Source organism: Molossus molossus, unplaced genomic scaffold (genome assembly GCF_014108415.1).
Source record: "Molossus molossus isolate mMolMol1 unplaced genomic scaffold, mMolMol1.p scaffold_m16_p_19, whole genome shotgun sequence".
NCBI lineage: Eukaryota > Metazoa > Chordata > Mammalia > Chiroptera > Molossidae > Molossus > Molossus molossus.
The window spans coordinates 29,713,472-29,855,204 of NW_023425354.1; the positions used below are offsets into that span (position 1 = coordinate 29,713,472).

The 141,733-nt window shown below is 49.0% G+C and overlaps 4 protein-coding genes and 1 pseudogene across 4 annotated transcripts; 2 read left to right on the plus strand and 3 right to left on the minus strand.

Annotated features, from left to right (window-relative positions):
• Positions 1-1,841: 1,841 nt before the first annotated feature.
• Positions 1,842-2,830, minus strand: GJD3 (gap junction protein delta 3). The gene has a single exon (XM_036270013.1). It carries the CDS (start codon positions 2,712-2,714, stop codon positions 1,842-1,844), a length of 873 nt encoding a protein of 290 aa, XP_036125906.1. The 5' UTR covers positions 2,715-2,830.
• A 12,939-nt stretch (positions 2,831-15,769) lies between these two features.
• TOP2A (DNA topoisomerase II alpha) lies at positions 15,770-48,590 on the minus strand. Its single transcript, XM_036268364.1, has 35 exons — positions 48,461-48,590; positions 47,573-47,728; positions 47,256-47,346; positions 46,912-46,975; positions 44,826-44,971; positions 44,561-44,658; positions 44,136-44,348; positions 43,638-43,811; positions 43,347-43,448; positions 42,660-42,797; positions 40,291-40,429; positions 39,140-39,297; positions 38,074-38,199; positions 37,640-37,750; positions 37,390-37,495; positions 37,193-37,302; positions 36,826-36,918; positions 36,159-36,273; positions 35,934-36,055; positions 33,909-34,057; positions 31,865-32,096; positions 31,541-31,675; positions 31,200-31,400; positions 30,588-30,783; positions 26,864-26,955; positions 26,603-26,761; positions 26,391-26,474; positions 25,378-25,560; positions 24,553-24,643; positions 20,616-20,768; positions 18,816-18,921; positions 18,656-18,699; positions 18,089-18,241; positions 17,452-17,651; positions 15,770-16,717 (listed from the first exon to the last, which is right to left on the minus strand). Exons 1-35 carry the CDS (start codon positions 48,479-48,481, stop codon positions 16,589-16,591), a joined length of 4,590 nt encoding a protein of 1,529 aa, XP_036124257.1. The 5' UTR covers positions 48,482-48,590; the 3' UTR covers positions 15,770-16,588.
• On the plus strand, positions 41,462-41,787 carry LOC118634052 (annotated as a pseudogene).
• A 16,971-nt stretch (positions 48,591-65,561) lies between the features above and the next one.
• IGFBP4 (insulin like growth factor binding protein 4) lies at positions 65,562-77,778 on the plus strand. The gene is made up of 4 exons (XM_036268657.1): positions 65,562-66,197; positions 72,908-73,065; positions 74,372-74,506; positions 76,505-77,778. The coding sequence occupies exons 1-4, from the start codon at positions 65,849-65,851 to the stop codon at positions 76,637-76,639; spliced, it is 777 nt and encodes a 258-aa protein (XP_036124550.1). The 5' UTR covers positions 65,562-65,848; the 3' UTR covers positions 76,640-77,778.
• A 12,408-nt stretch (positions 77,779-90,186) lies between these two features.
• TNS4 (tensin 4) lies at positions 90,187-111,036 on the minus strand. The gene is made up of 13 exons (XM_036268758.1): positions 110,975-111,036; positions 106,944-107,476; positions 100,468-100,891; positions 98,973-99,397; positions 96,375-96,461; positions 95,954-96,079; positions 94,579-94,671; positions 94,419-94,496; positions 93,319-93,390; positions 92,276-92,444; positions 91,779-91,847; positions 91,530-91,556; positions 90,187-91,038 (listed from the first exon to the last, which is right to left on the minus strand). Exons 2-13 carry the CDS (start codon positions 107,380-107,382, stop codon positions 90,897-90,899), a joined length of 2,151 nt encoding a protein of 716 aa, XP_036124651.1. The 5' UTR covers positions 107,383-107,476; positions 110,975-111,036; the 3' UTR covers positions 90,187-90,896.
• Between the last annotated feature and the right edge of the window lie 30,697 nt (positions 111,037-141,733).

Sequence of the window (141,733 nt, forward strand, 5' to 3'; positions counted from 1 at the left end):
TGCAGACACAGAACTGTTATCAGAGAGATGGTGACACATGCCATGACTGTGGATAAGCGCTCGGGACTCGAGGACCCCTTCAGTTCCTCATCCAACACGCATTTACTAAGCACCTGCTCTGTGTCACCGAGGAGAGCACTGTGCCATCCAGTAGACGTGCTCTGCTGGGGACGCACAGGTGCCACGGAGCATCTAGCTCTGACTGGGTGCGGGGTGGGCGGTGGGGGGCGTCAGGGAAGGCATCTATTTTCTTCCCAAGTGAGACCAAAAGTCTGGTGGGCATTAACTAGGGTCGAGGAAAGGTGGCTGCAGAAAGGGAGGCTGCTTCCGGCAGAGATACAGCATGTTCTAGCGCCTGGAAGCAAAACTGGTCACTGTGCTTGGTAGGAAGAAACTTCGGTATGGACTGGGGCGCAGAAACCACGGAAGCCAGAGCGATGGGGCTGGAAGCCTGAGCAGCAGGGCGTGCGTGCGCGTGCGCGTGTGTGCGCGCGTGGGCGTGAGCATGTGAGCAGGGCGGGGCTTCAGAAGCTTTCAGGTGCTGGACTTACTCTGAGAACAGGGGAGCCCGCAGGGCAGGAATAGGGGGCGCTTCAGAAAGCCCCTTCTGGCTGCTGTGTGAGTCCAGGCAGGAGAGCCGAGGAAGAGGAGGTGTGGAGGAGACCAGGGGCCGGGGCCAGGGATGTAGGAGAAAACCGGGCACAGTGGGCCATGGTGGCCTGCTCAGCAGGGTCTGACAGCCCAGGGTGCAGTCAGATGGCAGCCCCTGGATGTCACGTAGGTCCTGAGTGACCCTATGAAAAGAGGCCCCCCTGGAGCGGTAAAGAAGAATGACAGATGGGGGCAGAGGCGAGACCAGAGGAGGCCAGGAGGCAGCCTGCGCTCACCTCGTTGCATTCCTCCAGGAGGAGGGTGGCTGTAAGCAAATGCAGGGCCAGGGGTGTGTTTGGGGGAGATTTCTTCTGAGTATGGAGGGGACTTAACCATGTTTGTGAACTGGGGGAAACAGCAGCAGGGTGAGGAGGATGAAACTAGAACGAAGAGTCTGGCCCTCGGACTCACTGCCCAGCCCCATTCTACCTCCAGAGGAGGGCCCTGCCATGGGCCCAGGTGTGGGTGCTGCCCACCAGCCCTAGCAGACAGAGGCCTGCCCAGGGTGCAGGGCGCCTCTTCCCCTCCCTTCCTGTGTGGGCTCCACCACAGGAGCAGGTAGGAAGGAAGCCACTGTGGCTGCTGCTGGTACTGATCCTGGCCACCCACACACAGTGCTCCTCGGAGAGCCCCCACCAGAGCTCACACGTGCCCACAGGATGTTCATGTGCACACACATGTGCACACACAGCGCTCCCACAGGATATACACATACATGCACACACAAAAGGGCTCGCAGAGGTTTTACATGTGCACAGCACACACCTCCACTGTATACATGTGTACATGTGTGCACATAGGCAGAGAGCCCACCCAGAGGCCACGCCTCAGTCTGAACGAGGATCTCGGGATGCGGGAGTCACAGTTGTTTTTGTCCCCAGTAAAACAAGCAGGTCACCACCTGCACCTCCACTTTCCACTCTGCTCTGCTCTCACTTACACCTGTTCTCTGAGCCGCCTCCTCTCCCCCTGGCTCATGGCATCGGACCGGCCTCCGTTCTTTCTGGGCCCCCTCGGCTGGGAGCACGAGGGAAGTGCGAACGAAGGCTGCCCCATGGGCCACCCCCTGCGTGTCTCCTGCTCGGGCAGCATCCTGGGAACAGGTCTGGTAGAAGCCACTTCTTGCTTCTGCGACGAGGGCTGCAGTGGCAGGGTTCGGCCTCTGACCTCACCCTCCGCCCGAGGCAGTGCTAGATGGCCAGGTCTTGGCGGACCGTGGCCAGTGACACCTTGCTGCGGCCGCTGCCGCCCTCGCTGTCGCCGGCCGGCGCCCGGTGCGCATAGGCGGGCGGGGCGTAGGGGTCGGGTCCGGCCCGGCGGGGGGCCAGGGCAGGCGGCGGGAGCAGCTTCTGCGCCTCCTCGTGCGCCCTGTTGCAGCGGTTGTCGCGCTCGGCACCTTGGCGCGGGCGGCCCTTCCAGAGCAGGTGGCCCAGCTCGGCCACGCTGAGCAGCGCCGAGAGCAGCCCCACGGCGAAGTAGAAGACCACGAAGACGGTCTTCTCGGTGGGCCGGCTCACGAAGCAGTCCACGGTGTGCGGGCAGGGCGGGCCGGCGCACGCGAAGTGCGGGGCCACGCGGAAGCCGTAGAGCAGCGCCTGGCCCGCCAGGAAGGCCAGCTCGGCCAGCAGGCGCAGCGCCACGCTCAGCAGGTAGCAGCGGCGCGCGCGGCGGGCGCGCAGGGCGCAGGGCGGGCTCGGGCCCTCGGGGAGGCCGCGGGCACACGGCTTCCCCTCCTCGGCGGCCGCGCCGCCCGGCTCCTTGCTGGCCTGGTGCATGGAGTAGATGACGAAGAGCACCGGCGGCGCCGAGAGGAGCAGGATGTGGAAGAGCCAGAAGCGGTAGTGGGAGACCGGGAAGGCGCGGTCGTAGCAGGTCTGGCGACAGCCCGGCTGCAGCGTGTTGCACACGAACTCCTCCTGCTCGTCCTCGAACACCGCGCCGCCCACGGTGGCCAGCACCAGGATGCGGAAGATCAGCATGACCACCAGCCACAGGCGGCCCACCAGCGGCGACTGGAGCTGCACGGCGTCCAGCAGCGAGCTGAGGAACGCCCACTCCCCCATGGCGCTGGGGACGAAGCGGGGGTCAGAGGCCGGCAGTGAGGGCGCCCACCCACCCACGCCCGGCGAGGTCAGTTAGACCTCCTCTAACTGCAGGGTGAGTCGGGGGTCAGCTAGGTCTGGGTGTCCTAGGAATTTTGTGGGAACAAAGGAGTTAGCAATGGGGGCAGGGGCAGGAGGGGTTTCCGGTGATTCTCAACTATGGGTGTCTATTTCCCTGGGCCGATGGGTGCTGGGGAGGAGCCGCACCCTGGTGCTTTAGCCTGAAACCCACGGGCCTGCTTGGTTGGACCATATGCTCCTCCAGAGCCTAGATTCATAGGAAGGAAACTTGGAGATCATCCGGGGCACCCCTGACTGCGTTTGCAGAAGCGAAACCCAGCTGTGCCCTGTGTGCTCAAGGCTGCTTTCCATGGGCAGGAGAGGTGCCTCCAATCCAGGACTCCAGACCCAACTCCGTATCCTGGGAGCCACAGCCCCGCAGGGACCCCACGTCTTTCTTTCTCTTCCCTTTCTACTGCAGTGAATTTCTCTCTGACTTGTGGGGTGACAAAAGTTTCCCCACTTCCATAATTCTGTCAGGGTCCTTTGTCCTGGCCGTCCCCTGCCATCTGACCCCAATGGGGCAGGGATGTGGCCCAGGCCTCTCCCGCCGTCTTCCTGGTGCCCCTCGGCTTCCAGTCTTCCACATCTCCCAGAGCCTCCCCAACACACGCACACAGGCCCCACAGGCTCCTGAGCCCCCAGCCCCTCAGTTGACCCCACTCACCCTGTGGCTGGAGCTGAGGTGTTAGAGCTAAGCGAAGGATCTTGGGAGATGGCTGGGACCTGTTCCTCCTGGTCTCTCTTTCATTTTCCCTTTCAGGTTTGGCCGGGATGGATGACAGGACAGGATGGCCGAGAGGGGCTAGCTCTCCCCCCCGCTCTTAAAGGGACAGGGTGACCCTGTTGGCTGGGTCCACCCTTGGGAACAGACATAGGGCCACACCCCTTACTGAACTCTGCCAGCCTTTCCTTTCCCTGCCTCACCCACCCTCACCCCCTCCCCATCCCACAGCTGTGTCTCCATCTGGAAATGGGGGAGGAGGTTAACCAGAGCTGCACCCCTTATTGAGAGAACCTCATGAAAGCCGATCCCCAGCAGACTCCCCCAGACTGGAAGGCCTATAGATCTGATATCAACTGACTGACTGTTTGAAGGCGGTCTTCAGGGCTGGAGGGAGGTTTGGTGCTGGTGTTGGGGTCACTGGTATTTTAAGAGGCAGCAAACACCTGGGAGCTCTGGTTCCAGCCATGCTGTGACCTTGGACAAGTCCCTGAGCTCTTCTGGGCCAGGCTCCTGGCTTGTCGGCTGAGCCGGCGGGCCAGCCGACACCCCAGCTTCCTTCCAGCTCTGCATCTTAATGCTAAGGTCCTAACTATGTTACAGAGAATAAAAAACACATTCCCAGAAAACTCCCACATGGAAAAACATTTAGGAATCAAGAGTGGCTGGCTTTGGTAGTTAAATAAAAGCTTCTACTTCCTGCTTTCTGTAATTTCTAGACTTACTATAACGAGCATGTTTTTTATAATGTGGAAAATAGAGAGAAAGCCACCCCCACACACAAGGCTCTGAATTGAATCACCTCCTATGGCTGTAGGTGGCAAGAGAAGCTGTGGTGACCTTAGCAGCCAGGAAAAGACATGGCCTTTCTAGGAGTTTGCCCAACCTGTACACCATTCCCCTCCCTCACGGATGCACCTGCTCTGGCCAGGCCCTGTGCAGAGCTCATCACTCGAATGAGAGGACTTCATGACTTTGGTAGGAGGGACGCTGAGACTCAGAGGGTTTAAGCCATTGCCCACAGTCACACAGCAGGTGAACAGCAGGTCCTAGCCTCATGCCTGACCCTACTGGTTCTGAGTTCATACTCTTGAGCCCATCATGGAACTCCGTCCGGCCTGGCTGGCCTTCCCAGATGATGTCCCAGGGCCAGACAGTCCCCAGAGCTGGTAGGCACAGACATTGGAGGTGGGCTACGCCTACCCCCCGGAGAGGGAAGTGCCGGGACTCACCTGCTCAGTGATGGTTCCTCTCCCCTTCAGCCACGGGGCCTGTAGAATTTTCCATGTTGACAGGGACCCCCTAGCCTGATTCCAGGAAGGGGTGGGAAATGTGCCCGTCATCCACTCTGGCTCAGGGGCCCAGCCCAGCCTGGAAAAACCCCAGGTCAACTCTTTCCACCCTTGTGCAGGGTTCCCTTGGGAGTGAGCCTGGGTGGGGAGACACTGCCCTGGATGAAGTCCAAAGGAAAGCACATGCTGGGGCCCTGCATCCCCCAAACAGGAAGTGGGGTGGGGGCACTGCAGACCTCCCAGCCCTGACCGCCTCCTGCTTCTGACAGAGCTGCTCTCCAACCCCCGACCTCCATCCACAGGGGGGCACTGGGACTCCCTTCTTCTCCCCTGACTGTCCAGGAATGGCACCTGCCCTGTTCCCCTGGTGCCTGCTGGGCTGGCTCCCTGGCTCAGCCTGGAAAAACCCCATCAGACCTGTCTGCCTGTGGGGAGTGGAAAGTGGCAGAGGTAGTGAGCCAGGGTGGGGTGCGAGGTGGAGAGCCCATGGTCACCCCTCGATGTCCCCAGCCCCTGATGCCACAGGGCCAGACACAGGAGACTCTGCAATCTCAGGGGCCCATCCTCCTCCCCAGATAGTGCTGTCCAGCCAGGGAGGAGGTGTCGCTGATGCTAACCAGGGCTGGCGGCACGTGGCTCCATTCTTGGCCGTACTTGAGGTCCGGGGCTGGGCCGAGAGGCCGTCCTGCCTGGTGCACATTGTCGCTGTCCCAGGCACTCGCCTGCCCTGCCGGGCTGTGGAGCCACTTCCCCTGTCTGTCACACCAGGACACACATATGTAGGCACACAATTGTTTGTACCTGGTGACAGCATTAGGAAACGATTGTATTTTCTCTTCCCTGTGCCCTTCTTACATTTGTTTAAGTCTTTATAGAAATATTGTCTTTCAGTGAGGCCTTCCCTGGCCGCCCTAACTGGGCTGGACCCCCCACCTCCTATCCCTTTCCTCAGCTCTGTTTTCTTTGCACCAGTCGCTATATAACATACTTTTTTTTGTAATCCTCGCCTGAGGACATTTTTTGCATTTATCTTCAGAGTGGGAGGGAGAGAGGGAAGAAGAGAGAGAAACATCGAGTGGTTGCCACCCACACGACCCCACTGGGGCTGGGGACAAACTGCAACCGAGGTACGTGCCCTTAGCGGGAACTGAACCCAGGACTCTCTGGTCCGCAGGCCGATGCTCTGACTGCTGAGCCAAACCAGCCAGCGCTACACAACGTATTTTTATTTGTCCTGCGTAGCATCCATCGCTTCCATGATCACATAAGCTTGTGAGGGCAGGGTTTTGGGGTGTTTCCTGTCCTGTCCTGTCCCCAGCACCTAGAATACTTTCTGGCATATAGTAGATGCTCAGGAAATGTCTGTCAGGTGGATGAAGGAATGGAGCGGGGTGGGAGTTACAGAGGGCGCAGGTCTTCTTCGCCTCAAGACGGTAAGAACTCTGGTGGGTCCTGTGCCTCCGGTGCTCATCAGGTGTCCTCTAGACACCTGTTTGTGATCACCGACGTGCAATTTGGTCTGAGATCAGTAATCAGAATGTCCAGTCCTGGGTAGAAACAAAAACTCCGAAATGGTTTAAGGGTAAAACCCTCCTGCCCCAAGCTCAGCCTGAGTGAAAGGGGAGGGGGTGAAAGTCTGTGGGCACGGCTGGATCTTAGTCACTTCGCCTGTCCCTCTGCGGGCCTTCCCCCACCTGGCTGCACGGTGTCTGTCCCTCACACGCTCCCCTAGGCCTGCTCCTCACCTCTCTGGCCCTCAGCCTCAACTGGGACCGGCTTGGCAGTCGGGCCTTACCTCCCCCCTTGCTCTATCAACGATTAGGTGCAGCTGTGACAGCAAAAATACTAAACAAAAGATGCAAAAACCTCTCTCACTCGTAAACGTCCTAGGAAGCTACCACGTGACCTACTTGCATACCATTGGCCAGGGTGGTCTGCCACAAGGAAGGCTGGGAAATGTAGTCTTTATTCTCCGGGGGGGGGCGGGGGGCTGTACCCAAGGGAGAATTTGGCCACAAATCTGTTTCTGGTGTTGGCCCTCCACACTGACTTGGGGAGTCAGAGAAACTCAGTTCCCTTCCAAGTCTGCCCCCCACCAAGCTGCTCCTGTGCGGTTTCTCTCAAGGAAGACGGAAGCCTTGCTACTCTGGCTTGTCATCTTGTCCTGGGGTCCTTCCAAGCACTGCCCCTCTGGGCCTTCCTTTATGTGTCTCTGCCAAGTCCTATCCTCTCTTGTTCTTGAGCAGAGAAGTCATTATTGCCAACTGGAGGCCCCCACCTGGTCTCTTTTCCCGTTTCTCCCATTTCTGGGTTGTACATGTAGTAACTTTGCTCAGAAAGGACAGTGACTGGGCCTGACGGTGGCTGGGACCTGCAGGTGGCCTCATCTGAGTGAACAAGGGACTTGGGGATCCCTCGCTTCCTTTCTTTGAAAGCCCAGAGGGAACAGACAGGTGAGAGAAACTGCTTTGGGATTGGGCTGGGGAAAGGGTAAGGATCTAAGTCATCAAGAGCCATGTTTCCAAGTTCCCTTCCCCGCTAGGCAGCTGTGAATGGCCCCTGCTTGTAAGTGCCAGGTTGTGTGAGTGCCACAATCACTTCCTGTAGCCTCGGGTCCTCAGCCTTCTCCCCCTCGCCCAGAGGGCAGAAGTGGGATCAGATGAACTCACTTTGGTGGGCACACCAAAGTGACTTCCTCCCTAAACACAATACTCCTGGGTCCTAAGGGCTGCCCTTGGCCGGGATCTGGAAAGTCACGGAAATTTACTAGAGGCAGCAGACAGAGTCACCTATGGATTGGGATTCCTTTCCTCCCGCTAAGAGAACATTTACTGGTGCATCATTTTGCACTCATCAGGATGTACTGGGCCACTTTGAGGCCAATGAAGATACTGTCTTACTGAAAAGAAACAAATCTGACTCCAGAAGTACTGAGGATAAATGTAAGGGGGAAAGTAAAATGATACAAATGCTTTGAAAAGGCAGTTTCTTATAAAGATAAACATATATGTAATACATAACCCAACAAATCTACGTTGAGGTATTTACCTAAGAGATGAGAAAATACGCCTATTAAAAAACACGCCAATGTTCCTAACAGCTTTGTTTATAATAGGCCCAAACTGGAAACAACCCAGTGTCCATCAACAGGTGAAAAGATAAACAATCCATGCAATGGAATAACATCCAGCAATTAAAAAAAGAGGAAACTAGCCCCAGCTGGTGTCGCTTGGTTGGGTGGGTTGGAGCATTGTCCTACACACCTTAAGGTCACCAGCATGTGTCTAGGTTGCAGGTTTGAAACCTGGTTGGGGCACATTCAGAAGGCAACCGATCCAGGTGTCTCTCACATGGATGTCTCTCTCTCTCACCCCATCCCTTTCCCTCCTTTCCATTCTATCTAAAAATCAATGGAAAACATTCTTGGGTGAGGATTAACAAAACAATAATTTAAAAAATAAAAAAGAGGGAACTATTGATACGTGCAACATGAATTTCAAAAATACAACGCCAAATGGAAGAAGCCAGACACATAAAAGCATGCATACTGTGTGATTCCATGTATAAGAAGTTCTCGAATAAGTAAAACTAACCTTTAATAGTAGGAATCAGATCAATGTCTGTCTGGGGTCGGGGTTAGAGACACATAAGAACTTTGTGAGGTGATGGAAATATTTTGTCTTGATTGTGATGGTGGTTATGCAGGAATATGCATTTGTTAAAAGACCTCAATCTGTACACTCACAATGGGTACATTTTATGTATATAAATTATACCTCAGTAAATTTGTTTTAAAAAGAAAAGGTTAATGCTGGTCTGTACTGCAATTCTTCTGAGGAGGTAAAAGACAGAGTTATCATCACACATTTCTCTCTTTCCTCTTCTTCCTTCTCTGTCTTTTGTTGTTTTTTTTTTATCCTCACCCGAGGATTTTTTCCATTTTTTGTACAGATAGAGTGGGAGGGAGAGAGAGAGAGAAACATCGACATGAAGGGACACATCGAGTGGCTGCCACCCGCACGACCAACCAGGGCCGGGGACAAACTGCAACCGAAGTACGTGCCCTTAGCGGGAACCGAACCCGGGTCTGGGCCATTCTTATTAAATGCTATTCTTGCTAAATGTTAAAATGTAGCACAGTATTTTGCAGACCAGCTGTAAACAGGATGAGCTTGACAAGAACTCAACCAATAAGTGTAGCCAACTGCAAAGAAATCAACATGTAATTGACTCAATAAATAGTGTAGTTTTCAAGAGCAACTTGACCGCTTGCTCTAGAGATGTCATTATCAGGAGTTACAACTGTCCAACCTTATGCAAATCAGCTGGTGGGCTGCACCTTAAATCAGCTGTGAAAGGTTCTAGTGTCTGGGGGTTGTAGAAACGGAAAAGTTAAGACTACAAGGCTCTTCAGAAGGTGCTTTAATGGAAATGATTGTCTCTTTAGTCATCTCAACAGCACCCGCTTTAATGTGGTTGACAAATATTGTGAAGGTGATTCTGGATTGAACACTAGCCACAGCCCAGCAGCTTTGCAAACTGTCTCCACAGGTAAATTGTCACTGCAGAGAACACTTAACAGTGGGGCAGGTGGCGGCCGCAGGAAAGCTTTCCGGTGGTGCCCAGAAGTGACATCGCGCCCACCAATCTTGTAGCATTTTATTTTATTTCACTTATTTTTTTTATCCTCATTCAAGGACATTTTTCCATTTTTTGTACAGACAGAGTGGGAGGGAGAGAGGAAGAGAGAGAGAGGGAAACATCGATGTGAAAGGGACACATTGAGTGGCTGCCACCCGCATGACCAACCAGGGCCGGGGACAAACTGTAACCGAGGTACATGCCCTTAGCGGGAACTGAACCCGGGTCTCTCCGGACCGCAGGCGGACGCTCTAACCGCTTAGCCACACCGGCCAGGGCTATTTCACTTATTTTTTTAAATCCTCACCTGAGGATATTTTTCCAGTTATCTCAGATAGCGTTGCGGGGGAGGGAGGGAGAGAAACATCGACGTGAGAGGGACACATTGACTGGTTGCCTCCTGCACGACCCTGATCCGGACCGGGGATGAACCACAACTGAGGACTGGAATCGAACTCGCGACTCTTTGATCCATGGGCCGGTGCTGTAACCGCTGAGCCAAACCAGCCAGGGCTCTTTTAGCATTTTAAATCCTCACAACTGAATAGGCAAAATTCAACAATTCTTTACACTAATTTTTTTGACATTGTTGCAACACATCTACTTGTAGGACACATGTTTCATATGACTGTTCTGCAGAGCTGCCCTTTATTGCCAAGTTACTGTGTGTGCATGTCTCTCCCTCTCTCTCTTTGATATTTTTCATTGATTTTCTTAGAGAGTGGAAAGGAGAAAGAGAGAAACATTGATGTGAGAGAGACACGTCAATTGGTTGCCTCCTGCAAGACCCCGACCAGGGCCAGGGACCGAACCTGCAGCCCAGGTACATGACCTCGACCGGGAATCGAACTTTCGACCCTTCGGGCTGAGATCGATGCTCTAACCGCTGAACCAAACCGGCCAAGGCTGTTACTCTTATCTAGAAGGCAGTGTAGTGACACCGACGTTCCCTGGATGTGAAGGTGTCTACTGTCATTGGTTCACACACGAACATGGCCTGAAATGACTACACAGACAAGAACCACCTTACGACAAGGGCGTTCGATGCCGTCAACAGCAAACACTATGCCAGTGAGGAACTGCTCTTTGTTAAAGTTTTAAAACTGGTTCAGCAAAGACATGGCATGTTATATGACTGTATCCTATTACTATCTTTAGGATCAGGTGGGAAAGGTCAGTCTTTCTAATAAAAAAGGATCAAGTAAATGATTCTTAAGACAAGAGAAACTCCAGGTGAACTTACTTGCAGCATTCAGAACTGAGGCTGGCCCAGGTGGTCCTGGGTTCCTTAGGTACTAAAATGGACTTTGCAGTTTCTATTAGTCAGGGTTCTCCAGAAAAACAGAGCCAGTAGGATATACAGTAAGTCCTCACTTAACATTGATGATAGGTGGAGTAACTCGGTCTGAGCCTGAAGGGCTGAAAACCAGGCCAGTGATGTAAATCTGAGTCCTAAGGTCTGAGAATCAGGAGCACCAGTGTCCAAAGGCAGAAGATTAGATGTCTCAGCTTAGAGATACCAAATTCGCTCTTCCTCCACCTTTTTGTCTTTTTTTCCTTTATTGATTTTAGAGAGAGAGGAAGTGAGAAGGAGAGAGAGAGACAGAAACATCAATGAGCGAGAACATTGATTGGCTGCCTCCTGCATGCCCCCACTGGGGATCGGGCCCACAACCTGGGCATGAGTCCTGACCGGGAATCGAACAGGCGCCCTCTTGATGCACAGGGTTGACGTTCAACCACTGAGCCACACTGGCCGGACCCTCCACCTGTTTCTATTCAGGGCCTCAACAGAATGGATGATGCCCACCTGCATCAGCGAGGGTAATCTTCTTTGCTCAGTTTATTGATTCAAATGCTAATTTCTTCCGGAGACATTGTCACAGACATATTCAGAAATATTTTACGAGTTATCTGGGCATCCCTTAGCACACTCAGGTTGACACATACAATTAACCAGCACAGTTTTCCGGCAACCTGCAGACACCCTGCTCAGAGGCGCAGTGGTGCAGCACACGAGGGAGTGAGGAAAGCACCTGAGATCGATTCCTGGGGCGGTACCAGCTCCACCTCACGTTAGGACTAGAGCCAATCTGTTACCTTTATAACCAGAAAAACATTATTAAGTTATTTTCATTTTGAAGGAGAACACATAACATTATTTTTTATCCTCACGGAGGACGTTTTTGCATTTATCTTCAGATAGAGCAGGAGGGAGAGAGGGAGGAAGAGAGAGAAAGAGAAATATCGATGTGAGGGAGACACGTTGAGTGGCTGCCACCCACACGACCCCAACCGGGGCCGGGGACAAACTGCGGGAACTGAACCCGGGTCTCTCTGGACCGTGGGCCAACGCTCTAACCACTGAGCAAAACTGGCCAGGGCCATAACATTATTTTTATAAACTATAGGAAGATACAAAGAAAACAAAAATCACTCCAATCTCATTATGTGGACAAAAGCAGCCGACATTTTGCTGCAGTAGGCCTTTCAGTGCATATAGCACTGCTTCTCATATTTTAGCTGCATCAGAATGAACTACAGTGCTTTTAAAAATAAGTGCTTTTGCCTGGCTGGTGTGGCTCAGTGGCTGAGCATTGACCCATGCATCAAGAGGTCACTGGTTCGATTCCCAGTCAGGGCACATGCCCAGGTTGTGGGCCCGATCCCCAGTGTAAGGCATGTAGGAGTTGGCCAATCGATGTTCTCTCTCATTGATGTTTTTTTCTCTCTCTTTCTCTGTAATATCAATAAAGAAAAAAAAAGTGCCTTTAAGAAAGTTCTGAGGTGGGCCCAATGACTTTAATTTCTAACAAGCTGTCAGGTCACGCTGATACTGCTGGTCCAGGGGCCACAGAGAGAGGCACTGGTAGGTAGTTGACTCCTTTGCTATTCCGAGTAAGGTCTCCAACCAACAGCACTGACATCAACAGGAACTTGTTAGTAATAGACTTACTGAATCATAACCTGCAATTTTTATCAAGATTTCTAAGGGATTTGTAAACACAAGTTTGAGAAGCACTGATTTTTGAGCCCCATACTGTCTAAAAGATAGCTTTTCCTCCCTACTTTATTGCAGTATAACTTACAATGAAATGCACCATTTTATAATACAATTCGATGAGTTTTGACAAATTATACAGTTTTGTCTCCCCTCACCCCCGCTACCCAACGTAACATTCCTGTGCTAGTAAATGTTCTGTGAAAACATGACTTTTAATGGCTGTGTTACATGGTAGGTAAGGATGTACTACTAGCTTAACCAGTTCTTCCAATGTGGGACACCTATGCTGTTCCATTTTTCACCAGTGTAAGTAATGCTTCAGTGACTGCTTTTGGACCTAAACATTTTGCTTTTCAATTTCCAAGAAGTGGAATTGCTGCCCTGGCCGATTTGGCTCAGTGGTTAGGGTGTTGGCCTGCAGTCCAGAGAGCCCTGGGTTCGGTTCCCGCTAAGGGCACATACCTCGGTTGCAGTTTGTCCCCGGCCCTGGTTGGGTTGTGCGGGTGGCAACCACTCGATGTGTCCCTTTCATGTCGATGTCTCTCTCTCTCTCCCTCCCACTCTATATGAATAAAAAATGAAAAAATGTCCTCGGGTGAGGATAAAAAAAAGAAAGAAATGGAATTGCTGAGGAAAGGGGGTATTGGGTGGCAAGAACAGATATCCATTACCCTTGAAGAAACAGTTAATGCGTTAAAACAGTTTGTTTGGGTTTCAGGAAAAGCGGCCAGAAATCACTTAAGAAGTCCCATTGCAGCAGAACACATTTATCAACTAATACAAGTTTTGAACCCCTCATTTTCTCAAGAAATGTTTTGTTTTGGTAACTTATAATTGATAGTATCTATTTATCTAAGCAGTGTTTCATATGTGTAGGAAATCAATACATTCTGTAAAGGGTCTACATGAATATAATCACTAAGTTGACTGGCACTAGAATTTTTATCTCCTGGAATGCCAGTGGCGTCAGGTATGAAGAGGCAAGGAGTGCTCCTTGCAGCCTTCTTAGTTAGCAAGTCCTTTACTGAGCAGGAGTCAACTTCTACTTTCCACAGGGAAATGTTTCTGATTATTTTTCTTTCTAAAGAGGGTGCATATGCTTTTCTCCCACTATTTTGTTAGCAAATGTGTCCTTACCACACAGGGATTTCACCTTTGATTTGCAACCTGCTTTCTTCACTGCAGTGTCCTGAGTATCCTTTCAAGTCAATCGATCAATAATATACATGATCACTCTGGTAGTTCTCATTGTGCAATAATTTAAACTAATTTTTTTTTTTTTTTTAATCCTCACCGGAGGACATTTTTCCATTTTTTGTACAGACAGAGTGGGAGGGAGAGAGAGGAAGAGAGAGAGGGAAACATCGATGTGAAAGGGACACATCGAGTGGCTGCCACCCGCACGACCAACCAGGGCCGGGGACAAACTGCAACCGAGGTACATGCCCTTAGCGGGAACTGAACCTGGGTCTCTCCGGACCACAGGTGGATGCTCTAACCACTGAGCCAAACTGGCCAGGGCTAAACTAATTGTTTTACTAAATTTCCCGGTTTGAACATTTAGGTTACTTTCACTTTATTATTACAGGTATGCAATATCTTTGTATATGGATTTTGGGAAGATAATTGTAGATTTACATGTAGTTGTGAGAAATAATACAGATCCTTTATGCACTTTGCCCACTAGTAGCATTTTGCAAAATTGTAACTACAATATTGGTATTTCCTGTGTTACCAGAACTTGTGTCTTTACTTAGCTTTTTGCACATGTTCAATTCTTTTCTTGAACTAAATTTTTTTTTATATATATATTTTTTCTTTATTGATTTTAGAGGGAGAGGGAGATAGAAACATCAATGAGAACATTGACTGGCCGCCTCCAGCATGCCCCCCACTGGGGATCAGGCCCACAACCTGGGCATGTGCCCTGACCGGGAATCTAACCGGCAACCTCTTGGCACATGGGTCCACACTCAACCACTGAGCCACACCAGCCGGGCTTGAACTACATTTCTTAAATTGAGAATTGTTGGGAGAAAGAGCCTGACCTTTTGTCCAGATTCTGATGAAAGAGATCATTTTTCCATATTTTTGTCAACAGTACCCTTGGGGATATGTTTAGGTTTTCTCTCTGTAACTCAAGATTACTTCTAGTACCTTTTAAAAAGTTTTATTTTTGACATTTAAATATTTAGTCTATTTGAACTTAACTTTGGTGAAGGTGTGAGGAGGGGTTGGATTTATCTAACTTATCTTTGTTTTTCTTTTGGTACGTGACCCTAGCGGGAACCGAACCAGGGCGCATATCTTTTTTTTTTCAATTAGCCAGTTCCCGCAATATAATTGACTGATATCAAGTAGTTGACCAGGTTTATCAAAATAGTTGTTGAGCGTGGCTCAGTGGATTGAGCATCGTCGTGTGGACTGAGAGGCCCCAGTTTGATTCCCGGTCAGGGCACGTGCCTGGGTTGTATATGCTTGATCCCCACTGCAAGCAGGAGGCAGCCGATCGAGGTTTCTCTCTCCATCAATGTTTCTCTCTCTCTCTCCCTAAAAAAATAAATAAAAATATATTTTTAAAAAAGTTGGTCTGGCTGGTGTTGCTTAGTGGTTGAGCATGGACCCAGGCACCAAGAGGTCACCAGTTCAATCACCAGTAAGTGCACATGCCCAGGTTGTGGGCCTGATCCCCAGCGGGGGGCATGCAGGAGCAGCCAGTTGATGTTCTCTTTCATTGATGTTTCCATCTCTCTCTCTCCCTTCCTTTCTCCCTAAAATCAATAAAGGAAAAAAAATTTTAAGTTGTTAAAACAGATAATCATTTAAAAAAAGATATACATATTTAAAACTATTTACTGACTTAGGGCCAAGGCCTTTAGAGTGTGGAGGAGAAAATCTTTGGACTCATGTATAAAATCCCTGGAATAAAACCTGTTGGCCCCGATTAAGTCATGGTGCCTTCTTAGACCAGTCACTACGGCCAGGGGCAGCCAGAAACATCAGAATGTGATCAGAATAGTTCTCAAAAGGAAGTAGGGGGAAAAAAAGGTGTCTAAACGCTTAAAAAAAAAAAAAGGAAGTGAAGAGGGTACGTAAGTAAGAGGTGTAATGCAGAGGAACAAAGGCAATCAACGGGCTGCAATGTTTAGAATGTTTATTGAAGTACAAAATTGTTGGAATTCAGCTACATAGAAAAACATAGTAAATATTTACAAAAACATTGATAACACCACTGAAGTCACACACATGTAAAATGCAGAAAGGTCTTAAAAAGTTTACAAGTTGAAAATGATGGAGATTTCCAAAATGGATATAACGGCTCAGTGCTGAGTATGGCGTCAAGAAAATACGTAAGCTCTTTGAGTGAACACTGACCCCCTTTTCTGCAATCCAGACCTCCCTAGAAATCTGGTCTTTGGGAAATTCATACAGAGACAGCAAGAGGAGAAAAGTCAAAAGTGAGATAGTCACATAACCTAGGGTATAATTTCATTCATCCTGTTGACTGTGTTGAGGTTAACAGCCAGGTGTTTTTCTTTAGCCTCTGCTGATATTCTAAAGAATACGCAGAGTATGAGCAAGTTCTCATTGCTTGAACATAAATTCAAAAAAGACTGAGTGGAGAGTATATTTGTACTAGAACTATAAAATCTATCTGATGGAAAATTACCTGCACAACTAAGAGAAAACAGAATGAGCCAAGCTCTACTTCCTGTTTATGGAAGCTCCAGGGAAGGAGGCACAGCTGACAGACACTTTTATATCAAAGTGCTCCAAGTTGAGCTTAATGTATGGTCAGTAAATGACATTATGCTGAAGTGACCGCATAACCATCTCTAGAATCCAGAAGTAAAATCAGATTTTAAAGACAAAAGAAAACAGACTGAAAACAGAGACAGCAGAGAAGAAAACAATGCCCACGGGATGGATCACCGTTTAGGCAGTGTTACAAAAGGATAAGGGACACTGTGGTCTACACACTTCACTTTGATGGTTTCAGATTAAAACTGTCTTCCTCAAACTAAATTCAAGGGGAGGAAATGGAGAGATTGAGGTCAACTAAAACCAGTCTTGGACTCAATAAGATCATTACTTAAAATAGTCATCTCACATTTTAAAACAGGTCATCTTCATCTGATTCTTCAAGGTACTTGATCGGCTTCTTTGCCCGGCCAGACTTTACCCGAGGAGCCACAGCTGAGTCTAAGTCCACGTGGAAGTCGTCACCCTCTCCCTTGGATTTCTAAGAGAAAAGCCCAAGTAATTTGCACATGTCAACTTGACAACAGAATTTCAATGTAAAAAATATATCAATAGGCTACAATTCAAGTTTTCCACCTTACAATATGTAATAAGAAATAGATCTGCCAGGCCACTGTGGCTCAGTGGACTGAGCATCGTCCCATGGACTGAGGTCCCGGTTAGATAACTGGTCAGGGAATATGCCTGGGTTGTGGGTTGGATCCCCAGTGGGGGTCCTGCAGGAGGCAGCCGACCAATGTTTCTCTCTCACACCGATGTTTCTATCTCTCTCTCTCTAAAATAGATCTAAGGCAACTCTCTCATGGAGTAAGTGGTAACTTTGTTACTAAACTAAATACAGCAAAAGGTAACGAATTATGAGGATTTTAATCTATTTTCTTAAAAATGTGCCAATTACTAAGAGCAAGTTTAGCTATGTTTATTTATTTTTTTGGTTAATCCTCACCTGAGGACATTTTCTCCATTGATTTTCTGAGAGTGGAACGGAGGGAGAGGTAAAGAAAAAAGAGAGAGAAACATCGATTGGTTGCCTCTCGTACGTGCCCTGACCGGGGCCAGGATACAACCTGCAATCCAGGTACGTGTCCTTGACTGGGAATTGAACCCATGACCCTTTGGTGTGCAGGCCAACACTCTAACCACTGAACCACACCAGCCAGGGTATTATGTTTTAAAACACCTACAGCAAAAGGACTGGTTAGGATACACACTCACCTTGCTTGTGACTGCTTTAGAAATCATTTTCTCAAAATTAGAGTCGGAATCATCAGAAGTGGATGGCTTCCTTTTGCGGCGAATCTTGGTTTTGGGGGGATCAGGCTTTTGAGGGGCATCAGAAGTCAAGTCTGGATCCTTTTTGGTTCCTTTTGGTGCAGCCCTTTTTTTGGCACCTGCAGCAGAGGTGGAAGTCTGACCTGCAAGTCAACACAGCCATTCTCAGGGCCACTCTCAGATGAACTGTTTTCATTGGGAACTTTCTTTAGCAACCTGTTGACTGCTTATACTTAACATAGGAAAAGACAATCTACTAGAACTGAAAGTACATCAGAGAATCAGTGTTCTTAGGCATCCATTTAAAAAATAAGTGTGTTTTATCTTAAACATTTACAACTGTGTATAAATCCTGCCCCAGTCATAGAAATGAGCTGGATAATGCCTGGCACTTCGAGAAACATGCTAATTTTAAACCTTTTGACCACCAGTTTTGATTATAAAGATTTAAGAGATTGGATTTACTTTCATTTGGAAAATATTTAATTTCAATACTAATAGTAAAATTTGGGAATAACAAATTAAAATGGACTTGGAGCAACCCCCACGTTACTGACCCATCCCCAAGACTCAGGCTTACTTTTTGCCGCTGTCTTCTTCACTGTCACTTTCTTTTTAGGAGCAGGGTTCACGATTTCTATTTCAACTGGGAAGTCAGCAGCAGGTGAGCTCAGGGAAAGCGGTACATTGTCCTTGGCTTCATCCTTGGCATCATCGACATCAACATCTATGACTACAAAGGAAAAGGGAAACAGTACATAAAAGCAACATAGGAAAAGCCACTTACTGCATTGTCCCTCCTATGAATTCCTATTTAAACACCAAGTCTGTGACTTTCTGGGAACATTTCCAACACACTCTTATAATTTTGTGCTAATTTTTGGCCTCTTCATTAGCAAAAACAGTTATTTTTTTGTATCTCTAGCACCTAGTATAGTACCTGGCAAACACATGATACTTTTAGTACATTAAGTGTAGAACCTATTTATTTGCAAAACTAAAACAAGAGAACAACATCAATGTAATGGTAACTAGAACCCACATTTAATTTCAAAGGCAGGCTTGGCTAATGTAGTCGGGATTAGGACCCAGGTGGGTCTAGGCCCCAGTAGGGCAGACAGCTCACTATTTTTACTTTAATACATACCTGACGTGGTGCTCTTCTGTGGCTTCGGGTCCTTGTTTGTACGTCTAGAATAAAAAACATTACATCCTGACAACCAACTCTAAATGTGTCAAACAACAAAGAATATATCATTAGCTAGTAAAATAATCATGTTAAAATCCTTATTCGAGAAGATACATACTTTGGGGGAATTTTGGTCTTCACTGGACTGGCATCTTCATCTTCACTGTTATCAACATCTGAGAAATCCTCATCTGAATCCAAATCTATTGTGAATTTGGTTTTTGCTATTAAGAACATACGAAGAGGATAATATTTAATCCACAAATTGATTTAATATTTCATGAAGATTTAAGCTTCAGTTTAATGTCCTAAAAGATGCTTTACTTTTTTGAGTACATAATTTTTATTATGAACCAGGTCACGCACGTCGTCTTTTCTGGCAGAATCTTGAGCCACAGAAGCAAACAGGAGAAACATAAATCAAGGAATATATTGTCCTTGTTTCAACCTTTAATATGACTTCTTTCCCCCATTTCTTCCAGTCTGTTGTTACCTTATATTACCTCGTTCTATAGAACCCTTCTCCCCCTTTAGGTTAAGGTCTTGCCTCACACTATACTACCATTTAAATGGATAAGTAGCACCTGGCAGGTGTAGCTCAGTGGACTGAGCATCATCCCATGGACTGCAAAGGTCCTGGTTCAGTTCCCAGTCAGGGCACATGCCCAGGTCCCGGGCTCGATCCCAAGTGAGGGGTATGCAGGAGGCAGTCGATTGATGTTTCTCTCTCTCTCTCCCCCCCTTCCTTTCTCTCTAAAAAATCAATAAAAACATATTTTAAAAAATGGACAAGTAGCTTCCTTTTAAAAGCTACATTACTTAAAACCTGCATTAAAAAAAAAGAAAAAAGCCCTGGCCAGTTTGGCTCAGCGGTTAGAGCGTCGGCCTGTGGTCCGGAGAGACCCGGGTTCGGTTCCCGCTGAGGGCATGTACCTCGGTTGCAGTTTGTCCCCGGCCCTGGTTGGTCGTGCGGGTGGCAGCCACTCGATGTGTCCCTTCACGTCGATGTTTCTCTCTCTCTCTCTCCCTCCCACTCTATCTGTACAAAAAATGGAAAAAATATCCTCAGGTGAGGATTAAAAAAAAAAAAAAGAAAAAAGAAAACCTGCATTTAATCAAGTTTTAGAAAACAGTATCATAAGTTTTCTACTTTATTGAATAGAGGTACCACAATGAAACAGGTATGACTTTTTTCTTAAGTCTGTCCTAGCCCTGGCCGGTTTTGCTCAGTGGTTAGAGCGTCGGCCTGCGGTCCAGAGAGACCCGGGTTAGGTTCCCGCTAAGGGTATGTACCGTGGTTGCAGTTTGTCCCTGGCCCTGGTTGGGCCATGTGGGAGGCAGCCACTCGATGTGTCCCTTTCACATCGGTTTCTCTCTCTCTCTTCCTCTCTTTCCCTCCCACTCTATCTGAACAAAAAATGAAAAAATGTCCTCGGGTGAGGATTTAAAAAACAAAGTCTGTCCTGCCCTCACTTGAGGGCCACAAGATAAATATAATCAAATGCAATTTCATATCAGGCAAGGAAACAGATCAGGAGTTATAATGCCCACGTTTACCTTTACGCGAAGTATTTATTTATTTATTTTTAAAACTTATCTTTATTGTTTTTTGTTTTTTTTTTTGTTATTTTTTTGGTACATGCCCCCAGCAGGAACCGAACCCTGTACTCTCTGGTCCGCAGGCCAATGCTCCAACCACTGAGCAAAACAAGTCAGGGCTGAAGTATTTATTCTTATAAATAATTGATGTTTACCTCATCAACTCCAATAAAATCTAAAATCATTGTGATGCTTTAGTTTTTAAGAAAATTAATATAATTACTGCTCTAAGATATAACAACTTCTGGAATTAAGTGCCCTAAATATATTCGCCATTCAAATCTCTTAATATATCTACATGCTCGTTAGGTTTTCTTACTTGCTGCTCTTCGTGGTTCTACTTCCCGTGGAGGGACATCAAAATCACTTTCATTACCGCTCATATCTGATTCCGAATCAGACCAAGGGCTTCTCTTCTTTCCTTTTTTGATTGGTTTAAATGGCAATGTACTTTGTTTCTTTGCCTTGGTACCTGGAAGGGAGATAGAGGATGGTCTTGTTAAAAATTTTGTTTTAAACAGGGAACCAATATGACCAGATTTGCCTTTGAAAAAGGTTCTCTCAGATTGAAGAGTGGAGATCAGAAAGGAGCAAGAATAGCTGCAAGATCAACAGATTACTGCTTAAGTCAAGAAAAAGGAGATAATTCAAAAAGAAAAGAATGGCTAGGACTGATCTGGCCAGTGTGGCTTAGCAGTTAGAACACTGGCTCTCAGACCAAAGGGTCGCAAGTTCAATTCCCAGTCAAGGTCACGTACCTGGGTTGCAGGCTCAATCCCTGGTCCTGGTCAGGGTTGTACAGGAGGCAACCAACCTCAATGTGTAGAGACATACTGATGTTTCTCTCTCTCTCTCTTCCTCCCCTTCCCTCCCACTCTCTCTAAAAAACAATAGAAAAATATTCTCAGATGAGGATTAACAAAACAAAAGAAATGACTGGGACATTTAATGTCTGAGTTAGGTGGTTTAATGTTGCTAAGTCTTGTTAATTCTTTCCCCCAAATGTCTCACCCATTCTTTGCTCTTTATTTTCATTATCTTGGCCAACAAAGGTTATTGTTTTGATACAGTCCTTTCTTCATATATATATATATATATATATATATATTTTTTAATATGTTTTTATGGACTTTAGAGAGAGAGGGAGAGAGAGATAGAAACATTGATGAGAGGGACACATCGATTGGCTGCACACTATCAAGAAAATGAAAAGCCAATCCACAGAATGGCAGAAAATATTTGAGAATCATATATTTGAGAATGGACAGGCATCTAGAATATATAAAGAACACTTATAACTAACTCAACAATAAAAAGACAACTCAAGCCCTGGCCGGTTTGGCTCAGCGGTTAGAGCATCGGCCTGGGGACCAGAGAGTCCCGGGTTCAGTTCCTGCTAAGGGTACGTACCTCAGTTGCAGTTTGTCCTCGGCCCTGGTTGGGGTCGTGTGGGTGGCAACTACTCAATGCATCTGTCTCACATCGATGTTTCTCTCTCTCCCTCCCTCTCTCCCTCACGCTCTATCTGAAGATAAACGCAAAAATGTTCTCGGGTGAGGATAAAAAAACAAAAGACAAACAAAAAAAACACAACTCAATTAAAAAATGGGCAAAGGATATGAATAGACATTTCTCCAAAGAAATATAAATGGCCAATAAGCACATGCAAAGATGCTCAACATCATTAGCCAATAGGAAAATGTAAACCCTAAGCACAATGAGATACCACTTTATATCTACTAGGATGGCTAGAATGAAAAAGAAAGACAATTAACAAGTGTTGGTGAGGATGCAGGAAAAATGCTGGTGGGAATGTAAAATTCCAGCTGCTTTGGAAACAGTGTAGCAGATCCTCAGGAGGATGTCACAGAAAAATCATATGACCCAGCAATTCTACTCCTGGGTATCTATCTACCCAAGAGAAATGAAAACATACATTTACACAAAAACTTAAACATGAAAATTCCTAAATAGCATTATTCACAATAGTCAACAAACTGAAACAACCCAAATACCTATCAACTGATGAACAAATAAAAAAATATGTGTATCCCTATAATGAAATATTATTTGGCAATAAAAAAGAATGAAGCGCCCTGGCCGGTTTGGCTCAGCCGTTACAGCGTTGGCCTGCGGTCTAGAGAGATCTGGGTTCGGTTCCCACTAAGGGCACGTACCTCTGTTGCAGTTTGTCCCCGGCCCTGGTTGAGTTGTGCGGGTGGCAACCACTTAATGTGTCCCTTTCCTGTCGATGTTTCTCTCTCTCTCTCTCCCTCCCACTCTATCTGAACAAAATATCGAAAAATGTCCTCAGGTGAGGATAAAAAAAAAAAAATGAAGCACTGATATGTTACTACGTGGATGACCCTGGAAAACATTATGCTAAGTGAAAGAAACCAGACACAGAAGACCACATATATGATTTCTATTTATATGAAACATCTAGAACAGGCAAATCCAGATAAAGAAATAGATTAACGGTTACCTAGGGTAAGAGGAACTGGGAGGAAATGAAGAGTGACCATTAAATGGGCACAGTGTTTTTTTTGGGGGGCAAGATACTGTTCTAAAACTGTGGAGAATATGAAAATCATTAATTGGTCCTTTCTTTTATTTCTTTTTAAATCCTCACCTGAGGATATTTTTCCATTTATCTTCAGATAGAGTGGGAAGTGGGGGGAGAGAGAGAGAGAGAGAGAGAGAGAGAGAGAGAGAGAGAGAGAGAGACATCAATTGGTTGCCTCCCGCACAACCCTAAGCCAGGCTGAGGACTGAACTGCAACCCAGGCCCTTGACTGGAATTGAACCCGTGACTCTTTGGTCTGCAGGTCAAAGCTCTAACCGCTGAGCCATACCAGAATGGGCTCTTTTTTATCTTTTTTTTTTTTTAAGATTTTTCTTTATTGATTTTAGAGAGGAAGAGAGAGAGAGATAGAAACATCAGTGAGAGAGAACATCAACTGGCCACCTCTTACATGCCTCCCAATGGGGATTTGGCCTACAACCTGGGCATGTGCCCTGACCGGGAATCGAAATGGCGACCTCTTGGTCCATGGGTCGACATTCAACCACTAAGCTACACCGGCTGGGCTCTTTTTTATCTTTAAAAAATATAGTTTACTGATTTTTAGAGAGAGGACGGGAGAAGAAACATTGATCACTAACTCCTGCCTGCCCCCTAATGGGGATTGAGCCTCCAACTCAGGCACGTGCCCTTACTAGGAAATGAACCAGCAAGCTCTTGGTGCACAGGACAGTGCCCAACCAATTAAGCCACATCGGCCAGGGCTAATCAGCCCACTTTAAATGGGTGAATTTGGTATGTGACTATCCTAATGAGGAAGTTAAAAAAAGTAGATACTCACCCTGGCCGGTTTGGCTCAGTGGTTAAAAGTGTTAGCCTGGGTCCTGGCCGGTTTGGCTCAGCGGTTAGAGCGTCGGCCTGTGGTCCAGAGAGACCCGGGTTCGGTTTCCGCTAAGGGCACATACCTCGGTTGCCGTTTGTCCCCGGCCCTGGTCGGTCATGTGGGTGGCAGCCACTCGATGTGTTCCTTTCACATCGATGTTTCTCTCTCTCTCTCTGTTCCTCTCTCCCTCCCATTCTACCTGAACAAAAGATGGAAAAATGTTCTCGGATGAGGATAAAATAAAAAAGAGTGTTAGCCCGAGGACCAAAGAGTTTGATTCCAGTCAAGGGTATGTAGCTTGGTTGTAGTTCAATCCCCAGCCCTGGTCAGGGTCATGTGGGAGGCAACCAATTGATGTGTCTCTCTCACATCAATGTTTCTCTTTCTCTCTTTCTCTCCCCACCTGCTCCATCTGAAAATCAATGGAAAAATACCCTTGGGTGAAGATTAAAAAAAAAAGTAGATACCCAGTAAAGGCATAATAAAATGGTTAATAAAATTGTTAATCCTATTTAATCTCCTGAGTATTAACTATATCCAAGGCATGGTGTTAAATTCTAGAGATAATACAAACACAACTAAGATGTGGTCATTGTCCTCAGCTTTTAACTGGCTAAAAAAAGAAATCTAATAAGTTGAGTTTGTTTTCTTTGGATCCCAACTGAGGAATTCAAGTTGCCACATTAATAAAATATTTCATTACAAAATGATCTCTACTCAAACCAAACCCCAAGGACAGTATTAGGGAGGTTATAGTTCTCCTTCATGTTACTCAACAGAAATTTATTGAGTATCTATGTGGAAACTTTATCTCAACTCTACAACATTTTCCTTAAAATGTTTTAATACCTGCTTCTCTTTTCTGTTTCTTCTCTAATCTTTGTTTTAGGCCATCTGGTTCCACACTGTCCTCTTGAGGGCTTCCTTCAATATTTTCATTCTAAAAGATAGCAAGATAAAAATGGTCAAGTTCTGCCAACTTTTATTATGTACTTGGAATAATATATGGTCAAATATACAAATATATATCTGGTCAAAGAGTGATTTTTTTCCCCTTTGGGTTCTGGTTAAGAGCTCTGAATAAAGGTACAGGTATGACTTCTTCAAGGCATTTAAACATTAAAAAAAAAAAATCAGGCTCACAAGAAAGGAATGTTATGCCCTGCCTGGGTAACTCAGTTGGTTAGAGTGTTGTCCCAATATGCCAAGGTTGTGGGTTCAATCCCTGGCCAGGGCACTTACAAAAAATCAACCAATGAATGCATAAATAATTGGCACCAAAAAAAAAAAAATATCGATGTTTCTCTCATGCTCCTTTCCTCTTTCTCAAATCAATAAATTTTTTTAAAAAGGAAAGAAAAGAGCCTGGGCAGTGTTGCTCAGTGGTTGAGTGGCGACCTATGCATCAAGAGGTTGCTGGTTCAATTCCCAGTCAGGGCACATGCCCTCGTTTCAGGCTTGATCCCCAGTAGGGGGGCGTGCAGAAGGCAGCCAAAAGATGTTGATGCTTCTCTCTCATGGATGTTTCTATCTCTCTCTCTCTAAAAAAAAGGAATGTTATGATTAGATATAGGATAAATTCCAAACTATAGGAGTAGAAAATTTATAATTTGTTCAATTTTATGTGGAAATAAGCTTAAGTATGTTATGTATAATGTTTTCAAGAGTTATTACCTTAATTTTCCTTTTAATTTTCTTTTCTGCCTCTGCTTTCATCTCTATGGTCACTCGGGGAATGACTCTTTTTCCACTTGGAGAAGGCAAAACTTCAGCCAATTGTGTTTTTTTCCCCTTTGCTCTCCCCCCTTTCCCAGGAAGTCCTACTTGTTCATCTTGCTTTTCCTTGGCTTCAACAGCCTAAAAAAGGGATAGAAGAAAGCAAGTTCATAACTTAACAAAGACATTACATCTTTATAGAGACAGCATAAAAGGCAACAGTTAAATCGATTTCAATTTGTAATATCTTTAAGATAAATTTGTGATAACTTATTCCATAACAAAGCATACCACCATTATAGTGATGATATAAATAAGATACACTTTGAACAGTGTGGAGACAGAGGATTGAGTTCTACTTTTGATTTTACCACTAAATCTTTCTGAGGTTAAAAAGGGAAACTAAGTTAGGGATAAAATATATATACGTACATACATACATATTTGTAAATTCAAATAAAAAATAGGTAATGTACACTTATCCAATACACTGATTATAAGTTGGACATCATACTGAAGTGCAATAATATAAATCTGCACGTTAATCCTTTTAGCTTAATTTATGAAATGCTTTTTCTTATGTTAAAATAATGTTGCAAAACCAAATTAGTGAAATCAATAGGATCTTCTGAAACTACTGATTAGCTAGCCCTGAAGATAAACTGGGTTGAGTTGATCTTCTTTCACATTTAAATTCTCTTATCTTCTTAGTCCCAACAGGTCAAAAATATACTCCCCTCCTTTCTTCTTTTTGTCCAAAAACGTCCAGGTTAGTATGTTTCCTGGCATCATTCACTTTATTCTAACTAGTTTTAAATAATTTGTTCTTTTATGTGTTATTTTGGAATATTTCCTTATGCCTCCATATTCTTTCTATTGCCAATTATGAAATTTCTTGATAAAGAGGTATATTGCTAAAATCTATTATTTCATTAATAAAAATTCTAACATGGGCATTATAAACTACACACCTCCAGCTCTTCAATAAAAGCGGCCAAGTCTTCTTTCCACAAATCTGATGGACTTTTTCTCTTTAATGTTTCCAATTCTTGCTCCTTCATAAGATAGTTAGAAAATTAAGAGTTAATTTATGTGCATAAATAGCATTTTCATGAAGCACACAATTAAGTTTTTACCTTCACAGTTAAAACAAAGCAACATGCACCATCCATCAACCACTCACTTTTTCATTTCTTAGTCTGCACAGTTCATCCTTCTTTTCTTTGGTTAGATACCAAAGAGGCATATCAAGAAGGTAGTTGAAAGTTGGTCCAGTTACAGCATCACTCTTTTCAGTTTCCTTTTCATTGTCACTCTCTTCATTTTCTTCTTCCTCTGGAACCTATGGCAGGAGTGAAAATGTAGTTTTAATAGGAAACGTGAAACACAGACATTAGATCATACAGTCTTTAAGGATATAAAAAAATGCTAACTGAGAAATTACCTTTTGCTGGGCTTCTTTCCAAGCCTTCACAGGATCAGAATCATATCCCCTCTGAATCAAAACTTTAATTAATTCTTTCTTAGGCTTATTTTCTATTGAAAAAAAACAAACAGAAGTAATGGTTGGTTTTGAGTAATATTTTAGGAAGCAATAAGGTTTTACCATATTAATTCAAAAGATTAAAACTGGAAATTAGTAAACTGGTTTTGTCTTGCATAAACTTGTACATCCTGGTATATACAGTTGACCCCTGAACAGTGTGAGGGGTTAAAAACACCGACCTCCTGAATAGTTGATAATTTCCATATAAACTGATTCCCCCAAAACTTAATTATTAATAGCCTACTGTTGACTTGGAAGCCTTACCAAGAATATAAAGTCAATTAACACACACACACATATATATATATATATATATATATATATATATATATATATATATATATTTTTTTATCCTCACCCGAGGACATTTTTCCATATTTTGTTCAGATAGAGTGGGAGGGAGGGAGAGAGAGATAGAGAGAAGCATTGACGTGAAAGGGACACATCAAGTGGTTGCCACCCGCAGGGCCGGGGACAAACTGCAACCAAGGTACGTGCCCTTAGCGGAAACCGAACCCTGGTCTCTCTGGACCGCAGGCCTACGCTCTACCGCTGAGCCAAACCGGCCAGGGCAATTAACACATATTTTATATGTATTATATAATACATTCTTATAAGTAAATCACAAGGTTCATCTACAAGTGTTTTCAAATTGTCACAAATCTCCAAAAAAGTTTAATATAATTTATTGCAAAAAGTCCGCGTATGCCCTGGTCGGTTTGGCTCAGCGGTTAGAGTCAGCTCATGGACAAGAGTCCTGGGTTCGGTTCCCACTAAGGGCATGTACCTCGGTTGGGTTGCAGTTTGTCCCCAGCCCTGGTTGGGGTCGTGTGGGTGGCAACCACTCCATATGTCTCTCTCACGTGGATGTTTCTCTCTCTCTCCCTCCCTCCCTCCTGCTCTATCTGAAGATAAATGCAAAAAAGTCCTCAGGTGAGGATTAAAAAAAAGAAAAAGAAAAAAGTCCGTGTATAAGTGGACTGGCACAGTTCAAATCTGTATGGCTCAGTTGGTTGGGTCATCATCCTGTACACCAAAAATGTTGCAAGTTCAATCCCCAGTTGGTGTGTGTATGGGAGGCAACCAATCAATGCTGTTTCTCTCTCTAAAAATCAATAAAAAAGCTCTAGCTGGCTCAGCGGTTAGAGCGTCGGCCCATGGACCAATGAGTCACAGGTTTAATTCCAGTCGAGGGCACATAATGGTTGCGGTTTGTCCTGGGTTGTGTGGAAGGCAACCGCTTGATGTGTTTCTCTCACATCAACGTTTCTCTCTCCCACTCTATCTGAAGATAAAATAGAAAAAAAATATCCTCGGGTGGAGGATAAAAAAACAAACAAACAAAAAAAAAAAACAATAAAAACATGTCCTCAAGTGAGGATGAAAAAAACAAACCCTCCTCCACCCTGTGCTGTTGTTTAGGGGTCAGCTGTAGTTAAATATTCTCCCTAAACCAGAGATTTTCAACCTTTCCCATCTCACAGCACAGATAAACTAATTATTAAAATTCTGCAGCACATCAAAAAACATATTTTATGCTGATCTGACAAAAAATAGGTATTATTTTGATTCATTCACACTGGACAGCTATTGTGTTGGCTGTTGTCATTTTTTAATTTGACAATCTAAGGGAAAAGAGGTCAGTGCTCCTGACTACATAGTCAGGTATTGCATGTTTTAAAAATTCTTGCAGCACACACTGGTTGAAAATCGCTGTCCTAAAACCATTGACAAATGTAAATTACCACAAGAGGGCAGTCAAATCATATGAAGTTAGCATCTAATCATAAATTAACAAAAGATAATCCAAACCTTTATTTCTGGTCTCTACCTCAATTATACGCCCTGATTTTTTTTTTTTAAATCCTCACCCAAGGACATTTTTCCATTTTTTGTTCAGATAGAGTGAGAGGGAGAGAGAGGAAGAGAGAGAGAAACATCAACGTGAAAGGGACACATCGAGTGGCTGCCACCCGCACGACCCAACCAGGGCCGGGGACAAACTGCAACAAAGGTACATGCCCTTAGCGGAAAACTGAACCCAGGTCTCTCTGGACCGCAGGTCAACGCTCTGCTGAGCCAAACCGGCCAGGGCTACACCCCGATTTTTAAAAATTTCACTATTTAATTGGGCAAATTTTTAGTGTGACCACCCAAACATTGATTTTTCCCCCCATGTTGCATTTGTTCCCATTTTCTTAAAAAAACATATTTTTGAATTTACTGATTTTAGAGGGAGAGAGAAAAACATCATTTTGTTGTTCCACCTATCCATGCATTCATTGGTTAATTCTTGTGTGTGCCCTGACTGGAGATCGAACCTGCAACCTTGGCGTATTGGTAAGATGCTCTAACCAACAAAGTTACCCTGCCAGGGCTCCTTCCCTTTTTCTACAGAACTTCTCTTCTATATTTACAGTAGTTAAAACAACCATTACTTTTTGTTTTTCTTTGAGTCATGTCCAATATTACTCATTTAAACCTTGCCTTTAGCAATAATAGCTGTGAAATTAAGGGGTTGATATGCTAGTGTTATTTTTTAAAATATGCATGAAATTGAACAGGTAACAATTTAAACATTTTTGTGTGCCACCAGGAAATTTTCCTGTTATCATGAGTGGAACTTGTGTTGTCACGTTTTTGGGACTTGCTACTATAACCCTAGTAGCATGAGTTAGTTGCCCAGCTTTTCTAGTTAGCCCTGGCCAGAACTGAGCTGTCTTTCTTTTTTTTGTTTAGTTAATCCTCACTCGAGGATATTTTTTCATTGATTTTTTTTAGATAGAGTGGAATGGAGGGAGGGAAAGGGAGAAAGAAACATTGATGTGAAAGAGACACATTGATTGGTTGCCTCCCACACGACCTTGACTGAGGCTGGGATTGAAACTGCAACCCAGGTATGTGCCCTCGACCAGGAATCAAACCCACGACCCTTCGGTTCATGGGCTAATGCTCTAACCACTGAGTAAAACTGGCCAGGGCTGAGCTGTCTTGGTCACTTAAAACCCTGACTTGGTTGCTTCTACAATGTCTTTTTTTTAATTGAGAGAGGAATGGGGAAAGAGAGAGAAACATCAATTAGTTGCCTCCCACATGTACGTTGACCAGGATCGACCCTGCAGCCTGGGCAAGTTTCTGATTGGGAATCGAATTCGCCACCTTTTGGTGTGTGGGGGACAATGCTCCAAACAACTTAGCCACGCTGGCCAGGGCTAGAACATCTTTTAAAAAGAACCCACAGTCCCTAAAACATGACTCTTTCAGGCTTGAATACACAATTTACTTAAAATAGGAGTCATTTATAATCTTACTCCCAGCCCTTTATTTTCTATTAGACTTTTCTTTTGATCAATCAGTTTACATAGGAACCTCTTCTAGCTCTCCGTTTTTTAAAAATGTCAACTAAATCCTGTCTTCTCAAGATGCTCAATCTAGGAAAACCATGTCTTTCAAACTTTTTATAAAACACCAAATGAAGTATTTCAAAGAAACACCCATTTAGGTAGTAGCTGAACTAAATGGATTTTGCCTCCCTCCCAACCATTACTCTCACCAAAACTGTTTAAAGGAAGTATGGCACAACTGTAACTTAGTACAGGCAGTTATTATTTCAAAGACATACCAATGATTATTTTGCCATCTATTTTCTCTAAGATAAAGCGTGCCTGATTGTTCAGTTTAGCAGATTCAGCACCAAGCATTCCTAGAAGCCATTCTTTTCTTAATCCATAATATTTAAGCCTGAGTTCAAAGAAGTCTCTTAGAACATCAAGCACTGTGTCATATTTCTTTAAACAGCCTACATGGTCAAAAAGCACCTGGAAAAGAAAAACAAGAAGAGATAAATTGGCTAAACTTTAATAGTTTTAGAGAAATGACTTTATTCTTTCAAAATATAAAAGTAGCCTATAATTTCCTTTTTTTTAAATCCTCACCTGAGGACATTTTTCCATTTTTTGTTCAGATAGAGCGGGAGGGAGAGAGATGAAGAGAGAGAAACATCGACGTGAAGGGACACATCGAGTGGCTGCCACCCATACGACCAACCAGGGCCGGGACAAACTGCAACCGAGTTACGTACCCTTAGCGGGAACCGAACCCGGGTCTCTCTGTACCATAGGCCAAAGCTCCAACCGCTGAGCCAAACCGGCCAGGGCTATAATTTCCTTTTAAAATTAATATTAATCCTATCAGTATAAATGGAAACATATGTATCTCATAAGATAAGACATACCATAGAGTTACATGTGAGACTAGTTTGGAGTTTGAAGACTTTGTGTAGTCCAGCTCTCTCAGCCTCTGCCAGTTTTTCTTCAGTCATCTTCACAACGAACTTCACAGTGGTGTCTGTATGGTATTCCCTATAATCTGTTATGAGAGGAGGCGTCTTCTCAGTGCCATTCAACATGGGTTCTAGAACCTGTTCTTTGTATGTCTAGAGAAATAAAGAATCCTTTTGTAAGTATCTAAAACATCGGCTCCTGAACATTCAACAAGCATTATTACAAAAAGTGTTTCTGCTGATTACAAAGTAAATTAAAATAAAAAATTTAAAAAAAATCCACAATTACTTACCTGGGTCCATGTTCTGATGGGAAGTTCTGAGATTTCAATGGTTGTGGAATTCAGAATAGCCACTTCACCACTAATCACATACTGATTTGGAGCCAGCTCTTCAATAGTACCCTTGAAGTTCTTATAACTTGGGAGCTAAATTGGCATTTTAAAAAAGAATGTTTTTTAAATGTGACATGAAAAACAGAAGTCACAATACCATTAAACAATAAACCTAAATTTAAATGTGAAGTAAATTGTATATTTATATCCTCTTTAACCATATAGTTTACCAAATTAAATCCAGAGGAAAATTAATGTTCCTAATACACACAAAATAGTTACCATTGGCAAAGGTTCTTCTCCATCCATCAAACGCCTGATGTTATTCACAACTTCACGAATATCAAAGTTGGGGATTTTGCAGGACCACCCAGTACCAATTCCTTCAGCACCGTTTATCAGCACCATGGGTATAATAGGAATGTACCATTCAGGCTCCACACGTTGATTGTCATCATATAAGAACTTTAATGTGTGATCATCTTTTGGTGGAAATAACAATCGAGCCAAAGGACTGAAGAAAATAATCAAAGAATGTTATTTTACCAAGATACTGGCTTTGATATTTAACATTCATGAAAAAGACATGTATTATCTCCTATCTATACATGTTACCTTGGCTTTATTTGCTGACTAATATTCACTTAACAATATTTATTGAGCATTTTCTATGTGCCAGGCACTGCAGACATAGTCTCAGCTTCCAAGGAGCTCACATTCTATCATAGAAAGCTAGACAACAAACTTACATTTTGTCAGGTGGTACAATAAATGCTAAGAAGAAAAATAAAGTAGATAAGAGTGATTGAAGGGGTGCTAAGAAATGGCAGGTGCTTTCTGATAGATTACATTTGAGCAGAAAATAAATTGAGAGAATGAGCCCTGAGGTTATCTGCAGAAAGAGTATTGCAAGCAAGAGGGACCAGTAAGTAAAAGGCCCTGAAGAGGGAGTGTGCTTGGCATGTATAAAGAAGCCAGGTGTGTTTTGAGCAGAGAAAATATGAGATGGAATAAAAATATATGGGAAGTGGGTACATAGACCATGTAAGGTCTGGTTGGCTAAACTAGGGCTTTAGATTTTATTCTAAATGAGGCCTCTAAATGAACCACTGACCTATTTTTTTTTTTTAAACTAGCTCTCCTAAGAAAAAGGATGGTAGGCTAAATAATAATTGTTTAGATGAATGGTGTGGCTTAGTATTTTTCAATGCAGAGCCCATAGGATTTGAAGATGGATTGAACACAAGAGTGGAGAAAGGAAGTCAAAGGTGACTGACTTCAAGGTGTTTAGCCTGAGAATTAGAAGGATGACATTCCATTTACTGAAACAGGATTTTGTTTTAGACTTATGTTTGAGATACTTACTAAATCTAAGTGGTAAATGTTAAGAGGATAGTCAGACATAAAAGTTTAGAGTCAGGGCTGGAGTTATGAGACTGAATGGATGAGGTATCACCCATAAATGGGAACTGAGAGGAGGTAGTGGGAAAAGATCCAATGAAGGAGGTATGAGGCAGGTCAGTATTTAGAGGTTAGGAAGATGAGAAAAACCCAGTGAAAAGACTAATAAGGTGGTGAACCAACAGTCTTGTGTTTTAGAGGCCAAATAAAGTTTCATGGAGGATAGAATGATTAACTGGAAGGCAGCTATGCTCACCACTATACCACCGACGCTGGAATGATTAACTGTATCCAGTGCTGCTGGAAGGCTGAATAAGATGACAGCTGAAAATTGACCATTCATAATGTACTTTACATAGACTCATAAAGGAAGTATGATTTCAAGTTGGTATTTAGGAAGAATCAAGGTCTTTATTCTGACCCAAATTCTGCAGCAGGGTTTCTCAAACTCGGCACTACTGACATCTTGGGTCACATTATTCTCTGTTGTGGGGGGCTGTCCTATGCATTGCGAGGTGTTTAGTGGTATCCCTGGCTGGTGCCTATTAGATGCCAGTAGCATGGCTCCCCTAGTTATGACAATCAAAAATGTTGCCAGGCATTGCTACATGTCACCTGGGAGGCAAAATCAAAACCACTCTCTATATAAAGAAAAGAAAATATAACAAACGGAAGTGAAAACATTTATAGTTTGGCAAGGAAACAATACTTCTAAGGGATAAAAGGCTATGACTATCAAAGTGAAATAGAATTTTGTCTTTCTGCTCATTGCAAAGAATAGCATAATTAAGTTTTCATGAATTAGTTTAAAAAAATTAATATTCTAACTATCCGCATCAAAAGCACATTTCCTGATTAGGTGAATTTATGTTTTTTGGTCAAAATTGGAAATGGCAGTCTACTAGAAATTGAAAGCATTACTCACCTGAGCATTGTGAAGATGTATCGAGGACTAGCAGAATCCTTGCCACCATGCAACCTGGTACCAAACTGACCAATGGGCTGCAAGAGGTTCAGATTATTGCTACCCACAAAATTCTGAGCCAAATTGATAATGGTCATCATTAGTGACATCTGGGGAAGGAAAAGATTTGTAAATTTGGCTTTTAATAATATATACCCATTATTATGACTAAACCTTACTATTACTGAGTTTTCCCAGATATATACATGGAAAATGTAGTGCTTTAACCCAAGACTTAGAGCTTCAAGTTCAGAGCTCTTGCCTTTCAATAATCTAAATCAAGTCCTTGAAGGCATAGCTCCTTTCTTCACCCAAAGCAGAATAAACAATTTTCTACTTTAAGTTACAACACTTTGCTCATTTCTACTCTAGCATGTATAACTTTATCCTATAGTTTTGTGTGTGTGTGTGTGTGTGTGTGTGTGTATGGTGTCCCTCTTGGTTAAACTGTGATTATACCTTGAAGATAAAAAATATAGTTGACTTATCTTTGTGTACCTGGTACATGGTAAGCATTCAACAAATCATGAACATTTACTGGGTACCCACTATATTTTAATGGACAGCAACAAGCAAGACAATCATTACATTTATTGAAATTTTTTTCATTATTGATTTTAGAGAGAGAGGAAGGGAGAGGGAACATCGATGAGAGAACATCGATTAGCCGCCTCCTGCATGCCCCCCACTGGGGATTTGGCCCACAACCTGGGCATGTGCCCTGACCGGGAATCGAACTGGTGATCTCTTGGTGAATGGGTCAATGCTCAATCACTGAGCCATACCAGCCGGGCGACAATCACTACATTTAAAGTTTTAGAAACTTATAGGTAACCTAGTTCTTTAAAACATAATGAATGTTGCCCTGGCCAATTTGGCTCAGTGGTTGGAGTGACAGCCTGCGGACTAGAGAGTCCCGGGTTTGGTTCCCGGTTGGGGCACGTACCAAAAAACAAAAACATAATGAATGCAAAAAAGCAGTTTAATTGCAAAATAAAAAAGGACTATGTTTGTGTAAAGTCAAACAATTAAGACATATATAAATTAGAAAGTTGCCCTTTCCAATTCCCAGAGATAACAAAAGTCAGTAATTTGGAACACAAATGTTCTAGACGTTTCGCTTTAAGTACTGTTCTGACTCCATTTTCTCCACCTGACAATAGAACATGGATATTTCTTCAATGTTAGTACACAAAGATTTACTTCAGTTATATCACTGATTCCATGCATAGATGTGTCACAATTTAACATCAAAGTTATAATAAACATCTTTGAACATGGATCCTTGCAGACTTATGAGTATTCTTTTTTTTTTTTAATCCTCACCTGAGGAAATTTTTCCATTTTTTGTACAGATAGAGTGGGAGGGAGAGAGAGGAAGAGATATAGAGAGAGAAACATCGATGTGAAAGGGACACATCGAGTGGCTGCCACCGCATGACCAACCAGGGTCGGGGACAAACTGCAACCAAGGTACGTACCCTTAGCGGGAACCAAACCAGGGTCTTTCATCGATGCTCTAACCGCTGAGCCAAACCGGCCAGGGCTTTTTTTTTTTAATCCTCACCCGAGGACATTTTTTCCATTTTTTGTACAGAGTGGGAGGGAGAGAGAGGAAGAGAGAGAGAGGGAAATAACGGTGTGAAAGGGACACATCGAGTGGCTGCCACCCGCACGACCAACCAGGGCCGGGGACAAACTGCAACCGAGGTACATGCCCTTAGCGGGAACCGAACCCGGTTCTCTCCGGACTGCAGGCGGACGCTCTAACCGCTGACCCAAACTGGCCAGGGCGACTTATGAGTATTCTTATAGAAATAGATGTGTTAGGTCAAAGTGTAAACACATATCTAGTCTGATTTCACCAAACTGTTCTCTACTATGACTGACTGTACAAGCTTATATTCTCACTAAGTGTTTGGAGAATGATTTTGCAGGTATTTCTGCTATAATGCTTTCTGGAAACATTATAGATTGTGTGTTTACCTCACCATGATGATAAGAGGACATCTCAGCCACTGACCCAGCTAACTGGGCAACCTTCACCTCTCGCTTGTCATTTCGTTTGAAACACGTAAATAAAACCTTTCTCTGACCTGGTTTCAAACCTTCAAAAGGAAAGAAGCACACATATTAGCATCCTCAATTTAACCATTTCTGGGCATTGATTTCTATATTATGATAAAAACAGACTAAAAAACTGGAACTCACCATCCACCATAGATGGGATAGATCTCTCATTATCAGAATTTGAGAACAGGATAAGCTCCTTGTTTATGAAGTCATTGTATGTCAGATATGTGGTAGTTTGCCCATACAAGTAATCCTGAGGGACCAAAGAGAGCATTACATGATCTGGTTTAAAATAACAAAACAAAGAAACCTTTCAGTAAATTTAGGGTGGTAATTAAGTCCCTCAAAAATTTAGAAGTATTTTTAAAAATATATATATTTATTGATTTTGGAAAGAGAGGACGGGAGAAGGGAGAGAGGAGGGAGAGTGAAGGGAGGGGGAGAGAGACGGAGAGAGAGAGCTTGGTTGCCTCCCACATGCAACCTGACCAGGGATCGAACCGGTGACCTTTTGGTGCAAAGGAAGACACTAGACCAACTGAGCCATACTAGCCAGAGCAGAAGTATTTTCTTTTAAAGATAAAGCAAATTTAATTGCTGCACAATTAGGCAAAAAGTGCACTGTCTTTGTAATTTCCTTTATGCCCAATATATTTATGCAGCAGTCTAAATAAAAATAAGAATATTTATATAGCTATCGATTATTACACTTTTTACTGAAATAACTCAGTAACTTAAATTTGTTATATCAATCCTAAAAGGCCAGTACATAGTACATTTTGTGGGATATACTTAAAAGTTTTACCTCAGGAAGACCAAGTAACTTCCGTTGTCTTCTATCCTCCATGAAATGAGTTAACCATTCCTTTCGATCATCTATCTGTTTTTTGCTAAAGGCCTACAAATTAGCAGATGAAAAAGATGTCACTGTTACTAATAGGATTCAAAATAACTCTTGTTAAAGAGTTAAAACAACAAAATAAAAACTAAAACAACAAAAACTCAGTTTTCTAAAATATCTGGTCCCTTTCTCTGGGATATGCTTACTAAAAACAAAAACGTTCTAGTCTATAAAACATTCTATTATATAAAAACTTAAATGTTTCAAATGTCTAGCCAAGAAACAGATTTATAAAACTAGAATGTAGGTATGAAATACAATTTAAACTTACCAGACTGATTGCGGCATCATCTTCGGGACCAGAATATTTGAATTGGATACGATGTCTTTTCATATCTGCAAAGTATTCTTTAGCTTCTTTTGATGTGCTGGTGCCCAAACCTACACAACCAATAATACCAAGTCACTCCATATAATCTTTTATAGTGGTATATTATAAAATGAGATGGTCTGAGTTTCATTACAAACCTTTGTAATACTTGACTTTCCATTTTTTATGATTTGGGGTAGAATTCTTCCATTCATCAAATTCAGGAAGACTATAGAAAGCCATTTCTTGCTTGTTTTTAGACACCTGTGGTAAAGAACACACAGCTGTGGCTTTGCACAGTGCTGGTTCTCCTATGTACCATCCTACTTCACTAGGGTTATGTGTGTATCAAGGTTTGTAAAGTAGGGCCTTAAAATATCCATTATAGTATCTTAGAAGTTAATATACCTTTACAATGGGAGTGATAAATTCCTCCAGAAAACGATGTCGCAGAAGAGAGGGCCAGTTGTGATGGATAAAATTAATCAGCAAGCCTTTGATATGGGAACCATCTTGGTCCTAGAAATATTTGGAAGGCCAGACACAGAATTGTTTAGAAACTAAAAAATTATGATTGAAATACTGGTAATTTCTCAATTTTTTCCCCCATGGGGATTAATAAAAAGAGGCTATTCAAATATTTAAAGAATATTCAAATCCAGACTCTTGTATATGTAATGGACATGTGATATAAACATAATACTGTATCTGCTTAGATATTGATTAGAGATAATGACTAAAGCTCTAAGTTAAGTCATTTCCTTTCATGGCAGAAAAGCAATGCAACAATAAGACAGGTTTAATTTATTGTAAGTCTAAAGTCTCTGAAAAGCAAATCTGACCTGATCTGTCATAATCATTATCTTCCCATAACGAAGAGTCTTCAGTGAGTCTTCATCTTCATAGTTTTTCTTGTACTGAAGACCCACAATCTTTATGATATTGTTAATTTCGGCATTTTCCATTATCTAAAATGTACACATATTGTTTATAAATTTAAAAAGAACAAAAAAAATACAATGGTATAATGTTGCTTGATTTTCTTGAGCTCTAGTATTTTGAGTAATTATTAGCCTATACTTTAGTAAGTCAGAAAGATCTATTAAGACATGCTAAAGATCTAGCTGAGTGGTTCAGTGGTTGGAGCGTCGTCCCATACACCAAAAGGTTGCAGGTTCGATTCCCAGTTAGGGCACATACATAGGTTATGAGTTCTATGTATCCAAATTTATTAAAATAACAACAAACTATCTAAAATATATATATATATAGCCCTGGCCGGTTTGGCTCAGCGGTTAGAGTGTCAGCCTGGGATCCAGAGAGACCCGGGTTCGGTTCCTGCTAAGGGGGCGTACCTCGGTTGCAGTTTGTCTCCAGGCCCTGGTTGGCTGTGTGGGTGGCAGCCACTCAGTGTGTCCCTTTCATGTTGATGTTTCTCTCTCTCTCTCTCTCTCCTCTCTCTTCCTCCCACTCTATCTGAACAAAAAATGAAAGAAAAAAAAAAGTCCTCAGGTGAGGATAAAAACATAATAAATAAATAATATATATATGTATATATATATTTTTAATCCTCACCCGAGGACATTTTTGCATTTATCTTCCGATAGAGCGGGAGGGAGAGAGGGAGGGAGAGAGAGGGAGAGAAACATCGATGTGAGAGAGACACATCAGTTGGCTACCACCCACACGACCCCAACCGGGGCTGGGGACAAACTGCAACTGAGGGACATGCCCTTAGCGAAAAACCGAACCTGGGACTCTGATCCATGGGCCGATGCTCTAAGCGCTGAGCCAAACCAATCAGGGCTAAAATATATTTTTAAATGCTCAAGAAGGGAATGAAACACAAGCAAGAAGTCCTGCATTATAAAACTAGATAGAGATTTTAAAGACAGTTTTATATTCTACCTGTTTATGAGAAGCTTCTCGAACATTGAGCATTTTTCCTCTAAGAGGGAAAACCCCATATTTGTCTCTCCCAACCACACCAAGGCCTGAAACAGCTAAGGTTTTAGCTGAGTCTCCTTCAGTTAGAATAAGTGTACAGTCAGTAGAGTTTCGGCCCCCTAAAATAGAAATACACAAATTATTGGCACATTTAGTTCAACCTCAAATACTAACTCAGACATGCCATTAATAGCTTTGTGATAAAACCCAAGAAGTTTATAATTTATAACAAGCTGGCTTAAGAGTAAAATGGAACTAAGATATATATTTTAGCTAAAGTTCATAGTAAATAAAAGCCTTAGTTTCTTAGGCTAAGTTCTCATTTTATACTATTGCTGAACATTCATTTGATCATATTATATAAAAAAATATTTATTAATGATGGGGTTCATTACATATTACTCCAAAATATAGCACCTTGGCATACTGAACATTTTAAGCTAAAGGAGTTTTAGAAAATGGTAGAAGTAGGATGGTCTCTCTGACCTCACCCCTCAGCCTTCTTCCCTGAAGCAGGTCATTAAGACTCACTGTGAGAGATGCCTTCCATACAGCAGAGGAAAAGAACAGTCTTAGATTCAAGATGGAGAGACACTGAGAAGAATATGAGTGACCAGGCCATTGACCTTCCCAGGTATATTACACTTGGCTCATACTCTTTGCTTATATCTTTCTATGGCTTTCCACTCTTCATCAAACCTAGCATAACCCAGGTTTAACTATTTCACTGGGACTTCATTTCTTCCTGTGTCATGTAAAATTTACATTAAATTAATCTGTATGATTCTCTCCTGTTAACCTGTCTTCATTAGTTTAATCTTCAGACCCAGCCAGGAACCTAAGAGGGTCCAGGAAAACTTTTTTCTCTCCAATAGATCAATATGTAAACATTCTTGTTCTGCACCCCCAAACAACCATCTCAACATTATTGATAACAACCCAAAACTGGAAATTACCTAAATATTTAATAAGAAGGAATCCACTGATTTTTAACAGAGTAAAAATTTTCCTTTGATATTAACTGTCAAAGAAAAAATGCTTACGATATGCTGTTACTGAATAAAACAAATAACAACTATAAGATTTAAAGTTTGGAAACATTAGATGTATACCTGCATCATTGGCATCATCAAGTTTGGGAATTCCCTTGATTCTGTTATGTTTTACAGATGAACACTTCTTGTTTAACTGGATCTGAGCCTTAAACTTCACCCAGTTTAGTATGCTTTCTACAATACCACAGCCAATTGCCTGAAAATGAGAAGATTCATGTTAGGGAAGAAGACTTCTGTCATAAATGTAGAATATAAATGATTTTCCGTCAAAATAATTCAAAGATTGAAAAGAAATAGAAATATGATTTCTGGATAGAGGGTGGCACATCTTCCCGTCTCAGGTTATCACTGAGGAAGCTGGTTCCTTTGGTTCATTCATTCAATAAATATTTACTGACTACACATTTATATTATGCCAGACACTGAGCTACATGTTAAAAATCTAGTAGTTAAAACAAATTAGACATGGTTCTTGTCCTATTGGAGTTTAATATACAACAAAGATGAGACAGAAATAAAGTGAGAAATCATAAGTGTAACAAGTGTTATGGATAAGTGATAAATGTGCTACATATACTAGTGTATGTTCAGTGTTATACTGGAACAAACTTAGTGGGGGAGAAGGGTTTTCCCGAGGAAACGAAACTGAAGACCTAAAGCAGTTAACCAGATTTAAGGCATTCCAAGGTAAGAGATAAGCATCTGAAAAGTTATGAGAAGAGTATTGGGTTTTTCAATAATTTAAAGCCAGTAGGACTGAAGATTAGGTAGGAAAAAGTGGCCCCGAGATAAGGAAGGAGATGGTAGGGTCTCGTAGACCAAATAAGGGAATTTGGACTTTTTCTAAGAGTGTAAATCACTGAAAGACTTCCAAAAGAGAGTGAAGACAAATGTGTGCTTTATTTATTTATTTTTTAAGTAAGTCTTTATTGATTTTTTTAGAGATGAAGAGAGAGATAGAAACATCAATGTGAGAGAGAAACATGGATCGGCTGCCTCCTGCACACCCACTAGTGGGGACTGAGCCTGCAACCTGGGCATGTGCCCTCACATGGAATCTAACCAGGACCTCTCAGTCCATGGGACAATGCTCAATCCAGAGCCACACTGGCCAGGCAAAAAATGTGTGCTCTAACACAAAGATTACTCAAGAGCATTACAAAGAAAGGATTGAAATTATGTTAAGAACCTATTAAGGGTTGGGGCACAGAGTGTCCATCCCGGAGCCATGGCCCACTTCATGCGGAACTTCACGGAGAAGGCCCCCTGTGCTGGTCAACGCTGCTGTGACTTACTTGAACCCTCGACTGGCCACATTTTGGCACTATGCCAAGGTGGAGCTGATTCCACCCACCCCAGCTGAGATCCCTGCAGCTATTCAGAGCTTGAAAAAGATAGTCAGTAGTGCTCAGACTGGCAGCTTCAAACAGCTCACAGTGAAGCAAGCTCTGCTGAATGGTCTGGTGGCCACTGAGGTGTAGATGTGGTTTTATATCGGTGAGATCATAGGCAAGCGTGGCATCATTGGCTATAACGTCTAAAGACCAGTCTTTAACATCTGTTCCTTTTTGGTTTATAATTTGAATGTTCTTGGACCATGAAAGATTACAGGGTATTTGAATAAAAAAAGATATGTCCAAAAAAAAAGAACCTATTAAGAAAAAGGATAATGGAAGGCTACTGAGATATCCAAGAGATGATTCTTTTTTTTTTAAATCCTCACCCGAGGGCATTCTTTCATTTTTTGTTCAGGTAGAGTGGGAGGGAGAGAGAGGAAGAGAGAGAGAGAAACATCGATGTGAAAGGGACATATCGAGTGGCTGCCACCCCGCACAACCAACCAGGGCCAGAGACAAACTGCAACCGAGGCATGCGCCCTTAGCGGGAACCAAACTGGGTCTCTCTAGACCGCAGGCCGACGCTCTCACTGCCAAACCAAACCGGCCAGGGCCAAGAGATGATTCTTATTGAATTAGAGAGGAGTGGAGATAAAGAGAAGACTCCCAGCTTTCTTGTTTAAGCAACCTAGTGGTTGGTTGGGGCCTTTTTACTAAGCTAGTAAATAGTTTTGTTTTTGGAGTATGGGGGACTTCCTTGTATGAAGATCAGTAAGTATGGAGAGAACAATCCAAAACAATTGAGTTTTGGATGTGTGACTAAGAGCAACTTTAGGCATTCAATATTTGGTAAGTAGTTAGATGGGCCACATTCAGAAGTGAATCTAAACTGAATGGTGATATGAAATGGGGGAATATAGACATATAGGTAGTAAGTAAGGCTCCAGAAAGTAAGGCAAAAACTGTTTTTTTTTAATCTCCTTTTTAGAGTGAAAAAACATATAGGAGGAATCTTTGTTCTGCAGAGCTGAGAAGGGCAATGGAAAATAAAGCAAGGTGCTTCTATTTTTTTTATTTCTAAGTACTCACAGCTTTGATGAATTTTTCACTTAATTGACATGTTGATCCAAAACTCTTGACTTGTAAAGTCATGTTTTCTTTTGTCTGAGAGTCAAAGGTTGGGTTTTCAATTAAGGCATTCACAAAAATCCACATGTGATTTTTCACCTGCAGTAAAAATTGGTATTAAATCACTAAAAACTTATTCATGCTTTATTTTTATTTACTTATATATTTTTTTATCCTCACCCGAGGATATTTTTCTACTTATCTTCAGATAGAGTGGGGGGGGGGACGGACGGACAGACGGACATTGAGGTCAGAGAGATACATTGACTAGTTGCCCTGCCCTTGACCAGAATTGAACCTGCAACTCTTTGGTCCACGGATCAATGCTCTAACCACGTAGCAAACCGGCCAAGGCTTATTTACTTTTTAAATATGTTTTTATTGACTTCAAAGAAAGAGAAAGGGAGAGGGAGGGAGGGAGAAAGATGGATGAAAGAAAAACACTGATTAGCCGCTTCCCACACGCCCCCTACTGGGGACCAATCCAAATTCCAGGCATGTGCCCTGATGGGGAATCAAACCAGGACCTTCCCAGTCCATGGGATGATGCTCAATCCACCAAGTCACACCAGCCAGGTAACTCATGCTTTTTAATAGCCTTTCTCTTCCTTGACTTTGGAAAAAGAAAACTATGCCAAAATACAATACCTGATGTGCTTTTACTGCAACACCACCCTTGTTCTTCTTCTTTACAACATCAACAAGTTTAGCCACAATCTGATCAGCTACATAATCAACATGTCTGCCACCCTAATGAGGAAAAATACCTGATTGTAAAGCTCATTAACTTCAAAATTACAATAATCAAACGTAAAAAAGTCTAATTTAGCTTATTTTATTCCAAGGTAGCCAAATAGCCAAGTTTATTTTATATATTAAAAACATTGAGAACACATGTGAAAATATAAATCATGATTAATAATTCAAGAATAAAATTACCTTGGAAGTAGCAATGCTGTTGACAAAGCTAATTTGTTGAAAGCCTTTTTCACTCATTGTTAAACATACTTCCCACCTGTGGTTTACTTGTTCATGGATAATTTTCAATGGATTGCCAGTTTCATCCACTTTATCCTTCAAATACATATCCACATAGCTACGGAATCCTTTCACCTGTACAGGAATTAAAATGGTACAAAAAATATATACAGAGTAGATTGAATAATAGACTAAAAAGATTTTTCAGAACTAATGAAATGGTTGTTCAGTGATGGGTATAAAACGATCATTAAAGAACACAAAAGGATTTATTTAGGTGTTTCTTTGAGAAAGAAATATTCTTTTGTAAGCTTAAAATGAGCTGATTAAAAAGTGTGGTATAGAGTTTTCTTTTCAGGATCATATCTGAAAAGTGTTAAGAAAAACATATGAGAGGAAAGAAAATCAATTTGCCTTTGACAGTGACCACAAATTCCCTCATTACCAGGAAATACTTACTGGCAGCTTATTTCCATTGAGAAAGACTTTGACATCTTTAGTGGATCCAGCAATATCATATGCTCTTCTAACCATTAGTGCAACAATATCTTTGTCTAGGCTTTGCATTTTAAACTTAGACAAATCAGGCTTGAAGGTAATACATGTATAATCTTCTCCATTAAAGGGCTTGAGTTCCATCTCACCAGCTCTCCCCATGTTATCCATCCATGTCTATGGAAGTAAAGAATAGGAAAGATGGAAAGTTCGGAGTCATTTTACAAACAAGCTAAAGCTAAATAAAATAAATTTATAAGTCCTTAAAAAATAACCAAATATATGTTCTTAAATAATTTTCCATGTTTTAATAGATTATAAATCAAGTCAGACATGAATGCCATTATAAATTGCTATAGTCAAGGCACAAGATAAAACTATTTACTTGCCTGTTTGAACATTTTCTTGTATTCTCTACTGGCTGTTTCCACAGTAAATTTGGTACTGAATATGTTACACAATTTGGCTCCGTAGCCATTTCGACCACCTGGGCAAATAAATATAAAATACTATTTGTTATCTCATGAACAGCTTTTATTTCTTAATCACTGGCAAAGTGCTATAATTATAAAGATTTTAAAACTTTATGCCATAGTCATTTAAAGTTGTACTTTTTAAGCAACAATATGTTCTTTATTTTCTTTAGTACCCTACCTGTTACTTTCTTTTCATCATCATCATAGTTACTAGAAGTTAAGAGCTGTCCAAAGATTAGAGCTGGGACATACATCTTCTCAACTTTGTGTTCAACAACAGGAATACCTTTTCCATTATTCCATATACTAATTAAATTGTTTTCCCTACAAAAAAAAAGATTGGAATTTGGTTGTTAAACTAGTGCTTAAATATGTTTTATATTTAAATACCATTACTTTTAAAATATACAAATTCATAGTCTTAATTTTTTTTATGGTTCTTATACATATATTTCTTCTCAAATTCAGCACGAACTATCTTTTCCACCATGCTGAGTTCCTGATACTCCTGAAATAGGAGCCAAGAGGAAAAAAAAATTAAACCTGTTCCAACACCTGGGCAGATACTGATAATGTTGAAAAAAAATAAAATTTTTAAATGTTAGGCTAAACAAAGGGAAAGGATTTATGCTCAATGGAAAGATAAGAACAAAATTTGGAAATAGTATTATTATACTGCTTTTAAGAGGATCATCTGTACCGTCCTAGCTCTTAGCTTTCCCATCCAATAAAACTCATTGCAAAACAAATATGAAGGGGAAAAACATTATCAATTATAAACTTCCCTGCTTGCCTATAAAATGCTAAGAATTTGAAGAACAAAAAAAATAAAAATAAATAAAATGCTAAGAATTTATTTAGACTTTGATTAGGCTGATAAAAAGGTGAAACAAGCCCTGGCCGGTTTGTCTCAGTGGTTAGAGCGTCAGCCTGCAGTCTGGTGAGACCCAGGTTCGGATCCCGCTAAGGGCATGTACCTCGGTTGCAGTTTGTCCCTGGCCCTGGTTGGGTTGTTTGGGTGGCATCCACTCAATGTGTCCCTTTCACGTCGATATCTCTCTCTCTCTCTCCCTCCCTCCCTCTTACTCTTTCTGAACAAAATATCGAAAAATGTCCGCGGGTGAGAATAAAAAAAGAAAAAAGGTGAAACAAGCCCAACCGGTGTGGCTCAGTGGTTGAGCGTTGGCCCATGCACGGAGAGGTCACCAGTTCAATTCCCAGTCAGGGCACATGCCCAGGCTGTGAGCCTGATCCCCAGTGGGGGGCATGCAGGAGGTGGCCAATGTTCTTTCTCATTTTTCTCTCTCTCTCTCCCTCTAAAAAAAATAAGTTTTTTTTAAAAAGGTGAAACAAGCATCCTGACCACCCATAAAGGGACACCCAGCATTTATAATCAGAAATGTTAAGTCTCTATCACCACCTGCTGGTTTACTATTTGAATAGCATTATGTGGAAAAAACAAAAACAAAACAACTCAAAAGCTCTAGACCCCAGAATACTAAGAATACTTCCAGTAATTATTGGAGATACTTACTGAAATATTTTGGGATGAAGTGTCACAATGTCTGTAATTTATTTTAAAAATGCTTCACAAAAAATATAGGTGAAGCAAATATATCAAAATGTTGATGGATCTAGATAGTAGGTATCATAGATTGTTCACATTTTAGCATTCCACCTTTCTGTGATTTTGCAAACTTTCATTTAAAAGTCAACGTTAGCCTGGCCAGTGTGGCTCACTGAATGAGCATCAACCTGTGCACCAAGAGGCTGCCAGTTCGATTCCTGGTGAGGGCACATGCCCAGGTTGTGGGCCCGATCCTCAGTGGTGGGCATGCAGGAGGCAGCCAATCGATGTTCTCTCTCATCGATGTTTCTATCTCTCCCTCTCCCTTCCTCTTTCTAAAACCAATAAAGAAAAAATATTTAAAAATAAATAAATAAATGTCAACTTTACACCCCAGTCAGGTGGCTCAGTTGGTTGAGCATTGTCCTTTACACCAAAAGGTTTTGGGTTCGATTCCTGGTCAGGGCATATACCCATATTGCAGGTTCGATCCTGGTAGGGGTGTGTGTGGGAGGCAGCCAATACAAGTTTCTCTCTCTCTCTCTCCCTCCCTCCTCCTCTCTCTCTAAGATCAATAAAAATGTATCCTCAGGTAAGGTTAGATAAATAAATAAGTCAAGTTTACTGTAAATCCAAGAAAATGCAACTAACAGTAACAATGAACTATAACAGACAAAAGACTAAGCGAGAGACTTACGGGTCAATTGTGACTCTAATACAAGACATTTTAGGGTCCCTTTGTTTGTTGTCTGCAGCATTGACTGAAAGAAAATACACATTTGTAAAAAAAATAAAATAGCTTTAAAAATTCCTTAACGATAAGATACAGAAAGGAAAGTCTCAAGCACAGGAATAGCATCAACAAGGTGTTAATTCAGCCATTTTTACTCATAGTCCTGTTTCTAGGAAAGAATTCGACCTCGCTGCCTCACCCCTGCCAACAAGTGTTTGAAATGACAGTTCTGGCTGCGGAGGGTGCGCTAGGAATGATGCTTCGCGGGGAGGACTTGGCCAGATCTTTACACGGAAGAATTTACTCACCTAGAATCTCATCGAAGATTTTGTACAAGCCAGGAACAAAAGTGATTTCCCTATAGTTCATGCCAGCATCTTCATCGTAAACCCACATTTGCTAGAAATAAGGCAAAGAGATACAGTTACGTTTACCCTGTCGTTGTTCTGATTTGTCATCATGACTTCGATAAGTCTTCTGAATTCTACACACACACACACACACACACACACACACACACACACACACACACGACAGCTTAGGCTCGGTCCAGCGACACTCCAAATACACGGAGTACAGAGAATTCGGCGGAAAGGCTCCCGCGTCCTGCAGCGCTTCCTTTTACCTGGGTCACTAGTTCCACGGAGCCGATGTAGGTGTCCGGGCGGAGCAAGATATGTTCCAGCTGCGTTTTCTTCTGATAGATCCTTTCAATGGACAGCCTTTTCTTCGCATCCTCGTTTTTCTTCGCTTTGCTGATTTGCATGTTTTCGTTCACGGGCTAGCAACGTAAACGTTTGGAGAGAAGGGACGTTCAACCACAGGCCTATCAGCGCGATCGGGGCCTCAAGCGCCCTGAGACGCCCCGGCCCTCCCGCAGGTCCCGGGGGCCGACCCGCCGAGCCGGGGGAGCCGGGGGAGCCGGGGCGCTCGGGGTCGGCGCTGTTGGCCGTGCTGCCCCGCTAAGTGTGCCGGCCAGGGACGTGCTTCCCCCGTCGGCCGCGAAGCACCCCGCTCTCACGCCCCCCGCCCCCCGACACGCGGCCCCGTCTGGGAGGCTACGGAGGCCACGTTAAGGTGGTTGCACAGGCAGGACGTCCTCGGAGCCCCTCGGGCCTGCACGTTCCCCAGGGGGAGCCCGGGGCCCTGCTCGGCACTTCCGAGGCCAGGGGCACGCGATCTTATTTGCAGCCGAGGTGAGGGGGCGTCAGGAGAGCCGCTTCCAGTCGCAAGGGGCCATCGCAATTCAGACTACTACCACGGAACCCACTGCGTCCGGTCCCGAAAACACCATCCACACCCCAGAAGCCCGCGTAGCTGGTGGCACTTCGGTGTCGGCACCGGGAAGGGTTTCGCGATCTCGCGGAGCCCAGGAGACCGGGGTTCCCGCGGGATACAGGCCCCCGGCCCGCCGCGGCGGGAGCCCAGCCCAGGAGCCTCAGCCCTCACCGGCAGCCGGGGAGACACCGGGCCGCGCTCAGGCTCCACAACCCGCCTCTTCCGCGAGCTGTACCTGCAGCGGTGACACCTCCATGGCGACGGTCGTGAAAGGGCTCGAGAACCCTGCAAGCAACTAAACCGGCAGGACCCACGAGACGACCTTGGAGCAAGCGGCTTCTCCACAGACGCTCGTCGGTTAGGAGCGCAACCCCAGATCGAGTTGCCCGCCCAAATCAGATAAGCCAGTCCCTGGCTCGCTCTCACCGGTTCCGTCCCGAACAGCCAATCGTAGCTTGTCTTTTATATCCACCAACGAGGGGCCGAATTGGCCGGGACCTCTTTGAATGAACCAATTAGATAAGAGAAGTGGGACGCAGAGCCTTTTCCGAGGGCACCACTTGGAGCGTAGCGGAGAGACGGACGCGGAGTCTGGCCAGTGAGGAGGGCTCCTGTGTTCTCTTTGTGCAGAAACGGAGCAGTCGCGCGGTGGACGCGTGGAGGGGCTCTCTGAGGCGCAGAGCGGCGTGAAAAGAGAAAGGAGTATATGCATTCCCTAGGAGAGGCTCACTTATCTCAGGTCCCTAAATATAGAAAACGGCCTCTGGCCCTGGCCGGTTTGGCTCAGCGGTCAGAGCGTCCGCCCGGGGACCAAAGGGTCGCGGGTTCGATATCCGGTCAAGGGTTAAGGGTCAAGGGCACAGCACCTGGGTTGCAGGTTGGATCCAAGCCCTGGGAAGGCTCGTGCTGGAGGCAACCAATTGATGTGTCTCTCCCGCCCCCCCCCTTCCGCCCTCCCCCCCTTCCACTCTATCTAAAAATCAGTGGAAAAAAATAAAAACCGCCCTCCGTCCTGAGGTTTTCTAGCTCCGTTTTCCGAGGGGACAGTGCCGGCTCTCTGGACAGGCGCAGGGCGGCTTGATTAAGCAGCACAGCTTCTGGCTTCTGCCGCAACCTCCCCTCCAGTAATTTATTTTCAAAGAAACAAAAGTGCCGCCGTTGTGATTGTTGGTTTTTCATATGCTGGAAGGATGTAGCGAGGCCACGCGAAATGGAGAGCAGCATCGGGCTGCAACTGGTCCATCCAAAGGAATAATTGACGGTTCCTGCCCCAGGAGCTTTGGCACTGCTCTGGTCCCTGCCCTCCCGTGTCCTGGCCTCCGGTCGTGTTCAGTGTTTTGGGCTTCACTCTGCTCACCACGTGTGTTAATCAGAAAGGCAACCTCAGTGCATAGGACCACCAGTCGTAGGGAGGCCCATGCAGAAGCTTCTGCCCATCCAGACGGCTGAGTAGGCCCTGGGCTCCAGGGCCGTTGTGTCACTCTCTCTGCAGCGTCCTCGGGACAGAGATGACCCTGAGAGTCAGAGACCAGGCATGTTGCCTTCTGCTTCTTGGAACAGAGCCCCAAGGTGGTAGGGGTGGGTAGGCATGCTTCCCCAAGGATAGCAGTCCAGCCTTTGCCTCTTTTGCCTCCACCCTGTAGCTCATCCCACCCTGCAGAATCCTGTAAGACCCATCTGGGCATGAGGCCACAAGAATTTAATGGAATGGAATGAAGTTGCTCTAGGTATAGTGATATGGAAATATCACTGAGATATATTAAGTTTAAAAACAGCGAGGGGAACAGTAGTATGTCGAGCACAATCGCATCTGGGTAAATGTTTATGTATGCATTAAGAAACCACTGGAAGGGGGAGGAAAACTTTCCTATTTTCCTTTCTTATTTACAAAATAAAATATTGTAGATGTATTATTTTTATAATGTAAAATGTTAGTTTAAAATAAACAAAACTTAAGAGTTCCCGCAGTAACTGTGGGTATCGATAATTCTCTGTGTTCATTACCGTTTGCCAACATGATCTTCTAAGTGTTTATCATCATCAGTGCCCTATACCGTTTCACCCCTGTCTCCTTTCCCCACCTCACTGAAGGCATACCTGTCTATAAATTTTTGTGAGCATGTAAGTTTTGTAGAGATAGATTCTCAATATACTGGAGGACCCTACAGTTTAAATGAATCCAGTGGTGAGAACTCTCTGTAGAAAAACTCAATCTTTGGACAAAACTGAGGGACAGTGTGTTGTGGTGGGAAGTCAACTTCCAGCTCTGCTGCTACTAGTTGCATGTGTGATCATGGGTATACATCCCCTCCTCTCTCGAGGTCTCAGTTTCCCCACCTGTACACTGAAGTCTAGGTAGCCCACTAGAGGAGTGGGTTGCATAATGCCTTCCATGGCGTCTTAGAGAGAGGGCGTGGAGCAGGCAGTCAGAGGGGATGAAGCCTAGGTTCTCCAACCCAGAGCAGCTCTATTTCATCTTTTTTGGTCCTGTGTAAGAATTCTGTTTTGTGTAAGATTTCCTTTGAAAACTGGAATCTCCTACTTACATATTTTTAAAAACAAAAACAAAACCCTGTGCATTGAGTAGGTTTAAATCAGTGTATGTCTGAATTTTTGTCTTTCCCTTCCCCTTTCCCAGCCCAGAGCTGCTAGGTGTGAGCTCCCCCACTGGGGTTGGGCTATGGTGTCTAGGGAGGCAGAGCATAGTCTCCAATTCTTTCTATTCCTTATGTGACACCTCTCCCTCTTGCCCCCTGGCATTGTGGCATGGCTGATGTGACCTTATATCTCTGCCAGGGCCTCAAGACTCCCTGGCTGCCTATCTCTAGCATCAGTGGCTGCTGATAGCAGCTGCTGAAACTGGAGCTTGGGTTTGGCATCTGTGCCTATTGGAGGCTTGATCAGCAAAACCAGAGAAACAACCATGAACCCCTCCCTGCTCCCTCACCCCCAGACTCTCTAGCACCCCATATCCTTCCTCTATACCTCACAGAGTGGAAATGGCAAAGGGAGTGAGACAAAGAGGCCTTCCCATCTGACCACAGAAGCCAGGGCTGGGCCTCTCTGTTCTCTCAGCTTCTCACAGTAAGAAGGGAATTGAATATCTTTTTTTTTTTTTTTTTAATTTATTTTTTCTTTATTGATTTTAGAGAGAGAGGAAGGGAGAGGGAGAGACAGAAACATCAATTGGCTGGCTCCTGCATGCCCCCCACCGGGGATCAGGCCCACAACTTGGGCATGTGCCCTGACCAGAACCGAACAGACTACCTCTTGGTGCATGGGTCAACGCTCAACCACAGGGCCCCTTCCACAGACGATCTGAGAGACCAGGAAGATTGGAAAGGGGTGGAGTGGAGCTAAGAGCAAGTTATTCACCTAAAGAGAACAGAAGACTATACCCTTCTGTTTGGGATTGAAGAAAATCATGGTGTTTCCCAACACCCTGCTGCTAAATGCTATTTACATATTTATCTTTCCTTCCTCTGGATCCTGAAAGGAAAGAAGCTATCCAAGCAGAAAGGTGGAAATTTACAGAGTACAAAGAAAACTGTCAGTTGGAGGAGGCAGTGAGTCCTTTTCTCACTATAGCAGGAAGAACCTGCAATAAAAGAAAGCCTGCCTGGACTTTCGAAATCAAGCTGTCCTGAAGCCCTCTGAAGCCCAAGTCAGAGAAAGAAGTCTGACTTGGTAAACATTTCAAGCAAGTACAAGGAAGTATTCTATTTGAGGTTGGGAAAAAACCAGAATAAGATTAGTTTTGGATCACTAGGAAGGAACAATTAATAAGAGAGGTGCTGATGTAAGAAAGTACCATGCAAACAATACGTTTCCAATTAGAGCTGTCTAAAAATGGACATTTGTAGGAGACAGGGACTTCTCCCACCACTGGAATGTTCAAGAAGAGTCTAGATGAACACTTTGCAGGTATATTGCAAGAGGGATCTCTCCAGAGTGTTGGTTGGACTCAAAGAGCTACGAGATCCCGTCTAACTAAGATGTTATAGTAATTCTACCTAGAAGTTTACATTTCTATAAATCATGTTATAAATTGTTTAGCATATTCAGATATAGTCCTGTTTAACGCTTATGTGTTATTAGTTTAACAAAGAGATTTTTCAAAAAGCATAATCAAGAGGGAAAATGTAATATAGTCCCTGTCTGGAGTAGCCTCTGTTTGGAATGAACTTTACAATGCTTTATTTTCTGTGTCAACTTGGCTGGGCTATGGTGCCCAGTTCTTTGGTCAAATACTTGCCTAGATGTTGCTGTGAAGGTATTTTGTAGATATAATTAGCATCAGCAATCAGTTGACTTTAAGTAAAAGAATTACTCTTTGTTGCCCTGGCCAGTTTGGCTCAGCGGTTAGAGCGTCGGCCTGCGGTCCAGAGAGACCCGGGTTCGGTTCCCGCTAAGGGCACGTACTTCGGTTGCAGTTTGTCCCCGGCCCTGGTTGGTCGTGCGGGTGGCAGCCACTCGATGTGTCCCTTCACGTCGATGTTTCTCTCTCTCTCTCTCCCTTCCCCTCTCTCCCTCCCACTCTATCTGTACAAAAAATGGAAAAATATCCTCGGGTGAGGATTAAAAACAAAAAAAAAAAAAAAAAAAAAAAAAGAATTACTCTTTGTTGATGGGCCTCATCTAAATAGTTGAAAGCCTTAAGAGCAAAACAACAACAACAACAACAACAAAACCCTGAGGTTTCTCAAAAAAGAAAGAATTCTGCTTCAGCACTATGATATAGAAAGAGCCTACTGGTGTGCCCTGCAGATTGCAGACTTGCCAGGCCCACCACAGGAGCCACTTCCTTTAGTATATATACACACACACGTATATATATACACACACACACATATATATGTATATGTATATATATACACACACATATATGTACATACATATATATGTATATGTGTATATATATAATTTTGAATGCCAATTCTGTACTAGACACTATAACAAGCACTTTATGTAATCTTCCCCCTAATCTTCTTTTCTTTCTTTTTTCTTCCCCCTAGTCTTTTTTTTAAATTAATTAATTAATTAATTTTTAAAGATTTTTTATTGATTTCTAGAGAGGAAGGGGGAGAGAGAGAAAAAGAAACATCCATGTGAGAGAGCAACATCAATTGGCCTCCTCTTGTACACCCCCCACTGGGAATGAAGCCTGCAACCTGGGCATGTGCCCTGACCGGGAATCCAACCAGCAACTTTTCAGTGCAGGGGACAGTGCTCAACCAACTGAGCCACACCAGCCAGGGCTAAATTTGTTTTTATTGATTGATTGATTGATTGATTTTAGAGAGAGAGGAAGGGAGAGGGAGAGAGAGATAGAAACATCAATTGGTCGCCTCCTACATGCCCCCCACTGGGGATTTGGCCCACAACCTGGGCATGTGCCCTGACTGGAAATCAAACTGGCGACCTCTTGGTGCATGGGTCAATGCTCAACCACTGAGCAACACTGGCCAGGCCCCCCTAGTCTTTATAACAACTCTAAGCTGAGAAAACTGAGACTTGGAGGTGTTAGGTAATTTCCTCAAGATTGCAAATTTCTACTTTTTTTTTTTGGTATGTGCCTCTAGCGGGAACCGAATCTGGGACTCTCTAGTCTGCAGCCACCCCCCCCCCCCCCAACTGCTGAGCCAAACCGGCCAGGGCTCAAATTTCTACTTTTAAGACTCAGATCCAATGTCACCTCCCTTTGAAGTTCTCCTTAACCACTCAGGACTCCTCTGTTTTCTTGACATTCAGAGCATTTTCCTCTATTATGTAGCACTGATCATGTGTTTATCTGCAAGTCTCCCTCTTCAGACCACGAGCTCTTCTGAAGGCATGGATTTGCCTCCTCCTTCAGCACCTAGTACAATTCCCACTCCCCACGAGGCCCTCAGTGAATGGTACGCTCAATGCTATCATTGTCCACCTGGGGGCAGCATACCCAGCGGCAGACCCCATTGTGCAGGAGTGCATGGACTCTGGAGGAATAGCCTGGACAAGGTCAAACTCAAAGCGAAGGAAAGGTACGCCCGTGCCTCTGCTTGTACCTTCCTGGAAGCTGGGGCCTACTTACCAGCAGTTTGCTCCATCTTCTGGTGATTCAGTAGAAGGCTCAGTACCCATTGCTGACATTGGCAGGGCTGCCCTTGGGGCACCGGGGTTATCCCTGAGTACCTGCACCTTGAACTCAAAGACCCAGTGGGAGCTGCAGGAATGAAAACCAAAAAGGGCAGAAGGGATCAGCTGCAAGAGTCCCAGGAAACTTTTCCTGAGCATGGCTGAGTCCCCATGAGGTGAAAGGGGGAGGAGACTTCTCCACTAGGGTGAATGAACCCTGCTCCTAACTGGAAGTGGAAGTGGATGAAGACTCAGCAGCCCAAGCAATCTCATTCACAAGCCCCTTTTCTCCCACCCTTCTCTCAAATGTTCTTCTTTTCTCAGGTCACTTCTAAGGATGGGGTGAGGTGAGGGTGCAGAGGGATGAGGTGCCCCTACATCCACCTGAGCTTAGCAGAAAAGTGGGAACCAGGTAAGTCTGTTTCCTGGAAGCAGAAACAGGGCAGTCACAGAGTGCCTCTATAGACACCCTCCTACTTCTCTTACCTGGGGCCACTGGAGACAGAAGGTATGCGTTGGGGATGGTGAGGTTGGACCTCCAGGAGGTCCATTTCTATCCTGCACCTGGAGGAGAAGTAGGAGAAATGGAGGTGAACAACAGAAGTTGGGGGGTTTATTTATTTCTCTTGTAGGGAAAGGCAATGGGGCCAAGTCACAAGCCCTGATGGTAGTAGAATGTGTGGGAAAGTGCCCATGGCCCTCAGATCACTTAGGGAAATCTAAGATGGTCCTGGGTGTGGGGCGTTAACTTAGTCACTCACAGAATCATTCATTGGCTGTTGGGTTCCAGGCCTTATACTTGAGTATAAATATAGAAATTGCCTCAGGAGGAATCTGGGTTCTTAGTTAGAGACTCCTGTGACCACCTTTAGCCCAGACTCCTGGGTCAGAGGACCCTCACCCACCTTTCTACTCAGAGAATGCTATCACGATGACATCCGCCCACCATTCACCCATTCATCCACCCAACATTTACTTACCACCCACCTCCCACCATCCACTCCCCACCTCTCGTCTGACTGCTCCTTCCAAAGGTGAGGTTGGTGAGCTGAGAGGATCCCTGGGGCTCCTGGATTCCCCACAAACCCCTTCTCACCAGGAAAGCCAGGGCTCAGTCCTGGGGTAATCCTCTTCCCTCGTTCTCTCTGTTGAAGCAGACAAGGTACGCAATAGAGGAATAAGCAGGGACAGGAGGACTTTCTGTCTCGCTTCAATTCCTCAATCTTCCTTCTGTCCCCCCACCCCAGTTCCATCCCAGAGGGTCCCAAAGTCCCTGAAATACCTCACCCAGAATGCATGTACCTGACATTCAGTGGGCCCAGCAGGGCAGGCAGACCCAGAAGGTGGGTCAAAAGCAGGCTTGGATGGCCATGGAAGAGAGGAGATTAGAACTCGGCCCAGAGACAGAGGTGTAACTGCAGGTGACTGCAGTGGGCATGGAGCTGGCCTGGGAGATGGAGTGAGAAAGCCAGTAATGCCTCCTAAGGTGGTGTGAGGAGTGGGGTTACCTGGACCTGTCACTTTCTCTCCAGCTCTGAAATGGGAAGAAATCCCAGATAAGGCCCTTGGGAGTTGTGATACTGTGATTTATAATAAGAAACATATTTGGTATTCTTCCACATTCCTGGCACAGTGCTCCTAAAACCCTTGGAATTTCCGAAGTGGTGAAAGCAATGAAGGTGTCTTTTGTTATGTTAATGAGGTGAGTTTTGGAAAGCCCCTAGGTAATTAAGGATTGGGGCTGGTTGCCAGGGGAACCAATCAAGAGATTAGAGGGTTGGAATTTTGGCTTTACCCACCCGGAAGGGAGAGGCCCTGCACATTGAGTTCAGTCACCAGTGGCCAATGATTTAATCAATTATGTCCCATAAAACTGCAAAAGGACAGGTTTGGAAAGCTCTGGGTTGGTGAACACGTGGAGGTGCAGGAAGAGTGGGAGAGGGCAGGGCAACTCCGCCCCCTTTCCCCATAACTTGTCCAATGGTCCTCTTCCATCTAGCTGTTCCTGAGTTGTATTCTTTTATAATAAACCAGTGATCTAGTAAATAAAATGTTTCTCTGAGTTCTGTGAGCCACTCTAGCAAATTAATGGGACCCAAGGAGGGGGTCGTTGGGACCCCCCCCCCCCCCATCTTTAGCAGTTCAGTCAGAAGCCCAGGTAACAACCCAGGCATCTGAAGCGGGAGGGTGGTGGGCAGTCTTGTAGGACTGAGCCCTTAACCTGTGGGATCTGATGGTGACTCCAGGTAGATAGTGTCAGAATAGAGTTAAATTGCAGGACGCCTAGCTGCTGTTGGAGAATTACCTGATAGTGGTGGGAAACCCACACATCCAAATTGGTGTTAGAATCAAAGGGAGCCTCAGGGTGGGTCCCAGAAAGAAAGGAATAGAGTGGAGTGAGATGCTATGTGCATCTACCTGCATCCATCTGTTTCCCTGGCAGTCTCATCGATCTGTGCTCTAGCCCCTTCCTTTCCTCATTCTACATTTGCTTACTTTTTTCGGTGGGTGGAGAGAGCCTGAGTAGAGGCTGCATGTTTGTGTGATCTGACAGAGCCTGGGGAGAGCTCCCATTCCTTAATGAAAGCCCTGGTGGGAGGAGGGGAGGGGAATGGCATTCCTGGCAGCTAGCTGCTCCCCTAGCTCTGACTTTGCCCTGTGAACTCAGGGGTCTGATCTGAGGAAGAGGATACCTGGAGCTGCAGGAACCCACCCTCCTGTCCATTGCCTTCAGAGGGCCCTTGGATGCTGCTGGGAGCAAGCCTGCTGGGTAGATGCAGGTTCTGAGATGTGGTCCAGCTTGGCAGTTACTGCCCCGTTTCTTCCTCTAAAGAATGAATTAATAGAGGGAGTCTGGATGGGGAGCTTTGGTTTCATATTTGTAAATCTCTCCTATCTTTCCAGCATCTTTTTTTCATATCTATCCATCTTCTCTTCCTTTCCATCTCTCTGTCTGTTCCATGTTTCAGTCTCTCCCTCTCTTGGCCTTCCCCTTGCTAGTACCCTTTCCCCTCTCTCTAGTCTTCCACCTCAAAGTATTGTAGAATTTTAGAGTCAAAAAAGGTCATGCCCTGGCCGGTTTGGCTCAACAGTTAGAGCGTCGGCCCGCAGACCAGAGAGTCCCAGGTTCAGTTCCCATTAAGGGCATGCCTCAGTTGCACTTTGTCCCCAGTCCCAGTTGGGGTCGTGTGGGTGGCAACCAGTCGATGTGTCTCTCTCACATTGATGTTTCTCTCTCTCTCTTCCTCCCTCTCTCCCTCCCACTCTATCTGAAGATAAATGTAAAAATGTCCTTGGGTGAGGATAAAAAAAAAAAGGACACAATAATGAAGCCACTAATTTGTAACCTCCTTTCTGGGATGTGTGTCCTTTCATTTATATGGCCTCATCTGATCCTCCTTAACAGCCCTATAGAGTGAAGTAGGGACTATTTTACAGTAGGCATCCTATTTTATAGATGGGGAAACTGAGGTCCATCATGGTGAAGACACAAGCCCACAGTGCACCATTAAGCAGGACAGAGCTGGGATTTGAATCCTTGGCTCTGCCTGCAAGAGCACTCTGCCCCACTGCATGTGTACCCCAACCTGAGGGCAAGGCTCTTCCCAATTGTGGGCTGTCTGGCTTTCCTCTGGCTTGGGGCCCAGCTTCTGCTGCTCTTTAGATCATCCCGACGGGTGGAGGTGAGGAACAGACTGCACACAGATCTTGGGGATTACTGGCTCCCAGCATCAAGCCTCTGGAAACCACAAGGGCTGAGGGAGTGAGGATGGGAGGAATCCAAGCTTTAGGAGAGAGGAGGATGGGGGCTATGTGGATTAGGGGTTCCAGGTAGTATGGGCCTTGTTTTTGGGCCCACTTAGCTTTGTCCCTTTGCCCTCAAATCCCCCCCAGCCCTCACCAGCCGTCTTTAGGACTGCCCCTACTTCTTAGGACAAGGACAGCAGCACAAGAGGTCCCTGGCATGGAAAGCCTGGTGGGCACTGTGGCTTCTCTCTGAGACCCTCTCTTCCCACAGCTAGAGCTGGGCAGGCAGGGAAGGCAGAACAGCCTCTTGGTACACAGAATCCTGACAAGGACAGCCTGGCAGGAGGAAGAGGAGCTGTCTGGGCTTGGACAAAACTCTCCAAGGATGTGGCACTTCTGGATTGCAGTGGCTGTGCCAGCTGGGGCCTGGGCACAGGCTCTGTGTCATCCCACAAATGGGTTTAAATCACAGTTGCTTGTGACCTGAAGCCAATCTTTTTACTACCTGGAGCCCCATCTAAAAGTGGATTTATAGGGTAACCATGGTGATCAGTAACCATAATGGCTAATGTGTATTGAGCCTTACTCTGTGCCAGGCATTGAGCCGAGTGTTTTACACACACCGTCTCTAGTTTCTCACGCAGCCCTGTCAGGCTGCGCGGGCATTATCCATCCCTCTTTTACAACTGAGGGCATTTAAGGATAAGAGGGAGGATGTCACTTGGCCAGAGTCACAGAGCTAGTAAATGGCAAATCCAGAACTCAGTGAAGGCATTTTGGCTACAGACTCTTAATCTCACTTGGCTGATCAGGGCTAATAACTAATACTCGCTGGGCACTTAATATGTAGCAGGCATCACTGTAAGCACTTGATACATATTCATTCATTTAATCATTATAGGCATCCTAGATAATAGTCACTTAGATGCAAGATGAGGACACTTAGGCACAGAGAGTGTGCTAACTTGTCCTAAATCTATTGCTAGGAATCCAGCCCAGGCAGGCTTACTTGAGAGCCAGCTTTATTATTTATTTATTCATTCATTCATTCATTCATTCATTCATTCATTCATTCATTCATTCCTCATCCGAGGATATTTTTCCGTTGATTTTCAGATAGAGTGGGAGGGAGGGGGAAGGAGAGAGAGAGAGTGAGAACCATCAATGTGAGAGACACACATGGATTGGTTGCCTCCCACAGGACCCCAACCAGGGTCCGGGATCGAACCTCAACCCAGGTATATATATGCCCCTGACTGGAATTGAACCCACGACCCTTCCGTCTGAGGGCCGATGCTCTAACCACTGAGCAAAAATGACCAGGGCAGGGAGCCAGCACTCTTTAAAAAAATATACAAAAATGGTTTGTCTTTAAAGAAAATTTAAAGTATGACATACATACAGAAATAAGAAATATTTAGCTCAATGAATGTTTACAAAGTGAATACGTTATGTAACTAAATACTAAACATTATCTGTACTCCACAAGACCCCTTTCAGTAACGACTCTCATCCTTTCTCCCAAAAGTAACCTCTATCCTGACTTCTAAAACCATAAAATAGCCCTGGCCAGTTTGGCTCAGTGGTAGAGTGTCGGTCCACAGACCATTGAGTCTTGGGTTTGATTCTGGCCAAGGGCATGTACCTCGGTTGCGGTTTGTCCCTGGCCCTGGTCGGGGTCGTGCGGGAAGCAACCAGTTGATATGTCTCTCTCACATTGATGTTTCTCTCTCTCTCCTTCTCTCAGGACCGCAGGCCGACGCTCTAACTGCTGAGCCAAACTGGCCAGGGCTCATTCTCTCCTTCTCTCTCCCTCCCACTCTATCTGAAGATAAATAGAAAAATGTCCTCGGGTGAGGATTAAAAAAACAAGAAAAAACACCATAAAATAGTTTTGTCAGTTTTTGAATTTTATGTAAGTAGAATCCTACAACAGTAATCTTCTATTCAATATGTGATTCATTTATGTTGTTTGATATAGCAATAGTTTATTCAACTGTAAATTTATCTATTCTACTATTGATCCCAATGTTTGGCTGAATAATTCCATTATTAACACTCTTCTACGTGTGCTTTAGAACACACACACACACATTTTTTTAAACTTAACTTTATTGTTGAATGTATTACAGATTTCCCCATTGACCCCCTCCTCCCCAGTCCTGCCCCGCTTCTGCCTTCCCCAAACTACTGTCTGTGTATTAGTTATGCATATATGCATAGAAGTTCTTTGGTTTATCTCATCCTGCCCTCCCTCCCCACTTCCTTTTGAGGTTCATCAGTCTAACAAACAATTTGTATTTCTTTTTTTTTTTTTTTCTGTATTGAATTTAGAGAGAGGAGAAGGGAGAGGGAGAGAGAGATGGAAACATCGATGAGAGAGAACATCGATTGGCTGCCTCCTGCATGCTCCCCACTGGAGATTTGGCCCACAACCTGGGCATGTGCCCTGACAGGAATCGAACCAGTGACCTCTTGGTGCATGGGTCAATGCTCAACCACTGAGCCACACCAGCTGGGCCAATTTGTACTTCTTAATTCCTTCACCTTTTTCACACATCCCCCCAGCCCCTTCCCATCTGGCAAGAAACAAAAATTTCTCTGTATCTATGAGTCTGTTTCTGTTCTGCTTGCCCATTTTGTTTGTAGATTCAATTGTGATAGATATGTATTAATTGCCATTTTATTGTTCATATTTTTGTTCTTCTCCTTCAAGAAGACCCTTCAGCATTTCCTATAATACTGGTTTGGTGGTGATGAACTCCTTTAGCTTTTTCTTGTCCGGGAAACTCTTTATATGTCTATAGATTTTAAATGATAGCTTTGCAGGATAGAGTAATCTTGGTTGTAGGTCATTGCTTTTCATCACCTTGAATCTCTCTTGCCACTCCCTTCTGGCCTGCAAAGTTTCTTTTGAGAAATCAGCTGATAGTCTTATGGGACTTTAAGTAACAAACTAATTTTCTCTTGCTGCTTTTAAGATCCTCTCTTTGTATTTAACCTCTGGCATTTTGATGATGATGTGTCTTGGTGTGGGCCTCTTTGGGTTCATCTTGTTTGGGACTTTCTGTGCTTCCTGGACTTGTATGTCTGTTTCCTTCACCAAGTTAGGGAAGTTTTCTGCCATTATTGTTTCAAATAGGTATTCAATTTCTTGCTCTCTCTCTCCTCCTTCTGGTACCCCCATGGTGCGAATGTTGGCTTACCTCCCGCACAGGCTTTGGGCAATAAGAAAGATTCCATTGGTGCTAATTGGCCTAGAAACAGCCAACTCTGGAGAGTTCGGAGCCATGCCAGCATTGGGCCTAGGACCATGCAAAAGGACTCCAGAAGATCTAGATTCCTAAACTGTCCAAGCTGGAAGGGTCTTCACAATTCAGTGAGTTCCCCTCCCCCATTTTACAGATGGTAAAACAGAAGCTCAGGAAGGGGAAGTGGCCACAAAGCTGGCAAGGAGCAGAACTGGCTGGACTGAAGGTATGAAACCAGATCCTGGGCATCCCAACTGCAGATGGACTCTCCTCTCCCCACCCCTTCCCCTGTCTGGGTGTTCACTTCTTGAGCCAAATGTCCTAAGTTAAGGACTCAGGCTCTGTCCTCTAGACCAGACCTCCTCTGTGGGTCTCTGTGGAGATTCTCACTCTCCTAATCTGGTCTCTCCAAGAGTGGCACCCTGCTGGCCAAAGAGGCACCTTTACTAATGTGGCATTGCTCAGCCCACACACCTGGGGTGACTATGGAGGATGCCATACCTGGGGCCTGGACATCAGCTGACATGGAGGGAAGCTGAGCTCCCTACTCAGTGTGGGCACAGTGGGCAGCCCATAGAAGCCAGGGAGGGGCTGGGAAGCCAAAGTTATGGGGAGGCCTGGGGCCCAGTCCCACACTAATGCTACCTCTGCTCTGATCCCACAGCCAGCGTGCATCTGTACCAAAGTCTTTCATCCTTGGCATTTGTTTGGAATGCTTGTGACAGCTATTTTGGAAGGCAGTAAACCATAGAGGTTAATCATACAGACTGCCTGGGTTCATATCCCGGCTCTTCCACTTACTTGCTATGTGACCTTGAATAACTTACATACCTCTCTGTCTTAAAAAGAGGACAATGACAACACTTACTTCATGAGGTGGTTGTGAAGTGCATATGAACAAAGCTCTTAGAACCATGTCCAGCATATGCAACTTGAATCCAGGTTCTTTGACTCCAAATCTCATGCCCTTTGTATACAGCCTCTCCCAGACACCAGGGAGAGGACTAAACCAGTCCTCCAGGAGCTTTCAATCCAGTGGAGGTGACACAGGTCTTGCCACCAGGGGATCTCCAGCCATGTGAAGCAGTTAGAGTTTCCAGGAGGGAAGGGTAGGAGGGAGCACACCCTTGATGCCTACTGCGTACTGGGCACTTTGCACAAGCCAGTATTTCTCTCCCCTCCCCACCCTTCTTTCTTTCTTACTGCAAAGTCTCTTCTTCCAGGTAAGGACTGTGAAGCTCAGAGAGCTTAAGTAACTTGTTACAGTGAGTCCAGTGGCAAGGCTGGGATTTGAATCCAGGTCAGTCTGATGCTAACATGGAAGATCATGTAACTTTGGCTCAAGGTTCACTTCCTCCATGAAGTCTTTCCATGTCCTGGATGTAGAACTGACCACTTGTGCCTCTGGGTCCCCATTGTGCCCCAGGTAAATACCCTCTGGGGCACCTGCATACTTCTTAAACTTATTTTATTTATATGCCTGTCTCCCCTCACTAGGCAGTGAGCTCGAGGTCAGAGAGTGATCTCGAGGACAGAGAGTGATCTCGGCAACCTCTGTATCCCCTGTATATAGTACAAAGGCTGTGCACAATAGGTGTTTTGTAAATGTGTGTTGCATGAATGATGGAAGGTGATTGGAAGGCCTCCATTTTCCTGCCTCCTTGGAATTATCCCAGACAGTGATGGGGGGGGGGGTGGGCGGGCAGCACCAGAGCATGGATTGAAGGGTGGTGCTGGGTTAGAGGTGTGTGGACACCTGTCTCACCTGAAAACCTTTCCAGTTTTCCTACACTCAGCGTTATCCCAGGCATTTCTCTTGGCGTCACTCCAGTCTCTCCTGCACTCCTTCCTCCATACTCCACAGCTTTGTCCCTCCCAGCACCTTGCTGTCCAAGGGACAAGTCTGGCATTGAGTTCAGAACCATCCTTTCTGGTCCCATTTTATTCTCATAAGAGTTTAAGAGGTAGGATAAGTGGAGATGGCCTACCTTTATTTTACAGTTAAGGACATTCAAGCTCTAAGGGGTGGTGTCCAAGTTCATACAGTACGTTCATACATACAAGGCAGAACTGGGTCCAGTATGATGAAGGAGGGGAAGAGGGCTTGGGTCAGTTTTCTTTTTCTTTTTTTTGGTACGTGCCCCTAGCGGGAACCGAACCCGGGGCTCTCTGGTCCGCAGGCCGACGCTCCAACCGCTGAGCTAAACCGGCCAGGGCAGGTCAGTTTTCTGAATCAGGGACTGGCTGGGTTTTCCCCCAGGACTTGAGGAACCTAGCTCTGGGACAGAAGAGACCCCAGTTGGTCTATGAGATGGCATGAAGAGAATCCTAGAATCATTTTTTAAATTCTCTTTTTTAAATAAGATTTAAAAAATTATAGTTTATTGATTTTTATTTTATTTATTCATTTATTTATATATATTTTTTATTGATTTTTTAGAGAGAGAGGAAGGGAGAGAGAGAGAGAACCATCAATCTGCTGCCTCCTGCACGCCCCCCACAGAATCAAGCCTGCAAACCCAATTATGTGTCCTGACCAGGAACCCAACCGGGACCTCTCAGTCCATGGGACAATGCACAATCCACTGAGCCACACCTGCTCGTCTGCTTATTGATTAGAGAGGAAGGGAGAAGAGAGAAACATCAATATAAGAATGTATCATTGATCAGCTGCCTCCTGAATGCCCCCTACTGGGGATTAAGCCTGCAACCTGGGCACGTGCCCCAACTGGGAATTGATGCATGGGTGGACGCCCAACCAACTGAGCCACACCAGCCAGGGCTTTTAATTTAATTTTTCAATTACAAGTGAGAATCCTAGAATCCTGTCCCTGACCAGAATTCTCCAGGCCTTCTGCAGTCTTGATGGTTGCCAGTAGGTGCCGTCAGTTTGCAACTTTTGGTTCTATCCCTACAGGTCCAGCTTCCTTCCAGCCCTTCTCTTCTTCCTATCACTTAGACAGTCTGCACTTGCAGAAAGTAGGAGAGGGCCCAGTCCCTGTGGGACAGAAAGACTCCTGCTCTGGGAGAGGAAGCAGGAAGAGGGTCTCTGATTTGCATTTCAGCTTGGCTGCCCTGCAGCTTTCTAGGCAAAGGGGAAAAAAAAAAAAAAGAACCACACCACAGTGGGTCACTGATTATGCCTGGACAGCTGCCCTTACCCTGAAGCCAGATCCAGGACAGCAGAAGTGTTTGTGGGGGAGGATGGGTGAGTACTAGGTGGACCTGAGAGAGAACCTAGGAGATGGGTCCCTGCTCCAGATGTTACCCTAGAGGCCCTCCCAATCAGCAAGATTGAGGCAAGGGTGGGGGTTACAGGCACCAATAGGAACAAAGGGCCTAGTCAATCCCAAATAGCAACATTGGGTGAATTAGAAAAAGGCACCCCTTCCTCAAGACCCTTGACTGCCATTTGCCGTAAAATTGTTACAACAGCTATATAAATCTACAATGACTACAAGAGAAGTGGTGCCCTCTGGAGTTGTGCTATCCCTAATTTTCACACTGAGAATGGCAATCTTACCCCAGGAGTGCGTCTGGGTAGTAAAAGCAAATATCCAGGAAGGAGAAAGAAGCTGGACACCTCCCTCCCCAGGAGTTCAGTGATTCCATTCTGGGGAAGGCACATGAACCTTGGGACCTTGGGGAGATTGGGGGCAGAAGGAGGTTGGAAGGGGCAAGTGTAAAGAGAGCCTACTAACGTCTTAGGGCCATGAGGGGCTTCTAGGCCCCTCTTGGGTGCTTGTACCCCTTCCCCCACTACATCCGATTGGTTGAAACTGGAAGCACTGGGGTAGGGTGGAAAAGGCTGGCCAGGGAGACTGAATCCTCGGAGCCAGGAATCCGGGATCCGAAGTTTCGCTCGGGGGGGGGGGGGGGGGGGGAGCACCTCTGTGGATCCGGAATGAATCCTCCAAGGTCGGAGGAGGGGGCCAAGCAGTAGCCTCTTCGCGTTCCCATCTCCCTTCTCTCTCCTCCCGAGCTCTGGTTCAGTAGCACTCTCGGCACCTATCAGGGCTTCCAAACTGCACCGCTTCCTTCTTGGGCAGAAAAGGACTTTCAGATGTTGTAGCCGAGGCGGCGGCTGCGACTCAGGAAAGCGCCCCCTCCCCCTAACGGCCGCGTCTCCCTCTCCCCCTCGCCCTCCCCCACCCTACCCCGCTCCCCCACCTCTGGGAAGGCGCTGGGGGTGTGGCCAGGGGCCCGTATAAAGTCCGGGGTAGCTGGTCCCGGGCAGCCGCTCAGCCCCCTCACCCCTCGCCGCCCGCTGCCCGGACCCGGCCGAGGATGCGGCACAGCGCCTTGGTGGCCAGGATCGCTCCTTTCCAGTCCGCTTGCTAACTTCCCCGGCTCCCTCTCTGTCCGCCAGCGGGGCCGCCCCGTCTCCCCGCGGTCTCCCTATCGGGTCCTTCAGGCGCGCCGGGCGCTGCTTCCGTGTGCCCCCTGCTGCCAGCCCGCGCGCCCGCGCTCTGCGCCCGCACCTTGCGCCAGCGCCCCGTCCTCGCCTGATCATGCTGCCCTTCTGCCTCGTGGCCGCGCTGCTGCTGGCCGCCGGGCCCGGGCCGAGCCTGGGAGACGAAGCCATTCACTGCCCGCCCTGCTCCGAAGAGAAGCTGGCGCGCTGCCGCCCCCCCGTGGGCTGCGAGGAGCTGGTGCGGGAGCCCGGCTGCGGCTGTTGCGCCACTTGTGCCCTGGGCAAGGGGATGCCCTGCGGGGTGTACACCCCCCGCTGCGGCTCGGGCCTGCGCTGCTACCCGCCCCGAGGGGTAGAGAAGCCCCTGCATACGCTGATGCACGGGCAAGGCGTGTGCATGGAACTGGCGGAGATCGAGGCCATCCAGGAGAGCCTGCAGCCCTCTGGTAAGGTGCCTCTGCCCTTGCATGCCCTCCTTGGTGTGCTCCCCTCCCAGAAGCCCCTTCCCCAATCGGGCTGACCTGGAAAGTCCTTGAAAATCCCCTGTAAGTTGAGGAGAAGGCAGGTACGTGGCAGGGCCCTACTGGCGTGGGACAGGCTCCGCCAAGGAAACTGCTATCCAGTCTCTAACAGCCTGTTGCCACTGTCAGGAAGGACTCTATCCCATCCCCCCATCTCAGACCTTTCAAGGATGCCTACGTGGGGAGAGTAGTCTTGGCTGGTGGTTCAAGAGTGGAAAATTAAGTGACCTGGCCCAGCCCACAGCCTGCAAGTGAGCCAGATAACTGGAGGATGGGGATGGTAGTGGTGGGGCTGGGGGGCGGGCGCGTTGTGTTCCTGATCCAGGCACCTTTTCTCACCCTGACCACAGGTGAAACCCCAGGGACCTGAAAAGCCAGGGCTTGGACTTTTGACATTGAGGTGGTGGACTGGGACATGCAGATTAGAGAGGCTTTGGTGGTGAGGGGCATCAGAGCTGCCCTTTTCCAAAGCCCCAGGCCAGCTCACCTAGCTGTTTGAGAGGTCCTGGGAAGACAGGGGTCTCTCTTCCAGGCCTGGGCACCTCCTCCTGCCCTGGTTCACAGACATCCCACTTTTTTCTCTTGGCAGGTGCCATTTGAGGTGGCAGAAAGAAGCAAGTCTGGGCTTTCAGCCCACAGCTGCAGAAACCTAATGGGTGTGGGATAGGGAGCAGAGGAGAGAGAGAGAGAGAGAGAGAGAGAGAGACAGGCTTAGAAGACCCTTTGCCTTAAACTCCTTCTTACACTTTCCTTTTATTATCCATTTCTCAGTGAGCCTCTCAGTTGCTCCTTCTAATCTTTCTCAGTCTCTTTCCTTCTTTCTCTTATTCTTTGTTCTTTCCTGCTGTCTTTCAGCCTCTAGATTCACTAATGACATTCTTTCCTGAATATTTTCTGCTCATTATCAGTTTCTTGCTCTTGCTCTCTTACTCCCTTTTTCTGTTTCTGTAGCCCTGCCTCTCTCAATTTCCTGTCTCTTTCTGTTGTTTCCTCTGGGCCACTATTTCTCTTTCTGTCTTTGTTCCTGTCTGTTACTTTTGGAATCTCTCTCTCTCTCTCTGCCTGCCTTTCTGTATGTCTGTCTCTGTTTCTTGTTTCCTCTCTGACTCTGTTTTGCTCTCCCTGTGCCTCTCTGTCTGTCTTTTTTCCTGGTGCTTGAAGCTTCCATTGTTGCAGTCCGGATGCTGGGACTCTGGCCCGAAGCTTCCTGCCCTAGGTCCCAGACCGCTCCACTTCCTCAATCCTCTGCAGCTTGTTAGCTGGAGGAGAGCAGGATGCAGGGAAAACAGGAAGGAGGTGGACCCCAGGGGTCTGGGCTTCGGGCCTCTCTGCCCTTCCTGCCCCTGGGCAACAAGAGATGGGTCAGCAGAAAACATTCTAGGAGAAATGCCAGCCTGGCACCCAGCACATCTGGGAAGGGGGGCAGTCCTCGAGAATTAAGTCGTTGATCATGGGGGCAGAGATGGCAGTGCCAGTGGGAGAGGAAGGGTACTGGTACCAGACCAGACTGGGAGTGAGGGCTGAGCCCTTGGGCTCCCTGGGGATAACAGGTCCACATTCTCTTTGTATCTCCCTCCTCCACTGGCCAGTGGGTATCTGGCAACAGATTAGGATGGTTGGTAGCCTCTTCCTCTCTCACCAACTGGAACATGGGGCAGAAGAGCCTTCTGAGGGTTTTGGGCACCCATTTTTCCTTGGCTGGCAAGGAACACCTCATCCTGTAATGGAGAAAAATCTGTTTCTCTGGGAGCTTTGGGGGAGGCATAAACGGTGTGTGATTGTCTTGTGAATATGCAAACCAGCCTCCAAAGGCAGCTTTGGGTTCCCTTTGGATCACAGGGCCGGGTCTCTAACACCCCTCACCCCTCCTTCCTGGCTTTGTCCTCCACCATGCAATGCATGCACAGTCTGGACAGAGAAAGGCTACGTGTGGAGGACCCCGGGGAAACTAGGCACCTTCTTGGCAAGCTGAGTCCCTGACCTCTCGCCTCCCAGTCATCACAGAAGTACCCCTTGCCACAGCCTGGGCCACATTGCACCATTGGAAAGGCGCCCCCTAGAGTTGTGCAGCAGTTTTGCAAGGTCTCTGATGAGACAAAGTGTCCAGGGCTTGGCCCTTAACCTTACTATTCTCTTTAGCCTCCCAATGTCAATAAGCCACTGTCCCTCCTAGATTCCAAGGCTTGGGGACCTAGCCTCTTCTTTCTGCCTTTTCCTCTTGGGGCTGAGCTGCAGCAAGTGACTGAGGGAGGACAGCCACTTGGCATGCTCCCTCACCTGAACTGCTGTGGTCCAGTTGCCTACTAGCTGCCTCAGGGGCAGGTCCCCCCTTCCATCTCCAGGTTCCCCCACCTTCCTGGATTGACACCGCTCGGGCCACCAGAAGTGGGGATGGGGTGGGACGTGTGCGTCAGAAAGCACAGTTCTCTATAAGTGTACTGCCTGGATTCATGGAATCTGGGGGAGCGGATGGTGGCATCAGCGTTTGGACTGGGGAGCTCCTAAACGGTGCTCTGGGTCCCTCTAGGACAGGGTTAGGGAACAGGCAGACCGGGTTAATTTTTAGTCAACACAGCAAATACTGTCCCCCCTACTTAAGTACTGGGAATCCAGTCATGTCATGGGAACAGGGCCTTCCCAGAAATTTTGTGCCTTGGGGGAGGGAGGAAGGTGGAGCATGGCCGCTCAACATTTTTCTTTAGTATTAGGAAAGCCAGAAGTATTGGTGCCTCGGGTATCAGGAGTCTTTCCATTTAAAGACATAGGAACTGCAGAAATAAGCCTCTGCTTTTTCCCTTCCACCTGGTCTGCATACAGTAGGACCTGCCTCGCGGGGTTGGGGTGTCTGGCATGGAGTAAGAGTTCAATCAGTTAATTGAAGCGATGATGAGGATGGAGATGAAGAGGAAACTGAACGGATTTAATTTGATGCTTAATTCCTCCTCTGATGTTGGGACTTTGGGGGACAGTAGGGCCAGTGAACAAAGCTGGGGGATGCTCAGAGGAGTCGAGATGGGTAGAGCAGACTTTGGTGCCTTTTGCTGTTGTAAACATGGGAAGAACAGGCCAGCTGTCTTCCTAGAGACAGCTGCACAAAGCCAGCAATATGTCACAACAGTGAGAGAGACACCCCTTGAGCCAGAACTCAAAGAAAGGGTCCGGTACCCAACATGGTGATCTTGACTTCTCCAGCCAGAGTCCAGTGGAAGAAGCAAAAGGCCTTTCTTTCAGGGTGGATGGGTGACCCTCCCAGTCATGCCTGACACCCATCCACCTCACAGCCTCACCCTGGGTGTCTTGAGTGGTGCAGAGGTTGGAGTGGAGAAGGAATCATGGGGATGAAATCAGGCAGCAAGAATGAGGAAATCCTCCAGCTTTGACCATGAGCTTTGCAGCCAGTAGTGCCAAAGCTGTGAAGCCTCTCCTTTCGCTGGTGCTGTCCCTTCCTCTGTTGCTGGGGCAGAGACCAAGGTTTCCCCTGTGGCCGCATGTCATTGGCTGAGCGCCAAGCAGCGGCTGGAGGTGACCTAGACTACCTTGGAAGCTCTGCCCCCCAGACGAGCCTTTTGGAATTCAGGAAGTCAGAACTTTCAGGGGGCTAGGTCTGACTCCAGCTCCTGCTCCGAGGGGAACCCCCCAGGATTGGGGTTTCCCGGAGGGCATCCCTTGGGTGAGCAGCACCGGGTGGCTAGAATTCCTGCTTGAGCAGGGAAGTCGCAAGTGCTTAGCCAGTTTTGGACATGGGAAGGTTAACGTTTTTCAGAGGCTCAAGGCTACAACCCTCAACCTCCCAAATCCAGTGCCTAGGGGTGGACCCTGGGGTGGATCCTCAGTGTGCTGGGCAAGGAAAAGTTATAGATTAAACAGAAAGTCAACAAGCTAGGGTACAGCCAGTGTGACCTGCCTCAGGTCTCTGTCTCTGCCCGGGCTGGGTCAGAGTGCCCTAGTACATGTGGACAAGCGTGTGTTTGGACACGTGATTGTATATATTTGTGATTTTTGAGTCCCAGCCTCTGTCTGAGTGGGCAGATATGGATCTATTCTGTGTACTGATGTCCCCGTGAGTGTTCATAAGGAGCTCCCCTTTCTGTCTTGGTATATTCTTCTCCAAGCTTACACACAAGCTAGGCATGAATGTGCTGGGTGGTGGGGAAACCCATAAGGAGGAGACCAGGTATGCTGCCTGCTCATCTTCCCCGGGGAACCTCCTCTGTGTGACGTGGGGCCCTACCAACACAAGAACATAAGCTATGCTTCCAGGCTCCATGCAGCCCCAAGTTTCAGTGAGGGACCCCAGTTATTTTCCTTAATGGTACCTCCTAAATTAAGGTATAAACATTTTCAAATGCCCATTAATAATCCCTCAAGCATTAGTCATTTGTGGACTTCGACTCATAGAAATTCAACATCGGAAAGCCTGGTTGCAGTAGAAGTTCCTCTCCAGATTGCTCTAGATTCTTGAGGCCCCAACCACCCAGATGCTCCACATCTCCAGACCATGGGGCCCTCCACCTCCTGAGGCAGCCCCACGCGTTAGGAAGCTCTCCATTGCTCCTCGAACCTGAGAACATTCTGCCCCTTTACCAAAAGGAATCAGTGTCACTGCAAAGCAGCACTTCCCTTTATGGTAATGAAAAGAAAGTGCCCTCAAAGGAAAGACAACAAAAGCTTCCTGGGTTTGGAGGGTGCTCCTCCAGTGGGTATTACAAAATGAGTCCTGTGATCCCTTCCGCCTCTCCCAGGTAACGAGGTGGTGCCTTTATTTACATCTCAGCTCAGCCTCTATTGGTCTAAGATTTGGCTCTAATTCTTTTTGGTCTTTCACGTCCTCTTTCTCTTCATTCCCCAGCTCCAGCCTGTACCCCTGGAACACGTGGATCCCATCCACAAGTCTCCTGGCTTTGTGCAAGGTGGACAGGCAGGGATGGTCACTGGTCAACCTGGGCCTTTTTGGCCAGAAGGGCTCCTTGGGAGGGTCTTCAGGGAAGTGCCTGCATCCAAGATCTCTCCTCTGCTTCCTGATTGAGGGCTCAGGGTTTATCTTCCTGTGCCCCCCCCCCCCCCCGGCGCAATCCTGGTCTTCTGAAGTATATCTTCTCCTTCTTTTGCTGCCCCTATTGGCCAGGAGGTCTCGCTATGGCGTTTTCTCTTTGGTTGACCTTCAGGAACTTAATGTCATCCCTGAGTCAGGAGTCCCCTCTGGACTGGTCTTCTCGGGATGTTAAATATGCCGAAGGATGGGGTATATCCCTCTGCTCTATTTATTTCCTCCCTTTGATTCCTCTTTCTAAGCCAGCCCTCTGCTCGTGACAAAGCCTTCTTCCCATCCTTGGTGATGCAATTTTATAAATAACCTTTGGTGTGGAATCTTGACAAAGACTTTCTGAGGGTCTCGATTCTTCCTTGCCTGGTTTTCCTTTATCCACATACTTCCTCCTGCACCCCTAGGACTAGGAGAATAAAAAGAGAACTAACACCCCCCCCTTCCTCCACCCAACTCACTTTGGCTAGGCAGAAAAATACCATTTGACCCAGAGGCAGCTCTGGGACCGCTGCCATGCTTGGAGGAACCTGCTAACTCCTCAGGAAAAAAAATCCTGACACAAACCAGATGTAACCTTCTGTCTGGCTGCCAACATCTGGAATGCTGGCAGGGGCTTTGCACTCTGGCCAGCATTGAGCTGCCAAGCCCGAGCATTTCAGAGGTGGCTGTGATCTGCAGAGAGGTCTGCAACCTCTTTCTCCAGCTTAGCCCTTCATTCTGAATGTGGCTGCCTGGAAGGAGAAGCAGCAGTTACAACTGGGTTTTTCTCGAGTTCAGGTAGAGTCTTTAGGAGATCCCAGGCAGGGGGTACAGGTCCAGCCTTACCACCCCCATCTCCAGATCCCCAAAGCCCTGGCTCTGGGCAATAGACATGGACTTTGGATGGGGTCTGAAGTCTAAGGGTAGGGGACTGAAGGGATGTGGAAGGTATTCTCTTGGTCTTGGGGCCACACAGAGCATTACAAAGTGTGCACACTCACGCGCGCGTGCACACACACACACACTTTCACATGCAGGCATATACACCTACGCCCACTTTTCTCCTGTTCGGCCAATGGAGAGAGCCTGTTGGGTCAGATTTCTCATCTCTCATGGAAACTTTGATTCTGGCCGTTTGGAAGAGGGTCAGCAGAGCTGACAGCCCTGGGGATCCCTTGGCTTGCTCAGCCAGACACTGAAAAGAGCAGGAAAGGAGACAGGAAGAGAGAGCAGACGGAGAGGGGGACGGTAGGAGGAGCTGAATGGAGGGAGAGAAGATCCGGTAGGGGGCCCCCTGCCTGCCTCAGACCTCCCAGCAGGGCCCAGGGGACCCCCCTGCTGTCTGGGCAGCTGCAGCTGGTGACTCATCAGACCTGGACTGGGTGGGGTGAAGGACAAGGCCGGGACTTCAAGGGGAATATTCTCCTGAGGAGATCCAGGGGAGTGGGAAGGAGACATGGTGCTGCTTTGACTGTTTCCTGCTCCCAAACCCTGCTCTTCCCAAGTCAGGTTGGAGAATCCCCAGGAAGAAGGAAGCAGGTGGGAGGCTGGGTGGGTGTGCAGCCCTGACCTTTCCTGGTGCTGACCTCTCCCCGTCTTGGCCTGACTGCAGACAAGGATGAGGGCGACCACCCCAACAACAGCTTCAGCCCCTGCAGCGCCCACGACCGCAAGTGCCTGCAGAAGCACTTCGCCAAAATGCGGGACCGGAGCAACAGTGGGGGCAAGATGAAGGTCATCGGGGTGCCCCGGGAGGAGGCCCGGCCTGTGGTGAGGACCTCTGACCATAAGTACACACGCTCACAGGCGCATACACCACCACCACCACCACATCTGGACTCTGTTTATTCAGTAAACATTCTTCGGATGCCTATGGTATACAAGCTGTACCGAGCGTATGTCCTCAGGACCTGGAGAGTCATTCCTTTTATTAAAATTCCATTCCTGCTCAGTAGTTCTCTGTGTTGGTACAGCTGAAGTGATTGGCAAATGCTGAAACACTTCTGTACTGGTTGGTAAATCATGGTTGCCTTAAGCTTCCTGATATTTCTTGGCCCTTCTCTTGGATTCCCCACCAGGGACCTTCTCGGTTCTAAAGGGTTAATGCTGGCCAGAGGGGGCCTTGGGACCCTGCTCCAGGTCTGGAGAGTGTCCTTCCTGATGGGTGGTTCTGATGGCTCCATGCCTGGATCTCACAAGTTGTTGGTTGCATGATTCCCCTCATCCCCCCTGCTTAGAAATCACCCCCTTCCAGCCCTTCTTTGTAGTTTCCACAGCTCCTTCCCCGCAGGATCCCTTCGCTTCACACCTCTCCTTTTTGGTGTGTGTTAATCCTCACCTGACAATATTTTTTCCATTGATTTTTAGAGAGAGAGGAAGGGAAGGAGACTAGGAGGGAGGGAGAGAGAGAGAGAAACCTGAGAGAGACGCATCGATTGGTTGCCTCCTGCACAACCCCAACCGGGGCCAAGAACTGAACCTACAACACAGGTACTTGCCCTTGACCGGAATCAAATTCGACCCTTCAGTCCCTGGGCTGGTGCTCTAATGGCTGAGCCAAAGCAGCCAGGACTCACACATCTCTCTTTTTTTTATCCTCACTTGAGGAGTTTTTTTTTTTTTTTTTTTTTTTTTGCATTTATCTTCAGATAGAGCGGGAAGGAGAGGGGGGGGGGAAGAGAGAGAGAAACATTGATGTGCAAGAGACACATCGACTGGCTGCCACCCACACGACCCCAAACAGGGCCGGGACAAACTGCAACCGAGATACATGCCATTAGCGGGAACCGAACCCTGGACTCTGGTCCGCGGGCCCATGCTGTAACCGCTGAGCAAAACCGGCCAGGGCACAACTTCTTTTTAGAAGCTTTTTGGCCCAAGATCCTGTCTTCAATGTCCCTCTGCTTTCCCTACCAGTGTCCCCAGAACCCAAGCCATGCCCTTCACCTCACTGGGCCCTGCCTAGCCTCTGGGCCCTGACTCTCCTTTCAAGGCCTTCAGTCCTGAGATGGCAGCCTGCCCTGTTTCTCCTGCCCCTCTTCCCTTCTGCTGAGCAGTTTCATCCTCTCTCCTCCAGCCCCAGGGCTCCTGCCAGAGCGAGCTGCACCGGGCCCTGGAGCGGCTGGCCGCCTCACAGAGCCGCACCCACGAGGATCTCTACATCATCCCCATCCCCAACTGCGACCGCAATGGCAACTTCCACCCCAAGCAGGTTGGTCTCCAGCTCTCTCCTGCCTGGCCCTGGCCTCAGCTCCAGGGATATTAGACAGGGTCATCCAGAGTGGAAGTCTCAGGAAGGGGGAGGTTCCCCAACCCACGCCCAAGCCCTTGGGCCCTCCCCAAACCTCCTCCTCTTCAGCCTTAGAACCTCAGTTCATTTTGCCCACCTCACTCATTTTGGAGATGAGGAGATTGAGGCCCAAAGTCACAGAGCAAGGTAATGGCACATCCCCATCCAGGACTATTTTCATCACCTCTTGATTCACTGTCTGAGACATTTACCTAGTATTCCTGCCAACCTCTTCCTCCCAACACTTTCTCACTCACCCTACTCCCTTCCTCTGAGAGTTCTCCTTTGTTATGGAATGTCTGTCCCTCCTGGAAGTGGAGGGACTAAGTCTGGATGTGGAGGGACTAAGTCATGAGGGGTTAAGGAGGAAACAGCCTGTCCCTTACCCTGAGCTGAGCAGCCAGACCTCCTGGGGTTCAGCCAGGATGGAGGTGATGCCTGATCTGACAGCTAGAGATGGCTCTGGGTGGAAGCAGAGGAAGGAAGTGGGCAGGAGAGAAGACATGAACGTAGGAACCTCTGTGCCCCTTCACACCTTTGGAACATGGGTTCCTCTGACAAGCCCCCAGGAACTGGGATGTTCAAGAAGGTTGGCTTTCTCCAGCCCCATCTCTGGCTTGTCAGAGTTGGGCCCACATGGGAGGGTGGCATATCTGGGCAGAGCAGGAGGGTGCCTCGTGTTAGATATTCCTTGGGGAGCCCAGGCCTGGAGCTTCTTCTCCGGCTCCTAGTGGGCATAGACACACATTCTCACACTTCACGCTTTATAGACAATTCACAAAGTGGGTTGCCACTCGGCCAGCAGAGGGCTAAGTGGGAGAAGGAAGGCTGCCCCTGAGCCTACACATCCCAGGATGGCGTGAGGATGTTATGAGTGCTGTGCATTGAGTTGGGGATCAGCAAGGGCCCCCGTAAACCATTGCCAAACCTATCTCCAGCCTTTATCCTGACGTCAATTTTATTTTTGTCCCAATTTTATTTTTTAAATGTGGATAATTTTTTAAAATATTTTTTTCTTTATGGATTTTAGAGAGAGAGGAAGGGGGAGAGAGAGAGAGATAGAAACATTAATGAGAGAGAACAATGATTGGTTGCCTCCTGCATGCCACCCACTGGGGATCAGGTCCACAACCCGGCCATGTGCCCTGACCGGGAATCTAACCAGCGACCTCTTGGTGCAGGGGTTGACTCTCTACCACTGAGCCACACTGGCCGGGCACAGTTCACTCTTTATGTTGACAGTTCTATGGATTTTCTTCGCCCAATTTTTCCTACGGAAAGTTCTGACACTTGACCCTTGATCCCCAGACCAATTCTGACCCTTGAGATAACCTTCACTCCAATTCTAATCCTGACTCTGAAATACACCTTTGCCCCCTGCTCTCCCTCCTCCCCCTGTCTAATCCTGACCCAAACTTGAGCCCAACTGCTTTAGTTGGTCTGACTTTGACCTCTGTCTTTATCCCAATTCTATTTTTGACCTGGGCTCTACGCCTCGCCCAACTCAAGTTTCAGTCATAATTCCCAATTCAACTGCAATTCTTACCCTGATGCTGCCTTAACTTCAACTTGGATCCTGCTATTACCCATAATCTCATTCTTAAAGTCCCAACCCAATGAGAATACGCTCAAAACATCTCCAACCTGCACCTTAGCCTTTCAAATCCAGCTTCACCTCTAAATCCTGTGGATCCAGCCTTCCCTCCAGGAAGGCTATAAGACTTCCTCCGGGCTCTCTGCCTTTTAAAACTCTGGGCTTTTCCTCCTTGGCCAAGTTCTCTACTCCAATAGCTCAGATTTGTGCTCATGAAAGAACCTCTGCTCTCAGAGGCCGTCTTGGAGCAATTGTCTGACTTGGGGGCTAGGATGGGATTGGGACCAGCTTGCCTGGTAACGACCTCCATGCCCTTGTCTTAACAGTGCCACCCAGCCCTGGATGGGCAGCGCGGCAAGTGCTGGTGTGTGGACCGGAAGACAGGAGTGAAGCTTCCGGGGGGCCTGGAGCCGAAGGAGGAGCTGGACTGCCACCAGTTGGCTGACAGCTTCCGCGAGTGAGCCCTACCAGCAGGCAGGGGGCTCAGCGCCCCCTGCTTCCCCTTCCCCTGGAGGCTGCAGAGCTGACCTGGAGCCTGGGTCTGAGTCCTGGCTCTGCCTCTGGCCCAGAAGTTTTCCTCGGGGTGTGTGCTGTATGTGTGTGTTTATGAGCATGGGTGTGCCCTTGGGGTGAGCCGGAGCCTAGGGGTGTCCTTTTGGGGCTTAGGTAGCCTGAGAGGTCTGAGAGTGGCAATGGGGATCCCTGGTGTGTTTCCAAATTGATCCTGGATTCATTCATTCATTCATTCATTCATTCATTCATTCATCTAAAAACATTTATTGACTACATATTACATGCCAGCTCTAGTTTTCAGCCTTGGGGGCTCATATTCTGACTTCCTCTGATTTGGACATGTGGGGCCACCTCCTACAAGATGAGCACAAGTCTGTGGGAAAAGAGAATTCCCACCCCCATAATCAGAGGAAGCAAGTAGATATGTACCTTGACCACTGTCCCTCCCCTCAGTCTAGTCCCAGTGGAGGCCGTAGGGAAGGTGTGGGGTAGCAGACGCTCAGTTGGTCAGGAGACCAGACCCTCTCCCACAGCTAAGGGCTGCCAGGCTCCTCTTCTCTTCCTCCCCAGGTCCCTCCAGGGGGAAGAACCTGCAGAGACAGGCCTGCTTTGGGGTTAGGTGTCCTGCCATCTGCTTGTTGCCTGGCAACTGAGTCCCTGCTATGGAATAGGGAAGAGGCCAGAGGAAGGCCTGCAGGACCGAGGGCCGGGGTGGCGGGGCCCTTGTCTGAGCAGTCAGGGTGGGAGCAAAGAATGTGTGATGGGTTTGCACGTGCCTGTTGGAGGAAAGGACCAGCATCGCGGGGTTGGGGGTGGGGAGAGAGTGAGGGGCTTGCCCGGGGTTCTGCTTCCTTCCCTTCGCAGCTGGAGCCATGAAATCACCAGGATGAGTCCATCCTTCAGTGCCTCACAGCCTGTGGCTCTGCCTTCTGCTCCACACCTCCTTCCTCCACAGCTCCCTCCCCTACACCCTGCCCCCTGCCCCCTGCCCCCGGGCATTTTCTGGCCTGACTGGTTGGAAGGAGACTTAGGGACCTACCAGTTGGCCATGTCTTGTCTTTTTTTTTTTTTTTTTAACAAAACAAAACAAAAAACTCTATACAACTGTGTTTTGCTTATTTATTTACAGTTAAAGACAGGGATGTACCAGGGGAGGGGAGGCCTATCCTATGTGGTAAAAGGACTACTAAGAGGCAGCCAGTTCACCATCCTCTCCCTGCCTCCAAAGCCTGTGCTGTGTGTTCAAGGTTCCTGGTGGGGAAACAGTGGCCTCCAGAGGGAGGGAGCCAGGACGGCCCTGCTGGGCCAGAGCTATTTCTGGGATCAGCTGGTGTGTGGAGCTGGGGCATTTCCTAGGGCATCAGGCAGATTGGGTCTGCATCTGGATTTGATTTATTAATGAGGGGTGGGGGGAGGCACTGCCCAGACGCTGGGGAAAAGGGGTCAACTTTCCAGCACATTCCCCAGCTCTGCCTGCCTGGATTCCTGACTGGGGGTTGTGCTGAGCTTTGATTCTGAGGGGTTGACAGTAGGGGCACCTTTGATCTTGCTGTCCTGGGCACACCAGGCTGTGGACTTTTGGTGGCAGCCCCAAACTTTGTGCCCACGTGGTACAATTGGTTTCCTGGTCATTTCCCAGTGTCCCTCCCCCTCCTCTACCTCTGTGCCAGGCACTGATTTCTTGGGTGGGGACCCCTTTCAGGGACGCCTGGGAACCCTGTGCTGTGCTCAGGCGGCACCCTCCAGTCTGGCGGTCTCCTGGATTCCTGGCCCCACCCCAGCGCCACAGGTGCCCCAGGCCTCTTGATTTCACCGCACCCAAGCTGTCCGCATTTTGAGGCTGGGGCTGCAGTCCTCACACATCTCTCTGCTCAGCCATCTAGTCTGGAGGCACCGTGGGCCCGCTGCCAGCCACAGCAGACAACAGCAAAGTGACTGAGGGCCGCTCTGGCCCTGACCGCTCTGCAGACAGCCCCTACTGGGGCCAAGGTCCAGGCATGTCGGCAGGAGGTGGGTGTAGGCTGCCGATCAATTTTAGGTCCCTAAGCCAAATGTAGAAAAGTATCTTTTTGGCCGGTGGGGCTCAGTGGTTGAGGTCGCCCGGTTCAATTCCCGGTCAGGACACATGCCCAGGTTGTGGGCCAAATCCCCAGTGGGGGGCATGCAGGAGGCAGCCAATTGATGTTCTCTGTCATCAGTGTTTCTCTCCTCACTTCCTCTGTCTCTCAAAATCAATAAAGGAAAAAAAAGTATCTTTTTAAATCTCTAAAGCATCTCTGAATGCTCTAGCCTTGCACCCTTGGCAGTGGGTGGTAGGGGCTCCTTTTCCTTTCATGGGCCTCTGGGAAAGGCAGGGTCTGCTTGGGAAGAGGCTGCACACACGGCCTGCGATGTGCCTTTGTGATATATGTCTATTTATGGTGCATGTGTGTGCGTGCACGTGTGTGCGGATATAGCAAAGGGATACCTGAAATGTGAGTGAGAGTGTGGGCTTGTACAGGGCCCGTAAACCTGGCCTGGGTGTGTGCAGCCGAGTGCATTTGTGCGGTGTGTCTGTGCGTGGGGCTGTAGGAGTCGGAAGGAGTGTGAGGGGAGAGGGAATAAGAAACTCAGGCTGTGCTTCCCCCCAGCTGGGAATGAGTGACCTGCATTCATTGGGTGTCCTCTGTAGGGTCTGTGGGGGAGCTGTCTAGCATCAGAGAATAGAGGATGCGCACTTGGGGGGAGTTCTGTATCCCACAGAAACACTGCTCCCACTCCTGGCGCTTGCCCCCAGGTCCTAGGTGTCAGAAAGAAGGAGATACAAGCAGCCCGGTGTCCATCTGGACACTCTCCTGGGCAAAATGAGCTGTCTTGGGCAGTGTTGCAGTGGAGAGAACCGGGCTCCAGAGAGGACTTGCCGGCCTCATTTGCACCTAGACCCTGCCACCCTAGATTCCAAATACCCTGGCAATGGTCACTCGAGTGGTCACAGGGCCAGCAGCAGCTCTGGCAGAGGTAGAAAGGAGGAGGTGGCAAGGACCAAACTCTTACGTCCGTCCTGGCGGGCCCACCATACCTGGATGAACTAAAACTACAGCCCTGAGCGCTGTGCCCTGCCTTCCCCCAAAATGCTGTTCCCCTGTACTGTGGGTTGGAGCAGGGGGCACGGGGCACCTTGCCAGGATCTCCCGGCCCGTTGGGCTGACCCACACCAGGCATTTGGTTTCCATTTCCCAGCTCATTAGTGGAGATCAAGCCCTGACGTTGGCTGAAGGTTGGGGGCGGGGTTTTCCACTGGCAAGAAGGTAGGGTGGGAGTCTGGAGAACAAAATGGAGACTTGGACTCTGTTTAGACTGACTCTAGTATTGGATTCAGGTGGGGGAATCTCTGGAGCTCTGGCCAAGCCTCCCAGCCCTTCCTCCTACCAGGGCTCTGAGGTTCCAGCCACGGCCATCGCTTCAACTCCTTCCAGGAAAAGGCTGCTCCGTCCAACCTCTCTGCCCTCTGGGCCAGATTTCCGCCAAGTTGCTCCAGGAATGTTATGAAGCAAGCAGAACTTGGGGCGTCTGCTGCTCTTCACCCCTGTCCTGGGGTGGGAGGGCTGTGTGGTAAACGACCCTGGAACTTTCCCAGCTACAGAAACGCCCCCTGCATTCTAGACCCCTATGGCAACGTCACCTCTGACCTGCCGAGAGCCGAGACCTGTGCTTGGATGGAGCGGGAGGCAAGCGGGCGGCTGGAATGCTGGGTGGTCGAGGAAGAGGGGGGAGGGGGGCGGGGTTATGAGTCAGGGGAGCCGGTCATGGGGGAGGGGAGTTAATGGGAACTGTAAGTGGAGGAGAGACAATGGGGCACTTTCGGGCAAACACACTGGGGAGCAGACACCGCTCCAGCCAGCCAAGGGTCTAATTAGATCCTCACTGTAAGATTGACCTGTGCCTTCTGTGTCTGAGGCCCCAGGGGCTGCGGAGGGCTGGGTCGGGGAGCAGAAGGGGGTGCTGTGGATAATTAGAAACATGGTCCACTGAGCCAGCAGGCACCACCAGGACTGCCTCTCCTCACTGCCGGCTCCCCATCGCCCATCCCCTGCCCCAGGACCTAGCCGACTCCAGCCAGACGAGGGGAGGGGCTGCTGGAGCCTGGGTGCAGGAGCCAGGTGGGATTGGCTTCCTGGCCCCTGACACACTCTCTGAAGTGCAAACAACATATTTTCGCCATGCAGTGGTATTTAATTACACATAAAAACAGAGCCATTAAACTGAAATTAAACCCTTTTGGAATCACTTAATTCTGGGCATGACAAACTGCTCTCAGTGGAGGCCACTGTGACGTCCCCCCAGGCAGAAATGAAGACTAGCAGCTTCCAGGGCTGGCTGGGCCCCGGGTTCTCTTGGCCCCCTTGCCAGCTTTAAATTCTGAAATTGGGGTCAGCACCTTCTTCCTAAAGACCACCCAAGCCAATGGGAAGCTTCTAGGTTAGGATAAGAATGGGGGCTGGGTAATCAGATTCACTGCCCAACCCACGTTGACACAACCCAGTCCATTTTATCGATGGGGAGGTCCCCAAGATTAGAACTCAGGTACTAAGCCACGACCAGGGAGGCTTTTATTTTCAGGTTTGTATCCTTTTACCCTGGCCTGGAGACAGAGGTTGGGGCTGGAAGAGTGAGGGTTGGGGAACCAGAGCAGGGCCTGGTCGGGGAGGGTAGATTTCTCCAGAACTAGGTGCCCATCTGGTCCAAGCCTGGAGCAGGCAGGGAAGGCAGAATGGTGGCTCTCAGGCGTGGGGCTGCTCAGGCAGCCTCGACTTCCTAGGGTGCCTGGTGCCCACATTCTGGAAACACACAGACCTGGTCATTACCAGCTGGGTGAGGTCGAGCAGGTAAGACCTTCAATCCTGTGAGCCTCAGTTTCCCCCCTGTCAAATGGGACTGCTGACTCCCATCTACAGAGTGCCTGTGAAGACTAGCGGCCAGGAGGCGGGGCCATTAGACTTTCTCTTCAGGACCTCTGGCTCCCCATTTCTAACAAGGTTCAGCTGGGATCTGGTGGGTTCTAGGCCCTTCGTTTGCTCTGACTCTGCTCCCCGTTCTTCCCTCTCCACGTTCCTTCTTTCCCTTCTCTCCTCTGTGGTCTGGACATCCAACTATGGATAGAGGTCTGGGTCTGTGCTTAGCCTTGTGGATGAAAAAGGGGCCACATACTAACCCTGACAAGCTCAGGGGAGGCCTGCCAGCCGGCCTTACAGACTCAGAGGCCAAAAATAACCACAGAGGATGGTCTGAAATGAAAACTTTCTAACTAAACGCAGCTCATGGCGGTAGTCACGTCCTGGGCCAGTCTTTTTCCCTAACAAAGGTCAGTCTTTACCTTCACTGAGCCTGTGTTGTCTTTTTTTGTATCTCTGATCACATACCCGATAACCTATCTTCGGAATATCAAAGTAATTTCCTATCTTTCCAGACCCCTCAAAACCCAACCACTGCACCAGAGCAGAGACCACAAATCCCCTCCTTGTCATTATTATCCTGTTGTTTACGGTTCACTATCCTATACTAAAAAAATCTCAAAAATTCTTACAGGTTTGGACATTTCTCACATTGCAGACTATTGGGTAGGAAAAGTCAGGCCCATGCCCCTCAAGTTCTCCCGGCCTCACCTAGCCCTCTGGGAGGTGAAAGGCGACCCAATGGCAGGGCTGCTGGGGGTGCTAATGGGGCCCTGGCCTCCCTCCCACGTACACTCTCCGCGAGCCGGGACCCCGCGCTCCTGATTGGAACCAGATGGGCCTGCTGTGCTCAGAGGTCTGTCTGGGCGGTCCACTCACTCGGTGTCCTTCCCCAGGAGGGCAAAGGGGCGTAGACTGAGGGGAAGTGGAGGTGGGGGCGCCCTTCGCTGGGGCTGGGAAAGAGAGTCCTTTCTCTCCTCCCTACGCCCCAGGCTGTTAACAGAACTTTTCTATTAACCATGGAGAGTGGTGATGGTGTGGTGACCAGCTGAGGGCAAGTCTTTCACGGAGGCTTGGGGGGCAGTCCCGGACCCCAGGACAACCTCCCCACCCCCAGAGCGAAGCACGGATGCAGGTTGCCAAGTAGGGGCTCACGCGCCTGTCGCCGGTCCCTTGGAGCGGCCTCGAGTCGTTCCGCTCACCCCTGGCCTCCTCGGCCTTGGTCGACAGAGGTTCTTGCGCTGGGGGCTGGGGGGAAGGGCTGGGGCCTGGCTGGAGCCGGGCTGAGGCCCAAGGTTCCCGTCATTTCAGGCCTGGCAGCTGCCGATGGCTCCCCCGCCAGCCTGGCGGCCGCACAAATGCTTCACAGCTGCACCTCTCCCTGCCGGCCTGCCCCGAGAGTCTGGAGACAGATGGGGCGCCCTGGGGACTCCGAGGGGCACGCACCGAGAGCTGGGTTGGGTGGGCGACAGGCCGAGACAGCTGGTGGCTGAGTGGGAAGATCAAGGGAATGTGCAGTTCCGGAACAAGGCTCCCGGACACGCAGGGGTCGGAGTGGGGGCGTCCCGAGGGAGGATCGTGTGGGGGTGGGGTGCTGCCTGGCAGCCCTGGGGCTCAGGGTCCAATCCCTGCGTCCAGCGAGAAGCTTCTAAGTTGGAGCAGCAGGGAGGAGAGCCCAGCCTTGTCCCCACCCAGGGGAAATTGGACCAGACTGCTCAGGAAATAAATTCAATTTTCCAGCATCATGGAAGGTTAGTCGGACAATAGAGGTTTTTTCCCCCAAGAAAACATAAGAAAAAAAGAAAAAGCACCCAATTGCTTTTGGTTGAGCTGTTTCTCAGCTTCATTTCTCAGCCTCAGCTCAAGGCTTCTCATTCAAAGTGACACGTGACTGCTTGCTGACCCCTGGCCTGACCACAGCCTGAAGGGTCAGGCGGGGCCAGCCTGAACTGTGCTCCAGGATCTGTGAGCACCCCCACTTCTAACAGCCCTGCGCAGGCCCAGCCCCATGCAACGGGAGGGGCTGTGGTAAAAACAAAAACCTTCCCCCAAAGAGATTCCGAATTTAGGGCTGGGTGAGTCCTAAATCCCAGGCAACAGGCCCAGAAAGGTTTACGCGTAAGTGGACTGTAAAGGTTTTGAAAGTTTTCTTTTGGGTCGGGAGGCTGCCTTTAAAATGCAAGTGCGCCTGTAAACCCCTGCAGGGGACGTTCTTGGGACTCTAATGGGGGGAGATCCCCTGTAGCCTGGGGAGGGGTCAGCCCCCAGTTGTGCTATCTGCAGATGATGGCCTTGTGGGGGACTCTGATGGCCTGTGGGGGACTCTGGGCATCGGTAGAGGAGGAGCCAGTCAGCACGATCCAAAGCAGAGGGAAGACTCAGAATGAAGAGCTGAGGCTGCCAGGGGGCAGATCCTGAATTTCTGGGGAGGGAGGGAGGTAGGAGGGAGGACAGACCACACAGGAAGCTTTGGGGAGAGCAGGGGAGGGTGTGTGTGTGTGTGTGTTTGTGTGTGTGTGTGTGTTGGGGGTGGGAGGTGGAGGGTGGGGTGGGGGGTTTGGGGAGTGGAGACAGAGGGGATGGCTCTAGCCTGAAAGCTGGGAAAGGTCACTCCCAAGAAGACCAGGACTGGGAGTAGCCTCCCAAATCTTCTCCAGCTCACCCATTGCACAGATGGGAAACTGAGGCCTGTGACTTGCTTGCCTGAAGGCATAAACAAGCTGATGGCAGAAGCAGATTAAAACTCAGGGCAGTGCTCTTTTTGTACCGTCTCCCAGTGGGGCCACGGAGGGTCTCTGGGCACCCAAAGGGAACGGGACTCTTCAGGCACCAGAAGTGGGAAACTAAGTCATAAGGGCTGTCGTTTGGGAGGAAGGAAGGAGATCCTGAAGGGAGATGCTGGGTGGAAGATGACAACAGAATATGTGCCATCTTCCAGGTGGGAAACGGGGGGGCGACTTTGTCAGCAGCCTGAGCAGCCCGAAGCTGGGGACCAGAGTGGGGTGGGGTGCCTAATCCTTGATGGGCGGAGAGGGTTTGGCAGAGACACCAGAAGGAAAGCCAGAGAACCCTCTCCTGTGTCCATGGAAGAGATGGGACTGGACTCGATGACCTCTGGTTTAATAAGCTCCAAATGTCGTCATCATCATCATCACCATGGGTTTGGGTCCAGATTACTTGGGTTCAAATCTCACTCCACCACTTACTGGGGTTGGAACCTGGGAAATGGACTTAATCTCCTCATCCACAGTCCCCTAGCCATCAGATGAGGATAAATAATCGTACTCATGTAGTGCTGTTGTCAAAATTAAATGAGATAACATGGCAAAGCTCTGACAAATACTTACTGGAGGCCCGATGTGTGCCAGGCACTGTGGGTGCCAGTCCCAGTGGTGAACAAGATGAGTCATTTTCCTCATGGAGCTCCTGCCCCAGCGGCGTGGTACTTGGCATGTCCATTAGCTGCCCAGTAAGAGAGCGACAGGTGTGCTATCTTCCGCGTAACAAACATTTGTACTATGTAGGCCACAGAGGGTATTCATGTCTGGTGTGTCTTTAGGCTTCTCATAACCTTATTTTATTTTTTATTTATTAATTTTTGAAAGAGAGAAACATTAATTCGTGTTCCACTTATTCATGCATTCATTGGTTGATTCTTGTATGTGCCCTGACTGGGGATCGAACCTGCAACCTTTGCATATTGAGATGATGCTCTAACCAACTGAGCTACCTAGCCAAGGTTTATAACCTTAATTAAAAAAAAAAACTCATCTGAGGATATTTTTTTATTTATCTTCAGATAGTGGGAGGGAGGGAGAGAGAGGGAAAGAGAAAGAAACATCAACATGAGAGGGACACATCGACTGGTTGCCTCCCACACGACCCCGATCAGGGCCGGTGACAAACCGCAACCAATGTACATGCCCTTGACCAGAATTGAACCCATGACTCATTGGTCGGCAGGTCGACACTCTAACCACTGAGCCAAACCAGCCAGGGCCATAACCTTAATTTTATGGGGTGGGTATTGCAATTGGGAAACTGAGGCTCAATGTCCAGAGGAGTGACTTGCCCTTCAATCATGCAGCTGGTCAATGGCACAGAGACCTGCTACCCAGATCTGCCTGACTCCCTAGGCTTCTCCTTCTTGATGCAGAAGAGGGAAGCTGTGTGTGCACGCGTGTGCATGTGCAGGTAGGAGTGAGGTGAGCTAGGAATATGTCCCATCTCAGTGTTCACCGGATGTCACATCGATGCTGTGGAGGATGGAGCTTCTCTCCTGGGGCACACGCTGTCCTCTCCATCTCCTGGCCAACCCTCGTGTGCCCCACTCACTGTTCACAGGGGGGCTCAGCACAGTTTGTGAATGAATGAATGAGCAAGTGAGTGACACTTTCCCTTCTCTTTCCCCTCCTCATTTTCTCTCTCTGGTTCCCCCCTCCTGGTCTGTCTCCTTTCCCCACAGGCCTGCTCCAAGCCAAGCTCCACTTGCCCTCCATGGCAAGATTTGGCTGGAGAGAGGTAAAGGCTGAGCCACCTTCCAGAAAACAGAGTTATAGTACAATCCCTGGCTGGCTCCAAGGGCCCAGCGTCAGGAAGGTCTGCTTTGCTGGGGCTGAGGGCCCAGCCCGGCCAGCACTGGGGGACTGTTGGGGCAGGAACATGGCTGGGGCAGGAGGAGGGAGTCAACGGATTGAGCTGCGTCCCCCCGAGTTTACCCTCTGTGTGACTGTATTTGGAGACAGAACCTTGAAGAGGTACGGAAGGTTAACCTAGGTTCTCAGGTGGGTACCTAATCTGCCAGGATCGCTGGCTTCAGAAGAGAGAGCTCTCTCCAGGACACACACGGAGGAAATGCCACGTGAGCTGTGAGAAGGCGGCCGTCTGCAAGCCTAGAAGAGAGAACCCAACCATGCTGGCTTCTCCGACTTCAAGCTCCAGAACTGGGAGAAAATATACATCTGCTGTTTAAGCCACCCAGGCTGTGGTATTTTGTTACGGCAGCCTGAGTAGATTAATACAAGGGTGACTGGGGGTCCCTGGTCCCATGGCCCTTATAAATTCAGAGACAACCAAGGACCCAGGCCTGGATCAAGTAGGCTCCTGCCCCAGGCTGTCTTGGGATAAGAGCCCCTCTTCGGCTCTTATCCCTTTCTTGGCCTGAACTACAAGTGCTCGTAGCTTCCTCTTCCCATCATACTTCTCCCCCACAGTCTTATTTCTAAATCTGGTTGCTTACTCCCTGGCTGAGAAGGCTCCGATGTCTCCCCATTACCCACAAGATGAAGTCCAAGCAGGTTACCATAGATGACTGGGCATTGTGCTACCCAACATCATGCATGCATTCATTCATTCATTCATTCATTCATTCATGGAACAAGTAGTCATTCCCTAGACATTCTCAGTTTCCCCGAGGCTCTTGAGGAGGCAGCTCCTGCCTCTTTCCCCTGCTTCCTTTCTCACCTACTCCTTCGGTACCATGTACTTTAGCCACACGAAACAGGATACATTTTCACATCTGTGTGCTTCACACGCGCTCACCTACCTGCTTCTCAGAATGCTGAGACTGTCGAGTGGGCACAGGTTTGGACTCCCTTTTCTCTGCTGCTTCCTAGCTAGATGAATGTGGCCAAGTTAACCCTATGAATCTCAGTTTTCTAATCTGTAAAATGGGGTTAAACATAGACGATGTATCTCACACTGTACTTAATACATAGGATCCCCCAATAAAAGTTGGTTTCTCCCCTTCTTTGCGTGCTAAACTCCTATTCACCCTCCAAGACCAAACTCAAATGTCCTCTGCTTGGTAACATTGCCCTTGTTCCTTCCAAAGGGGTAAAGTCTGTCTTCCCTGTTTCTACCCTTCCTGCCAGCCCAGTGTGGCACTTACGAACCTCCGTTATAACACTGTTGTACTTAGGTGTTTTCCTGGCTCATATGAACAAAGTATGCATCCAGAAAACATTTGTTACATGAATCAAGGTACCGATCTGTGGGTTGGGAACCCTTAGCCTGCCCTGGTTCAAAGTCCGGAGTCTATTGGATGGCGTGAGAGTTATTAAGGACAGGAGGCCGAGGATGAAGCAGCAGAGGTGAGCAGTGTTGGCCCTCCGGGGGAGTGACTGTGGGGGAGGGGAAGGAGCTTCTGGGAGGTCACTCTGCAGCGGAGAGGAGGCAGGGTTCAGGGGGCAGGGCAATCTCAGTCTTGAAGGGTGGTTGGCAGTGGCGGGGGTGGGGGCTACTGTTCCCTCCCGTCAGTTAACTCCAGCAGTGGCTGGGCTTTGCTGTGGGTCCAGCTATTTGGGACGGAGGGAATTAAATGGGAAAAGAGTGAGAGGGGGGAAGGCTTTTCTGTAAAGAGGGAGGGAAGGTTTAGGGGAGAGGGGGTGGAGAAGGCATGATGAGGAGAAAGGTGAGGAGAGAGAAACCAGCAGAAGGGAAGTGAGGGAGGCGGGTGGGCAGTGTACGTGTGTGGAGAGAGGCTGGGGAAGGCTGGGGAGGGGTGGAAAGCTGGGAGAAGTGACATTGGAGGGGTTCTTAGGAGGGGGGCTTAAGATCAGGGGCTGCAAGGCCTGAAACCCGGAGAGAAGACTCCTTGGTGTCCATGCATGGGTATGGAGAGCCCCCTCCCTCCTGGTTCCTGGTTTGGTGGCAGTCCTTCCTCCCCTCTGCCCCCCCCCGTCCCTCCCAGCCTTGCAGGGCTGGCTGCTCTGCGCAGCAGCAGAGGTCCAAGTCAAGTTCTGGCTTCAATCTTCCTGGAGCAAAGATGAACTACGGCAAAGGCAGCAGAGGTTATCAGCTCCCCTAGACTCTGTCCACAGCCAGGCCGAAGGGGGCTGAAAGTGCAGTTTGGTAGCAGGAGGGGAGGCAGGAGCTATTCAAGGTCCTTGGGAGACTCACTACACCTCCCAGGGCAGCCCCTGCCACTGGGTCTCACGGCTCTGTCCACACAGAAGCAGCTGTTGTCCCTTCCAAAGGCTCTTCAGGGAAGTGGATGACGCCTGAAGGCTCCTCCCGTACTGTACCCCGTAGCAAGACTTGGATCGCCACCGGTGTGGCTCAGTGGTTGAGCGTTGACCCAAGCACCAAGAGGTCACCAGTTCGATTCCCGGTCAGGGCACATGCCCAGGTTGTGGGCTCCATCCCCATTGGAGGGCATGTAGGAGGCAGCCATTGGATGTTCTCTCATTGATGTTTCTCTCTCTCTCTCCCTCTCCTTTCCTCTCTCTCTAAAATCAATAAAGAAAAAAAAAAAGCTTGGATTGCCAGCAGCAGAAGCCGGGGTAGAAATCCCGGGGCCTGGGGTAGGATGACAGGGCCACTGTCCAGTTTTCTAGGGCTGAACTGGTAGCTCGGGGCTTATCTGGCTTCAAGGCCTCTTCTGGCCTCCCCCTGAGCTGCTCATGTCCCACCCACCTCTCCTTGCCTCTCAGGAAACTCCAGTGAGAACTTGGAACCAGTCAGGCATGCCACACACCCTCACCTTTGGCCTTAGACACAGGGGAAACCCCAACTCTCTGTCTTCCTGGCTGAGTGGCAGGAAAGGGATCACGGAGAACAGGTGTGTGGGACACACTGGGGACACGACATGGTTTGAGCAATGGTGTATGAAGTGGATGCCAGTGGAGACAGCTCAGCTGTGGCCAGGGTGTGGGAGGGAGCATGGCACAGGTAGTCTTCCCTAAGACACAGCCATCACCTGCCCACTCAGGTCCCCTCCTCTGTGCAGGTCTCCCTCTCTGAGGGGACAGTTCTGAATGCTTCAGAACCAACTGCTGTGCAAAGACAGACACTTTATTTTCTGTGATGGGAGCTACACAGGCACCCATGGGTATATGAGTGGCTCTCAGCCAGCCGGCAGGCTGGGACCTTGAGAACTTTGTTTAGCATTCTGCAGTCTCCGGGGGTGGGGCAGTGCCCAACCACAGGCTGGTGGGCTGGTCTCCACCCCCACCAGCCCAGGGCCATTTCAGTCCAGCTTGGTTTCTTGGGTTGGAATAATAATCCCTCAGGCCCAACTTTGGCCAAAGATAATGATGCTATGGCAAGGTCCATAGTGGGGAGGGGGCAGGTATTCGCTCCCCATTGAGCAAAAGTGGGCTTCTTCTCTGAGCCTCTCTTTCCACCTTCAGGCATGGTTTCCTTAGGACCCCAGGCCTGCTAGACAAACCGTCCCAGCTTCTGGAGGATTGGGTGGGGGTGGGGTAGGGTGGGAAAAACCAGCCAGCTTCTTCAGGCCTCTTAGAGTAGCTGCCTATTTGTATTTTTGACTCTCTGCTGCCCCCGTGCGGCTGTAGGGCTAGTTGACATTATGCCGCTGTAGGGGTGAGGTGGGGGTGGGGGTGCGGGTGCGTGCGTGCGTGCGTGCGTGCGTGTGTGTGTGTGTGTGTGTGTGTGTGTGTGTCAGACTGGAGCTGAGGCAGAACTAGAAAGAGCTGACCCTTGTGTCTGCTTTGGAAAACAGGGATCTAGCTGTCCCCGCGATAGGTGTGGGTTACACAAGCAACCCTAGGACAACATTGACACCAGCAGGACACTTGCTTACCAAAAATTAAAAGACAAGATGGAGCTTTGACACTCATTTACAAAGGAGGGGACTAGACATCAAGACCGTGAGGACAGCTGGGTGGCTCTGACCCCTTGCTAAGCTGCTCCAACAACCATGGCCACTTGGCCTGAAGAGTCCAGGGCAGGATTCAGCTTTGTCCTGGCAAAAGCTGCCCAAGAAGCCTTTAGGGAAGTGGGGAAAGGAACAGATATGGAGGGAGAGTCAGTCCATAGTCCATTCCTTCCTTGGTCCCGAATCCTTGCATCATCTGCTCCAAGGCCAGCCTCTGGCCAGGGTCCTGGGGCCGACCCAGCACCTGCTGTTTGCCGTGACACAGGGTCAAGGGCTCTAGCTCAGGCTGCTGTGCTGGTGGTGTCCTGGCTGATGGAGTCAGGCAACCTCAGAAGTTGTGTTCATGTCGGGGGTCCTCAGATGTGGGTGTGCTTCAGAATCACAGAGAGTGTGTTCAGATGCCCACCAAAGTCTGAGAAGAACAGCTGATCCTGTCTATTGGCCTCCATGGATGAGGAAACTGAGGCCCAGGGATGTCTAGATGAAGGTCACTGATGAAGGTCATAGTGGGTTCAAGGGTTTCGATTTAGTATCATTCTCCTTCAGTTTATACATTGGTCCTGCAGTGTGGTGACAGCCACTTGTTCAGGGGCCAGAGGGGGTTTCTGAGCAAGTCCCTTGGGCCATCTGGGAACATGGGCAGGGAGATCCCCCTTACGCCCTTTCTGTGTCCTGCAGCAGAACCTCCACCAGGCTGATGACCTGTGAGGCTGGCTGGGCTGTGTCATACTCCGCGAAGAGGTGGCACACATTCTCCTGGGAGTCGGTCTGGCTCTTAGCAACAAGCCCAAAGATCCTGGTGGGAGAGGGGCAGCCTGGGTGAGAGGGGGGACCCAGGGAGGCACCAGCTGGGAGGGAAACCCAGCCCACAGGGGTCCTCTCGCCCCTCCCCTAGCCAAGGGCCCCGGCCCCTCATTACAATGGGGGCTCTCCGAAAGGGGATATGTGTCTCTCCTGTCAGGCTGGGAGAGCCCTGAGTTCTGGGTTTTCATCATTCTGAAACTGGGCTTCCTGGGGACGGGACCTGTGTATCCCCATCAGAGTGGGGGGCAAGGATGTGTCTTGGCCACCGGACAGGAGTTCCCCTACAGATGAAGGCTCCCTGAGATTAGAGCTGTGCGTCCTGCCAGGCTGGAGGCCCCCTGAGGGCCAGGGCCTGTGCTGCTCCCATCCAAACCTCGGGCTCCTAAGGTCAGGACGGGGCCTCCCTCTTTCTCTAATTCCCTCCCCGTGTTGGGTCGGGGCTCTGCCTCATGGTGACTGACTGGGCAGACAGGAAGGCCTTACCAGGAGGGCTTGCAGTATTTCTGCCACCTGTGGGAGGAACATGGACAGTGGTGAGTGCGGAGGACTCCAGCCAAGCACAGGGAGAAGGGCCAGCTGCGTCCCCTCCCCCACCACATCCCGCCTTCCCCTCCTCCTGACCCCTGAGGTTCACAGGCTCTGTCTGGGATCCCAGTCCCAGGGCTAGACGGAAAGTCCAGCGGGCAGCTGGGCCCTGACAGCCTTCTTCATTTCGCCCAGCCTTGAACTCACTTCCGTTGCTCGGGGTCCATGCCACAGAAGCGGAGGGTGGTGAGGGGGTAATGGCGCCGGAAAAACACCCTGGAAGGACGCAGGAGAGAGGGGAGCTGGTAAGGGCCTGTCCCGGGTTCATGACTGCCTCCGGCATCTCCAGCTCCCTGTCCTCCAAGAAGCCTCCCTGTTATACCCTTTTCAGGACCAGGGAGGGAGGGACCTCCTCCCACCAAGTCCCAGTGTCAGCCAGAGTCTGGCTGGCAGATGTCCTATCAGTGGATGCAGACTTAATCAATACCCCATGAATGCTGGTTGATTCCTTCTCCCTCAGTTCCAGTGAAAGGGGACTTTGGCAGGAGGTCATTGGAGTGAGGCTCATTGAAGACAGAGAACTTGCCTGAAGTCACTCAGCATGTCACTGACCCCCTTGGGACCAGGACCTAGAACTGCCTTCATCACTGATCCGTAACCACCTTGGCCAGCCCTGCAGCCCCAGGGTAAGAGAAGTCCCTTACTTCCTCTGGACATCAGTCAGGGTGATGCCCTGCTCGGTGACTTTGAAGTGGACCACAGTGGGCGTGGGGAGGATGTCCCTCTCCAAGATGGTTGAGATGGCCTTCTGCACAGCGGGGGCTCCGGTCAGGGTCTCCACACTCACAGAACTCAGGTACAGGGCATGGCAGCCTGTGGGATGCAGATACTGCATTGGGGCCCTGCCAGGATCCATGGGATGGGCGGGGGTCGCCCAGGCCCCGTCCTTCCTCTGCCCGGAGCCCAGGGACAGGATGGCCTTTCTTCTTCAGAAATCCAGTAGGGCTCTTCTTTGAGCCACCAGGTAGACAGACAGAGACTATGTGGGTGACTGTAATTTGTGGCCAACCCCAGAGGACTTTGGGATCATCTGTTGCTTTGCGTTGCCCTGGGCCCTGGCCCTCCCGGTTGGTGGGGTGGGGGTGGGGATGGGGACAAGGGAGGGAACGTTGCCCTGTGTGTAGGTGCAGCCGAGCAAACCTTCCTTCTGTCCAGACCCAATGCTGGTGCTGCCGCTGCCCCCACCCACCCTAGGAGTCCGGGTTCATTGTTGAGAGAAGGGAGAGAAGATAAGAATGTGGAGAAGACTGTTGAGCTCAGGGCCACAGAGTAGGAGCTGTCACTCAGACAAGTGCTGATCTGTGACTGGCCTCTGGACGTGAGGAGGAGGGACCTTTCCCCTCTGAAAACCCCCAGGAGCCCCACAGAGGATTGCAGACCCAGAGACCACCTCCAGAGCAAGTAGTGTAGATCCAGAGAGACCCTAGCACAGTTGCATGTGCCCACGTGTGTGGAGGTTGGGGTGCAAGCCTCGCCAACCCCTCCTGTCCTGTCCCTTTCCCCTTGGCCCACTCCCTGCAGCCTCTCATCGCCGGGTTCACAGGGAGGAGGAGAAATGTGGCACCTTGTTAAAGATGAAGAAATAAAGCTGTGATGGGAAACACGTGTGGACATGCGTGTGCAGGGCTGGGAGGCGCCCTCTGGGGGCAGAGCCAAGCCCGGAGCCGCCCACACGCCAGCCACTCACCCGCAGATTTCTTCAGGCAGGAGGCCCGGCTGTCTGGAGAGGGGTCTGAGGCTCCGTCTCCACCTCCCAATTCTGAGCCAAAGTAAAGGAACAGGCCCGGAGGGGCCGGGCGGAGTGAATGGACCCCTCTCAGTTAAAAGGCCTCATTAATCCCTCTGAACATCTCCACCTCTGCCCACGCCTTCAGGAAGCAACTGGGCTGAGACACCAGGTGTGATTACTGTAATCAGGCAAACAGGGCCGCTTTGGGCCCCCGGCGCCCAGCTTGCAAGTCTTTGGACCCCTCCTTCCCCTCCTCACTCCTCCAGCTCCCTGGACAGCTGCAGTGACCTGGTCCTCAGAGGCTCCTGACCCCTCACTTCTTTCCAATCCACACCAACCCCAAGCCTTTCTTTGCTGAAAGTAGGGAGACCGTTGCCTTTGCTCTGCCAGGGGCTCCCCTCGTCTTTGCTTCCTCTCCCCGAAGCCCCCTCACGGCACCTCCTGCACCCGGAGATGACCCCCTTCCTCCGGGGCTGCACCTCGGCGGTAGGCTCTGGAGGGGCCTCCTGATCCAGGCTTGAGGTCTGCCTGAGCCTTTGGGTGAGTTACTTATCGCCTCCAACCCTGCTTTTCGCCTCTGTGAAATGGAGATAGCAGCTGCGTGCACTTCACAGGGCTGTGGTGCGGTATGGATGGATGAGAGCGTGCCCAATAAACGTGAGACCGGGAGAAAAGCACCGAACCTCTTCAAAGCGGCTGTTTTATGTTCCTTCATCCCTTCAAAGAAGTCTATTATTTATCAAACATCCACTCTGTGACCGGCACTGTGCTGAGAGCCTGGCCTGAGTTAGCTCATTTTATCCCCACACAGTCTGATAAGTAGGTATGACGACAGCTGGCTCCATTTCACAGATGAGGAAACTGAGGTTCAGAGAGACAAACATCCTCCAATTCTCACAGCTAGGAGGTGGAGAGGTTGACGGACTGTAGAGCATGCGCCTTTAATTGTGACCCTAAAATAATCTATAAATGAGGTGAGATGTGACCCCTAGGAGCCTTTCTAGTGAGAACAACCAGACTGGGTGCCCCGATGTTGCCTCCCTGGGGCCCAGACCCACCTTTCTGCGGGATGGTGAGTTTGCAGGGCAGGGCCAGGGCCATGATGGAATGCTGGCACACAAAGGCCGAGAGGCTCCCTGCAGGGAGACAGGCTGTGAGGAGACCCTCTCCGGACCACCTCCCGGCCCAGACGGCCCACCCGGGGGCCTGCAGGCTCACCAAAGTAGGGCTCCTCATCCGCTCCTTTGAGATGCACCCCTTTGGCAGAAGACTCAATGAGGAAGTGGCGGATGAAGTCACTGCTGTCCTCGCCTGGACAAAGAAAGAAGAAAGCGTGTATGCAGAGGAGATCCAGAGCCCAGTGGTAGCCACGCCTGACCTGCCTCCCCCGGGTCCACCAGAGGTTAACTGTCCATCCTGCAGCCTTTGGGACTGCAGGTAGGAACCTCATCTCCAGGGCCTCCCCCGGAGGGGCCAGTACGTCTGCCCCAAGGCTTCTGCATCCAGTAGTTCTCCCTTCAGCCCTTTCTCTTGGTCTCAAGAACCCGCAGGGATGGTTTCCCATGACTGTTTAGATCAAATCTCAACTCTTCCGCCTGGTTTCTCTCTCCCCCTACTCACCTCCTCCCGGGCAATATTATTCTCCACCAGATGGTCCTGAGGGAGCCAAGCCGGCCGGGAGGGGGACTGGTGCCTCTGCTCCGTCCCACCTGCCACACTTCCTCCTCTCCTGGGCTCCTCGGCAAGGCTTCCTTGACCACCACCCCAGGGGCCCTTTCTTATTTAGACCCAGAGGCAGGGGAAGGGAAATCCCCTTGGGTTTTTGTCCCTGGGCTTTCACTCTGTCATTCACTTGCTCTGGGGGGTCATCCACTAGACGTGGCACCTCAGTCACCTGACCTGCTTGTGGTAGGAGAGCTACAGTCATGGGCCTTAGGGAGGGGCTGTGGCCCGGGAACCTCATACTGTAATGGCTTGTTTTTATTTATTATTATTTTTTTTTATATCCTCACCCGAGGATACATTTTTCCATTTATCTTCAGATAGAGTGGGAGGAAGAGAGGGGGAGAGAGAGAGAGAGAGAAACATCGATGTGAGAGAAACACGTTGACTAGTTGCCTCCCGCATGACCCTGACCAGGGCCAGGGCCCGAACCGCAATCAAGGTACGTGCCCTTGACCGGAATGGAACCCGAGACGCTTCCGTCTGCGAGCCGATGCTCTAACTGCTGGGCCAAAGTGGCCGGGGCTAATGGCTTGTTTTTAATCTCTTTCCCCAGTGAGGTGCCCTGGTGCCTTCCACAGTGCCTGGGGCAGGGTGGGTGCCCCACTGATGCGTGTTATGTGTGCGAGACCATGGGAAAGCCTGTGACCATCTGGGCCACATGTTTTCTCAGTAGGTCCCCTCGTGATGCTGTGAATGGAGCTTCTCGCAGAGCCTTGGTGCTGGAGGGCGGCGGAGAGCCCTGACGGGGACCCTCCTCCCAGGAGTCACTTTGGGCCTGGCCCAAGGTCACCCTGCAAGCTAGCAGCAGAGCTGGGACTAGAACCCACCACACCGGGTGCCTTGAGTGAGGACAGAGACAGGTGCATACCTGATTGGTTCTGGGCCGGTGCAGGGGCCTCTTGCACCTTCAAGGCAAGGCCAAAGGAGCCTCGGTATGAGGAACTGTCCCTCACGACGAAAGTCCCTGGCTCCTCCTTCCTCAGCAGCTCGATTGCTGGAACGGTCCTCGGGTCAGACAGTTATCACCCCACCTGGACACCTCTGTCCTCTAACCCCACAGGGTCTTCCTAGAGCAGCTGTTAGAGTCACCTTTTGTCCCCAGGGAGTCCTTTCTATTGTCTGATCATCATGGCTGCTGCAGTCCCCGTGTCCTCAGGTCATGAGGTCTGCAGGACACTGGCCTTCCCTGGACCTGCCATTTGCCATCCCCTCCTCTGCCCAGGGCCCCGACTTCAGGATCCAGACCTGATTCCAAGTCATTCATCCCCTGAAACAGTGTCTTCTTTTACCTTGCTCTCGGGTGATGCTTGGCTTAAACCAGTATTTAGAGGTGTCCATCACAAATTTCATGGTGGGCTGCATGTCCCTGGCGGGACCTGGAGACAGACAGAGAAGAGGAACCCTGCAGGCTGGACGGGGTGGAGCTGAGAGACCCTCCCCCAGCCCCTGCTCAGTGGTCCGACTCAACCCGCCCTCTCCTACCCCCAGCCCCCTGTATCTCCAACTGCTCAAAGAGGCAAAATCTAACAAGAATTTCAGGGCTTGGCGCATCTAGGATTTAGTAGTCTTCCCTCGCATCTAGGATTTAGTAGTCTTCCCTCGTATCCTTGGTAATGAATAAGAAAACAAATAGATAAAAATCTCGGTTTAATGAGAAACAGATTCTCAAATCTAGCGTTGCCTGCTGGGGACTGAAGGAAGGGTTCTGAGATGCATCATTTGTTTAATTTCACACTCTCCTCCCTCTTAATAAGCCTACAAGTTCCCTAGGGATATATTCCGTTTGGGAAAGAAAATGAAAGGAAAGGAACACAGCAGATCTGGGCGGACGAGCGTGTGCTCAGAGGTCTGGAGAGGGGATTCCTGACTCTGATTTGGGACAACTGTTTCTCTACTAAAGCCCAGAGGAGACTGAGTGAACCCAAAAAACCTCTGAGGGTCTTTCATGCTACAATAGCCTATGAAGTTACAATGAATTTTTTGTGAGACTATTTTGGCAGAATCTGATAAGATCCCTGGGCGTCACCAATCCAGGATGGGACTATCACCAAAATGCTCATTTTCTGGGTTCCTAAGGCAGAGAACAGCGTTTCTTAATTCCAGTATCTTGAAAAGATGTGTTGTGGCCAGGTGAGAGTAACTAAAAAAAGCTGTAGTAAAATCTGCAAATGAGCCCAGCTGGTGTGGCTCAGTGGTTGAGCGTCAATCCATGCACCAAGGGGTCACCGTTCCAATTCTCGGTCAGGGCACATGCCCAGGTCGTGGTTCAAATCCCCAGTGGGGGGGCACGCAGGAGGCAGCCAGTTGATATTCTCTCTCATCAATGTTTCTATCTTTCTCTCTAAAAATAAAAAAAAATAAAAAATTTTTTTTTAAATCTGCAAATGGCCCTGGCCAGTTTGGCTCAGCGGTTAGAGCATCAGCCTGCGGTCCAGAGAGACCCAGGTTTGGTTCCCGCTAGGGGCACGTACCTCGGTTGCAGTTTGTCCCCGGCCCTGGTTGGTCGAGTGGGTGGCAGCCACTCGATGTGTCCCTTTCACGTCGATGTTTCTCTCTCTCTCTCTCTCTCTCTCTCTCTCTCTCTCTCTCTCTCGCTTCCTCTCCCTCCCTCCCACTATCTGAACAAAAAAATGGAAAAATGTCCTCGGGTGAGGATGAAAAAAAAAAATCAGCAAATGATTTGTCCTAGGAAGACGGTCAGAGCAGATTCAAAGGCACACGTGTCATTTCTCTGCTTGCATTGACATGGCTTTGTGAGTGGGACTGAGCAGCCCACGAGCCAGCACTTCACCCCCTACCCCAGGAAGCACCTTGCTCCCCACTCTGTGGCCGAGGGAGAGCCGAGGCCAGCCCTGGGAAGGAGATGGCTGAGTGAGGAGGGACAGCGAGCCGGGGGCTTGGCAGGGGCTCTGCTGGTGGGAGAGGAGCACCCTGGGTGCTAAGGCTTAGCCTCTGCGTCTGCTGCTTTGGGTTCTGGTCGGCTTTGTTCTTTTGGACGCCTGCAGTCATAGACTCCGGAAGGAGGGTGTTTGCTGGTTTGTGGTTTTAGGTCTGAACTGGAGTGCATTGTCTCCGTTACCCTGTCCTGCCCTCCTCTGCTCGTCATCCACCGTCAGAGTTACGACTGACTGCCTCTCCCTCTCTCACGAGTTAGTCACCACGCCTGCTGCTTCCATATCCGGAGGGTCTCCTGGCTCTGTCCCCTCTCCTCCACCCCTGCCCCAGCCCCACCCTGGTTCCGGCTCTGTTTCAGCTTGTCGGGACCACTTCATGATAAAAACCCAAACAGAATCAAATAGAAACTGCTGTCCCTCCCCAGACCGGGCCCTGTCATTCATCTGCCAGAGTGATCTACTGACGTGCACCTCTGACCCCATCACTCTCCTGCTCCAGACCCTCTGATGGTCTCCCATTGCCTAAAGGGTAAAATCTACTCTTCTGCTTGGTGTTCAAGGCCTTTTACAATCTGGCCCCACACGCAACATCCCAGTCATTCCTAAACATGCTGCGTGCTCCACACCTGCGTGACTGCGAACTCGGTTCTCTCTGGTGGGGAGGCCCTTCCTCTTCCGCTCTGGCCATGGACTTGTGATCTTCCCAGATCTTCTGAGGAGCCTTCCCAGTTCTCCAGGCTGAAGGGATCCTCCCCTGGTGGCCCCCTGAACTTAGAATATTTCTTTACCCCTGTGTTTATCCTCTATAGTTATCCCTGGTTTTGGCCTCTCTTTCTAGACCATGTTAACCTCTCTGTCCCCACCACCTGACAGTGCTCGGCACACAGTAGGTACTCAATCAATATATTGACTGGCTGTTGCAGAAACCACTGCTGCTTTGTCTGTTCCCCTGGCTGAACCTTGCAGTGTTTGAGGTATCAGCTTGCAACGTACCCTCTGGGGAGGCGGTGGGAGAGGCATCCGACGGGGTCTGGCTGTGGCTCCTGGTGGCTGGACTAGGGTTGCTGGCAGAGGCAGCCCCAGGTCGGGCCAAGTCCTGGTGTCCTGGGGTCCGTTGAGGTGGCGGACACCCTGGTTCTGGGCAGCCGTTGATCAGCACGATGGGTATGTCCACCATGGAGTTGGCGATGGAGGCGGGGCAGCTGCTGGGATGCTCCTTGGCCAGTGGTGGGGAACAGGTTGCTCTGGGCTGGGCCATGCTTGGGGTGGTATTTCTGGGGACCTGGTTGTCACTGGCTCTCGTACACAGGGACACTGGGCTGAGGCTGTGGAGGCTGGAGGAAGAGCTGGCTGGGCTTTCCAAGGACCTAGAAGATGACTGTTGGCTGGAGATGCTGGAGTGGAGAAGGGACTGGCTGCTGCAAGGGCAGAGAGCACCAGACAGGCAGAGCGTTAGGGTGTGGAGGTGGACACTCAGGGGCCAGAGCCAGGCTCTGCCATTTAGTGATCTGGGTGCTATGGCTTTGGTCAAATACAATCGTAGGATCCACTCCCTGTAGCCCAGAGCAAATGGCATGCCTACCTGATCCCTAAAAGGTGTGAAGAACAGAGCAATGTCCCTGCACTGTCCCTACTTGAATTGGTCAATTAAAGAAGCCAAATGGGCTGACCCTCCACAGGTCACGTGGGCTCAGGCTGCCCAGATTCCCTCTGCTTTCTCAGCAAGGCAGGTCTGATGGGGTCGTCACACCAGCCTCTCCATCATCCCATCGCCCCCAGGAGCCCTGCACACAGGCGGGACCTGGGCTGGACCATGTCTGTGCGAATGCAGAGGGAATCCCCCAGCTGGAGGAGGAGGAGGCCGGCTCTGCCCCCTGCCCAGCCTCTCCCCGAGCTCAGAGGCCCACGTCAGTGGGCATGGCTGCGGTAGCCCAGCCTCCTTGCCAGGGGCTGCCTTGGCACAGTGGTTTGGAATTGGTGTGGGGCACAGAGGTCCTGTGGTTTGGTCTTCCTGGGCAGCAGTCCTGCAGAGACGTGGGCTGGGTGAGCATAAGTCTGTCAGGCAGGTTTTGCCAGCAATGGAGGAAGGAGGCTCTTCTCTCATAATTGGCTCATCCTAGGCCCCCCCAAGTCTATTTACATCCCTGCTTTATGAGGTTAAAAACACACCCTTTCCTCGAGAGGGGTTGTATGAGGGCTGGAAAGGATACAAGTGGGCCTCGTGAGCATGGCAGCTCTTTTCCCAAGAGGTAGGTATCAGTCGAGATTTTTGTATATTGAATTATATTCCAAATGGAAGGCTTGAGATCCAAATGGCTGTGATGGCATAAAAGAGAACATCCACTTTCTTATTTTTAGTGCATGCCCAGATTTTGCTCAGGCAGAGCAGATTTTGCTCACATTCTATGATTTCAGGGTGTGTGTGTGTGTGTGTGTGTGTGTGTGTGTGGTGGAGGCAACGTCAGAAGCTATAGTGGGAGTGGCCTACCTTCCAAACATGTAGCTGACATCAGTTGCTGGGCTGGCTGACAGCATGAAGACCCTGCTGCCTCGCTGTGTGGCTGGGCCTCCCTGCCCCTTCTCCAAGCCTGGAGAAGCCCCCAGTGGGGAACCAAAGCCATTGGAGCCTGAGGCCCTGCTCCTCATGCAAGGGATGGAGATGCTGGGAGAGGGTGGGGGTTGAGAGGACGGAGACCCAGATGGGGGAGGAGGGCGCTGATGCCCAATGCCTTGGCTCCCCGAGAAGATGAGGCTTTCACTGCTGCTTCGAGTCTCTCGGGGGATGTCTCTGGAAAGGAGGAGGCCGCCACTGCGTGGGGAGCCGAAAGGTGGGGTGACAGATGAGCTGGAGGAGCGCTGGGGGCCATCGTGGCCCCTTGATCTGGTGGAGGTCACCTCGATGTACTTTATATCTTTGGGGAGAGAAGCAGAGCATTGGTGAAACCTGGGAGCCTGGACTCCAGGACAGGAATTCTGGAAGGGTTCTGAAGACCATCTGGCCCCCCTCTTTTATAAAGACCAGCAAACTGAGGCTCAGAGAGGAGAAACTCATTGGAATCAGAATTACCATCCAGCTCCACCTCCAGCGGCCCAGTGCCAAAGTCACCCTCTTTGTGACATTTCCCCTGGGTGGGGAGATGCAGTAGAAGGAACACAGGCTGGAGTCGGACAGACCTGGCTTTCTGACTGGGCTCTGCACCTACTGTCTGAGAGAGCTTGGCCAGGTGACTTCGTCACGCAGAGGCTGTGTCCACACCTGGAAAAAGGAACGACTGAACCAAGCCTCTTGATGTCAAAGTGAAGATGAAATGAGATGAATATAGGGGGCCCAGCACCACACCTGGCACGTAGTAATCCCTTTAAAACTGGCACATGGTAACCCCTTTGCATGCCCTACTCTCTAGGCGGAAATGACTGCTTAACAATGTGCCAGTCACATCTTCTGATGCCTCTGTCACTCAGGGTGTGTGGGAACTGTTTCTATGTCTGTACCCACGGTGAAGGTGTGGTTGCACCCTAGAATCACCCACTGGGCATTTAGAAGTCCTAATGCCCAGGCTCCGCCCTGTGCCAATGGGACCAGCATCTCTGGGGTGGGCTCAGGCTGTTTGTTTAGTTTCCCAGGTGATTCCGCCGTGCATCAGGCCTCATCACTGAGGTCCTGGCCAGCAGCACTGCTACACCTGGGAGCTGATGCGCAGAATCTCAGGCTCCACCCCAGGCCTATTGGATAAGAATCTGCAGTTTTAGCAACAACCTGGGATCTGGGTCCTCTGCGTTAGAGGAGGCATTGCCCAGGGCAGGGCTTGCTGCGTTACTGAGCGTGAGCCCCACAGGCGGGCCATGCTGGTAGCTCGCGCACAGTGATTGGTCATCAGACTTGGCCCAGGCTCAGACTCACTGCAAAGCTCTTTCTATTCCCCAGTGGGGGCACCCAGGACTCTGGTCCCCCAACTGTGTTCCTCCCTGGAGTGGGGTGCTCTATTATTCTCCCCATGGTGAGGATGGCCATCTCCCTTCCTGGCCTGGGGGAGCTGACTTCGGTGCTGTTCCAGCAAAGGTGGTGGAAAGTGAGGGTTACCCAGCTGTGAGTCCTGCCTCTGCCTTCCCAGGATGGAAACTGGGGCAGAATCAGCGGGAAACTGCACCCTCAGCTCCTATCTGCCAGCCTCCCACCTGCGTGGGCTCTGGACATGCGCCCCGCCTGCTGTGACTGAGGAGGCCCTGCCTGCCCCAGCCTGCTCCGGGGTAGGGCTTCTGGCTCTGCTCACCGTTGCTGCCTCTGTCTGAGCCTGCTTGGGCCAGGGTTGGGGTGCAGGATTGCATCAGATGAGGGGGGCTGGCGGGCTGACCTGGGCTTGCTGCTCCAGGGGTGGAGGCCCAGGCCTGGCTTTGTCATCAGATGAACCTGGGTGAGTCCTGGCTTTGCCACTCTCCTGCCAAGAGGCATCGAGTAACATTCCTAACCACTCTGAACCCCAGTTTCCTCGTCTGCAAAGTGGGGATCTAAAACCAATCTCCCAGGATTGTGGTGAGGATAAAATACACGGATGAATGGAGCCTGGAGTCTGGCCCGTGGTGGGCTTCTGGGAGCATCTTCTCCCTGCCTGCTTTTGTGTTAGCCAGAGGGCTGATGCTCTGTGGCTAAGGTGCGGGTCCCACTGTTGAGGGCAAGAGGAGAATACTGGGCACAATGTACTGTGGACTCTGAGGCCTTGTAATGGGGTGGATCCTTCGGGAAGGGCGCAAACACAACTTATATTTTTATGACTTTATGGTGTTTACACCCATAATCCTTTCAAGCTTCACAACAGCCCTTATGCCCCATGCCAGCAGACGTTGCTTTTATGGAGGAGGAAACTGAGGCGCAGGGAAGTGTGGGAGTGGAGCGGACGCCGAGTGCACACGGCTCACTGAAAGCTGGTGTTTACTCAGTGCCGCGTGCCAGCACTGTTACAAAGCGTTCATTCAGCCGCCACCGTAACTCTGCTGAAGTAGGAAACGTTATTAATTCCATACAGCGGATGAGAAATCAAGGCTCAGAAAGGTTAAGTGAGTTATCCAAGGCCACACAGCTTTGGCACAGTAGAGGAACCCCAACTCCTGTGCTCTGCTTGGGGGCCTCTTCCTGAAGGAGAGGTCCCTTAGGAACAAGGCCTTGCCCCGTGAGAAGGTGCTTTACTGCTTTGGGGAGGGTCTGTTGGTCTGGGGAAGCTCTGGATGCTTCCTTACCGGGCCACCCACACACTTGCCCAAGGCCTTGCTTGGGGGTGGCGCAAGCAGGGGGTAGAGTGCGACTGTGAGTCACCTCCTGTTGCCCTGAGGTAGGTGTGGCTGGGGAGGTGGAGGCCCCACCCCAGCACCTGGTGCAGTTTTCAGGCCCATGGGGCAAGTCTGAGCCCAGCTCAGTGGATGCAGGCACCGGCGCCAGGCCAGGGGGGTGGGTGGGGTCACGTGGGTGGGGGGAGGAGAGACAGTTAGGCACTTCTCACTTGGGATTGGCAAACAACCTCACCTGGCAGAAACTGCTGGAAAATGAAATGGGGGGGGGGCCTGTTCCAAAGATGGGGCGGGGTGGCAGAGAGGAAGAAAGGAGTCACATTCCCTGTGGGATGCCCCTCCGCGGGGGTAAGCCTGAAGGGAGGTAAGCAAGGGGCAGGGGCAGGGAAGCTGGGGGGAGGTTTGCAGCATTGGGGACGTAGGGCCCCCAGCTGCCTCCACACAGGTTTATTCTGTGAAGCCCTGGGGGGTGGGACACTGGCCCCAAGGAGGACAGAAAGGCAAGGACAGGGGCATCGCAGCCCAGAAGCCTGACCCGTGCCCCTCGCCAGCCTGTGCCCCTGGGCCGCCACTCCCCTCAGCGTTCTCACCTGCAGAACGGGGCTGTCACTCTCCTTCACAGGGTGGATGCTGGGATCACGCCTCACCAAACCTTTCTACGTACACGGGGTGGGCAAAAGTAGGTTTACAGTTGTTCATATGGAAAATAATACAATAATAATAACACGAGCAAAAACTGTGTTTCTCCTACTCACAGCTGTAAACCTACATTGGCCTGAATTTAGGGGCGGGATCAACATAGGGTCGCCAATGTTTAATTTTGCCAAATTAGGAAAGAGAAACTGAACACCTGCTAGCACCACAATGAGAGAATGTCTTCCCTTCAACACCCCGTGAGTCGGAGGATGGGAGTGCAAAGGAAGGGGACTCCTCTCCACGGAATGCACGTGGCCGCGTGAAAACTCATCAGCTGCCCAGAAGCAGTGCCGCGGCCCTGGGCCAGGGAGGGCTCGCTTTGTCACCACTGCAGGTCTGAGGGGAGGACTGGGGAGGTCAAGCTGCATGAGAAAAGCGCAGCTCAGCACAGTGATCGCAGAAGAACTTTCTAGTGGGAAGCTGACAGGCTGGGCTGAATCAGGAGGTAGTGAGCTCCCAGACATCGCAGGTATCCAAGCACAGGTTGGAGGAGAGGATTTTAAAAACATTCCATCAGAAGGGGCTGGGACGGAGCCAGGCAACTTCTTGAGGACTCTCTGACCACTGCTGCCTTCCTAGCACCTGAATCAGGTGGATACCTCCTCATAATGGCAGGTCGTGCCCAGGCCATCTGAGAAGACAGACTACTGCCCATCAGCCCCTTGGAGGAAGGGCCCAGTTGTCCACATCCCCACCCCATACATGTGGCCCCTCTCCAGAAACTTGTCTCACTCCCGCTGGCCTTGAGTGTGTGGAACCCCTGCCTTGGGCACAGACATCAAAGCCCAGGGCTTTCTCCTGCCAGTGGTAATGAGGCCAAACCACCTTCCCTGCAGAGGCAGGCCCAGGGCTGGCCCGAGGCAGCAGGAAGGCTCTTGAGGGCTGAAGGCCGTTCCCTGAACAGGCCTGGCAGGCAGAGCTCAGTGGGAGGAGAGAAGGCAGGTCAGGAGCCCCGGCGCCAGAGGACCTGGGTGCTGGGCCCACTTTCACCCCCAGCCTGAACCTGTCCTGGGGCTAGTTCTAAATGCCACCCTAGTGTTTAATGAAGCACCCACCATTTACAATGACTCACAGTGTGCCAGGGTTTGCAATTATTACCCGAGTGTTATTACTTTGAATCCCTGCAATACCCTTTGAGGTAAGAACTGATTTATATTTTACAGATGAGGAATCTGAGACACAAAGACGTGAAGTAAACAGCTTGTGTAAGACTCCAGTGACTAGGCCGGATCGGCTCCTTACTCAAGTCTATCAGCCTCAGTTTTCTCCTCTGTGAAATGAGGATAAAACAGTCATCTCAGGGGGGTGGATTAAAGGTTCTGCTGTCAAATGCTCAGCACAGTGCCTGGATATACAGTGAGTGCTCGAGAAGCAGAAACCCTCACGGATCCTATCTCTAGTCCTCAGCACACCCCTCGCCCCTTGCTGCTTGTTGAAATCCCGGAAGCCTCAGTTTTCCAGCCTGCCCATGGGGCCGCTGCTCCTTGCCCTTCATTTTCAAAGTATACTTAAAACTCTGGGCCCTGGCTAGTTTGACTCAGTGGTTAGAGCGCAGACCAAAGAGTCTTGGGTTCAATTCCTGGTCAAGGGCACATACCTGGGTTGCAAGTTCAATCCCCAACCCTGGTTGGGGTCATGTGGGATACAACCAATCGATGTATCTCTCTCTCTCTCCCTCCATCCCTCCCTCTCTTCCACTCTATTAAAAAAAAAAATCAATGGAAAAATATCCTCAGATGAGGATTAAAAACAAAACAAAACAAACTAATCTTTTTTTTTTTTTTTATCTTCACTCAAGGACATTTTTGTTTTGCATTTATCTTCAGATAGAGCGGGAAAAGAGAGAAGGAAGAAGAGAGGGAGAAACATCGATGTGAAAGAGACACATTGAGTGGTTGCCACCCACACGACCACAAACAGGGCTGGGGACAAATCGCAACCAAGGCACGTGCCCTTAGCAGGAACTGAACCCGGGACTCCCTTGTCCATGGGCCGACGCTCTAACCGCTGAGCCAAACCGGACAGGGGCAAAACAAACTAATCTTTAAAAGAAAACAAAACCCTCTTTGTTTGGGAAACAAGTCCGATGTAGGGATTTCTAGATTCCCTGGGCTTTGGTGGTGTACTGGAGGCTTGTGCCAGCGTAGGACAGATGATAGTTAAATTTTCAGGACTTTGCCCAGCTGGTTGCTAAACTCAGCCATTATTAAAAATTAAAGTACATAAAATTACAATGAAAAAACTTATATTGAAAACATCTTACTATCATACATACTCCTGAGGTGTTTACATCTGTTGAATCGGTCGGTGTAAATACCATACGATGGCCTGCTGCGGCGTGTCTCTTTCTAACGCCACATCCAGGGCCACGGTGGGAGAATTTGCACCGTGGAAACTGGGAAACGCTTCGTATCAGGGCTCTGCCCCACCGGGGAGCCAGCTGTTGGACATTTACTAGCAACTACTGCTTCAACACAGCAGGGTTACCACCCCACAGGGACGGACATCTGTGTCTCTCCAACTCCATTACTTCCAGCTTGGGCCTCCCCAGGGTAATACTCCCCTAAACAGGGACAGGGGTTCAGATGGAAATCTTACAAAAATTTTAAGGGGCCTGAGTTAGGAGCTAAGGAGAGAGACACCACAGAATAGCAAGGTTTAGGGACCCCACATTTATCAAGCTCTTGTTTATAAGGCATGGAGGTATAGAAAATGTATATATATATATATATATTAGCTTATTTAAGTTCTCTGAAGAATCACACAAAACAGGTATCCATTACTTCCCAAACTCAGGAGCCAGATAGACGTGGATAGTGAGGAAAACTTGTATTTATCCCTTTTATATGGCAGAGAAAGCAGAGAAGTTAGGTTGTTTAAGGCTGCATGTCACCTCCCCACAGGACATCGCCTCTGATTCTGTAGACAAGCCCTTCTTCATGAGGTCTGGCCCCAAGCCCCCTCCTGCCCTGTGCCCCCGGTCCTTACCCAAGGCGTCAGGCTCGTCTTTCTTTTTCCTCGAGGTAGCGCTCTGGGTGGGCTCAGCCCACGGGCCGCCAGCCCCTGTGGGGAGCAGCTGGAAGGTGGGATCCAGTTCCAGAATCATCTGGTTGAGGCTCTCCAGTGACAAGTCAATGTAGGAGTCAAGGTCCTCCAGGGCCCCTGAGGTCTGCTCACCAGGGGACCGTAGGAGGCAGCTGGCTTTGGCTCCAGCCTGTGGGGTCTGCTGGAGCCTGTGGGGGGGCTCCTTGCAGGGCATGGGGGCCATCAGGGCCTGGGCTCTCCAGCCTTCTGTGGTGTAGTAAGGACACTGGGGTGGCAGGCTGGGGCTGGGTGCTGGGTGCACAGCCCTCATGGGTTCCTCACAGGGAGCCAAGCAGACTGCGTGGCCTCCTGCCAGCAGGGGGCTGGACATCACCTGCGACATGGTGGGGGCAGTGACCCGGCGGTTTACCTCTGGCTTCCCACCAGCCGCACTTATATCCCAGAGGTGTCACTTGCCAACCAGGAGCTCCCAGGACCTGAAAGAGGCCAAGGGTAGCAGCTGAGTAACCTTTGTAGATGAAGCCCCTGCCTCCTCCCCCTAAAAACAAAGACATATTTATTCATTCATTTAAAAGCATGGATGCTGGAGCCAGACGGCCTAGGTTCATCCTGGCTCCACTTACTGGCCGTGTAACAGGGGCCGGTTAATTAACTGCTCTGTGCCTTAGTTTCCTTATCTATAAAATGAGTTAATATTTGTAACATGCTTAGAATAGTGCCTGGCACATACTAAGAATTATGCAAGTGATTGCAAAATAAAACCACTTCATTAGAAATTTATTAAATATCTGCTATGTCCCAGCCTTATTTATTAAATAAATACTAGCTAATGTTTACTGAGTAATTACCGTGTGCATAGGCACTTGTGTTTACACACAAAGTCTTTTAAAATCCCCATGACAACCCTGTGGGGTAATACTATAATTATATCACATCACAGTGTGAGAATGGAGACAGAGAGGTAAGTGACTTGCCCAAGGGTGAGTGGGCAACAATGTCAGAGCAGGACTGGACCCCAGGTTGCGTGATGTCAGAGCCCCTACATGTAGCGGCCACTTCACGTGTGTCAGTGTGGGAACCAGACGAGCAACAGGTGAGCAATCCTAAACAGTGTCACTAGGGAGGAGGAAGCAGGGGGACTCTGCAGGCACTGGTGGGGAGGTCAGGGAGGACTTCCTGGAGGAAGAAACATGTAAAGGGAGATAAGAAGGAAAAGCAGGAGCTTGCTGGCCAGGCAGGTGGGGGTGAGGAGGCAGGTGTGTTCAGAGTCCTGACACACAGGGAGGCATTACTGAGCACCCGGGAAGCAGGGAGCACCTAGGATAGATGGAGGGAAGAGGGGTAGGGGAGGCAGGCTGGCCAGGCCCTGCAGACCTTGCATGCTGGGCTCAGTAGTGCTGTCTCAACCCTGAGGGCAAGGGGGAGCTACAGGACAGTTTTGAGCTGGGGAGTGACATCATCAGATGGTATGCACTCCCTGGGGGCTCATTCAGGAAAGAGATGTCTCAATTTCCCCTACTTTGGAAAGTTCTTCCTGTTGTCTAACCTTAACGTCACGTTTGTGCTTTCTTAAAGGTGGGGCTGGGTAGGAAATGAGAGGTTCTAGGCTTGAGGCTGCCAAGAAAACTGTAAGGAGCTGGGACACGCTGGTCATACTATCACTGCGTGCCTGAGCCTCACTGCCTGTCCCCCAACACTCTCCAACTCTGCTTCTCCCTTTCCCAAGGTGCCTACATCACCTCCTGCTCTGGAGTCAGATCCCCAATGCTGGAAAAGGTGTGGGGACCAGCCGGGGAAAACGAGATGAACGTGGACTCTGGAGCCCGAGAATTCGGCTTCGATGCCCAGCTCAAACTGTTCCTTAGGGTGCAGCCTGACCCTTAGTTTCCTCATCTGTGAGATGGGCATGAGAATTCCTGCCCTGCACCCTTCCAGAGAGCCACGTGGCACCCCGGAGGAGCTGCTTGTGAAAGCAGTCTGACAACTCGAAATACTACTTAGAAATAAGGGCTTGTCTAGAGTGTAACAGCTTTATAAGAGTGAATAATAATAGCTGCCATTTATCGGGCATTCACCATGTGCCCGGAGCTGGTCTACGTGCGTTACATATGGTAACTCTCACCTCCTAATCCTAGGAAGTGCTGCACCCCGGTTCCCGCCCATTTCACAGATGATCATACTGAGACTCAGAGAGGTGAAGAAATCTGCATGGGCCGCACACCCAGAAAAGTGATTTAGCCAGAATTTAAACTCAGACCCTAGGATGTTGGACTCTGAACTCTTTGGACCACATTGAGATCAAATGCAAAGGGACGCCTGAGGTCCAGAGAGGGGATGTGATTTGCCCAAGTCACACAGTCAGTTAATGAGAAAAGCCAGGCCCCTCTCCTCCTCCACAGCCCTGTGGGCCTCTGCCAGACTTGTCCTTGGCCGGGTCCTGGAGTGGGTGGCACATCCCAGGCTCCTGAAGCCTGTCTATAAATGGCAGTGGAAGGGACTCGGCCTCTGAGCTCCTTCCTGGGGGCAGCTGAGGACACAGAGCCGCGGCTCTTCCCTCACGTGCTCCGAGAGGCCGGGTTTCCTGGGCAGGATCTCGGGGACCCTGCAGGGTTTCTATCTGGGCCCTGAAGAGGAAGCTGGGCTTATTGACCTGGTGGAGTACCGGAAGCCTGGGTCTCCGCCAGGGTAGAAACTGGGACGCCTGCCTGTTGATTTGAAAACTGTTTCTTGTCACCCTGGGCAACTGTCCTTTCCTCTCTGGGCTTCACTTGTCCCATCTGTGTAATAAGGATATTATAACAACAGACACGGACTTTAAGCACACGCTCATTTCATTTTCTCAATGGCTCTGTGAGCAGGGTACTCTCACGGTGGGGTTAGGGAGGTTAAGGGGTTTGCCCAGGTTAGACAAGCCACAGAACCCGGTGGTAGGACTGGGACTTGAACCTGCGTGGTCGAGGCTCCGCCACCCGATGCCTCTGCTTCATGGGTTTAGGACCCCTTCCTCCTCTTCCCCTCCCGGGATTCTGGAACCCGTGGGACAGACCCCGAATCCCCCTGGACCTCCCAGAGCAGAGGCTGGGCTCACTCCTTTATTCCTGGACACCCTGCTCCCACCCCTGGCCCAGTGCACTTTGCTAGCTCTTTCCTGCTCTCAGGGGACGGGAGGGTCCCTGGGGCTCAGGACTGTATGAGTGAGTGAGTGTGTGTGTGTGTGTGTGTGTGCATGTGTGTGTGTGTAAGGGGTGGGATGGAGTGTACAGTGGGCAAGGAGGGCTCCAGCCAGCTCAGCCCTATGTGTAGGTCCCTCCCACCCACTTCCCCTTCAGATGGGGACTCAGGTCTCCGTCTTTGTTCTCAAGGGCTCTGGAGGCGGAGGACCCTGCTGCCTTGGCGCATCTCTTCTGCCTCACTGCCAGCGCTTCTCAGTCCTATAAGCCCAGGTCAGCGAAGGGAGAGGGTGGAAGGGCGTGAAGCCTGAGTCTTTCCAAAGTCCCTTGCCCACCCCCAACTCAACCCTCATCCTGGAAGAGGCTTCTGACTGTCCATCCCCTCCACCAGATGCAGGGACAGCAGGGGCCTGCAGGACCAGTGAAGGCCATGGTCCTCCACCTCTGGGTTCCTAGCAGCGGGGGGCCCAGCCGGGGCGCAGGGCTGGGCGGGAGGCAGGAGGTCTGGTTCTGTGCCCATTCCCTTCCCTAGTCTCAGTGACCCTGGGCAAACCTCTTCCCCTCCCTGCACCGGTTCTGTCATCTGTACACTGAAGGGTACAGATTTACCCACTCAAAGTGCGAAGCTGGGTTCTGTGGCCCCGAGACCCTCTCTCTCTGCACTGCTTCTTCCCCACTTCTCTGACCTGCGCTCTGAGCCTGGAGCCCCAGAAGTGGAGAAGCAGAAAACAAAGGGTTAACGGAGTCAGTGCTGGGAAGGGGCTGAGGCTCCCTCTCTTCTCCTTAAAGAATAAAGGCGCTTACCTGCGTCCAGGGCAGACAGGCAGCTGAGTTCACTCCTGGGATCAGGGCAGCTCAAAAACCAGGTGAGGAGTCAGGGGCGGTGCAGCTCTCTTCAGATTTAAGAGCACCCACTGTCCTGCCCTCCCTCCTCCCGCGGGGCCCTACACGTGGCCAGCAGCCTGCAGGCCCCACCCCTCCCGTGTCTGGAGGCTCAGGTGGAGTTGGCAGGGGCATGGGCAGGAGGAAGGGCAGCCCCGGGAGGCGGCCTGGGTGTGTGAGGGGCTCCCGCTCCCCGCCCTCGCGCCCCTGCCTTGCCCCTACGTGCACCCGTGCTCAGGGGAGCCCCGCTTGGTTGGGCAGGGACTTGTTAAGACCAAGGTGTGCTGGCTGTGGGCATTCCTCTCACGGTGTGCCAGCCAGGGGAGGGACCTGGGTTGGCAGAGCTTGCTGAGTGAGGTCCTTGACCTCGGGAAAGCAAGAAACCCTTCCCACAGCCCCTCCCGTGTTGTCTGGGCGGGTCACCCTGTGGCACAGGGTAGGGGCTTCTCGGGATTTCCGAGATTACCACGGGGCACAGGTCTTGTCTTTTTCTTCTTAGGCTGGGAATGGGGCTTTTAACTCAGCGGGCTGTAGCCCTGCCTCCCTTCATTCACTCATTCATTCACTCACGGTTATGTCTGGTCTGGCCCCCGGGTGAAAGTCCACGGGAAAGTGAGGGCAGGAAGTCCAGAAGTCCAGGCATTCCCCCTCCCTGGCTCCAACTCCCCCTCTGTTCTGTGCCAGGCTCCCGGAGTGCTGTGAGGGGCGTCCCACTGGGCGGGCTGGCCCGGAGTGAGGGAGCTGGCAGTTTCTGCTCAGGGACTCGCACTGAGCCCAGCAGGGGCTGATTTCAGGGGCGGGTGGGCGGCCAGTGCCCGGCGTTTGCCCAGTGGAAGGACTTCTGGCCTTCAAGTTTTTGATGCCCTGTGGCTTCTCGGAGGCATGATGAAGCAGTCACGGGAGGCCAGTAGGCAAAGCTGTGCAAAGTTGTGAAAAGGTGCTCCTTCCTGATGGTGGCATTAGAAGGTGGTTCTGGGTGTCCACGCAGCCCAGATGGCACGTGGCTTGGTGAGCAGCTGTGTCTTTGAATGAAGACAATGGTGTCCCTCTCTTGGGGTGGGTGCAGGTGCCAGCTAAGGGTGCTCTGCACATAGCGAGGACTGAAGGGACAGCTGGTGAGTGTCTTGGGTGGAAGGGGCAGGGACAGGGAGGCAAAGTGTGGGGCCAGGAAGGTGGTGGTTTCAGCGTTAGCCCTGGCTGCCTCCCTGGGGGTGGCACCCAGAATGATCTTGGCAGCAATTCTTTAGGGTGGCGGGGGAGGGGTGGGAGTTGGTGGTCCCCGGGCTTATGACCCTGTGCCTGAGGGTTACAGTATGTCCTGGCAGGTTTAGGTTTTGTGGCTCACATTTGGCCACTTCTTTCACCTTAAGCTGGTTCCAGGAACATCGATTCCAGCCTCAGAACCTCACAGAGCTTGCCTACCCCCTCCCCGCCCCCCCCCCCCCGCCTTTCTCCCCACCCCCTTCTACTCCCCCTTCCCCCTTCCCCCTGACATGGTCAGCCTCCCCAAGGGGTGACGCAGCATTTCTTCGGGTGTCATTGATATGATCGTATGATGTTTCTTCTTTACATGAATTGATTTCTAACGTTGAACCAGCCTTGGGTACCTGAGATAAATTCCACGTGGTGGTGGCGTATCATTTTTTTATACATTGTTGGACTCAATCTGCTAATATTTTGTTGAGATATTTTGCATCTATGCTTCTGAGAGGTACTGGTCAGTAGTTTTCTTGTAATGTCCTTGGTGTGGGTTTCGGGTCATGCTGGCCTCATGGGATGAGTTAGAGGGACCTCTGCTTCTGCGCCGAAGGAGGCGGTGGAGCGCGGGGCCCCCCGTGAGTATTCGGTGGAGCTCACCAGTGAACCTATCTGGGCTTGGTGCTTCCTGCTTTGGAAAGTTGATATCCTCAAAATTGATTTTGCTTGTTTTTTTTTTTTTTCACTTTTTAAAAAAATTTCTTTTCCTTTATTGATTTTTAGAGAGAGAGGAAGGGAAAGGGAGAAAGAGATCGATGAGAGAGAACATTGATTGGCCGCCTCCTGCAGGCCCCCCACTGGGGATCGGGCCCACAACCTGGGCACGTGCCCTGACCAGGAATCAAACCGGCGACCTCTTGGTCCATGGGTCGATGCTCAACCACTGAGCCACAGCGGCTGGGCATTTTTTTCACATTTTGAAATGCGTTTTATGAAGTTCGTCAGGCCGCTGGAATAAGTGACCACTACACCTGGTGGCTTCAAACGACAGTTATTCTCTCACAGTCTGGAGGCTGGAGCCTGACACTGGATTGTAGGGAAGAAGCTGCCCCTTGTCTCTCCCACCTCCTCCCGGCGGCCCTGGCTGCCGGGGCTTGTGACCGCGTCACTCCTGTCTCTGCCTCCTCTTTGCTCTGCCTTCTCTTCTGTCACCTCCTCTCGATTCTTTCTTTTAAGGACCCTTGTGATGGCGTGTAGGACCCACCTGGATAATCCAGAGTAATCTCATCTTGAACTCCTTAACTTAGTTATATCTGCAATGATCCTTTTCCCTAATCAGGTAAAAGTTATAGGGGCCAGGAGTTGATATTTTTGGGTGGTCATTATTCAACCTACTGCATGGAGCTGCCAGAAAACTTAGAATTCCGTATGTGGCTTGCATTCCGTTTCTTTGGACAGCTTGGCCCGCCTGAGGAGGCCAGAGAGAGTATCTCAGGTTCATGAAGGACATTTGAAGTGGAGGCGTGGTGTCCAGCATGGGGACGAGCGGAGAGGCGAGAAAGAGCCTGGAGTGTTCCGGGGACCCTTGGAGAGGTCTCTGTAGCTGGAACTGAGTGCTGGAAGAAGAATTTGCAAAGGCAAAGTATGTGTGGCTTTGCCTCCCCGTCTTCCCCAGTGAGCGTTCCGACTCGTGTTTCTCACCCTCCCTTGCCGTGAGAGCTCGGCAGCAGCAGCTTCTGTCGCCGAAGGGCCTGGGAGGTGGCCTGCTGCTGCTGGTCTGCGCAGTTAGGGGGACACTGGGCTTTTTGGCAGCTGCCTTCCAGCATCTAGTGTCCAGCTTTGTGGGTGTGGAGAAGTGGTTGCTGAAATGACTTGCTGACCCTCGAATTAGTGAAGTGATGGCTCTTGAAGGCAACAGACCCTGGGTGGCTTCTGGTGGCTTCTCTCCTTGGTGATGCCAGAGGGGCTGTTCCAAGGTGGGTCCTGTGTGCTCTGAGACATTCCAGTAGGTGCAGACTGTTCTAACCCTTCCACTGATTTTGTAAGTACTGAATTACCTGCGTGGAATTCCTTTCTGCTTAAAATAGCTGGTGTGGTTTCTGTTTCCTGCCGCTGACTGATGCCGGTGGGCTGGGCCAGGGGGAGGCGACCTGCGGGTTGGCCTAAGAGCCTGGCTTTCCTGTTGTGAGCAATGGAGATACAGAGGAAGCTTAAAGACATTTAAAAATATATATTATTTGGCCCTGGCCGGTTTGGCTCAGCGGTTACAGCATTGGCCTGCGGTCCGGGGAGACCCAGGTTCAGTTCCCGCTAAGGGCATGTACCTCGGTTGCAGTTTGTCCCCGGCCCTGGTTGGTTGTGCGGGTGGCAGCCACTCGATGTGTTCCTTTCACATCGATGTTTCTCTCTCTCTCTCTCTCTCTCTCTCTCTTCCTCTCTCTCCCTCCCACTCTATCTGAACAAAAAATTGAAAAATGTCCTCGGGTGAGGATTAAAAAAAAATAATAATAATAAAAAAATAAAAATAAAAATATATATTATTTATTTATTAAAAATTTTTTTTTTCAATCACAGCCCGGCCGGTGTGGCTCGGGGTTGAGCCTCGACCCATGCACCAAGAGGTCGCCAGTTCGATTCCCAGTCAAGATACATGCCCAGGTTGTGGGCCAGATCCCCAGTGGGGGGCATGCAGGAGGCGGCCAATATTCTCTCTCATTGATGTTTCTCTCTCTCTCTCTCTCTCTTTCTCCCTTTCTCTCTCTAAAATCAATAAAGAAAAAAAAAATTAAAAAAATTTTTTTTCAATTACAGTTGACATGCAATAATATATTAATTTCAGGTATACAACACAGTGATCAGACATTTATATAACTTACAGAGTGATCACCCCAATACGTTTAGTACCCATTTGACACCATACATAGTTATTACAATATTATTGACTATATTCCCTATGCTGTATGTTGCGTCCCTGCGACTATTTTTATAACTGGCCATTTGCCCGTCTTAATCCCGTCCTCTTAGTCTCCCATCCACCCACCCCTCCCATCTGGCAACCATCAACATGTTCTCTGTATCTGTGAGTTTGTTTCTGTTTTGTTTGTTTATTTTGTTTTTTAGATTCCACTTATAGGTGAGATCAGATGGTTATTTGCCTTTCTCTATCTGCCTGACTTCACTGAGAGTAATACCCTCCAGAGGAAGTTTCCAGGCAGAGCAGGGAGGGAATGACACGAACATATTTGTGCCATAGAAAGATGACCTTGCTTCAGGCAGGTGATGAGCCCCCTGAGAGGGTAGCAGAGGAGCAGACGTCACTGTTTTCTAGGACTCTCTCTCCTTGGGGTGAGGACAGAGGCGAAGGATTGGCGAGGGCCGTTCTTTGCTAGGAGGACCAGAGAACTGACACGGGTGGTTAGCTCCCTGCGCGTTCTAGGCTCCCCTTGTAGCACGTGAGACTGCGATTAATAGCAGGCAGGATTCCCAACAGAGATGATAGAAGTTTGGTAACTAAAAACCAGGTTCTGCATCAAGATGCAGAGAGAGCAGAGCAGGGAAGAGGCTAGACTGCACTCTGGATGCCCACCAGTTTGCTGGGATGCACCAGGAAAGACCCTCTCAAGCCGTCTGGATTCCCTGAGCTGGAGGGAAGCCTTGTTTTCCTTCTCCTGTTGCAGTGGAAGGGGCGAGGAGGAGAGGAGTGAGGTCCTTCTGATTTCAGGGGAGGGGATTCTGGTCTTTATCATGGGGATGCCTTTGGGAGATGGAGCTTGTCTCAGGTCTTGCTCTTCTGCACCTCTGATGCCTTAGCTATAAAGTGTGCATGCCTGGCCCTGGCCGGTGTGGCTCCGTTGGTCGGGCATTGTCCCATGCACCAGAAGGTTGTCGGTTTGAGTCCTAGTCAGGGCACATGCCCGGGGTGTGCAGGAGGCAACCAATATTTCACTCTCTCTAAAACATCAATAAGAAGAAAATATTTTTTAAAATGTGCATCCCTGAACTCCACCTGCATGCCAGGTGAGGCCCATCCCAGGAACATCTTTCTATACAGGGTGTGCCCCCTGTCGTCTCTAATGCCAGAGCTGGGGGGGCCCTTAGGCGCTCAGTCATCCTTGAACTCAAATGTTGTTCATACATCGTTGGTAAAAAATGTTGAACAGCCAGGCCAGTGTGGTTCAGTGGTTGAGCGTCGACCCATGCACCAAGAGGTTGCCAGTTCGATTCCCGGTCAGGGCACATGCCTGGGTTGTGGGCCAGATCCCCAGGGGGGGACATGCAGGAGGTGGCCAGTTGATACTCTCTCTCATCAATGTTTCTATCTCTGTCTCCCTCTCTCTCTAAAATAATAAAGAAAAAAAAAGTTGAACAAGCATCCCTGATATCTATTTATTTATAAATTATATATATAGAACTCTATAAATTATGTACATGAACTAGATATATGAATATTCACTAGCACGTACATTTAAATATATATACATTATCAAATGCACTATGTACATTATACATATATGAATGAATTTTACATTATGTATATTATGTACATTATAAAACTATATAAATACAAAATGTAATAAGTACAGTTTTAAAGTAATTTCACTTAAAAATGATATAGAATCCCTTTTTGTTCTTGCAATGAGAGCAACACCATTAAATATGCTTCTTTATTTTTGAAAACCCTGGTTGAACACTTTGCGGAAGAGTGACTTGAAGGTCTGGTACTAAATTTGGTTTATTTCAATATTCAGTTTTCAAGGCTGTCACGGCTGAAAAGGAGGCCTCCTGCAGCTACCTAGATCCAGACGGCTGCGAGGCACTGTGGGCTGGGCTCATTAAATCATGACATTCCGTTTTAAACTTTCAATGCCATCCACCAATTATGCAAAAGTTTTGTTCAAAATTGACTTTCAAATTTCCATCTTCTCTCATGTCAGTCAGTTGTTCTTGCAAAGAAACTGGAATGTGTTGCATTTTAATGCTTTTAGCAAATGGATTTAAAACCCACTCAAACTCCTCATTTGGAAGAGTTTTAAGCAAGTTAAAAGATTCCTTTTTGTTTTCTGTGTGTGTGTGTTTAAGAGTAGCTATAAAAGATCTTGGGAACACAAAGGTTTTCAACAACAATATCATATAACAATGTGAACACCTCTAAACTTTCTTTCTTTCTTTCTTTATTATTATTATTATTTTTATCCTCACCCGAGGACATTTTTCCATTTTTTGTTCAGATAGAGTGAGAGGAAGAGAGAGAGAAACATCGATGTGAAAGGGACACATCGAGTGACTGCCACCCGCATGACCAACCAGGGCCAGGGCCAAACTGCAACCGAGGTATGCGCCCTTAGCGGGAACCGAACCCAGGTCTCTCTGGACCACAGGCCAACGCTCTAACCGCTGAGCCAAACCAGCCAGGGCTAAACTTTTTCTAAATCACAGTATTTTCCTTCCAAAAAAGGCGCTTCATCAACAACTGTTCAAACTCCACCTTTATCCTGAGGAAAAGAGATGTCATTTTTGGAATGACATCTCCTGGAGCCCTCAAAAGACAACCCTGTTTTCCCTTTACGGGGCGTTAGATGAAATCATGTCCTAGGATCAAGGTGAAGTGCTGATATTTTCTTGCTATTTCTTTGCAGAAATCATTTTAGGCCACTTGTCTTTTTTAAAGGCAGATTCATTTAGTGTGAATCAGACATTACAATCTGCACATTCACTGAACTGGGCCTATGTAAATGGCAACGTGTCACGATGTATTGAAAACTGAGCAAAGAGCAAGGGGGCTGCCCTCCAGCTCCCCTGATGGAGGACCCACACTTCCCTCTCGACGTTGACTCGGGTGGGGGACACAGCTAGCCAAGAAACAGACCGAGTGCCCAGGTCAGTCTGGATGTTAAATATCGGTAGAGCTGAATTCCTTCTACACTTTTAGACAGAAATACATGTAAATGTACACACCAAATTCTCGCATTTTCTTTCCACATGCCCGTGGGTCCTTCTGTGCTGCCTTGGGGTGCGTGCACTTCACTTTGGAGTCAGCTCTCCCTGGGCCAGTGGGTCAGCTGAGGCTCGGGGGGGGGGGGGGGGCTGCTTAAGGGTCCACTGCAAGTGCTGACAGAGCCAGACTGAAACTCGGGTCCTGCCTTCCAGGGTCCTCCCCTGACCCCAACAGGCACGTGGGAGCAATGCAGGCTGGTCAGGCAGCCCCCCATTTCACTGCACAGGGTTCTGTGGTCTCAGGAGCCCCTGTGCTCTTGGGGTCCAGGGTGGGAACCTCAGCATCTTTGGTACTCTGTGCTCTCTGGGGAGGTAGATCCGCATCTAGAACATGCTTCTTATTAGAGTGTCCTTTTCCTTCCCACCCCTTCGTCCCTCATGACAGACGGTCTGAATCACTGATCAGGGGTGAGTCGAATGTCTTTTCTGGACAAAATACTTTGTCTTTGGCTTTGGAGCATGGTTCGCTGATTCTTACATCTCAGAGTTGAATCTGAAAAGAAGAGCAGCCACCTGTATCCAAAAACACACAGGCTGGGGCTCAGCACTGCCACCCTCAGACCGTCCTGCTTGAGCCTCTGGCTTTCCCTGAGGTAGAGGAGTTCTAGGGACATCAGCGCCAGTGCCCTACTTCTGACCAGGAGCAGCAATGGCCCGAGCTGCTGGGCCATCTGCCCAGGGCCTGGTCTGGAGAAGGGAGTCCCTGGCCAGCTTGGGGGAGGAGGAAGGTACTGTGTGTGATCCTGCATAGCCCCAGGCTCAAGGTGAGCTCATTGGGCGTGCAAGGCCTGAGCTGAGTGGTGAGTAAGAGGCACTCTGCTCTCACACCTTCCTGGCCCCCACCTGCTTGCACACCCTGTCTTCCTGCCTTGAGCTGAGCTCTGCATCACTGTCTGCACTGCAGCCCTGTGTACCCAGCCAGCCTGGGCCACGTGGTCAAAGGGTGCGGCATCCATGGCGGCGCATGTACTGTCTTTTCCCCAGATTCAAATCCCTTTGCCTCTGGCACATAGTGGGACTACATTTCCCAGCCTCCCCTGTAGTTAGATGGGGCCATGGACTAGGTTCTAGACAGTGCCAAAGAGAGGCAAACCATGCCATGTCTGTCCTAGTCTGAGCCCTGAAGAACCCACCTTGGCTCACTCTCTTCCCTGTCCAATGGCCTGATAGGAAGGCCCCGGGGGAGGATGTCAAGGCCCTCTTGTCAGTGAAGGGGCCGGGTCCCTGCCCACAGCATTGTACCTGTGTAAGAAAGACATCTTTATGTGTGACGCCACCAAAAGGTTGGAGTGGGTAGAGCAGTGGCAGCCTGGTGAATACAGTGTCTGACCCCAGATGAGAAGTCGGGGTGGGGCTTGGATTCTTTACGATTTTGTGAAGCAACATAGTGTAGGAGCTAAAAGTTTAGACTCTGGCCCTAGCAGGTGTGGCTCAGTCGGTTAGAGCATCATCTCATGCACTGAAGGCAGGTTCGATCCCCAGTCAGGGCACATACCCAGGTTTCGGGTTCAGTCCCCGGTTGGGGTGTGTGTGGGAGGAAACTGATCCATGTTTCTCTCTCACATTGATATTTCTCTCTCTTTCTCTCCTTCTACTTTCCTCTCTCTCTAGAATCAATAAAAACAAAAACAAAAACATATCCTCGGGTAAGGATTAAAAAGGAAAAGTTTAGACTCTGGAGTTGGACTCCCAGGAATTGGTTAATGGATTTGCCTAATCTGGATATTTGATATAAATGGAATCACACAATATATGGTCTTTCGTGGCTGGCTTCTTTCACTCGGTGTAGTGATTTCAAGGTTCATCCGGGTTTGGCACGTATCAGTACTTCATGCTTTTTTATGGTTGAATAATAGTCCAGTGTATGGAGACACCACGGGTGCAGGGACCCAGCTGACGGGCTTTCAGATGGTGTGGGGCTGGGAACTGGGAAGTCAGTCGGTGGCACTCTCTGTGCCTCTCGGGGTCTGTCACTCTAGAATATGCTGCTGGGGTCTGGGGACCCAGGGAGACAGCGAGTCTCACCACATCCTCTAGTCTCTGCAACCCGATGCTGAAATCCCACCCAGCGTGGTGGCAGCATCACACTCGGCTGGTGTGGACCTGTCCCGGGAGGATGCTCCTGTTCCGGAGTTCCCGGCTGGCTCTGGTCAGGGTGCCCCAGCTGAGTCTGGAAAAACCTGGAGCCCTTCTCTGGTGACGGTTCTGAGGTCACACAGGGTGGGAGGCTGCTGGGGGTGGGGGAAGGGGTGCATGGCCCAGGACCTGGGATTGCTCAACCGCTGCGCCTGGAAGGCAGTGGGAGTCCAGCCTGGCACCAGCGAAGTCGGCCCTGTGCCCAAAGAGATGCTTAGATCTTACTTGTGGAGCCTGTTTTCCAGAGAAACCTAATTCCACATTGTTTGTTCTCTGCTCCACAGACGCCTCAGCTGAGGAAACCACGGGAATCTCATTTGAAGAAGAATTTGGCCCCTGGAGCCCCCCTCCCCATTAGCCGTGGGAGGGTGCCAAGACTGCAGTTGCCGCCACCACGCCAGCAAACCCCAAGCCACAGGAATGCAGTGGGGTCACCTGGGGACAGAGGGAGGGAGGCTGGACAGTGAGCCCATGGGCCGGGGTCACGTGGGGGTCCACCGTTTAGTGACAGGAGCACTGGACTCAGAGCCCCCAGATCACAGTGTGAATCTGGACTCGGCCACTCTGGCCTGGGATCTTGGTGGTCACGTCTGTGGCTCACCACGCTCACCTGGCCACCTGGCCCGCAGCCGGACCTAGGCCAGGAGCGGAGCTTGGCAGTGAGGGAAGCCGCCTGTGGGGTGGGGAGGAGGAGGCCAGGACTGGAGGAGGTGAGTGAGGGTAGAATTTTCTAGTCTCCAGGCCCTGCAGGCCGAGCTGGAGAGGCACCTAGCGCTCACGGGTGCCTTCCAGCATCAGGGGAAGGAGCCACAGGATGGTGGCCTCCGTGACGGCAAAGCACGGAGCCAGGCACTCACGGGCCTCATTGCTCTGCTTCTCACGGCTATCATGGCGTGCCTGCCGTTCTTCCCCTTACAGGCGAGGGAACCGAGGAACGCCAAGGGACTCAGCTAGCGCAGCAAGGTACAGCCGTCCCCAGACTCTGGGTTCTTTCCACACCATGTACCTGGTCCCTGATCTGGCCCTCTGACTGTTTCTTGTTGGGATTACAGTCAAAATGTTTGTTTTTATCCTCACCCGAGGACATTTTCTTTTGCATTTATCTTCAGATAGAGCGGGAGGGAGAGAGGGGGGAAGAGAGAGAAAGACACATCGACTGGTTGCCACCCACACGACCCCAACTGGGGCGGGGACAAACTGCAACCGAGGCACATGCCCCTAGGGGCATTCGAACCTGGGACTCTCAGGTCGGCAGGCTGACGCTCTAACCGCTGAGCCAAACTGACCAGGGCCAGTTAAGTGTTTTTGAGCTGGAATGGACCTGGTGCAAATCGCCATTTTACAGATGGGAAAGTTGAGGCCCAGAGAAAGGAAGCAACTTGTCCCATGTCTCGCGGGCAGATAGCAGATCTATCCCCTGATGCTCACTGGCCATTTGGCTCACAAGGGTAGAGCCAGGTGTCACTGAAGCCAAGGCTGTCTGCAGTGTCCAGTGGGACAGAAACTCTTTGCTCTGCCGGGTCCAAAACCTGTCTGTTGACCTGATCCTACGAGTCCTTGCTCTAAAGGAGGATGTGTACGTTACAGTGGAAGTGTGGGGGAAATCACGGTGGGCTTTCCAGAGGAGGCAGGGCCAACCTGCAAGTAGTTTTCATCCAGGTGAAAAAAGCAGAGGTTATTGAGTTTCGAAAGTGGGCTCAGCAGATACAAAGGAATAGATATGTGCAAGGGGAACTAGGAATAACAGAATAGTTGGAGCATATGCGGTGGGCTGGTGGGAATGATGGCCCGGGGAAATTAACTGGGCCAGCAGGTGACAACAAATGTGAAAGCCTTTCTGCGTACAGAGGTGTTTGGACTCCATCCTCAGGGAGGGGGAGGCATGAAGGATTTAATCATGGGACTGACAAACACCGGACCTGTGTTCTGGAAGTTTCAGTGGGCTACATCAGAGATGGCCTGATGGGGGTGGGGAGGGCAGCCAGGGAGCCGATGTAGTGACCTGGGTGAAAGGGGATGAGGACCCTCAGGCCAGGCAATGATGGAGAGGATGGAGGAGTGACGGGATGGATGGACTGTGAGCGACTGGCTGTGAGCGGTGGGGAGGAGGGAATTGGTTTCTGGCTTGGGTGACTGGGGGGTTGTGGTGCCATTTATCCCAAACGTAAACTGGATTTGTTGACTTGATGGCAGGGATCAGGATTCATATGAATGAAGTTTAGGGCCTGATGATTTGGGGTGCTCATGGGACATCCAAAAGGAGACATCTGGGTGATGGTTGATATAAGAATTTGAAGATCAGAAAAAAAATTAGTACTGAAGTTAGAGATTTGGGGCTATCACCCTAAATCTAGTGCAGATGAGGTAAGGGACTACAGAACACTCGGGAAGCGGCTAGGATTGGGCAGAGAGGGTCGTGCCCTGCCCGTGTCCCCTGGGCACTGCAACCTTGCACCCCTGCCAGGGGGCTTTCTCTGTGGCAGGAATGTGCCATAAAAGGAATCACACAGATTTTTTGGTTTTCCAGTGCATATAAAAGTTATGTTGAGCGCTGGCCAGTTTGGCTCAGCAGTTAGAGTGTCGGTCTGCAGTCCAGAGAGACCTGGGTTCGGTTCCCGCTAAGGGCACGTACCTCCGTTGCAGTTTGTCCCCAGCCCGGGTTGGGGTTGTGTGGGTGGCAGCCACTCGATGTGTCTCTCTCACATCGATGTTTCTCTCTCTCTTCCTCCCTCTCTCCCTCCCACTCCATCTGAAGATAAATGCAAAAACAATGTCCTCGGGCGAAGATAAAAAAAAGTTATGTTGACACTAGACTGTCATCTACTAAGTGTGAGGTAGCATATGTCTACAAAATATACATACCTTCATGGAAAAATGCGTTATTGCTAAAAAATGCTAACCACCGCCTGAGCCTTCATCGAGTCATAATCTTTTTGCTGGTGGAGGGTTTTGCCCTCAAGTTGTAAACAACACAGTATCTGTGAAGTGCGATAAAACGACATAGGCTTCTATACAGCCGAAACAGTGCTCACCCTTACTATGTGGGACACACTGGCATTTTCTTTCTTTCTTTTAAAAAATTTTTTTTCTTTATTGATTTTAGAGAGAGAGGAAGGGAAAGGAAGAGAGAGATAGAAACATCAACGAGAGAGGACATCAATTGGCTGCCTTCTGCATGCCCCCCACTGGGGACCTGGCCCACAACCTGGGCATGTGCCCTGACCGGGAATTGAACCGGTGACCTCCTAGTGCATGGGTCAGTCCTCAACCACTAAACCACACCAGTTGGGCAATACTGGTATTTTCTTTAAAAAAAATTTTTTTTCTCTTTATTGATTTTAGAGAGAGAGGGAAAGAGATAGAAACATCTGGATGAGAGAGAACATCGATTGGCTGCCTCCTGCATGACCCCCACTGGGAATCGGGCCCACAACCTGGGCAGTGCCGGCGACCTTCTGATGCATGGGTCGTCGCTCAAACACTGAGCCACACCAGCTGGGCCACACTGGTATTTTTCATTCCATTCCACTCCATCTCATTCCACTGTGTACTTCATTTTTTAAAATCCTAGCTGTGATTCACTAGATGGATTGCAGGCTCCAAGTTTGAAAACTGGTCTGGACACTAAGTCGGATGCCTGTAACCCCAGGAGAGTTTTACTCACTGTATCTCCAGGCATAGCACAGTGCCTGCCACACAGAAAGGTGCACCATCGATATTTGTTGAATGACCATACAAATAAGTGAATGAATTGCCTACCCCACCCAGACAGGAAAGTGTGGCTTTGAACAGATTCTTCTGTTACTGAAAAAACCAGCCCACTTCCTGTGGCTTTGATCTCAGACTTCTTTCTCAATTGCCCTGCCTCAGCCAACAGCTCCCCCATCTCATTTCCTGCTCTTTGGCCACCTTATCTCTCTCTCCAAATACTCCGCAGCTTTCCCTGTCAAGGTGGGTGTGCACAACCCGAATTCCTCCTCCCCACACCTTTTGGCAACAGGTGGGGCTGACCTCTTGACTTGGTCAAGTACTTCCCAAATCTCAGCTCCCTGGGGTGCAGGGCGTTTCTGGGTCAGGTATGTCCCTCTGTAAGGGCAGGACATTGGTCCACATCCTGCTGATATTCTCTGGGGCAGGAGGGGGATGGATAGGGGCATAGACATCGACAAAATAACCATGCAAAGCAGAATTATAAGCTGTCAAAGGTGCTACAGAGGAAAAGTCAAGGTTGCCTGAGACTGTGTAATGAGGAACCTGCCTGTGGGGGATCAGGGAGAGCTTCCCCAAGAACGAGACAATCCCAGACCTGAATACAATGGGGGTTAGCGAGGCAGAGGGTAAAAGAGAGGGAAAGAGCTGACAGGTGGTGAGAACGGCAGTTGCAAAGGTCCTGAGGTAGGAACAGTAATAGTCCACGTGAGCCAAAGAAAACTAAGTGCATCTAGTGCCCGAAGGATGAGGGGCTTTCAAGGACCGAGGCTGGAGGGCTAGCCGGCGGCCAGCCCTCGTAGGCCAGGTTAGAGATTTTGGATTTATGCCCAGAGCAGTGGGAAGCAGCGTTTGAAGAATCGTGATGATGCTGTTTAGAAAGTTTATTTAGCTGTAATATGGTTGAAGGGTGAGGTGGTGGTCCAGCGAGGAAGCCGGGAGACCCATCCGAGGCTGTGGCAGCTCTGAGGGGCAGCCTCTTTAGGGTGGAAGTGTGAGCCTTCCACGGGATCGGCCTTTAGAGATACTGTGCTTGTCGGTCATTTGTTCATCCAGTGCTTTTAAACAACTACCAGGAGCCCTGGCCAGTTTGGCTCAGCGGTTAGAGCGTTGGGGTCGCGGTCCAGAGAGACCCGGGTTTGGTTCCCGCTAAGGGCACGTACCTCGGTTGCAGTTTGTCCTCGGCCCCGGTTGGGGTCGTGTGGGAGGCAGCCACTTGCTGTGTCCCTTTTAGGTCGATGTTTCTCTCTCTCACTTCCTCTCTCTCTCTCCCACAAAATAGAAAAATGTCCTCGGATGAGGATTAAAAAAAATAAATAAAAATAAAACAACAAAAAATAAACAACCCCCGGGAGTCTGCCCTGCACTGAGTGCCCTGGGAGCCAGTCAGGCTGGGCTCTGCCTTCGGCGGCTCACAGTCTCTCTGGGAGGACACACTAGGGGCAGATTGGCTGGGTTGAAAGTGCAAAGTGCTCTGGGAGGTGCAGATGGCACGTGCCCCCAGTGAGGCACCCGTGCTGGGTCTTTGCTGCAGACGCTGTTTGAGCTCCGTGAGAAGTGAGGTCTCCGGGACCCGCCATCATTTACAGGACTGCAGGCTCCGGAAGCTTCCCTGGGTCCCTGGAGGGCCCTCTCCCTTTGCAAAGGCTCTTTTTCTGGAAGAAGCGGAGCCTTAGGGTGTGAGAAGGCGCATGGGCCTCCCCGACTGCCTCAAGGCCAGGTGAGGGCGGGGGTCCAGCCCGGGTTTCTCACTGTTTTCTTCCAGCCTGAGTCACTTTACTTGGAAGCACCGTCCTTTGTGACCTGCTTACTCAGGCAGCCCCACCCTCACCCTCAGCCCGGCCCTTCCCTGGGGAGGGCGTGGGGAGGAGCTCTGAGGTGACTCAGGGAGCGAGCCCAGCCCCCACCTGTCCCCAAGCAGGGCCTGGGTCTCCCCCTTGGAGCAGGAGCTCCCTGAGGGTGGGGATGTGTCTTTGTCTTGAAACTGGGGCTTCCCCCAGAGGCCTTGTTGACTGTAACCCCCTGTCACCCCCATGTCCCTCAAAGGGCTCTAAGGGACCCTCAGGATATATGGGATGCGCAGGGTAGACAGGTTTGTGGGGCTGCAGCTGCTGCCTTCCCATGTGTCCCCCTGGTGCTGAGGACTGTCCCTGGCCCTAGCAGGGCCCCCATCTCTGGGGGGTGTGCTCAGACTTCAAGGTGCTTCTCCATAAAGCCCCAGGGCCCAGTCCTTGCTCTGGCTGGGTACATGGGCAGGATTTATGCGGCTGCTGGGGACACATGGAGTTCAGGCTTCTGATGGGGGCTGGTTTTCCTGTTTCCCCCGGGGTGCTGATGGCCGGTGCTCCCTCCTCTGCCTCCTGCCTGGCCTCACAGTCTGCTTCACAGACCAGGCAACGCGCTTGGAGCAGCCTCCTGGGAGGGCGGAGGGAGAAGAGACCCTGCTGACCACCAGCACCAGGGGCTCTGGAGCAGCCCACCATTGGTCCCCAGGGCTGAGAGCTCAAGGTCATCCAATCCAGCCCCCCACTTCCTGCCTGGGCAGGATTCTCTCCAATGTGAGCTGTAAACTCACATTGCAGCCCCCAATCCTTGCTCTGGTTACTACCTCAGATCATGGGGAGGGGTGCTCAGGAGAATAAGATACCTGCGTCCTTCAGCCCCGCTCCATCCCAGCACTCCCAGCCTGTGGACGGAGGATCCTGGAACCGTAAGACTTTAAGTGGGGCCCTGGCTGGTGTGGCCCAGTTGATGCTCCATCAGGGCACATGCCCGGGTTGCGGATTCAGTTCCCTGTCGGAGCATGTGTGAGAGGCAAATGATTGATGTTTCTCTCTCACTCTCCCTCCCCCTTTCTCTCTCTAAAATTAACAAAAACATATTTAAAGAAAAAAGGCAGTGGGCTTTAACAGCCTTGCAGAGGTGGCTAATAGAAAAGGCAGTTAATTGCCAACAAGCTTTCTAAGGGGAATTTTCTTCGACCGATGGAGCCGGTGCGGGAAAAAGACCACGTGGACCCGAGGCTGCATGAGGCCTGTGAGAGGGTCTGAGCGTGGAGCAGCTGGTCTTCGAGGTCAGGAATATCCCATACAAACTCCCTTCTAGAAGGATTGAACCAACCGGGCAGAACCAATGTGGGTAAGAGAGAGAGGAGGTCCAGATATGGAGGAGCGGTGTGCAGTGAAGGTGGCCTCAAAGAGAAGCTTCTGGGACAAATACCAGAGCAGTGCAGGTGAGAAAACTCCCTTGGCTCACCCCATCCCCCTCCTAGGAACTGCCTCCTAAATCTCTATTTAAACACACACAACAGAAAAGGATTGCAAACAAGCTCCCGATGGAGATATTCCTAAGAAATTCCTAGGATGCCAGGCCCTTTCTGCAAACAGAAGCTTGCCAGTAACTGTTGACTAATGAAATAAGTCCAAGCTAATCCAGTTGAAGGCATTGGGCACTGAGGAAAGGGTTAAGCACCCCAACTGCTCAGCCCCTCCATCCTCTTAACCCCCCCACCCAGGGTCCTGTACAGCGTGATGTATTCTCACCTCCCCGGGTCCAGAGTCACTTGGTGGCCCCAGAAAGAAAAGTGAGCCCTGGCCGGTTTGGCTCAGCGGTTAGAGCATCGGCCTGCGGTCCAGAGAGACCCGGGTTCGGTTCCCGCTAGGGGCGCGTACCTCGGTTGCAGTTTGTCCCCAGCCCTGGTTGGGTTGTGTGGGAGGCAGCCACTCGATGTGTCCCTTTCACATCGATGTTTCTCTCTCTCTCTCTCCTTCCCACTCTAACTGAACAAAAATGGAAAAATGTCCTCAGATGAGGATTAAAAAAAAAAGAAAGTAGAAAAGAGAGAAGTGTAAAAGGCCCGTCTGAGGTGTCATTTTGGGGTGGGGTTGGGGGACATGGAATGGGACATAGCACTGCCTCCTCCTCTCGTGCAGCTGGGGGCTCTGGGCCTCTGTTTTCTCACTTGTAATATGGGGTCACACTTTCAGCCCTACCGGCCTCGAAGACAGAACCTTCGCATTCTATGACAAGATGCCCTGAGTAAATGCTACTCTCAGCCTGGACCCCAGGAGGCCCCTGGCCCACTCTGACCCTTGAGGGGAGTCCCTGGGTGTCTTCAGTGTTGGGGCATCTTCACGGTCCTTCCTGAGCCTCTTCGGAATGAGTGGCTCCCCATGGAATGTCCTCCCACACTGTGAGCGGGAGGAAGTGGGCTGAGGCTGAGAGAACTCCCTGTGGTCGCCTCACCTGCATCCCAGACACATACAGACACAAACACAGAAATGTCCCGGGTACCGAAGAATGCACCACACCTGGAGAGGTTTCCACAGGGCACTCCCTCAAGCCCGAGTCACCCAGCTCCTTCACTCTGGGCACCCTGCTAACTGATACCTGTCTTTTCAGTGATCATATTTCCCCATGGACAGGTCACAAGTCATGGGCTCAAGGCCTTTTTTTTTAAAAAAAAAATGTTTTTTCTTTATTGATTTTAGAGAGAAGAAGGGAGAGGGAGAGAGAGATAGGAACATTGATGAGCGAGAACATCGATTGGCCGCCTCCTGCATGCCTGCCACTGGGGATCAGGCCCACAACCTGGGCATGCATACTGACTGGGAATCGAACTGGTGACCTCTTGGTGCATGGGTCGACACTCAACCACTGAGCCGCACTAGCTGGGCTCAAGGCCTTTTTAAAAAATCTTCACCTGAGGATATTTTTTCCATTGATTTTTAGAGAGAGTGGAAGGGAGGCAGAGAAGCAGGAAGAGAGAACCATCAATGCGAGATACATCAATTGGTTGCCTTCCACACTCCCCAACCAGGGCCAGGGATCCAACCTGCAACCCAGGTACATGACCTTGACTGGGAATTGAACCCTCGATCCCTTAGTCCATGGGCTGACACTCTAACCCCTGAGCTACACCATCCAGGGCTCAAGTCCCTTTTACATCACTAATGGCATGTCCTTGGTCACGTGTGACTTGCTAAACTCTGTTTTATCGTCCACGGAATAAGGAAAATAGCACCAACCCTATAAGGAGGCCGCAAGGCTTCAACGAGATGACATGCGTGTGGAAGGGTGGGAAGTGCTTGTGTGTGAGTGCTCCTCCCCATCGCTCCCTCCTCCCTGGCTTTGGAGCAAATGCCGGCTGGCTTACTCAGTTCCCCTGCCTCCCTCCCTCAGCTCTCAGGAGGATGCCGATCTCAGAATAAGCCTCAGGCGAACGTGATGCAGAATTGGGAGGAAGGAGAAAGAAAAGCGTCAGGAGCAAGACGAACGGAGTGGGGAGGTTTGAGAACAGCCATGATGTGTGGAGGAGAGTGGGTGAGAGAAGGAAGATTTAAGAAGCATCACCGTGATCTACGGATCCTTTTGTTAGAGTTACGGAACTCAAGTACACTGGGTTATTTTATTTTTATATATATATATATTTTATTTTTTATTTATTTATTTTATCCTCACCCGAGGACATTTCTCCATTTTTTTGTTCAGATAGAGTGGGAGGGAGGGAGAGGAAGAGAGAGAGAAACATCAATGCGAAAGGGACACATCAAGAGGCCACCACCCGCACAACCCAACCAGGGCCGGGGACAAACTGCAACTGAGGCACGCGCCCTTAGCGGGAACCGAACCCGGGTCTCTCTGGACCACAGGCCGACGCTCTAACTGCTGAGCCAAACTGGCCAGGGCAGGCTGGATTATTTTAAAATGACTATTGACTGATTGCCATCTTTGATGACAACACAGCTTTGACGCTGGACCACTGGGCGATGACCTTGTAATTGACATGTATGTCAGACGCTTGGCACACAGTAGGGACATAGTAGTCACCATGACTGGTGCTATGTCTGCTCAATTATGGGTAATGCTTGTGCACCGTCTCCCACATTGGACCGGGTGACACCTGAGTGTGGGTGTGACCACTTCAGCCTGGGAGCTACTGGAGGGCTGGGACTATACTTTGTCTTCCCACCCCACCCCCATTAGACTGGGGGCTCCTTGAGGGTAGACGCTTTGCATTCTTCATTAGATCAGTGACTCCCGGTGCGGGCGGTGTTCTTCCACCCCTAGGCCCCAGTACAGGGTCCTGCTCACAGACCTTCCTATCTCTGTTTAGCCTGACTAATGGCCTGATGCTGTCTGGGTGGGAGGTGAAGGTGGAGGGAGGAAGAGGGGAGAGGTCAGTGCCAAGACGTTTTCTTCTGCCATGGGCTGCCCAAGATAAAAAGAAGAATAACAGAGAAAGCATCGTGCCCCAGCCCAGCCCCAGAGCTACACATTCATTCTTAAGAATGAAAAAAATCTTCTCTCCACCTGGTGGATTCCCATAAATCCAGGTGAGTTCTGTCTGGCCCTCCTGACTCTGTCTCATGGGGCGGGGCAAAGGCTGAGCCAAACCAAGATTCCGTCTCATGGCGTTGAACGTGTTCGTGTTTGGCAAAGTGGCCGTGTTGGGGGCGGAGGTCATTATGACAACAGCTCGGAAACTCGTGCAAGAAAAGAACAAGGTGTTTGCACTGTGGACAAGTTAGAATCTGTCTGTCTGGGTCACGGCTTGTTTTTTATTTATTTATTTTTATCTCAACCTGGCAGTGGGTTCAGGCTCTGCACAATCCGGTTTAGTTTGCTGCAGTTCAGTTCAATTCCACCACTGACTGAGTGCCCACTATGTGCCAGCTACCGTACCAAGTGCCAGAGGGCCGCTGAGGAGGGAGGTCAGGACGATGCCTCTCAGGAACCCTCCTCCAGCAGAGGACGGAGTGTGCACAGCTCTCTCTCTGAGCAGGTGGTAGGGAGGCGCAGAAGACAAAACAGCGAGTCTTCTGGAAGTTTGGAGAAGACTTTGTAAATGCAGGAACATCTGATCTGAAACTTGACGGCTCAGCAGGCACTCAAGTAGCGGCGAGGGGCTTAGGCGGAAATAGCACGAGCCAAGTGGGCCCTGCTGGATACTTCAGTATGAAGTGGGGAGGAAGAGTAGAAAGTAGCATTTATTGAGCACCTACTGATCCTCAGGTTCTGTGCTAGGTACATTGTGCATGACCTCATTTAATCCTCCCAGTAATCCAAGGAGGTGGGTGCTGGTGAGGAACTAACTTTTGGAGAGGACAGATGGATCCGAACCAGGATCTGAATCAGGCTTGTCTGACTCCCAAATTCCATGCTCTTTTTTACTAGGCCAGTGGTTTCCTGAATATATTCTATGAAACTTTTAAGATTCTGAGAAGGTGCTTTAGGGACATGTCAGATTTTAGCTTCGTATTTGAAATATATTTTAATCAACACACTCAAATATGTTATGTAATAAAAAAAAAGTTTTCCTTCCATCTCTCTGCATATTTTTGAATTTCTTATAAATGTGTCACTGAGTAAAAAAGATTGCATGGTCTGCTCAGGCTTATCCATGTAAAATGGTGAAATGGAACACACCCCCGTGCCCACCACCCTCCATCGCGTTCCAGTCCATCACGCCGACTAAATGCACGTGGGCTTAGCTCTTCTTTCTCCAGAAATGTCTTTGTAGTAAATAATAAACATATAAATCTTACCAAAAAAAAAAGAGTTGAGGGAAGGGCATCTGTGGACAAGAGACATCTCAACAAGGTTTTGGCGGAGTGGTTTGAGGGAGGAGGGGTGACTGAGGAAGCAGGACAGAGGAAGAAGCAGTCTGGAACGCACATGGCAGGTCGCAGCCAAGGGGGGGCTGGCCTGCCCACAGACGCTTGAGACTTGGGTATGCCGGGTGCAGCGGCGGATGGGAAGGGCATACGCAGCTGAAGATGGGAGCTTAGTTGAAAGTCTATAAATGAAATAATAAGCTTCCCTGACCCTTGTATACAGAATGCTTGGCTATGACCCTTGATTGCCCCTTCCCCTAAAACGGAGGGTCTTTAAAGAAATTAAACTGTCTAAACAAGACTAGGAGAGCTGGGCGGTAAGGTGGCATCCTAAAATATAAAACACACTGCAGGTTGACATTTAGAAGTCCCAATGCATGAAGATCCGCTCACTCTGAAACAAAGCCTGCCATTCATCGCCTCTTATTTGTGTACACAAAGCTTCTAGAAAAGTTCCACTGCTTTATTCTTAAATATGAATGGCAAACCATAAGCCAGAAGCTATTTGAGGAAACCTGATATATGAAATAGAAAGACTGAGATAAACTGAAAATAAGATGTTTGAAGAAACAGAAACAGTTTATAGGTAAAATAACTTAAAAAGAGATGTGGAGTCCGGCCGGTGTGGCTCAGTGGTAGAGTGTAGACCCATGCACCAAGAGGTCACTGGTTTGATTCCTGGTCGGGACACATGGCCAGGTTGTGGGCCTGATCCCCAGTGGGGGCCATGCAGGAGGCGGCCAATCGATGTTCTCTCTCATCAATGTTTCTATCTCTCTCTCCCTCTCCCTTCCTCTCTCTCTAAAATCAATAAAGAAGAAGAAAAAAACAAGATGCAAAGAAGACACTGTATCTAACATGAGTAGTGCTAAGAAAAAGAAACAAAACAAAAAAGCCCCTGGACATAAATATATAACTAACATTTAGTGGAAATGTTGAAAATTAAACTAATCTTCTGGGAAATAAAGCAAAAAAGGAAAGAAACAGGATTTTATTAGACAAAAGATGATGAGACAAAATATCTTACTATGCAGGAGGTCCATGTTTGATTAATAAGCATTTTAGAGAAAAAAGAGAAAGCAGGGGAGAGAATTTTCAAATAAACAATTGAACAGAATTTCCCAGACCAAAAAGACTGAAGTCTTCAGACTAATAGAACTCATCAAGCCCCCAACATAAAGAAAACAAAAAAATTTGAAATTTCAGAAGGCCCAGGAAAATGAGAAGACATCTCTTAAAAGTTTCTAGAGAGAGAAAAGAAGTGACCTATAAAGGAAACAAACCAGATTTCTTACCAGCAGTGTTGGATGCCAAAAGACAATGGAAAAATATCTTCAAAATTCTGAAGGAAAAGGACTTTTAATGTAGAATCCAATACCCAGCTAAACTATCTCTATTAGGTACCAGGCCAGATCAAAGACACTTATACATACATAAGGACTAAGAAAGTTTACTTCTCACATATTCTTTTTTGGGAAGCTATTTGAAGATGTGCTGCAAAAAACAAGGGAGAAACCAAGAAAGGGGAAACATGGGATTTTTGTCAGCTTGCAATTTAGCTTGGTATGCAGTTTTATTAATTCCTTTGTGTATTTAGTATGTGGTTTTTCTTGTTAAGTTTTGGTATTGGGTTATGCTAGCTCTGGGAAATGAACTAAGTTCTCTATCTTGTTATTCTCTGAAAGTGCACAGGGAATAATCTCTTTCCTCAATGTTCGACAAAAACAAAACAACTCATTTAATCTTTTTTTTTTTTAAAGCAATTCTTTGACAATATTTTCTGTGTTTTCTTTCATCACTGTTTTGTGACCTTTGTGGCAGGTCATTCTGCTATCCAACATTCATTCTTATTCTTCCTTTATCTGAAATAACTCGATTTGCCAAGTTAGAACTTAAATTTCATAGGCCCTCTTGCAGGGAGGTTGGGCAAATGACACATTTCTGGCCAGTGAGAAAACACACATGTACTGAATAGAGTTTCCAGAAAAGAGACTTAGGTGATCCTTTGCCCTTCTCCCTTCCTCCTGCCTGGAATGTAAATAGGATGCCTAGAAGTGGAGAAAAAAGTCCTATAAGCATGAAGACAATAGCCACTTGCTAAGGATGGTGCAGCAGCAGAAGGAGCTTTGGCTCTGGGTGGCATCACAGAGTTTCATATCAACCCAGGACTGCTTCCCTCTCATTTACTGTTGCATAAGAAAAATATATCCCTTATTAGTGTAATTTACCAATTGTTCAATTTTCTGCCTTAAAAAAAATTTTTTTTTAAACTTTATTTTTTTTTCCTCACCTGAGGGCATTTTTGCACTCATCTTCAGGCAGAGCGAGAGGGAGAGAGGGGGGAAGAGAGAGAGAAGCATCAATGTGAGAGAGACACATCGACTGGCTGCCACCCACACGACCCCAACCAGGGCCGGGGACAAACTGCAACAGAGTGCCCTTAGCGGGAACCGAACCCTGGTCTCTCTGGACCGCAGGCCAACGTTCTAACCGCCAAGCCAAACCAGCCAGGGCACAAATTCACTTTCAATTGACACAACCTTTAACCTCAGGGCTGCTACCTGGAGCATACAGGCTTTCAGAATCTATGAAAAAATATTTAGTAGCCCTGGCCGGTTTGGCTCAGCGGTTAGAGCGTCGGCCTACAGTACAGAGAGACCCGGGTTCGGTTCCCGCTAAGGGCACGTACCTCGGTTGCAGTTTGTCCCCGGCCCTGGTTGGTCGTGCGGGTGGCAACCACTCGATGTGTCCCTTCACATCGATGTTTCTCTCTCTCTCTCTCCCTCCCGCTCTGTCTGAACAAAAAATGCAAAAATGTCCTCGGGTGAGGATTAAAAAAAAAAAATTTAGTAAATTGAAGGCCGTCATTAAGCACTAGTAATCCTCTCCCCATTCTCCTATCAGCCCATAAAATGGGAGCTTATATCCTCTTGGAAGTACTGGGAAGAAACCAGTGGACTTTCCTGGAACGCTCTGGTTCCTCACTGTGAGAGGCGTAGCCTCTTGGGTTGTTAGGAACAGGTACCAAGTGTGTGTATTGGCCAGCCCGTTCCTGGCTCTCTCTGGGGCTGACCTAACCACACGCAGCATGTGCTCTCTCTGCTCCTGCCTCCTCTAGGCAGTGAGCACCAGGGTGGGGCCAGCCCCTGCTTAGGAGACCTTCAACAGTCCAGCTGCTCTGCTGTGAGTGGGGAGTAAAGTCAAGTCAAGGGCGAAGCAAAAGGAAGCCCATTGGCCCTTGGGTCTAAGCCACATCCTCCAATCCATCTGGACCAATAAAGCTGACATTTTAATCCCTACTTGTCTCCTGTGACTATTTCTCAATTGGATCAGAACTTGGAGAAGCAAAGGGTGTGATTAACTAGCACCCGCAAACCCCAACATCTGCTGGGTACTTTGCCCCAGTGGGAGAAGCCACAGTTAGAAGAAAACAGTGGTTTGAAATTTTGATAATTATTAGACAGTGCTTCTCTATACCTAACTGATTATATGTCTTTTCATCTCACTATAAAATGCATATCTCATTTGTTTGTTTGTTTTGTAGTTAAGAGCCTGGATTGAGAGAGAGAAGGTTCTTCTAGGCTTTATTACCACTAACGTGCTCTGTGACTTGACTTTCCAGGACTTCAATCTTATCAGTTATAAAATGAGTGGGTTAGACTAGATGATTAATAGGGGCCATTGAAAGCTTCGATAGTCTTTCAATCATTTAATACACGGTTACTACATACCGAGTATGTGTTGAAAGCTGTTCTGCAGTCTGGTTATATAATAATTGTACAAAACAAATATGACCTCACCAGCTTGGAGTTCAGAGTCCCGTGGGAGAGATGGACATCATATAAACACATAAATACATCTCTTATTACATTTTGCTTTTATTCAATAACATGTTAATAAATGAGCGATAGGGTTGTATATAACATTTCTACTAGTTCTCATTTACCTCCACTAAGGGAAAGTTTTGCCAGGCATGGTGGTGGCCCTGTGTTGGAACCACTGTGCTCGGAGACATAACAGAGGCACTTTCAAAGGACTGGACTTTGGGATTAAAAACAGGTTATATATATATTTTTAAAGTTACAAATTAATAACATGCTTGCTATAAAAATTCAAGCAGTACAGAAAAAAAAGGTGAAAAAGAAAACATTTTTCTCTTTTCCCCTTCAAGCTCACTTGGAAATAGAAACAATGGTTAGATGTCTATCCTTTTAGCAAGCTGCATGCTTAATTGCAGGCTCTAGGAGGGCAGGGGTGGGATCTGCTTCATTCATTGCAGTATCCCTGGTGGGAGCTCAGTAAATATTTCTTGACTGAATACATGAATAAGTAATAATCATATGCAAGGTTGTTTCTTTTAACATTTTTTCCCTTTCATTGATTTTAAAGAGAGAGGAAAGGAGAACGAGAGAGAGAGAGAAACAATGATGAGAGAGAACATCGACTGGCTGCCTCCTGCATGCCCTCTACTGGGGATTTGGCACACAACCTGGGCATGTGCCTTGACTGGGAATTGAACTGGCGACCTCTTGGTGCATGGGTCAATGCTTGACCACTGAGTCACACTGACCAGGCATATGCAAGGTTTTTAAGATAATAAAGGGGGAGGGGGGGCCCTAGCCAGTTTGGCTCAGTGGTACCATTTAAGAAATCACCTGGGGCTTGTTGAAAATGCTATTTCTGGTCAGAATTGGAAATCTCCAGGGAGGGGACTTGACCTAGTCTGGAAGCGCAGGGAAGGCCTCGGCAAGAAGGTGATGTCCAAGCTGAGGCTGAGAGCTAGAAGGCAGGTGAGGCTTTGGGAGCTGGGTCGGGGTCCAGGAGAGGAAAGGTCTCAAGTGAATGCAGGGAGGCAGGAATGGCGGGTGGGTCGTATTCTGGAGAGCAGAGAAGAAAGAGGTGAATGAGCCTGGAGAGTAGATGAGGATGTTTCTGGCCAGGCCTTGTTGGTTGGTTGAGAAAAAAAAGCAATGAGATTGCATTTGAAGCAGAGACCATCTGAGCCTTTTTCAAAGGTGGAGCCCTGGGTTGCCTCCCTTCCCTGACACTTGGCTTCTGGAAGCGGCCACATTGGCCCCCTCCTCACGCAGCCCTGGCACTCACTCACCCAACAGGCGCTTTCCGCTAAGCCTGGTGGGAGTAAGAGGGCATGATGCCACGGGCACTAACACCAGGGGTGAAGGGGGCAGGAGCACCCTGACTGTGAGAAATCGGTGTGGCAGTTCACAAACAGACTTAGGGAGTCTCCATATTAGATAGGTGATGCTCAAAAATATAGTTTTTGTTACTGAGAAGATGCCGTGAGTGTTCAAGATGTGGTAGGCATACGACATGTCCTGTGTGGTCTCCTCCTCCTGAGCCGACTTGCTTCTGATGAATAAAACAGGGCAAAAGCGAGAGAACGCCACCGGAGACCAGGCTAGGACGCGCTGACTCCCAGCGCATGCGCTGTCCCGCGACTCCTGTCCCCGGGCTCTGCTGAAGCCCCTCCTGCTGGCAGCTGCCCTGCGGAGAGGCCCGCGTGCCAATGGCCTGAGGGCCGCCTCTGACCAGCAGGCAGCCAGGAAATCAAGGCCTTCAGTCCGACAGCCCCGGGGGTGGGAGGGACTGACTTCTGCTAGCAACCCTGGGAGTGAGCCTGGAAGGGGGTCCTTCCCCAGTGGGGCCTTGAGATGAGGACGCCCAGGACAACACCTCAATTTCAGCCTGAGAGATGCTGAAATACAGGACTCAGCTAAGCTGCACTTGGATTCATGACCTTCAGAAACTGGGAGCTAGTAAGAGTTGTCTTAAGACACAAGCTTTGTCCTGGCCGGTTTGGCTCAGTGGTTAGAGCGTCGGCCTGCGGTCCAGAGAGACCCGGGTCCCTTTCCGCTAAGGGCATGTACCTCGGTTGTAGTTTGTTCCTGGCCCTGGTTAGGGTCGTGCGGGTGGCGGCCACTCAATGTATCCCTTTCACGTTGTATCCCTTTCGCATCGATGTTTCTCCCTCTCTTCCTCCCTCTCTCCCTCCTGCTCTATCTGAAGATAAATGCAAAACTCTCCTCGGGTGAGAGAGAAAGAAAGGACACACAAGCTTTAGTATGATTTGCAGCAATAGGTAACTGATACAAAATGTAATTTGGAAAAGGCCAGTCATACTTGTCATTATCTTCATATATATTCATGTAAGTTGAAATCATGGTGGGCACACTAATTTTGAAGTCTTCTTTGTTTGTTGTTGTTGTTGTTAATTCTCCCCTGAGGATATTTTTCCATTGATTTTTAGAGGGCAGGGAAAGGGGGTGCAGAGAGAAACTTTGATGTGAGAAACATATCAATTGGTTTTCTTCCTCATAACCCCGACCAGGGCCAGTGTTCGAAACTGCAACCCAGACATGTGCCCTTGACTGGGAATCGAACCCAGTCACTCTAACTGCTCCAGACCGGCCAGGGCTTTAAGTCCTCATTAAAAAAAAAAATTTTTTTTCTTTTATTGATTTTAGAGAGAGAGGAAGGGAGAGAGAGCGAGAGATAGGAACATCAATGAGAAAGAAGATCGATTGGCCACCTCCTGCATGCCCCCCACTGGGGTTCGGACCCACAACCTGGGCATGTGCCCTGACCAGGAATCGAACCGGTGACCTCTTGGTGCATGGGTCGACACTCAACCACTGAGCCACACCGGCTGGACTGAGGTCTTCTTTTTATCATTTATCAATATGGGGAAGATATTGTACATCACGGTCCATGGTCTGTGTATGTGTTCATCAGAGTCTAGTCAGAAAACAGAAACCACCTCAGTTATCTTCACAGAATTTAATATGAGGAACTGATCACTTAATTGTAGCACAGTGCGGTGTGAAAGGTGAAAATCACTGATAACCAATAATCAAAATCATTCTCAGAAAATCCTGGAGAGCATTAGGACCTGGGGCGTTGGAAACGCAAAAGCCAAGAATTATTTAGTTTGATACCGTTATTGTTGCATTTAAGTTTCTCTTCCATTTCCTTGGGGGCAGTGGAGGTTAAGCATCTATTTTGAATATGAACAGAAAGATCTCGCTCTCTCTGGTAAACATGATTAGCTGAATTGGCTAGTCAGGTGGGAGTGTGGAGGTGACACATTGTATAGCAAAAACGTTCCCCCTTTCGGGGCAGTCATACAGCTGTGGATTTCCAGGCCTGATTGCCCATTGTGTTGATGTCCCCGATTACGAACCACTTCCCTAGTCTGGTTCCCAGTTTTTGACCTTTAAATAAAGCCTTCAGTGTGTGCTTGCATGCAGATAACAGTTGGCTTCCGTTGGAATTATTTCCTTGGAATAAATTCCCAGGAATGAAATTACTGGGTCAAAGAAAGAGGAACAGCTTTATGGGTGTTGCTGGGAATTGCTTTATTGCTTTCAAAGAAGTGAAGCCAACTCAATAGTAACAATTTAAAGCATCTGAGGAGGTAGCTTCAGGGCAACAAGTTATTTACTCCTAGGAAATCAGCTTCCAGGCCCTTCAAAAACGACCCTAAAGGGCTCCGAGATGAGGGAAGTGGGGTCCAGTGAGGAGTCCTGGGCAGAGAAGTAGGAGGGCTGAAGATCTAATGCTAAGGAAACAGAGTGAGCAGTTAACAGCATCCACTATGGACAACTGGTCCTAGGTTCCAATTCTGCTTTCTGAGACATTTGTTTCGTCACGTATTAAACAAGAACCCTAGAGCCCTGGCAGATTTGGCTCAGCAGTTAGAGCATCAGCCCGCGGACCGAAGGGTTGCAGGTTTGATTCCCATCAAGGGCACAGCCTGGGTTGCAGGTTCGATCCTCAGCCCTAGTCAGGGTTGTGCAGGAGGCAAGCAATCCATGTGTCTCTCTCACATCGATGTTTCTCCCTCTCTCTCTCCTCTCCCTTCCTTTCACTCTATCTAAAAATCAATGGAAAAATATCCTCGGGTGAGGATTAAAAACAACAACAAAAAATTAGATGATTTATTACATGGTAAGTGATTAGATCATGGTAAACCCTGAATAAGTATTAAGAGCAAGCATTTACTACCATTTGCTATTTAGTGCCTGAGCCTCGGTTTCCGTCAGTCTTGTTTCTCCAGTGGCTGACCATCTCTTCCTCTGCATTTCTGCACAACACCCCACCCAGGCGCCTCAGTTTCCCCTGTGGATCACCTTGTCTCTCTGAGGACAAATAGGTAGTAATGTTGGCTTTGAGACATCAAGTCGGATGGTCTATGGATGCCCCCTGGTGGACAACCAGCATCACCCCCCCAAGCTAAAAATAGCCCTGTGCTTGGGAAGGACCAGGGTGTGTGTGTGTGTGGTGTGTGTGTGTGTGTGTGTGTGTGTTGGGGTGGGGGAGGCCTCTGTTTCTGTACATAAAACAGGAAATAGCACATCATGGCATCCTCCTCACTGGCTGGCAAGGGGATGAGTCTATGTGTGTCTATACACTTGCGCACATACATGGATGGGAGCAACATGTGCTGGTGTGTGTGTGTGTGTGTGTGTGCATACGCTTGATGCCACATTTCTCGTCACAGGGGTCTTGTGGTGTTCCACTGACATGATATGTTTTGAGACACGAAAGCAGTGAGTGACGTGAGGCTACTGTTATGTATAGTAGCGTGTATATTCATGCTATATTTATCCATTCACTCATTTGAATACTCGGTTCCACGAATACTTATTGAGTGCCTACTATGTGCCCTGTCACCTGAGGTCTGGGGGGCAGGAGTGACAAAGACAGAACCTGTTTCTGCCCTCTCCCAGTCTAGTGGGCGAGAGAGACAAGTGAGTAAAGCATTGCAGTACAGGGCAGTGGTAAAGATGCCAAGGGGGCTGCCTGGAGGAGGTGATGCCTGAGTTGAGCCATGAAACTATGGGTGCTCTAGCCTCTCCCCACTTTGAGGCAGAGGGGTTGGTGCAAACAGCACTGGTGGGGTTTAGAATGATGATTTTTAACCCCAACTCACTGAGCAAATCCCGTTCTTTAGGTCTGTTTCGTCCTGGTTGGCCTCAGTTTCCATGGACTTTGATGTTTTCTGATCTTTTCTTCCCTCAGCCTGAGGAATTCTCTTTCTTTCTGCTCTTTCTCATACTCCACCCCTTTGCCCAAAGAAATGAAAACCAGACGGGGTGATGGAAAGCAGAAAAGCATTCATATAGTCATGTAGGACATGAGCGTGCCTGTACACGCACACAGACACGCACACACGTGTTCCTCCACCCCCACCCCTGCCTGCTGGAAACCCCCAGCTGTCTCCCATCAGAAGCGACCCGACAGGGAGGGGTGGAATGAAGGTGACGCCTCCACAGACCAAAATCCTTCCAGGCTTGGCTGCTGGGGCAGGTCCCGGGGCTACCTAGAGCCTGCTTCCAGCCAGCCAAGGACCCACCTGGCAGGCCTTCTGGGTTGATCAGAGTTGACATATGTGAAGTGCCCCCTACTCTGTGTAGCTTTCAGAAAATGAGAACTAAAAACGCAATTGTATTAAAAAATATCTGGTGCGGGTCAGACACTAGCCCCTGCAGGGGGGAAAGTTTTGACTGGAACACCACCCTGACCTTCCTGGGGCCAGTGGTCTAGGGGAGGATATCAGACATGTACCAAACTCACTCTCGCCGGCTGTGCACGCTGGCTCCAGTTAGAATGTAGCTTATGAACTGGGTAAATTTGGCCAAATTACTTAACCTTTCTTTCTTTTTTTTTTTCCTTTATTGGTTTTAGAGAGAGAGAAAGGGAGAGGGAGAGAGAGAGAGAAACATCGATGAGAGAGAACATCGATTGGCTGCCTCCTGCATGCCCCCCACTGGGGATCAGGCCCACAACCTGGGCATGTGTCCTGACCAGGAATCGAACCGGTGACCTCTTGGTGCATGGGTCGACGCTCAACCACTAGCCACACCAGCTGGGCCAAATTACCTAAACTTTCTAAGCCTCAGTTTCTCGCCTGTGAAATGGGGACTTGACAACAGCTCCCTCATACAAGCGCTGTGAGGATGAACCGAGATAAGGGCATAAAAGCACTTTCTATCGCTCCTGGCATATA

Coding starts and splice junctions, on each gene's coding strand:
- GJD3 (XM_036270013.1), bottom strand. CDS start 2,714: ATGGGGGAGTGGGCGTTCCTCAGCTCGCTGCTGGACGCCGTGCAGCTC.
- TOP2A (XM_036268364.1), bottom strand. CDS start 48,481: ATGGAGGTGTCACCGCTGCAG. Junction 42,798..43,346: donor TTGCAGTAAAAGCACATCAG/GTATTGTATTTT, acceptor TTTTTACTGCAG/GTGAAAAATCACATGTGGAT. Junction 26,762..26,863: donor GGAAAGAAGCCCAGCAAAAG/GTAATTTCTCAG, acceptor CTCCTGCCATAG/GTTCCAGAGGAAGAAGAAAA.
- IGFBP4 (XM_036268657.1), top strand. CDS start 65,849: ATGCTGCCCTTCTGCCTCGTGGCCGCGCTGCTGCTGGCCGCCGGGCCC. Junction 66,198..72,907: donor GGAGAGCCTGCAGCCCTCTG/GTAAGGTGCCTC, acceptor GCCTGACTGCAG/ACAAGGATGAGGGCGACCAC. Junction 74,507..76,504: donor GCAACTTCCACCCCAAGCAG/GTTGGTCTCCAG, acceptor TTGTCTTAACAG/TGCCACCCAGCCCTGGATGG.
- TNS4 (XM_036268758.1), bottom strand. CDS start 107,382: ATGTCGCAGGTGATGTCCAGCCCCCTGCTGGCAGGAGGCCACGCAGTC. Junction 96,080..96,374: donor AAGCATCACCCGAGAGCAAG/GTAAAAGAAGAC, acceptor GGACCGTTCCAG/CAATCGAGCTGCTGAGGAAG. Junction 91,039..91,529: donor AAATACTGCAAGCCCTCCTG/GTAAGGCCTTCC, acceptor CTCTCCCACCAG/GATCTTTGGGCTTGTTGCTA.